We start from the raw sequence: 144179 nt of genomic DNA on the forward strand, positions 1-144179 counted from the left end.
CTGAGAGGAAAGAGTCAGCAAGAAGATACATGGGGGAATAAGGTTGTTAAAAGGTCTCACATATATCGCGGGGAATAGAGAAGGTCAACAGCATGCCCAGTGCTGGATGCATGCACAGAAAAGCCTGAGAAGATCCTGAGTTTTCACCTCCAGCTGACCTCTAGCATCCAACAGCATAAAGTGAAGGCCAAGGCAGAGCTGTAAACAGCCTGATTAACCACTGGAGGAGCACCCTCAAGCACAGCCAATCAACAATGCTTGGAAAAATACTTCCATTTATTTTGTTTCTCGTTTATCCTTTATGTTTCTTTTCAGTTGCTTTGTGTTTCGTTTGATCCAGGAACTTAAGAAAACTTCGTTAAAATGCTCACTGACCAATAGGTAATATAATGTAGACTCCAATGACATATAGGACAAACAATGAAGATTTTACAAAAATGATTTAAGAAAGTCACTAAGCAAATAACAGAAATCTTCAACAAAGATAGGGAAGCTCAAATGACCCCCAAATAACCAAAACAATCTTGAAAAAGTTGTAGGACTCACAGTTTCATATTTTCAAACTTATTACAAGCCTACCATATAGTACTAGCATACAGATAGATATGTAGATCAGTGGAATAGAACTGAGTCCAGAAATAAACTCATACATCTATGGTCAACTGATTTTTTACAAAGGTTCCAAAACCAATTAATGGGGGAAAGGATAGACTCTTCAACAATGATGCTGGATATTCACATGCAAAAGTATGAGAGGCTGAGCCATACCATATACCATATACAAAAATTAACTCAAAATGAATCAAATACCTAAACTGAAGAGCTAATCTATATAAACCTCTTAGAAAGAAACATACCAAGAAATCTTTATGCTGTTAGACCTAACAACCATTAAATATGACCAAAAAAGAACAAGAAAAATATAGATGAACTGCACTTCATCAAAATTTTATGTATCAAAAAATGCTATCAAGGCGTGAAAATATTCGCTAATCATATATCTGGTAAGAACCAGTACCCAAAATGTTAATATATACTGAACTCTTACAAGTCAATAACTCTTACAAGTGAATAACACAAAAGCAAACATCCCAACTTTAAATGATAAATTTGAATATACATTTGTTCAAAGGAGATATGCAAGTGATCAATGATATATGAAAAGATACTCAAAACATCATTAGGCATTAAAGACATGCAGATCATTAGAGACACAATATATTGCTTCTTACCCACTAAGATGGCTATAATAATATTTTTTTTAATGGAAAACAACAAAGATTAACAAAGGTGGTGCAGATACTGGACTCATATTAGTGACAGGAATATAAAATGTACGTAATTAGTGGTGGAAATGTAAAACAGTAGAGCAAATGTGAAAAAGAGTTTGACTATTTCTCAAAAAGTTAAAGAGAATTCTATGACCCAGAAATTCCATTCCTAGTATATACCAAAAAAAAAAAAAATTGAAAATGAGTTTTCAAAATTTGTACACGAATATTAATAGCAGCACTAGTCATGGTAGCCAATAGATGGATGGGAACCAAATGTTCAGGAATGAATGGATAGACAGTTTATGTTATATCTGTGGAATGGAATATTTTTCTGTTATACAAGAGAATAAAATATTGGTACATGCTACAACATGGAGGCAACTGGAAAACATTATGCTAAGAGAAGAAGCCAAACACAAAAAGTCACAAATTGCATAATTATACCTGCATGAAAATTCCATAATAGGCAAAACCATAGAAACAGAAAGATTAGTGGTTTTCAGGGGCTGGGGCAGGGTAAAACAGGGAATGACTGCTTCATGGGTATGGGAATTTCCCTTTGGGGTGATGAAAATGATTTGGAATCATTTAGAGGTGATGGTTGCTCAACGCTGTGAATGTACTGAATGCCACTAAACTGTGTATTTTATTATTTTTTAAAATTTATTTATTTTTAACGGATAATTGCTTTACAGAATTTTGTTTTCTGTCAAAACTCAACATGAATCAGCCATAGGTATCCATATGTCCTCTCCCTCTCGAACGTCCCTCCCACCACCCTCCCCATCCCACCCCCTAGGTTGATACAGAGCCCCTGTTTGAGTTCCCTGAGACATAAAGCAAATTTCCATGGCTATCTATTTTACATATGGTAATGTAAGTTTCCATGTTACTCTCTCCATACATCTCACCCTCTCGTCCCATCTCCCAGTGTCCTCTAGTCTGTTGTCTATGTCTGTTTCTTCAGTACTGCCCTGCAAATAAATTCTTCAGTACTATCTTTCTAGACTCCATATATATGCATCAGTATATGATATATATCTTTCTCTTTCTGACTTACTTCACTCTGTATAATAGGCTCTAGTTTCATCCACCTCAATAGAACTGACTCAAATACGTTCCTTTTTAAGGCTAATATTCCATTGTGTATATGTGCCACAACTTCTTTATCTATTTATCTGTCAGTGGACATCTAGGTTCCTTCCATGTTCTGGCTATTGTAAGTAGTGTTGTAATGAACATTGGGGTACATGTCTGTTTTTCAATTTTGATTTCCTCAGGGAATATGCCTAGGAGTGGGATTTCTGGGTCATATGGTGGTTTTATTCCTAGTTTTTAAAGGAATCTCCATACTGTCTTCCATAGTGGTTGTATTATCAATTTATAGTCCTACCAACACTGCAAGAGGGTTCCCTTTTCTCCACATCATCTCCAGAATTTATTGTTTGTAGACTCTTTGATGATGGTCATTCTGATCGGTGAGCAGTGATATCTCTTGATTTGCATTTCTCTAATAATGAGCAATATTGAGTATCTTTTCATGTGTTTGTTAGCCATCTGTATATCTTCTTTGGAGAAATGTCTGCTTAGGTCTTTTTCCCACTTTTTGATTCGGTTGTTTGTATTTCTGGTATTGAGTTGCATGAGCTACTTGTATATTTTGAAAATTAATCCTTTGTCGTTTGTTTCATTAGCTATTATTTTCTCCCATTCTGAGGGTTGTCTTTTCACCTTGTTTATAGTTTCCTTTACTGTGCAAAGCTTTTAAGTTTAATCAGGTCACACTTGTTTACTTTTGTTTTTAATTCCATTACTCTAGGAGGTGGGTCATAGAGGATCTTGCTTTGATTTGTGTCATCGAGTGTTCTGCCTATGTCTTCCTCTAAGAGTTTTATAGTTTCTAGTCTTACATTTGGGTCTTTAATCCATTTTGAGTTTATCTTTGTGTATGGTGGTAGGAAGTGTTCTAATTTCATTTGTTTACATGTAGCTGTCCAGTTTTCCCAGCAGTACTCATTGAAGAGGCTGTCTTTGCCCCCATTGTATATTCTTGCCTCCTTTGTCAAAACTAAGGTACCCATAGGTGTGTGGGTTCATTTCTGGGCTTTCTATCTTGTTCCATTGGTCTGTATTTCTGTTTTTGTGCCAGTACCATACTGTCTTGTTGGCTGTAGCTTTGTAGTATAATCTGAAGTCGGGAAGGTTGATTTCTCCAGCTCCATTCTTCTTTCTCAAGACTCCTTTGGCTATTCGGGGTCTTTGTGTTTCCATATGAATTGTGAAATTTTTTATCTTAGTTCTGTGAAAAATGCCATTGGTAATTTGATAGGGATCACAATGAATCTGTATATTGCATTTGGTAGTATAGTCATTTATACAATATTGATTCTTCCTACCCAGGAACATGAAATATCTCTTCATCTGTTTATGTTATCTTTGATTTCTTTCATCGGTGTCTTGTAATTTTCTGTACAGTTCTTTCATCTCCTTAGGTAGGTTTATTCCTAGATATTAAAAATGAACTCACTATCTCTCCAAAATAGTGCAACCACTTTATAGGGCCATTTAACTCTTTACCTATTTCAAAGCTAAGCATATACTTGTCCTGTGATCTATCAATTTTACCCCTATGTATTTATCCAAAGGAAAGTAAAACATAAGCACTCCAAAAAATTTGAACAATATATTTCTTTGTGTCTTTAGTCATAAAAGCAAGATATTGAAAGCAATGCACATGTCTATCAATAGAAAAATGGTTTTAAAATGGTGTATTTTAAAATGGTATTCATATAATAGAATACTACTCTTCAAAGGACCAAACTACTGATACAAGCAACAACAGCATCCATTTCATAGATATAATGAGCAAAATAAACCAGTCATAAAGGAGTATAGACTGTATTATTCTAAGTATGTTGTTGTTGTCTAATCACTCAGTATGTCTGACTCTTTGCAACCCTGTGGACTGTAGCCTGTCAGGCTCTGTGGATGGGATTTCCCAGGCAAGAACCAACCCAAGAGTGGGTTGTCATTTCCTACTCCAAGGGATCTCTTGCACCCAGGGATTGAACTCATGTCTCCTGCACTGTCAGCCAAATTCTTTCCCACTGAGCCACCTGGGAAGTTTAACATAAGTCTCTTAGAATTCAGGTATATAATGCAAAGTTGGATATAGAAACGGCAGATGAACCAGAGATCAAATTGCCAACATCCGTTGGATCATTGAAAAAGCAAGAGAGTTCCAGAAAAACATCTATTTCTGCTTTATTGACTATGCCAAAGCCTTTGACTGTGTGGATCACAATAAACTGTGGAAAATTCTTCAAGAGATGGGAATACCAGACCACCTGACCTGCTTCCTGAGAAATATGTATGCAAGTCAGGAAGCAACAGTTAGAACTGGATATGGAACAACAGACTGTTTCCAAATTGGGAAAGAAGTACATCAAGGCTGTATATTGTCACCCTGCTTATTTAACTTCTATGCAGAGTACATCATGAGAAACCCTGGGCTGGAAGAAGCACAAGCTGGTATTAAGATTGCTGGGAGAAATATCAATAACCTCAGATATGCAGATGACACCACCCTTATGGCAGAAAGTGAAGAACTAAAGAGCCTATTGATGAAAGTAAAAGAGGAGAATGAAAAAGTTGGCTTAAAACTCAAAATTCAGAAAACTAAGATCATGGCATCTGGTCCCATCACTTCATGACAAATAAATGGGGAAACAATGGAAAGTGTCAGACTTTCTTTTCTTGGGCTCCAAAATCACTGCAGATGGTGACTGCAGCCATGAAATTAAGACACTTACTCCTTTGAAGGAAAGTTATGAGCAACCTAGACAGCATATTAAAAAGCAGAAACATTGCTTTGTCTGTCTAGCCAAAGCTATGGTTTTTCCAGTAGTCATGTATGGATGTGAGAGTTGGACTATAAAGAAAGCTGAGCGCCGAAGAATTGATGCTTTTGAACTGTGGTGTTGGAGAAGACTCTTGAGAGTCCCTTGGACTGCAAGGACATCCAACAAGTCCATCCTAAAGAAAATCAGTCCTGAATATTCATTGGAAGGACTGATGCTGAAGCTGAAATGCCAATACTTTGGCCACCTGGTGCCAAGAACTCATTAGAAAAGACCCTGATGCTGAGAAAGATTGAAGGTGGGAGGGGAAGGGGATGACAGAGGATGAGATGGTTAGATGGCATCCCCAACTCAGTGGACTTGAGTTTGAGTAAACTCTGGGGGTTGGTGATGGACAGAGAAGTCTGGCGTGCTGCAGTCCATGGGGTCACAAAGAGTTGGATGCGACTGAGCAACTGAACTGAACTGAGCAGAAAGTAAGAAAAATTGCTCTTCTTTGAAATAAGAAAAATAATTCCTTTATCTCCCTGTCACCACAAAAATGTTAAGGATATTTCATGTGTTGAAACTATATTTGCACCTACATGTACTCTCCACTGAGGATTTCCAGTTTATACTGGATACAAACACCAACACTGGTGAAAAAAGATTAAAGAGAACTTAACATTTTATTGTTACTGAATTAGATGAGCAGCCCCCCTCTTTAGGCCCTAGCTGAAATGAAGCTCTGGTCTCTGTCATTGGGTTCTTTCCCTTTTACGTTCTTGCTGCCAATAAGGAAAATTAATTGGGTGCAAGAAAGACAGGGTTCGGCTTCCCTGGTGGCTCAGTGATAAAGAATCCACCTGTCAATGCAGAAGACAAGAATTCAATCCCTCATCCAGGAAGATCCCACATGCTGCAGAGCAACTAAGCCCATAAGCTGCAACTACTGAGCCTGTGCCTGGGAACCACAACTACTGAGCTCATGTGCCCCAAATACTGAAGCCTGCACACCCTAAAGCCTGTGATCGGCAACAAGAGAAACCACCATAATGAGAAACCAGTGCATCCCAACTAGAGAGTAAGCCCCGCTCACCGCAAGTAGAGGAAAGCCCACACAGCAACGAAGACCCAGCACAGCCAATAATAAATTAAAAATTTTAAAAATAAGAATTCAGAGAACTTACTTCTTAAAAGAAAGACAGGCTTTTATTCAATGGCCAGAGAATTGAGAAGGGGAGCGCTTGCTCTGAAAGCATCTTCTCACTGGCCTAAGGTCAGGAGAAAGTTTTTACAGGTAAGGGGCAAAGGGGAGGGATCTGAGTGAAGTCCAACATCTTCTAAATTCTTATAAAAGGCAGAGAGTTTCAAGAATTGAGTCCACACTGTCTATCTCCCCTTGTATGGTCAAGACCATCCAGTAGTGGTGCACGTGGGGAGGAGATCTTAGCATGATAATGTATTCTAATGTGTATATAATGAGAAAAGCCTACTTTGTCAACAATTTTGGATCTAACCAATTTAGTCTAGTTTTCCCCATTTGTGGCTTCCTGTTTTCCTGTTGATAAAGCACATCTCACTTCAGTTCAGTTGCTCAGTTGTGTCCGACTCTTTGCGACCCCATGAATCACAGCACGCCAGGGCTCCCTGTCCATCATCAACTCCCGGAGTTCACTCAGACTAACGTTCATCGAGTCAGTGATGCCATCAAGGCATCTCATCCTCTGTCGTCCCCTTCTGCTCCTGCCCCCAATCCCTCCCAGCATCAGAGTCTTTTCCAATGAGTCAACTCTTCGCATGACGTGGCCAAAGTACTGGAGTTTCAGCTTTAGCATCATTCCTTCCAAAGAAATCCCAGGGCTGATCTCCTTCAGAATGGACTGGTTGGATCTCCTTGCAGTCCAAGGAACTCTCAAGAGTCTTCTCCAATACCACAGTTCAAAAGCATCAATTCTTTGGCGCTCAGCTTTCTTCACAGTCCAACTCTCACATCCGGACATGACCACTGGAAAGACCATAGCCTTGACTAGACGGACCTTTGTTGGCAAAGTAATGTCTCTGCTTTTCAATATGCTATCTAGATTGGTCATAACTTTCCTTCCAAGGAGTAAGCGTCTTTTCATTTCGTGGCTGCAGTTACCATCTGCAGTAATTTTGGAGCCCCCCAAAATAAAGTCTGACACTGTTTCCACTGTTTCCCCATCTATTTCCCATGAAGTGATGGGACCAGATGCCATGATCTTCATTTTCTGAATGTTGAGTTTTAAGCCAACGTTTTCACTCTCCTCTTTCACCTTCATCAAGAAGCTTTTTAGTTCCTCTTCACTTTCTGCCATAAGGGTGTTGTCATCTGTATATGTGAGGTTATTGATATTTCTCCCGGCAATTTTGATTTCAGCTTGTGCTTCTTCCAGCCCAGCGTTTCTCATGATGTACTCTGCATAGAAGTTAAATAAGCAGGGTGACAATATACATCCTTGACATACTCCTTTTCCTATTTGGAACCAGTCTGTTGTTCCATGTCCAGTTCTAACTGTTGCTTCCTGACCTGCATACAGGTTTCTTAAGAGGCAGGTCAGGTGGTCTGGTATTCCCATCTCTTTCAGAATTTTCCACAATTTATTGTGATCCACACAGTTAAAGGCTTTGGCATAGTCAATAAAGCAGAAATAGATTTTTTTTTCTGGAATTCTCTTGCTTTTTTGATGATCCAGTGGATGTTGGCAATTTGGTCTCTGGTTCCTCTGTCTTTTCTAAAACCAGCTTGAAAATCTAGAAGTTCACGGTTCACGTACTTCACGGTTCACGTATTGCTGAAGCCTGGCTTGGAGAGTTTTGAGCATTACTTTACTAGTGTGTGAGATGAGTACAATTGTGTGGTAGTTTGAGCATTCTTTGGAATTGTCTTTCTTTGGGATTGGAATGAAAACAGACCTTTTCCAGTCCTGTGGCCACTGCTGAGTTTTCCAAATTTGCTGGCATATTAAGTGTAGCACTTTCACAGCATCATCTTTCAGGATTTGAAATAGCTCAACTGGAATTCTATCACCTCCACTAGCTTTATTCGTAGTGATGCTTTCTAAGGCCCACTTGACTTCACACTCCAGGGTATCTGACTCTAGGTGAGTGATCACACCATTGTGATTATCTGGGTCGTGAAGATTTTTTTTGTACAGTTCTTGTGTGTATTCTTGCCACCTCTTCTTAATATCTTCTGCTTCTGTTAGGTCCATACTATTTCTGTCCTTTATCGAGCCCATCTTTGCAAGAAATATTCCCTTGGTATCTCTAATTTTCTTGAAGAGATCTCTAGTCTTTCCCATTCTGTTGTTTTCCTCTATTTCTTTGCATTGATCACTGAGGGAGGCTTTCTTATCTCTTCTTGCTATTCTGTGGAACTCTACATTCAGATGCTTATATCTTTCCTTTTCCCCTTTACTTTTGGCTTCTCTTCTTTTCACAGCTATTTGTAAGGCTACCCCAGACAGCCATTTTGCTTTTTTGCATTTCTTTTCCATGGGGATGGTCTTGATCCCTGTCTCCTGTACAATGTCACAAACCTCAGTCCATAGTTCATCAGGCACTCTATCTATCAGATCTAGTCCCTTAAATCAATTTCTCACTTCCACTGCATAATCATAAGGGATTTGATTTAGGTCATACCTGAATGGTCTAGTGGTTTTCCCTACTTTCTTCAATTTAAGTCTGAATTTGGCAATAAGAAGTTCCTGATTGGAGTCACAGTCAGCTCCTGGTCTCGTTTTTGTTGACTGTATAGAGCTTCTCCATCCTTGGCTGCAAATATAATCAATCTGATTTCGGTGTTGACCATCTGGTAATGTCGATGTGTAGAGTCTTCTCTTGTGTTGATGGAAGAGGGTGTTTGCTATGACCAGTGCATTTTCTTGACAAAACTCTATTAGTCTTTGCCCTGCTTCATTCCGTATTCCAAGGCCAAATTTGCCTGTTACTCTAGGTGTTTCTTGACTTCCTACTTTTGCATTCCAGTCCCCTATAATGAAAAGGACTTCTTTTTGGGGTGTTAGTTCTAAAAGGTCTTGATGGTCTTCATAGAACCATTCAACTTCAGCTTCTTCAGCGTTACTGGTTGGGGGATAGACTTGGATTACTGTGATATTGAATGGTTTGCCTTAGAAATGAACAGAGATCATTCTGTCGTTCTTGAGATTGCATCCAAGTACTGCATTTTGAACTCTTTTGTTGACCATGATGGCTACTCCATTTCTTTTGAGGGATTCCTGCCCGCAGTAGTAGATATAATGGTCATCTGAGTTAAATTCACCCATTCCAGTCTATTTCAGTTCGTTGATTTCTAGAATGTCAACGTTCACTCTTGCCATCTCTTTTTTGACCACTTCCAATTTGCCTTGATTTATGGACTTGACATTCCAGGTTCCTATGCAATATTGCTCTTTATAGCATCAGACCTTGCTTCTATTACCAGTCACATCCACAGCTGGGTATTGTTTTTGCTTTGGCTTCATCCCTTCATTCTTTCTGGAGTTATTTCTGCACTGATCTCCAGTAGCATATTGGGCACCTGATATGGGTACTGACCTGGGGAGTTCCTCTTTCAGTATCCTATCATTTTGCCTTTTCATACTGTTCATGGTCTTCTCAAGGCAAGAATACTGAAGTGGTTTGCCATTCCCTTCTCCAGTGGACCACATTATGTCAGACCTCTCCACCATGACCCGCCCATCTTGGGTGGCCCCATGGGCATGGCTTAGTTTCATTGAGTCATACAAGGCTGTGGTCCTAGTGTAATTAGATTGCCTAGTTTTCTGTGAGTATGGTTTCAGTGTGTCTGCCCTTGGATGCCCTCTTGCAACACCTACCATCTTACTTGGGTTTCTCTTACCTTGAACGTGGGGTATCTCTTCACGGCTGCTCCAGCAAAGTGCATCTAGCTTATACCATTAAAGATACTTTCTGCATCTGGGCCACGGGCTGTATAGCATGGGTGATGTTATGAATTTGGATGCTTTGGGGAAAAAATGGCAAAATCATAAAGGTCAGGATGTATATTTTCAAATGGTTGTTGAAATGAAGGTGCAGTTAAAACTAGTTGATCAATCCATTCTGTCAAGCAATAGACTTAAATAATTTTTATTTAATGCATATTGTTTAGTTTGTGAATATGTGAGTACAAGCTTAGGTTATTTTAAATGAAAGAACTGATTATTATGGTGTTATGCTAGACATACATTTATTTCCATGATTAAAAACGTAATAAAACACTATAGTTGTATTCTGCAACAGAAGATGTGTTAGTTAATAAAAACATTCACTTGAGTAGGTTTTCACTTGATTAGTAATGGATGTTTAAGAATCAATTGTTTTCTTTTTTATGTTGTCTTCTTGAAATGATTTGAAAAAACAAGCAGACTACAACATATTCCCTCAGAGATCCTTTGTCCTCCAGCCAGACTGCTAAGGAACACACCTATAGATAAAAAAGTTGTATTCACTACTCACTGTACTGATGGGGGATGCACACCCTGGGGAATCATGGCGCATCTCAGTAAGAGAGTGTTAGAAAGAACTTACTATGGGATTTCAGTTTTAATTAGGTGATTTGGAAGATTGTGTGTGCTCAGTCGCTCTGTCGTGTCTGATTCTTTGCAACCCTGTGGACTGTAGCCAGTCAGCATCCTCTGTCCATGCGATTCCCCAGGCAAGAATACTGGAGTGAGTTGCCATGCCCTCCTCCAGGGTATCTTCCTGACCCAGGGACTGAATCCACATCTCTTGCATCTCCTGCATTGGCAGGCGGATTCTTTACTGCTGAGCTACCTGGGAAGCCTGATTTGGGAGATTGGGTGTTATCAAAAATCAGGGGCAATCTTATGATTGTGTGTCCCAATAAATTTTCTTTAAAGGGAGAGCAAGGATAAAACTTTTCTTCCCAGGTGGCACAGTGGTAAAAAATCTGCCTGCTGTGCAGGAGACATGGGTTCGATCCCTGGATCGGGAAGATCCCCTGGAGAAGGAAATGGCAACCCACTCCTACTCTTGCCTGGAGAATCTCATGGACAGACGAACCTGGCGGGATACAGTCCATGGAGCCGCAAAAAGTCAGACATGACTGACTAAGCACAGCACAGCATATATATTTATGTACATATATATGTGTGTGTGTGTATATATATATATATATATATATATATATTTGTGTATAATAAACAGAAACCTAAATTAAATAGATGCAAGAGACCAGAAGGGGGAGCTCTCATGCCCTGTGATGATAGCAGATCCCAACAAAAAGACTCATCATCTTGTCTTCTTTCCTGGCAAGGACTCAGCCAGTGAAAAGCCATGAACTCTTTGTTTACTATAGCCCTCCCAACTTCCTTTTCCCCTCTAAAAGTGTTCTTCACTTGCTGTGCAGGGACTTGCACATGACTCACCATGGTTGCAGACCCTGGATTACAATCCTCTGCTGATCTGAAATAACCTCATCTTTGCTGGAGAAATATCTGGTAGTCTATTTTTTTTTAGGTCAAAAAATATACAAAGAGATTTATTACATTTATTATAAGGAACTGGCTCATGGGATTGTGGAGGCTGCTGAATACAAAGTCTGCAGTATAGGCTGGTGGGGTGGAGACCCAGAAGAGCTGATAGTGCAGATAAAGTCTGAAGGCAGTCTACTAGATGATTCACAAATTGGAAAGATTAAGCTAGTTGTAGGTTCTTCTATGGTTGTATTTAACCTGACAGAAGGAGAAATACTGAGAAACAGCAGGCTAGGAATAAAAGAGAAAATTAGGCTTAAAATTAAAAATAAAAATTAGTAAACTCATATCTATCATTTGGAATCTATTTAAGTTTCTTTGAGCACTGTGTTTTTTCTCCTCTCACTGATAGGTGAAGAGGAGCAAAATATACTACCCCCATGTATTCCTCTTTGACATAAAGATTATCTCAAGCTGGTTATTGTTAAGAAACATCAGACTCAAGAGAAGCTCTGAAAACTGAGCAGAAGTTTCTTTTTTGCAAGGCACATTTACATTTATAAGGGAAATTTCCATTTTAAGGGTGTCTCCCTCTGTATACCACGCAGAGGAAGATGACCAAACCTCTAGAAAATTTGTACCAATGGAAAATGCAAAAACTTAAATCTGTGTAACAGTTGTACTCTAGTTTTAACTGTGTGTTTCTTGATAACCTCCCATAAGTGACCCCACATCCACCTCCAAATCTTCTTTTGTCTTCAGCTGGAGATGGTATTTAAGGTGATGCTTGGGATATTTCATAGAGTTACTCAGTTTTTTCTGAGTATCTTCCATGTATACAGGAGGTATGGCTGTGTTGACTGAAAGGAAAATGAAAAGTGTAGGAGCTGTGTGTTTATTCAGGGTCTTACTGAGGACCATAGACAGGGAGACAGCCCCTCAGCTGCTCTGAGAAACCTCTCTGAAGAAATAGAGGGAGAAGCCAGTTTATATATGATTTTGGGTAGGGAATATGTGCAGTTGAGCATACATCTCAGCAAAAGGTTAGTCACAAGGATCTAGTATCTTTGTGCTTTTTGATATATGGAAAAATGCAAGAATGTGAGTTCATAAACATTTTCTCCAGAGGTATATCTAACTATTTAAGGGTCTGTGTTTCCAAAACACAGAGTGCTTTACCCTGTTTTCTTCACCCTGAATTCCTTTCAGAATGCACTGTTGGTCAGTGACTGCAGTGGCTAATAACTTAATCCTTGTAGAACCAGATGGTGGGCAATATTCTTTGTTTTAAACATGTTGTTGAGCTTATGTTTGTTTTTCTCCTGTTAATGTCTTTTCTTATAGAGGGGGGTCTCAGCTAAGATGGTAGAGGGAAAATTATTTTTCCACCCCTACATTTGGATGACATAAAACTACCCAAGGTCCTAAGACTTGCCTTAAGTATCCTCATTGGCAAACCCAAATAGATGAATGTGAATGTGCAGTACCTGTGTGTCCTCTCCAAGTTTCTAAATTTATTCTCTCAGATTTTACCAAATCACTTTTCTCAAGATAAACCAACATAAACTCACAGCTGTTTGCACACTTAATTTGGAGTCAAACAGACCTAGTTTCAAATTCCAGTCTTACCCAAAAATGGGCAAATTACTCAACCACAATGAGCCTCAGTTCTTTTGTCTACAAAAAGGGAAGTATGTTAATAATTCATAGATACATTTCAAGTTCTGCATGAGATAAAAAATGCAAAACATGTTGAACATAGCCCAAGAGATGACAGATGCTGTTATTGTTACTGTTCCTATTATTGTTAGTATTATTAAATTATTATGCCCACATCTACATTCTGATTATACAATACAGTTGGCATGCTTCATATCCTTCAGATAATAACACACAGTTCTCTAAAACTCATGTGGGCAAGGACTGTATGCTGCTAAATATAGATAGATTTCATAATCTTTAAACACTAAAGTTGTAATTTTATTCTTTTGCTTAAAAAGAATTCTATCCTACCTGTCCATCAAGGTGAGCCAATGAAGTATTTGTGTATTGGAACAGTGGTTTCTATACAATATCACTCTGGATAATTTTTCTTATATAAAAATAATGTTGTATTAGTTTTTACTGAATAGTGAAGTGAATCTGTGTATGGTACAAATACATATTCACTCTTTTTAGCTTCTTTTCCCATATAGGTTATTACAAAATATTGAGTAGAGTTCCCTGTGCTATACAGTAAGATGTTATTAGTTACCTGTTTTATATATAGTAGTGTGTCTGTCAATCCCAGTCTTCCAGTTTATCCCACCTCCTTTTACTCCCAGTAACCATAAGTTTGTTTTCTACATCTGTAAATTTATTTCAGTTTCATAGATAAGTTCATTTGTAGTCTTTTTTTTAGATTCCACATATAAGCAATATTATATGATACGTGTCTTTCTCTGTCTGACTCATTTCACTCAGTATGAGAGGTTCATCCATGTTGCTGCAAATGGCATTATTCTGTTCTTTTTTATGGCTGAGTAATATTCATATATATATATATATATATATATATACACACACACACACACACCCCACATCTTCTTTATTCATTCCTCTGTTGATGGACATTTAGATTGTTTCCATGTCCTGGATGTTGTAAATAGTGCTGCAGTGAACATTGAGGTGCATGCATCTTTTCCAAGTATGGTTTTCTCCAAGTATATTCCCAGGAGTGGGATTGCTGGATCATATAATAGATTTATTTTCAGTTTTTTAAGGAACCTCTACACTGTTTTCCATAGTGGTTGTACCAGTTTGCATTCTGGTCAATAATGTAGGAGCGTTCCCTTTTCTCCACACACTCTCCACCATTTATTGTTTATAGACTTTTTTTTTTTTTTGGTCAAGTGTGTTTTTCTTCAAGTTCACAGTGCACACAGAACAAGCCACTACCCCCCAACACCATATTCTCAGGGCAGGTTTTCACCATCTTATTGAGAGAGCCCATCAGTTTCTTGCCCTAGTCTTACACTTACTGTCCGTAAGTTTTAAAAAAAAAAAAAAAAGGGAAACAGAAGGAAAAGATTTCCACTGGTTGGCAATGTGGCCTCATCCCCCACTCTAGTTGGTAGTGACAATTTTCCATGAAAGACTCTGTGGAGGCCCAGGGCCCTGGGGGACTATGGCTTACCCCTGGCCACTTTGCTGGAGGACTGTACCCCTGCCCCCCAGGGTTTCCTCCTTCTCCTCTGGGGCCAGTGGGCCATGCAGGGACAAGGAAACATGACAGGGACACAAGCCCTGACCTATTGCCCACTGCAAGGAGCTGAGGACCCCTGACCCTGTATGCAGGAACTAGTGCCAGAGAGTTAAATTATAATATTCAGAACATGAGCAGGGTTGGGAAGAAAGACAACAGAGAGTGTAGGAGTCCAGTGGGGATCTTCCTGCCTTCATTTGGGGGCATTTTCAACACAGGGTTGAAGGCAGCACTGAGGAGGTGAGAGTCCTTGAGATGTGGGCCTGGCCTCAGGAGGCTGTCTGTGGGCCCAGGACTGGGGAGAGTGGGGTGGTGGGAAGGGCTACCCTAGGATAGCCTGCTTCCCCAGGGATCCCCATCTGGGCCCCCACATCCATCTATCTCCCTGCTTTCCTCCAGGCTATGACTTTCAAGAGATGTGAACCCCTGCAGCCTCCAGAGTTGGGGGTGGGCAATAAGCAGGGGCAATCCTGCCTGTATCCATGCCTGGTGGGGGTCCTCAAAATTCCGGGCAAAGTGGGGCCAGGAAGGTCATCCCAGCAGTGGACACCTGGACTGGTGTCAAGGTCTCTGCTGTGTCCTCCACCCACTGTTGGGATGGTCAAAGCTGTGGAGGCTTTGGGATGCCCCACCTGGTTGGCACAGGACACAGAGCTGCAGGGCAGGGGGGTGAGATAACTGGTGGATGGGGTTAAAGACACTAGGGAGAGGTGGGGGGTGGGGGTGCAGGAGGAGCCTGCCTCTGCGCACTGTACCTGCACACTGACCTAGTGACTTGACACATTTGTCACCAGGAGTGGGCGGCAAACACACAGCGCATGACCCGTTCTACCATAAACCTGATGAGTTTTCCAAAAGAAGCCAGCTGTGGTGGTTTTCCCACAGGTGCCCTTGGCCATGCAGCAACCTGTGTCCCATGGCCCGGGAAATTACAAGGCAGCCCCCTGACACACTGAGATGTGCAGATTTTGGGGGTTCTGGGAAGGTCCCCACCAAAATGACTGTGGAGCATCAAGTTTCAGTCACAGCTCGAAGGCAGACGTTACATTTTTCACAAGGACAGAAACAGAGACACCTAACATCGGGTGTTATGGAGGTGGGTCCGCTGCAGAACATGGTGCATAGCTGACAGGGTCTTCTCACAGGCCACCTTGAGGTTGTTGGGGTGCTTGTGCATCCACGCCAAGAGCATGGCGGCGAAGCCATCCCCAGTGCCGACGAAGATGGTGTCCACCTTGTGTGTCTCTCTGGGGATGCACTGTGTCACCGTGGAGCTGTCAGGGGTCCATGTCCTCTGGCTCCCCAGCGCCGTCAGGTAGTCAGTGCCCCTCGAGGACAGCAGGTCAGAGCTGGTGATGACCACCGTGTTGGGCCCCATGGAGTATAACTTGTCCATAACCTCTAAAGACTTCTTCCTGGCTGTGGATCTTTCTCCTGGTCAGCAACTCAGCCTCAAACTGGTTGTGGGTGATGATGTCTGCAACTGGCACCACCTTCTCTCTGTAAACGGGAAGGAGGTCCTCTGGGGATGTACATGGTGCCTTCTCCATTATGCTGGTCTCCCATCTCGGGGTCACACATGTACATAAGCCTGGAGTTCTGCTGCTAAAGTTCCCTCAGGATGCTCACCACCGTGGCCAGGAAGGATTTGTCTCACCTAGAGCCCCTGAGAATGTAATCATCCTGATTGGAATTGTTCAGCTTCAGTTCCTAGACGGATCATGGAGCTGGTCTGGGTTTGGCACTTGGCCCTTCCAATGTTAGTAGCCTGTGTGGTTTGAAAACTGGACAGAGTTTACCGTATCAGCCTCAAGCCCCAAAACCTGTAGGGAATGTGGCCAACTGATTGCTCAGGTAGCTGGGATCATGCCACCATGCCGCTGGGCAGCTGGCTGCCCCCCACAGCCCCCGCAGGTTTTGGGCTCCAATCTGCTGCTGTCCTGCTCCAGCACAGGTGCTCCATTTGGAGGACAGGCTGCCTCCCTCTCTGTAGACTTTTTGATGATGGCCATTCTGACTGGTGTGAGGTAATAACTCATTATAGTTTTGATTTGCATTTCTCTAGTAATTAGTGATGTTGAACATCTTTTCATGTGCTTTTTAACCACCTGTATGTCTTCTTTGGAGAAATGTCTTTATATCTTCTGCCCATTTTTTTTTTATTGTGTTGTTTGCTCTTTCTATTTTGAGCTACATGGGTTGTTTGTATATATTGGAGATCAGTCCCTTGTTAGTTGCTTCATTTGCAAATATCTTCTCCCATTCTGAGAGTTTTCTTTACATTGTGCTTATAGTTTCCTTTGCTGTGAAACATTGTAAATCAATTTTACCCCAATAAAATGTTTAAAGAATGTACATTGAGAGATGAGCAGATAAAAGAGAAGTCATACATATATAAAATGGAATATTATTCAGCTATAAAATGAATGAAATAATGCCAAGGTCCAGCCCCGGCTGATCCAGGGTATTCAAAGGGGAGACGGCTTCGGCAAGTTCACTGGATACAATAGCTTTATTTAAATATTAATTAGAGATATAAAGAGTAATATAATGAGGATAGCTCAGTAGGAAAATTCAGCGGAGAAAAGAGGCTGAGTAGCTTGGTTTATGCAGAAAATCAATATAACCTGTGACATCAGGTTAGTTCTGACCACGGAGGCTGCAGGCGCCCTCTTGAATAGCAGAAGGTGCCCCACCTTAGGCACCTTCTCGAGTGGGTCTTAGAAGCCCAGGCAAATAAATGGTCTCAGAGGACCTCCACGCTCCAGATGGAAACTTCAGCCAGAAATTGAGAAAAAGAATGACATGGGGAGACCAAGCTGCATTCCTATAGGGCAGAGGTGCAGTGGGTTTACAACAAAGGAAAGAATTTATTACCTTAAGGGTCTAAAGTTGCTAACACCAAGGCCACCACTTATTTTTTCTACATACCAACTATATTAATTAATACACTTCCAAGGATACAATACAGGGGATGTGGAAACTTGGCAGCAAGCATTGGCTCATCAATGAAATCTTTTACTAGTTTTATTTTGACAGTTTCTAACTCTCTGAGAGGCTCTAAGCCATTTGAATATCTTAAGCTTCCCATGTCTTTCGAGACTGGGAGACTGTAAACAATCGTATGCATAGCTGTAGGAGTCCAGGTAAACTTGTCAGGCGAGTTAGAGAGCTATCTAAGGGATTTGGATTTAAACACTCCTAATGCCCAGGAACTTATTAACTGGAGCTGTAAGTTAACTCTTTATCAGAGAGAGTGAGATGGTGGTGGGGGACAGCCCCCAGTAAAGTCAGAGGTAAGAGCACAAAGCAGTAAAGTAGTCAGACTCTTGTTTTGGGGGGTAGATGCTCGAGAATATCCAGGGGGACTCCTGAGGCTCGATCCCATCCTTGTGTATGCTGAGCCTCCTTCCTCATGACCTTTGCCACGGGTGGAGTTCCTCACGCTGGCTCCCGGCAAAATAATACCTTTTGCAGCAACATGGATGGGCCTATAGATTAACATATTAACTGAAGTAAGTCAGACAGAGAAAGACAAATATCATATGATACTGCTTGCATGTGGAATCTTAAAAAACAATGGTACAAATGAACTTATTTACAAAACACGAGTAGAGTCACAGATGTAGAAAACAAACTTATGGTTACCAGAAGCTAAAGAAGAGGGAGGGATAAGTTAGGAGACTGGAATCAACATATACACACTCAGATCAGATCAGATCAGTCGCTCAGTCATGTCCGACTCTTTGCGACCCCATGAATTGCAGCACGCCAGGCCTCCCTGTCCATCACCAACTCCCGGAGTTCACTCAGACTCACATCCATCGAGTCAGTGATGCCATCCAGCCATCTCATCTTCTGTCGTCCCCTTCTCCTCTTGCCCCCAATCCCTCCCAGCATCAGAGTCTTTTCCAATGAGTCAACTCTTCGCATGACGTGGCCAAAGTACTGGAGTTTCAGCTTTAGCATCATTCCTTCCAAAGAAATCCTGGGGCTGATCTCCTTCAGAATGGACTGGTTGGATCTCCTTGCAGTGCAAGGGACTCTCAAGAGTCTTCTCCAACACCACAGTTCAAAAGCATCAATTCTTTGGCGCTCAGCCTTCTTCACAGTCCAACTCCACACGTGACCACAGGAAAAACCATAGCCTTGACTAGATGAACTTTTGTTGGCAAAGTAATGTCTCTGCTTTTCAATATGCTATCTAGGTTGATCGTAACTTTCCTTCCAAGGAGTAAGCGTCTTTTAATTTCATGGCTGCAGTCACCATCTGCTGTGATAGATAACTAATAAGGACCTACTGTATAGCACAGGGGGCTCTACTCAATATTCTGTACTCACCTATATGGAAAAATAATCTAAAAAAGAGTAGATATATGTATGTGTGTGTGTGTGTGTATATATATATATATATATATATATATATATATGAGTCACTTTGTTATACACTTAAAACTAACACGATTGTAAATCAACTATACTCCAATAAAAATTTTCAAAATAAATAAATAAAATAATAAGACTATCAACAGGGGGCGGTCCTAAGATGGCAGAGATGGCAGAGGAATAGGATGGGGAGACCAATTTCTCCCTAAAAATTCATCAAAAGAACATTTGAACGCTGAGTAAATTCCACAAAACAACTTCTGAATGCCGGCAGAAGACATCAGGCACCCAGAAAAGCAGCCCATTGTCTTTGAAAGGAGGTAGGAAAAAATACAAAAGATAAAAAGAGAGACAAAAGAGTCAGGGATGGAGATCCGTCCCAGGAAGGGAGTCTTAAAAAAGAGAGAAGTTTCCAAACACCAGGAAACACTCTCACTGGCGAGTCTGTGGTGAGCCTTGGAACCTCAGAGGGCAACATAACCGGGAGGAAAAATAAATAATTTAAACCCACAGATTATGTGCCCAATGGTAACTCCCAGTGGAGAAGCAGCGCTGACGCCTGGATCCACCACTAACAAGCAGGGGCTGGCAGGGAGGCTCCGGTTGCATTGCTTAGAGTAAGGACCGGGCCTGAATACCCCAAGGGCAATCTGAGGGAACTAACTTGAGATAACAAACCAGACTGTGGGATAACCTAAGACACCTTCAGGCCCGCTCACAGAACAAAGGACTGAGCAGAGCTAGCCTTCTACGGACCAGCCCATCCCCCACCAGAGACAGGCAGGCGAGGGCAGCCAGAGCTGGAAGGGGGCAATCGCAGCCCCAGACAGGCATCATCAACCTTACTGCAAGCAGGCTTCATTACTAACCAAGACTTCTTGGGATTCTGGATGGTCAACATCCGCCTGAGAAGGTGTGCCGCTTGTACACCCAGGAAACTGAGCAGCAGGGACAGGGGAGGCGATAAGTCGCAGCTACTGCGCTCACCAAACACCTGGTCACCTGAGCTGCTTGGACCTGGGAAGGGCACAAAACGCAGGCCCAACCGAGTCTGTGCCTTTGTAGAGTACCTGAGTACCTGAACCTGAGCAGCTTAGATCTGGGAAGAGCATACAACCCAGGGCTGGCCTCAGACAGTTCCCAGCAGAGCAACCTAGAGCCTTGAGGCAACCTAGTAACCTTGAGGCTACTGTAAGAATACAACTGAAAACCAGTGGCAGGAGGCTTAAGTCCAAATCCTGAGAACACCAGAGAACTCCTGACTCCAGGGAACATTAATCAACAGGAGCTCATCAAACACCTCCATACCTACATTGAAACCAATCACCACCCAAGGGCCAACAAGTTCCAGAGCAAGACATACCATGCAAATTCTCCAGCAACACAGGAACATAGCCTCAAGCTTCAATATACAGTCTGACCAAAGTCACTCCAAACCCATTGACATCTCATAACACATTGCTGGACACTTCATTGCACTTCAGAGAGAAGAAATCCAGCTCCACCCACCAGAATACATACACAAACTTCCCTAACCAGGAAACCTTGACAAGCCACCTGTCCAAATCCACCCACAGCAAGGAACCGACACAATAAAGAGAACTCCACAACCTGCCAGAATATAGAAAGGCCAAACAAACACAGCAATCTAAACAAGATTAAAAGACAGAGAAATAGGTAGCAGGTAAAGAAACAGGATAAATGCCCACCAAACCAAACAAAAGAGGAAGAGATAGGGAATCTACCTGATAAAAAGTTCCGAATACTGATAGTGAAAATGATCCAAAATCTTGAAAATAAAATGGAGTTACAGATAAACAGTCTGCAGACAATGATTGAGAAGATGGAAAAAAGGTTTAACAAGCACTTAGAAAATAAAAAAGAGTCAATCAGTTCAGTTCAGTTCAGTCGCTTAGTCCTGTCCCACTCCTTGCGATCCAGTGAATTGCAGCACGCCAGGCCTCCGTCTCCATCACCAACTCCCGGAGTTCACTCAGACTCACGTCCATCGAGTCAGTGATGCCATCCAGCCAGTGATGTCATCCATCCATCTCATCCTCTGTCGTCCCATTCTGCTCCTGCCCCCAATCCCTCCCAGCATCAGAGTCTTTTCCAATGAGTCAACTCTTCACATGAGGTGGCCAAAGTACTGGAGTTTCAGCTTTAGCACCATTCCTTCCAAAGAAATCCCAGGGCTGATCTCCTTCAGAATGGACTGGTTGGATCTCCTTGCAGTGCAAGTGACTCTCAAGAGTCTTCTTCAACACCACAGTTCAAAAGCATCAATTCTTCGGTGCTCAGCTTTCCTCACAGTCCAACTCTCACATCCATACACGACCACTGGAAAAACCATAGCCTTGACTAGACGGACCTTTGTTGGCAAAGTAATGTCTCTGCTTTTCAATATGCTATCTAGCTTGGTCATAACTTTTCTTCCAAGGAGTAAATGTTTTTAATTTCATGGCTGCAGTCACCATCTGCAGTGATTTTGGAGCCCCCCAAAATAAAATCTGACACTGTTTCCACTGTTTCCCCATCTATTTCCCATGAAGTGATGGGACCAGATGCCATGATCTTCATTTTCTGAATGTTGAGCTTTATTAAGCCAACTTTTTCACTCTCCTCTTTCACCTTCATCAAGATGCTTTTTAGTTCCTCTTCACTTGCTGCCATAGGGGTGTTGTCATCTGCATATCTGAGGTCATTGATATTTCTCCTGGCAATTTTGATTTCAGCTTGTGCTTCTTCCAGCCCAGCGTTCCTCATGATGTACTCTACATAGTAGTTAAATAAGCAGGGTGACAATATACAGCCTTCACGTACTCCTTTTCCTATTTGGAACCAGTCTGTTGTTCCATGTCCAGTTCTAACTGTTGCTTCCCGACCTGCATACAGTTTTCTCAAGAGGCAGGTCAGGTGGTCTGGGATTCCCATGTCTTTCAGAATTTTCCACAGTTTATTGTGATCCACACAGTCAAAGGCTTTGGCATACTCAATAAAGCAGAAACAGATGCTTTTCTGAAACTCTCTTGCTTTTTCCATGATCCAGCGGATGATGGCAATTTGGTCTCTGGTTCCTTTGCTTTTTCTAAAACCAGCTTGAACACCTGGAAGTTCACGGTTCACGTATTGCTGAAGCCTGGCTTGGAGAATTTTGAGCATGACTTTACTAGCGTGTGAGATGAGTGCAATTGTGTGGTAGTCTGAGCATTCTTTGGCATTGCCTTTCTTTGGGATTGGAATGAAAACTGATCTTTTCCAGTCCTGTGGCCACTGCTGAGTTTTCCAAATTTGCTGGCATATTGAGTGTAGCACTTTCACAGCATCATCTTTCAGGATTTGAGATAGCTCAACTGGAATTCCATCACCTCCACTAGCTTTGTTCATAGTGATGCTTTCTAAGGCCCACTTGACTTCATACTCCAGGATATCTGGCTCTAGGTGAGTGATCACACCATCATGATTATCTGGGTGGTGAAGATGTTTTTTGTACAGTTCTTCTGTGTATTCTTGCCACCTCTTTTTAATATCTCCTGCTTCTTTTAAGTCCATACCATTTCTGTCCTTTATCGAGCCCATCTTTGCATGAAATGTCCCCTTGGTATCTCTAATTTTCTTGAAGAGATCTCTAGTCTTTCCCATTCTGTTTTTTTCCTCTATTTCTTTGCATTGATTGCTGAGGAAGTCTTTCTTATCTCTTCTTGCTATACTGTGGAACTCTGCATCAGATGCTTATATCTTTCCTTTTGTCCTTTGCTTTTGGCTTCTCTTCTTTTCACAGCTATTTGTAAAGCCTTCCCAGACAGCCATTTTGCTTCTTTGCATTTCTTTTCCATGGGGATGGTGTTGATCCCTGTCTCCTGTACAATGTCACGAACCTCAGTCTGTAGTTCATCAGGCACTCTATCTATCAGATCTAGTCCCTTAAATCAATTTCTCACTTCCACTGCATAATCATAAGGAATTTGATTTAGGTCATACCTGAGTGGTCTAGTGTTTTTCCATACTTTCTTCAATTTTAGTCTGATTTTGGCAATAAGAAGTTCATGATCTGAGCCACAGTCAGCTCCTGGTCTTGTTTTTGTTGACTGTATAGAGCTTCTCCATCTATATATAATGAATAATGCAATAAATGAGATCAAAAACACTCTAGAGGGAACCGACAGTAGAATAATAGAGGCAGAAGGTAGGATTAGTGAGGTAGAAGATAGAATGGTAGAAATAAATGAATCAGAGAGGAAAAAAGAAAAACGGATTAAAAGAAATGAGGACAATCCTAGAGACCTCTGGGACAATGTTAAACGCCCCAACATTTGAATCATAGCAGTCCCAGAAAAAGAAGAAAAAAGAAAGACCATGAGAAAATACTTGAGGAGATAATGGTTAAAAACTTCCCTAAAATGGGGAAGTAAATAATCACCCAAGTCTAAGAAACCCAAAGAATCCCAAACCCAAGGTGAAACACCCAAAGACAAGTATTAATCAAATTGACAAAGATCAAACACAAAGAATAAATATTAAAAGCAGCAAGGGAAAAACAACAAATAATACACAAGGGGATTCCCATAAGGATAACAGCTGATCTTTCAATAGAAACTCTTCAAGCCAGGAGGGAATGGCAAGACATACTTAAAGTGATGAAAGAAAATAACCTACAGCCCAGATTACTGTACCCAGCAAGGATCTCATTCAAATATGTATGAGAAATCAAAAGCTTTACAGACAAGCAAAAGCTGAGAGAATTCAGCACCACCAAACGACCTCTCTGACAAATGCTAAAGGATCTTCTTTAGACAGGAAACACACAAAGGGTATATAAACTGGAACCCAAAACAACAAATAAATGGCAACGGGATCATAGTTATCAATAATTACTTTAAACATAAATGGGTTGAATGCCCCAACCAAAAGACAAAGACTGGCTGAATGGATACAAAAACAAGACCCCTATATATGTTGTCTACAAGAGACCCACCTCGAAACAAGGGACACACAGAGACTGAAAGTGAAGGGCTGGAAAAAGATATTCCATGCAAATAGAGACCAAAAGAAAGCAGAGGAGCAATACTCATATCAGAGAAAGTAGACTTTAAAACAAAGGCTGTGAAAAGAGACAAAGAAGGACACTACATAATGATCAAAGGATCAATCCAAGAAGAAGATATAACAATTATAAATATATATGCACCCAATATAGGAGCACCACAATATGTAAGACAAATGCTAACAAGTATGAAAGGGGAAATTAACAATAACACAATATAGTGGGAGACTTTAATACCCCACTCACACCTATGGATAGATCAACTAAACAGAAAAATAACAAGGAAACACAAACTTTAAATGATACTATAGACCGGTTAGACCTAATTGATATCTATAAGACATTTCACCCCAAAACAAAGAATTTCACCTTTTTCTCAAGCACACATGGAACCTTCTCCAGGAGAGATCACTTTCTGGGCCATAAATCTAGCCTTGGTAAATTCAAAAAAATTGAAATCATTCCAAGCATCTTTTCTGACCACAATGCACTGAGATTAGATCTCAATTACAGGAGAAAAGCTGTTAAAAATTCCAACATATGGAGGCTGAACAACATGTTGCTGAATAACCAACAAATCACAGAAGAAATAAAAAAACAAATCAAAATATGCATAGAAATGACTGAAAATGAAAACACAACAACCCCAAACCTGTGGGACACTGTAAAATAATGCTAAGGGGAAGGATCATAGCAATACAGGCATACCTCAAGAAACAACAAAAAAGTCAAATAAATAACCTAACTCTACACCTAAAGCAACTAGAAAAGGAAGAAATGAAGAACCCCAGGGTAAGTAGAAGGAAAGAAATCTTAAAAAATTAGGGCAGAAATAAATGCAAAAGAACAAAAGAGACCATAGCAAAAATCATCAAAGCCAGAAGCTGGTTTCTTGAGAGGATAAATAAAATTGACAAACCATTAGCCAGACTCATCAAGAAACAAAGGGAGAAAAATCAAATCAATAAAATTAGAAATGAAAATGGAGAGATCACAACAGACAACACAGAAATACAAAGGATCATAAGAGACTGCTATCAGCAATTATATGTGAATAAAATGGACAACGTGGAAGAAATGGACAAATTCTCAGAAAAGTACAACTTTCCAAAACTGAACCAGGAAGAAATAGAAAATCTTAACAGACCCATCTCAAGAACAGATATTGAAACTGTAATCAGAAATCTTCCAGCAAACAAAAGCCCAAGTCCAGATGGCTTCACAGCTGAATTCTCCCAAATATTTAGGGAAGAGCTAACACCTATCCTACTCAAACTCTTCCAGAAAATTGCAGAGGAAGGTAAGCTTCCAAACTCATTCTATGAGGCCACCATCACCCTAATACCAAAACCTGACAGGGGTGCCACAAAAAACGAAAACTACAGGCCAATATCACTGATGAACATAGATGCAAATATCCTTAACAAAGTTCTAGCAATCAGAATCCAACAACTCATTAAAAAGATCATACATCATTACCAAGTGGGCTTTATTCGAGGGATGCAAGGATTCTTCAATATCCTCAAATCAATCAGTGTAATACACCATATTGACAAATTGAAAAATAAAAGCTGTATGATTATCTCAATAGATGCAAAGAAAGCTTTTGGCAAAATTCAACATTCATTTATGAGAGAAACCCTCCAGAGAGCAGAAATAGAAGGAACATACCTTAATAATAAAAGCTATATATGACAAACCCACAGCAAACATTATCCTCAATGGTGAAAAACTGAAAGCATTTCCCCTAAAGTCAGGAACAAGACAAAGATGCCCACTCTCACCACTACTATTCAACATAGTTTTGGAAGTTTTGGCCACAGCAGTCAGAGCAGAGAAAGAAATAATAGGAATCCAGATTAGAAAAGAAGAAGCAAAACTCTCACTGTTTGCAGATGACATGATCCTCTACATAGAAAACCCTTAAGACTCCACCAGAAAATTACTAGAGCTAATCAATGAATATAGTAAAGTTGTAGGATGTAAAATCAACACACAGAAGTCCCTTGCATTCCTATACACTAATAATGATAAAACAGAAAGAGAAATTAAGGAAACAGTTCCATTCACCATTGCAATGAAAAGAATAAAATACTTAGGAGTATATCTACCTAAAGAAAGAAAAGACCTATATATAGAAAACTATAAAACACTGGTGAAAGAAATCAAAAAGGACACTAATAGATAGAGAAATATACCGTGTTCACTGATCAGAAGAATAAACATAGTCAAAATGAGTTTACTTTCCAAAGCAATCTATAGATTCAACGCAATCCCTATCAATCTACCAATGGTATTTTTCACAGAGCTGGAACAAATAATTTCAAAATTTGTATGGAAATACAAAAAACCTTGAATAGCCAAAGCAATCTTGAGAAAGAAGAATGGAACTGAAGGAATCAACCTGCCTGACTTCAGGCTCTACTACAAAGCCACATTCATAAAGATGGTATAGTACTGGCACATAGACAGAAATGTAGATCAATGGAACAAAATAAAAAGCCCAGAGATAAATCCATGAACCTATGGACACCTTATCTTTGACAAAGGAGGCAAGAATATACCATGGAAAAAAGACAACCTCCTTAACAAGTGGTGCTGGGAAAACTGGTCAACCACTTGTAAAAGAATGAAACTAGAACACTCTTCTAACAGCATACACAAAAATAAACTCAAAATGGATTAAAGATCTAAATATAACATCAAAAACTATAAAACTCCTAGAGGAGAACATAGGCAAAACACTCTCCAACATAAATTACAGCAGGATCTTCTATGACCCACCTCCCAGAATATTGGAAATAAAAGCAAAAATAAACAAAGGGGACCTAATTAAAATTAAAAGCTTCTGTAAAACAAAGGAAACTATAAGCAAGGTGAAAAGACAGACTTTAGAATGGGAGAAAATAATAGCAAATGAAGCAACTGACGAATAATCTCAAAAATATGCAAGCAACTCCTGCAGCTCAATTCCAGAAAAATAAATGACCCAATCAAAAAATGGGCCATAGAACTAAACAGACATTTCTCCAAAGAAAACATACAGATGGCTAACAAACACACGAAAATATGCTCAACATCACTCATTATCAGAGAAATGCAAATCAAAACCACAATGAGGTACCATTTCACGCCAGTTAGAATGGCTGCAATCCAAAGGTCTACAAGCAATAAATGCTGGAGAGGATGTGGAGAAAAGGGAACCCTCTTACACTGTTGGTGGGAATGCAAACTAGTACAGCCACTATGGAGAACAGTGTGGAGATTCCTTAAAAAACTGGAAATAGAACTGCCATACAATCCAGCAATCCCACTGCTGGGCATACACACTGAGGAAACCAGAATTGAAAGAGACACGTGTACCCCCAATGTTCATCACAGCACTGTTTACAATAGCCAGGACATGGAAGCAACCTAGATGTCCAACAGCAGACAATGGATAAGAAAGCTGTAGTACATATACACAATAGAGTTTTACTCAGCCATTAAAAAGAATACATTTGAATCAGTTCTAATGAGGTGGATGAAACTGGAGCCTATTATACAGAGTGAAGTAAGCCAGAAAGAAAAACACCAATACAGTATATTAATGCATATATATGGAATTTAGAAAGATGGTAACGATAACCCTGTATGCAAGACAGCAAAACAGACACAGATGTATAGAACAATCTTTTGCATTCTGTGGGAGAGGGCGAGAGTGGGTTGATTTGGGAGAACGACATTGAAACATGTATATTATCATATGTGAAATGAATCACCAGTCCAGGTTTGATGCATGACACAGGATGCTCAGGGCTGGTTCACTGGGATGACCCAGACGGATGATATGGGGAGGGAGGTGGGAGGGGGGTTCAGGATAGGGAACACATGTACACCTGTGGCGGATTCATGTCAATGTATGGCAAAACCAATACAATATTGTAAACTAAAAATAAATAAATGAAGACAAATTGGAGGGAAAAAAAAAAGACTATCAACAAATTATAATGGTTTATGACTCTGGTTCGATCCCTGGGTTGCAAAGACCCCTAGGAGAACGGAATGGCTACCCTCTCCAGTATTTTTGCCTAGGAAATCCTATGGACAGAAGAGCCTGGTGGGCCACAGCACATGGGGTTGCAAACAGTTGGACACGACTGAGCAACTAACACTACTACACACGACATGCATTTTTAAAAAAGGAGAACAAAAGGAACTTAGGGAAATGAAAATTATAACAGGAAGGATGTGAAATTATTCTCAAATTATGGCTCAGTTGTGACTCTAATTTAATCACTAGATTTATACCCCAAATATCATCTAACCATTCCAATAAACAGTATTGGTAGAAAATTTTATAATTAGCCTTGTAGTAGTATTTACTTTTTAATTATGACTTAATAATTAATAAAAATGTAAAGTGTCATCCAAAGAGTTTAGTCCATAATTTCTTCATTCTTACTGATAGGAGTCAAATAGATTTGCAGTAGAGGTCAAAAACTCAGAATCTTCTGGTCATTCTAGCTCATGGGTATTCTGCCTTTTTAACTAAATACATCCCGTATCATTTCTATACAATAAACAGATTTATTTGTTCTCTAATCTGCTTAAGGAAGCAGAAATTCATTTTAGGGAAATTATTGTCTTCTACCAGGGCCACTTGGTTTTGCCTTTGTTCCATCTTTTCTACATATTTGATCCAGTTTCATGTAGAGTGTGCTATGTGATTATTTTTACTTTTGAATTCTAAAAGGCATCAGTGGAATTGTTATATGTAAACAGAAAATTCATTTGCATGTTTAAGCATCACAAAAGCAGGATACACAAACACAAATTCTTTTGTTAATAGCAACTTGCATAAAACTAGACACAGATAAGCTGATTATTTAGAAGCACAACTGGTAATCCTGAGGACGCACTGAGTGTTTGCCTTTTGGTACAAGTAAAGAAATTAGTAAAAAGACCACACTTGAGGTCTCATGATTTTTTACATTGAAAGAGTAAAGTTTACCCATGGATAAATTTCATATTCTAGGATTAGCATAGGAGATAAAGAACAGAGAAATAATCTTGTTATTTGCATGATGAAACAAGTCACAACTCTGAATTTGCATGAAGAGGGCTCTCCTCAAAGGTAGATAGAGTCAATAATTAATTACACACATGGTGTGATTCATGCAATTCACCCAAAATAGTCTCCACCTAGCAGTGCAGAAAAAAAAAATCCACACTAGCAATTCAGTATTGAATGTTATCCTGTCACTTACATAAAAAGCTTTCTAAAAATGAAAGAGGTGAGTGAAAATCACTCAGTCATATCTGACTCTTTGCAACCCCATGTACTATACAGTCCACAGAATTCTCCAGGCCAGAATACTGGAGCAGATAGCCATTCCCTTCTACAGGGTATCTTCCCAACCCAGGGATCGAATCCAGGTCTGCCACATTGCAGGCAGATTCTTTACCAGCTGAGCCACCAGGGAAGCCCACAATTATTCCTAGTTGTGAGTGGTTTAATACATTTTATTTCCTCTCTGACATGAAATATGGGTTGGGCAACATGAAAGTTGGAGAAGGAAATGGCAACCCTCTCCAGTATTCTTGCCTGGGAAATCCCATGGACAGAGGTGCCTGGAGGGCTACAGTCCATGGGGCTGCAAGAGTCAGACACAACTTTGTGATTAAACCACCACCACCACCACCACCGCCACCAACGTGAGAGTCCCAGGAAGAGGTTATGATATGTAAGGTGGAGTAAGGGGACTGACGAAGTGGGTGAAAGAAAAGACTAGGGCATTAATAATATATATTCCCCTAATTTTATAATCTTATTTCCAGTTATGCTAAAAAATAATCCAAGAATAAAATGGTAGCATAAATCATCCCAAGATAGATCATAGGGTGGGTTGCATTATGATACAGAGCGCAGATCTACATTAAAAAAGAAAAGAAGACATCTAGAGTCTAAATAGTTGCAAAGCAGCTGCAAATAGTGTGAACCATCAGGAAAATTTTTAGTTGGGTAGTATTTTCGAGCCATGTCCCTCTATTCTGCCTCCCCTTGTAATACACATCCTACAAACATTTTCTGAGTTCTATTTCACACACCCTGAATTTAGTACTCTGCAGAACTAAACTAATCCCTTAAAATGCATTGTTTCTTCTTCCTTTTCTTCCTCATTCAAATCTTACACATTCTTTGAAGTTCAGGTCAGTTTCAACTTTCTTTGAGACAGGAAATGTTTATTCCAGAGATTTAAACACTGTCTTTTATTGTACATGGCTAATTTCATTTGTGTTAATTTTGTAGAAGGGAAAAGTTTCCCTAAATTATTCAACATTCTTTTAGGCAGTTAGGGGGAAGGCCAAAGGTTTTTCCAGATCTTTTGGACCTGATTGTTTTCAGCTCAAAATAATGCACCTGCCAAAGAAATGTTGGGGTGGCAAATTTTGCTCCCCTACACAGATAATGTAACTTGATTTTCATATTTAAACCCAAGCTTTTAGATGGCTTGTGGAGTGGTAAAATTAATTTATTGATTGAATTTGTTAGAATATGATTGCTGATATAAATAAAAAACAATAACTGCATGGTGCATGTGTGTGTGCTCAGTCAATAAGTCATATCTGAATCTTCGTGACCCCATGGACTGTAGCCCTCTGCCCATGGGATTTTCCAGGCAAGAATACTGGAGTCAGTTGCCATTTCCTTCTCCAGGGAGTCTTCCCAACACAGGGATCAAATCCGAGTCTCCTACATTGGCATCTGGATTCTCTACCACTGACCCACCTGGGAAGCCTAATTGCATTGTACAAAATGGGTGTAATCTTCACGAAATGAATACAATCTTTTGTTCTTCAACTAAAATATCAGATGTCTATATATTTTCAACTTGAAGATGCTATCTTAAATTAGGGATTATATAATTAAATAGAAGTTAGAAAGATAGCTAATTAAAGTATTAATAATAACACAATTCACTTCCCATTACAGTTTGCAAAGTTCAAAAGAATAGTTTAATTAAAACTAAATTTAATTTAAGAAAATTACATTATGACCATTTCAGTGATGTTTAACAGATGAGAGAAAATTATATTAATATACTTAAGAAACTAATACCATTTGAATAATTATGTTTTAATAAATGAATAAGCACTATCTATATGCCTGAAAAATTTGGTCAAAACTCACATTATTCTGAATGTCCTAGAACTATGGCTCATTGTCTCTCTGCAGTCCTCCTTACAGATGCATTCTATTGGAAATTCTCACTTCATAAGAAAAAAGGTCCCCTAAATCCTCCTGAATTTCATAGAATTTTTAAAGAAATCTCTGTCCTAGTTTGGGATCCCCAGAAGTAGTCTCATGGATTAGTGTGCCAGTAGTTTATTAGAGAAGTGATGCCAGGAAGTAACAGTAAAGGAGAAGAGATATGAGACAGGAGAAAGAAGAAAGTCAATAGACTGTTTTAATTAGCAGGTCAGGGTGTGGGTAACTGGTGCTTAGTCTTGCTAGGGATCTCTGGGAACAAACCAGAGATGTCCACTCAAAGGAGAGGAAGCTGGGCTCTTCATCTTCCAATTCCTGTCCACCACTGGCTTAGGGCTCTTTTAGCTTTCCATGGCTAATTTAACAATCACCACAAATTTAGCAGTTTAAAACAATACAAATTTATTATTGCTATTATTATTATTATTTTGTGGTTGTTATTAATCATCTTACAATTCTATAGCTCAGAAGCCCACAGTGGGTTTCAGTGAGCTAAAAGCAGAATGTTAGCTTGGCTGCATTTCTTTCTGGAGCTCCAGAGAACATTTCCTTTCATTGCTTTTCATTTTTCAGATCTAAAGGTTTTCCATACCTCAGAGTGCACTTTCAGTCATTTCAATTCAGTCACTCAGTCATGTCTGACTCTTTGCAACCCGATGGACTGCATCACACCAGGCCTCCCTGTCCATCACCAACTCCTGGAATTTACTCAAACTCACGTCCATTGAGTCTGTGATGCCATCCAACCATCACATCCTCTGTTGATCCCTTCTCCTCCCGCCTTCAATCTTTCCCAGCATCAGTGTCTTCAAATGAGTCAGTTCTTTGCATCAGGTGGCCAAAGTATTGGAGTTTCATCTTCAACATCAGTCCTTCCAATGAATATTCAGGGCTGATCTCCTCTATGATGGACTGGTTGGAACTCCTTGCAGTCCAGTCTCCTCCAAGAGTGCACTTTTCCCACCTTCAAAACCAGCAATGTTGGGGTAAGTACTTTTCATGTCTCCACGTCTTTGCTTCTCTCTCTTCTGACTTGCTGTTCCATTTATAAGAACTCTTATGTGGTTACTTTACCCAGATAATCCAGGGTAATCGTCACACCTCAAAGTTAGTCTTATTTTTCCTTCTTTGTGTTACCTAATACATTCACAGGTTCCAAGAATTAAGACATGGGCATCTTTAGTTGGCAGGGAGTATTATCTGGCTTCTCAAAAGGTTTGTTCCTAGCCATGGAAAGTCCTAATGCCAAGTTACAGCTACTTGCAGAAACAGTCTCTTGGAATATAAGGGAATGGTGAGTACCCAATGGAAACAGTTTTCTCTGATCCAAATTCCTTGCCTTCGTTGAAACAGAGATCTTTTCAAAGAACACAATTTTACTTTCAGCCTTCTCAAACAGATGCTATTAATCTTGTGGCCCACAGGCTTCAAGTCTTATATTGTTAGTAACCTATTTATTCCAACTCTGTCTTTATCCAATGTCCACATACCATGGTGTAGTAGTAAAGAATATGGACTCTGGAACCAAACTGTTCTTCAATCCCAGTTCTTTTACCTATTTTAACAGTGCAATTTGGCAAGTTACTTAATATCCCTGTGTCTCAGTTTTCTCATCTGTAAAGTATCAATAATATCTTCCTAAAAGGCAGGTTGTGCAGATTATATAGCATAATATACGTCAAGTAGTGTGAACAGCCCTGTATCAATAAGAGCTACATTAATGTTTGCCAGACGATAATGATGATCTGTCAATCTAATGAATATTCTTTCTCATTTACCAACTTCCTTTTCCATTATTAATCCTTTCATTTATTTGGATGATTTTAAAATCCATAAAATAACTTATATATTCTTGACTCTTCAAACATTCACATGTACTGGGTTTCATTCCCATGGCTACATTAAGACTTCTGATCCTACCTAACTGACCACAACCTTCAATTTTTCCAGCTCATTTTCTATTACACCTGCTCTTTGAAACTATTGTGATTTTCTGTCAAATTATTCTTCCACCTTCTCCTAGTTCATCAGCTCTGAACTCAATGTATATACTCTTTCCCAGCCTGCGTCCAATGGTCAATCACTGAAGTATTTTCTGACTTGCACTTTTAGTTCTTTACTATTTTTCCTTTTTATCATGCCTACATTACAGATCACTAAATTTGGGACAGTTTTAGAAATAGTCCTCTTTGCTCCTACATTGAAGCTTGCTTGTTGATGGCTGTGCAAATGTCTAAATTATGCTGAAAAACATTATTGTCAATAATAGCTGAGACATCAGAGGTGCTTATCAATCTCTTTCCATGCATGTGTGCTAAGTTGCTTCAGTCGTGTCCTACTCTTTGCGACCCTATGGACTGTACCCCACCAGGTTCCTCTGTCTGTGGCATTCTCCAGGCAAGAATACTGGGGTGGGTTCCCATGCCCTCCTCCAGGGTATCTTCCCCATCCAGGGATCAAACCCACAGTCCCTTATGTCTCCTGTGTTGGCAGGCAGATTCTTAACCACTAGCACCACGTAGGAAGCCCCATCAAGCTCCTTATGTTTGTTTAATCAGTTTCTCTTTTAGTTAACCTACACAATTATTATAACCTTTGTCACTTTCTTTCATCTTCCTATCCACTATCCCTTCTCCTCTCAGTAGAGGACTTTAACTCTGACCTATCATAGAAAAATATTCATTAAGGAAGAGTTTTGATTTCCAGCAGGGGTCTGGATGCCACTTTTTATGCCCTGTATATTCTATTGTGCTTCCTTCAAACTGTAGAGGGATCACTGTCTCTTCCCTAACCCAAAGCTAGCCTTCCCAGTACCATGCTATGTCCCATCTCCTTCCACAGCCTTTTTTGGGGACAACTTTGCCTGATTATTTTCCCTGACTCTCTGTGTTGGTGTCTGCACAGTAGTTAAGTAGACTTTGCACCTGGACTCACAGAGGAGAAATTCCTCACCAGTCAGCCCAGTCAGAGATTCTGGAAATCTTTGCCAATTCTTCCCTACCCCTCCACTACAGGGAGAGGCAGGTAATTGCCCAATCTGAGTTAAGGGGTGTATTACATGCGATTTTTTATTGTATCTTGGATATTTTGTGTATTATATTATGAGACACTTGATCTTATTTATTTGATTTTATATCCCTTTTAGCAGGTAATTACTTTGTTGAGGTGTAGCTGAGGGCCAAGTGAATGTGTATGTTCAGTTTCCTACTTGGCCCTGCAATACCACCTTGGGAAAAGTAGATCACTGATTCACATTTCTGGATTGAAAACAAGTGGAAACTCAGCTCCCCCCTAAACCCTAGGAAAGTGGACCATCAATTTATACTGTCCTTGCCTCAGAGTGAAGGTATAAGCTCAGTTTCCCATAGGACCTTGCTGAAAATGGGGGTTGTGACATGGGAGTAGGGAGGTAGGGACAGAGTTTCAACTCTCCTGCCTTGAACCACTTCATTGTGCCTTGGTGATATCTGGTGGGTATGGAGGCTTAGTTCCTCCCTGGGCTTGGTTGACATGGGAATGGTGAGGGGATTGAGATCTCTATTAATGTCTCCTTTCTTTTTTGGTCTTACTGATTCCAGTTGGGGGTAGAGGCTCAGCTTGCTACTGTGCCCCACTGATATGAGAGAGGATGGGGTGAAGTACAGCGGTGGTTACCCCACTTCACATTTCCTTATTAAGTCTTTTTTTGCCTATTGAGAGTGAAGGCTCTTCTCACTGCTGTACCCTGTTGAAAATTATGTGACTTGGGAATTAGAGCACTGCTATCTTCTGCCAGGTAGGAGACGGAAGTTTAACTCCATGGCTGTTTCTGCAATTACACTGGTTGGAAAATGAAAAGGATGCTACCTACTTCTGTCAGGGTTGGGAATAGGGTGGAAAATCATGACTACCCACTCAACACTGGTGAAATCACTGGGGAGTAGTGTGTGAGTTTTCTGTTGGTGTTTGGCTGGAGAACTGTGAGCATTCCAAAACTTTTCTGTTATCAGGCCATATGTTTTCTGGTCCTTTTGCTAAGAGAAACAGGTATTTCTTGGAATGTTTTTTGTCTCTGCCTGGTGACAGTTCCAGGTTGGAAGATTCTATAGCACCTTTTCCTCAATATATGGTAGTCAATAAGGAAACCCTGAGAACTAACAACCATATCATTCCTTAAACCCCAATACCCCTAAGCAACCCATCCACTTTTCCACCTTTCAGGATCTCCCTATGATATTTATTGTGTTACATTCAGAGTTTTTAATAGAAAGATGGATGACATGGGAGGAAAAGGGGTACTCCATTTTAGCAGAAACAGAAGTTCCATTCCATATTATTTTAATTAACAAACTTATCTACTGAGTAACTACTGAATGCAAAGTGTCATGCTAGGCGATATGAAGAAACTCAGGAATGCAGTCTTACCCAATCCCTCTGGAGGTTTACAATATATTTAGCTAGATTGAACATAGTGGCATAAAATGAAGTGCAAGCTTTATATCACTATACAGTAGAAAGTTTTAAAACTATCGAAGTAGAAAGAGTTCAGTGTGCACTGAAGCAGACAGGAGGGAAAGTGGAGTTTACACTAATGATCATTACATTAAAAGCAATTCCATAACACAAAGTTACTGATGTTAAAACAGAATGATAGTTTGCCACTATCTGTTCATTGTTTTCTTTAATTACATGTTTGCCTGTTTGTTGAATGACAAAAATGGCAGAAGTGGGAGACCAAAAAAAGTCCAGAAAATGAAATAATTTCATCTTACATCTTTAATTTATGCTTTTATGTGGAGAACATTCATATTATATAAAGCATTCTATTTCCATATGGGGATCACTGCCATTTCCTCGCATAGCCTTCCTGCCTACATTCCACCTTCTCTTTCTGCCTCCCTTTTTTCATTTTCTTTTTTGCTTTCTTCCTTCTCTATATATTCATTGAACACTTCCTGAATTTAGTTTTTTTGTGCTGAACAATGTTGCAGGTACAATGTACAAGATCCCTTTTTCTTGGACTTTGTTGACTGGTAGAGAGATTAGCAAAGTACACAACTGTAGCTACAATATCAAACAATATATTTTAAAAATACCAAATATGTAATATTAAAATACATGCAGTAGGAATTTCAGGGACAATTTTCTATCATTTTTCTGAAAGATCATATATTTTACCCAGAATATATTCTACTTCCCTTTTCTCCCTGCCATCCCTCCTAACCTCTTGGCCCCAGTTGTCATATCCATACTTAAATTTGCATTCCAAATAGAGATTAACAATCAAGCAAGGCCCATAAATTTAACCTCACATTTCAGTAGCCAAGCTAAACATTTTTGGGAATGCTAAAGAAAGAGGACTATGGAATACTGAAGGCAAGGTGATTAAAGCTTTTTTCCCAGAAAAGATGGGAGAAATGAAGTGATACATTTTAGCATCATCCCAAATTAATTTAGAATTTCTCATTTTATAGTCTAATCATTCAAGTATTAAAACATCCTTCTATAAAAATTTGGTATGAAATGTTCCATTCAGCCCAGGAGTGAAATTATTCCTGTATTTGAGAAAAAGTGAAAAGAAAAACAACAGATGTTGAATTAGAGGAATAAGAATTTCAGATGGTTTATTTTCTTTGGAATTCATGTAACTTTAGGACAGATCCATTTATTTAAATTACATTTTACAGATGGATTGTCTGAGAAGAGATTCCTCCTGGGAGTGGAACAAAATGAAAAAAAGAAAGGAAAGAAAGAATAAAGAAAACCTGAGTTATTTTCTGCTATGATTCTTTGTTTTTTGGCAAGATCCCCCTTACGAATAGATTGTTTTCTTTCACCCATCCTACCAATCATAGAAGAGCCTTACCTCCAATTTAAAAGCACATGGCCTCTCTAACTCCCAGCAGAATCAAATCACTGTACTCTTGGCAATCAGGCTTCCTTCTAGACAGTTGCATGCAATGTCAATTTCTGTAAAAGTTGCTCCTTCCATGAGAGTCAAGTTCATTTTAAAAGGAAAATACCCTGTGTGCCTTCTATACCAAAGAAACCTTCTCTAATCCTTGTTTTTCCCCAAGCAAATAATTTTGTGAATGAGCCTACTTTCAAGATGAAATTTGCTGGAGACAATTGTATAAATTGTATAAATTCCAACCATAGTTCCTTATGCTTGTTCCCTCCAACTCTTATTTTTCTTGTGTGTTCTGGTATTCTTATTTGTCTTCTTTGTCTGGTATTCTTATTTGTCTTCTTTGATCTATCTCCTCACTCTCCTGCTGTTCTCTCTGTGTCTCTGTTCCCTCTCACCCCTATCCTCTCTCTCTCTTTTAGTTCTACTTTCTGATTCTCATTCCTTTCTACCAACATACTTTTCTCTGTGGACTTAGTCTTCTGTGTGATACATATTTCCACTTAATAACTGAGATTTTTAGATTCAACATCCCAAAAAATGCTTTGATCTTTTTCTACAATTTGAAAGGACTAGGGAGCCCCTTTGGAGAAGGCAATGGCACCCCATTCCAGTACTCTTGCCTGGAAAATCCCATGGATGGAGGAGCCTGGTAGGATGCAGTCCATGGGGTCACGAAGAGTCGGACACGACTGAGCGACTTCTCTTTCACTTTTCACTTTCATGTATCGGAGAAGGAAATGGCAACCCACTCCAGTGTTCTTGCCTGGAGAATCCCAGGGATGGGGGAGCCTGGTGGGCTGCTGTCTATGGGGTTGCACAGAGTCGGACACGACTGACGTGACTTAGCAACAGCAGCAGCAGCAGCAGCAGGGAGCCCCTTTCAGGAATCTCTGACCTTAGCTGCAAAACTGTCTTTTAACCAATCTGTCTCTGTCTTTAAAAGCTCATTCAGGCTCAAGGATTTGCTTATTTTCTCTACATGCATGCGTATGCATGCTCAGTAGATAAGGGTACGTATATGTGTGTATGTGCATGCTCAATTGTGTCCAACTCTTTGTGACTCCATGGACTATAGCCCTTCAGGTTTCTCTGTCCATGAGATTTCCCAGGCAAGAATACTGGAGTGGGTTGCCATTTCCTCCTCCAGGGGATCTTCCTGACCCAGGGATCAAACCATGTCTCCTGCATCTCCTGCACTGCAGGCAGATTCTTTACCACTGAGCCACCTGTGAAGCTGCATAGTATAACCTCAAGTTATACTTTTAACCAGTAATTGTTCCTTAATTTCATTCTTCTCCCCCCCCACTTCTTTAAGTGCATTACATGTTTATTTACAAAATATTAAACATTTACAAAATATTAAGACTTTTCACTAAAATATGATAGCCTGACTATACAGATGGACAACAGCCAGACACTGTTTAAAAATAGAATTCTAATCCACAGTGGCAGCAACCAGCCTAGGAAACCAACCCATCATCTACACTAATCAGCCCAGAAGCCAGCACACAATCTAAATGTCAGACCTGTAGGAAGTCAGGCCACAATCTCTAGCTACCAGTTCAATAAGCCAAATAATAGCTCCTGTAATAATTGGGCCCAAACAGCCAGGATTTGATTAATAACTGATAGCTTCTCTAATTTTTGCCTCCACTTTCAAGTTAGAACCTACCAGAAAAGGTCAAATAAGCACTCCTAAGCAATCGCATATGATGCCCAGCCTCCAGCTGCTCCATTTCAACAGCCTTCAACCAGGGCATTACTGGAGCCTTCCTTTTTTCTACTCTAAAGCTGTCCCACTTCTCTGTCTGACTTTGAATTTCTATCAAAATACAAGTGATGGTAGCTGACTCTGTTGCTATAATAAGCTTTGAATAAACAGTATTTACTTGGCAGGGCCTCAAGGTCATCCAGAGGTGAGGGCTTAGGGTCTTCTCAGCTCTTTCTAAGACAGGTGTCCAAACCTGGACGTGTATGCAGCCTTTTAGCTTTCCAAGAATGCATCTAAGATTTTCAAAAGTCTTTATGGACGTGTCATTCTTCAGATTCCTTTTGAGGGCTCTGGTCAGTCTTTTCCTTGTCCCAGGTGCAGTGTTACATAATTGCCCATGGTTGTTTTCACCAAACCCCAATGATAAGGCTTTCCTCAAGAAGTGATCACTGAGTCAGCTCGAATACTGACAAGGCCCTGTGATTGGGACTTTTCCAAGGAGATGTAAAGTGAAAAGTATGAAAGTGTCAGTCACTCAGTTTTGTCCAACCCTTTGCCACTCCATGGACTGTAGCCTCTGTCCGTGGAATTCTCCAGGTGAGAATACTGGAGTGGGTGGCCATTCCCTTCTCGGGGGATCTTCCAGACCCAGGGATCGAACCCAGGTCTCCTGCTGCTAAGTTGCTTGAGTCGTGTCCGACTCTGTGTGACCCCATAGACGGCAGCCTACCAGGCTCCGCCATCCCTGGGATTCTCCAGGCAAGAACACTGGAGTGGGTTGCCATTTCCTTCTCCAATGCATGAAAGTGAAAAGTGAAAGTGAAGTCACTCAGTCGTGTCTGACTCTTAGCGACCCCATGGACTGCAGCCAACCAGGCCCCTCCATCCATGGGATTTTCCAGGCAAGAGTACTGGAGTGGGTTGCCCCTGCCTTCTCTGAGGTCTCCTGCATTGCAGGCTAATTCTTTACCATCTGAACAACCATGGAAACCCAGGCAAGGAGATGTGAGATGGCCAATTCTCTATGGATGAGGCTTTTCAAGGGACTCCATATCAAGTCAGCCCCCTTCATGGTTACAAGGCTGCTGGATTTCATAGCAACAATGGGGCTATGAATGGGAGGCTGCTCTTTTCAAGGTTGCCATTGATCTGGTGAGAGATGTTTGGTGTAGCCTAAGTCTACTCTATGGACGGTAACCTGCGAGACTCTCTGTCCATGGGATTCTCCAGGCAAGAATACTGGAGTGGGTTGCCATTCCCTTCTACAGGGGATCTTCCCAACCCAGGGATCGAACTTGCGTCTCTCACATCTTCTGCATTGGCAGGCGGGTTATTTGCCATTAGCGCCACCTGGGAAGCCCAGTTTAAGTCAAAAAATCTCAAATTTTACTGTTCCTTCAGAGGTTCATCCAGTCCCATCACTTCATGGCAAATAGATGGGGAAACAGTGGAAACAGTGGCAGACTTTATTTTGCTGCTGCTGCTACTGCAAAGTTGCTTCAGTCATGTCCGACTCTGTGCGACCCCAGAGACAGCAGCCGACCAGGCTCCCCAGTCCCTGGGATTCTCCACACAAGAACACTGAGGTGTGTTGCCATTTCCTTCTCCAATGCATGAAAATGAAATGTGAAAGTGAAGTCGCTCAGTCATGTCTGACTCTTAGCGAACCCATGGACTGCAGCCTACCAGGCTCCTCCGTCCATGGGATTTTCCAGGCAAGAGTACTGGAGTGGGTTGTCATTGCCTTCTCTAACTTTATTTTGGAGGGGCTCCAAAATAACTGCAGATGGTGACTGCAGCCATGAGATTAAAAGACGCATACTCCTTGGGAGTAAAGTTATGACCAACCTAGACAGCATATTAAAAAGCAGACACATTATTTTGTCAACAAAGGTCCATCTAGTCAAGGCTATGGTTTTACCAGTAGTCCTGTATGGATGTGAGAGTTGGACTATAAAGAAAGCTGAGTGATGAAGAATCTATGCTTTTGAACTGTGGTGTTGGATAAAACTCTTGAGAGCCCCTTGGACTGCAGGGAAGTCCAACCAGTCCATCCTAAAGGAGATCAGTCCTGAGTGTTCATTGGAGGGACTGGTGTTGAAGCTGAAACTCCAATATTTTGGCTACCTGATGCGAAGAGCTGACTCATTTGAAAAGACCCTGATGCTGGGCAAGATTGAGGGCAGGAGGAGAAGGTGATGACAGAAGATGAGATGGTTGGATGGCATCACGGACTCGATGGACATGAGTTTGGGTAAACTCCAGGAGTTGGTGATGGACAGGGAGGCCTGGCATGATGCAGTCCATGGGGTTACAAAGAGTTGGACATGACTGAGTGACTGAAATGAACTGAACTGAATTGAACCAAAGGTTCAGGAGTTTTTCTGAATAAATGGTCATTGGATTTTTGAGAGCTTTTTGTTAATTTCTAGAAATCTGAAAAAGTTGATCTAGACCATTTGTGTCAGTGTTTTTATTGCTTTTAAAAATAAAGAGAAACAAATTTACAGAGGTCCTCACTCTACCATCCCAAATATCCGCACATTGTTTCTCCTGTACACTGATAGAACTCATTTGTTTTTACTTTTCTATTGCTGGAATTTTGTATTTGTATTTGAGTGAGATTGACCTCTGATTTTCTTTTCCTTAAAACTGTCCATATCCAATTTTGAAATTAAATTTTATATGGAAAATTTTTCATCAAGCAGGATTTTCTTTAGGTTCTAGCAAGCAGTTAGAAAAGGCTCAACTTATCTTCATTCAATAATAAATTTAGGTATTTTGAGGGGAAGTTCTGTTATAAAGCCTGATATATTTCCCGCCAACCCCATTCCTCTATGTATAACCCTCTTGGGTTCCAGTTGATAGCCTTGGGTGTTTCCCAAAGTCCATGAACTTTGTGGTTCTTCATGAGTATTTTGTTTTCTCTTAAGCCTTGTGAAGATTGTCAACAGTTCTGCTTAGCTTCTCAGTTTGTCAGCAGCTGCTTTCTGGTTGACCCTTCTTTTCCTTGTCCTAAGCCACCTATAAATTGTTGAATGCCTAGAAAAGGAAAGCAACTCAGAGACATGAGGAGCAGGCTCACTTCATTGTGTACTTTTTCTCTTCTTGATTTTGTTCTTACAAATCCTAATATTTGAAAACCTGAAACTCCTATTTTTGTCTCCCTAGCTCTGTTTGAGTGCTTTTTGCCACTCCCTCTGCTCCTATTGTTTATGAATCAACAAATGAACAGGGGAAATTCAGCACAAGATGTTGGGTTAAGAACAAAGAGAGAAAGGGAAAACAAGATGTCTGGGTCTCTTTTTATAAGGGCACCAATCCCATGACAAGAGCCCCACCTTCTTGACTTCAACCAAATACTGTACTATCACATTGGGCATTAGAGACTCAATATATGAATTTTTCAGGGACAAAGTTCAGTTCATACTCCCATGCTTCCCTCCCACAACCAGTCATCACCCATTCTGGCCTGAGGCTTTCTGTTATAATACTTTAATCTGCATTTTAAATAATGTATATAAATTTATTGTATGATATATACTTTTTTTTTTACTCAGTATAATCATTTTGAGACTAACCCATGTTGTTGTATCAATAGTTCATTATTTTGTATTGCTTACTTGTATCACTACTTGTATCACTTTGTAGTATTCTATTATGTGACTATACCATGGATTGTTTATTGATTCACCAACTGATGAACATTTGGATTATTTCCAATTTGGGGCTATTATAATTGAACCTGGGCTTCCCAGGTGCTGCTAGCGGTAAAGAATTAGCTTGCCAATGCAGGAGACATGAGAGATGCAGGTTTAATCCCTGGGTCAGGAAGAACCCCTTCAGGAGAACATAGCAACCCACTCTAGTATTCTTACCTGGAGAATCCCATGGGCATAAGAGCCTAGTGGACTACAGTCCATAGAGCTGCAAAAAGTTAGACATGACTGAAGCAACTTAGCACATACACATGCATAAATGAACCTGCTATAAACATTTATGTATCAGCTTTTGTGTGGACATATGCCTTTATTTCTCTTGGGCAAATATCTGAGAATCTGGATATATAGTGGGTATAAATCTAACTGAAAACAACTCTGCAAAACTTTCTAATGTGTCTGTATCACTTTTCATTCCTACCTGTAGTGTATAAAACTAAGTATGGTCAGTCATTTCAATTTTAGCAGTTCTAATATGGCATCCAGTCCCATCACTTCATGGCAAATAGATGGAGAAATGGTGTAAACAGTGGCAGACTTTATTTCTTTGGGCTCCAAAATCACTGCAGATGGTGACTGTAGCCATGAAATTAAAAGACGCTTACTCCTTGGAAGGAAAGTTATGACCAACCTAGACAGCGTATTAAAAAGCAGAGACAATACTTTGCCAACAGAGGTCCATCTAGTCAAGGCTATGGTTTTACCAGTAGTCAGGTATGGATTTGAGAGTCGGACCATAAAGAAAGCTGAGCGCCAAAGAATTGATGCTTTTGAACTGTGGTGTTGGAGAAAACTCTTGAGAGTCCCTTGGATTGCAAGGAGATTCAACCAGTCCATCCTAAAGGAAATCAATCCTGAATATTCATTGGAAGGACTGATGTTGAAACTGAAACTCCAATACTTTGGCCACCTGATGTGAAGAGCTGACTCATTTGAAAAGACCCTGATGCTGGGAGGGATTGGGGGCAGGAGGAGAAGGGGATGACAGAGGATGAGATGGTTGGATGGCATCACCGACTCAATGAACATGAGTTTGGGTAAACTCCAGGAGTTGGTGATGAACAGGGAGGCCTGGCATGCTGCAGTTCATGGGGTCTCAAAGAGTCGGACACGACTGAGTGACTGAACTGAACTGAATATGTTTGTAATGGTATTGCATAGTGGTTGCTTTTAATGCATTCCTAAATGACTACCAACATTGATCAATTTTCATGCATCTGTTACTCAAAGAAGTTTTTTGTGTGAAGTGTCTGTAAAATATTTCACCTATTTTTAAATTGTTTTCTCGGGAAATCCCTGGTGGTCCAGTGGCTAAGACTCTGTGCTCCCAATACAGGGGGGCTGGGTTCAATCCCTGGTCAGGGAACTAGATCCCACATGCCACAACTAAGACTCTATGCAGCCAAATAAATAAAAATAAATATTTAAAATAAATAAATAAATTGTTTTCTCATTATTGAGTTTTAAAAGTACACAATGTAGTCTGAATATAAGTCCTGTATCAAATACATGATTCATAAATATTTTGTTAGCTCATATTTTGTGTTTTCATTTTCGTAACAGTGTTTTTTTGAGACAAGAGTTTTTAATTTTGATGAAGTAAAATGTATCAATGGTTTTTAGCACGGATGCATTATTGGTGTTGAATCTAAAACAAAAATCTTTGTGTTAATACAAGGCCACACACAAAAAACTTCCCCTATGCATTCTTCTGTAATTTGTATAGTTTTAGAGTTTACATTAAGGTCTATGAATCTTACTGGATTAATTTGGTTTGAGGTATGAATTGAAGTTCTTTTTATTAAATAAATGGCAATCTAATTTTCCAATGCTGTTTGTCAAACTGTTCTTTCTCTATTGAAGAACCTCTGCACCTGTGAAAAAAATCAGCTGTCAATATACATGGGAATCTATTTCTGGACAATTAGTTATCTTCTATTGGCCTATTTGTCTACATTTGTATCAGCACCACATTGCTTTGATTAATGTCTTGAAATTATGTACAATATATTTTTGAATTATGTAGTATAGTTTTCAAAATTTGTTCTTTTCCAAAGTTGTTTGGCTATTTCAGCTTCTTTGCACTTTCATATAAATTTTAACATGTTCATCACTTTTCAGGAAAAAAGAATGAGATTTAATTGGGATTATGTTAAATATATAATTTGAGAATTGATATTGAATACTAAGTTTTCCAATGAACAAACTATATCTCTGCATTTATTTATGCCTTCCTTAATTTCCCTCAGCAACATTTTATAGTTTATAATATAAAGGCTTTCCAAGTCTTTTGTCAAGTTTATCACTAAGTATTTCATATTCTTGATGCTATTTTAAATGATATTGGCTTTTATTTCAACTTATATAGAGCTTATTTCCATCAGCTTTGTTGTTGATCCTATAAAATAATCTACATAGATGATTATTATGGACATTATTTCTTGAAATATTTTTTTCTATGCCTCCCTTCCTTTGGAGACTCCAATTACATCTATATTATGTTACTCGAAGTTGTTCCTAATCTTGCTGAGGTCATTTTCATTACATGGAATTCTTTTTTCTGTGTTTTGTTTTGAATATGTCTTCTAGTTTACTAATGTATTCTTCTGTAATATCTAATCAATCATTAATCTATTCCATATATTTTTCATTCATACTTTGTCATTTTTATTTCTGGAAGTTTGATTTGGGTCTTTAAAATATCTTCCATATCTTATTTTTTGAAAATATGAAAAATAGTTAAGATAACTTTTTGCATGTCTATGTTATTTCTAACTTCTCTGTCAGTTCTGAAGTGGTTTTAACTGACTATTTTCCTCATTATCATTAATATTTCCTTGCCTTTTTGTATGCCTGGTAATCTCTGGTTGAAACCCAGACATTGTAGATTTTACCTTATCAGGGGCTGGATAATTTGTATTTCTATAAATATTCTTAAGCTTTTTCTGGGACACGGTGAATTTACTGGGAATCTATTTTATCCCTTTGGATCTTACTGTTAGGCTTTGTTAGGTGGAACTAGATAAGTGTTCAGTCCAGGGTTAATTATTCCCAATTACTGAGGCAAGATCTTTATGGATATTCTACCCCAGGTCTCGTGAATCATGAGGTTTTCTCATCTTTTTGGTGGAAACAAGCTATTCCTGTCCTTATCTGAATACCAGACACTGTTATCACTAATCCTTTAGGAAAGTTGTTTTCCCTGTCTCAGGTAGTTTCCTCTTATGTGTAAACTTACCAACTCTCAGCTACATACTAGTAAGGGCTCCCTTGAGATCTTTTGAGCTTTCTCTCTATATAGCTCTCTCCACTTTGGTATCCTATCTTGTCTAGCTGCTTTGATCTTCCCACACTCTCAGTTCTATCTCCTTGTCTCAGAGAATCCTCTGCGCTCTGCTTGGATTCTGAAATGGCATGTGGAGGTAAAAGGATTGTGATCTCTAAACACAGTGCATCAAAACAAAGCAATTTCTCTTTAGAGTCACCTGGAGACAATAAGAACTTTCAAAGAAGTTCAATCATGAGCAGGGGATTGGTTTGCAATGCTGTACAGGTGTGAGTCAGGGCAGAACATTCTATGATAATTGTTGCAGTTTTCCGTTTGATTAATACACAATTTTTAGGACAATGGTTAATATATTCTTTCTCCTTGATTCATAGTTGCACTAAATATCTGCCTTGAATCAATGTGCCAGAGAGCCTGTCAGCAGAGCAACCTACTGCCAAAAACAAAATGCCTCTGACAAAGACATATTGCTTCCTGAACTGAATGTCAGAATTTTGTATTATGATTTTGATTAAATATAGACTCAATATTTATTTCTGTCAGGACTCATCACTGAAATTGCTATGGAAGTCCAAGAGACACCATTCAATGTACTAAATATTTATTTTCCATGCACCTCATTAAAAGGGTATATTCAAATGTGTAAAAAGCTTACAAATTGTTTTCTGGATGGGAAGGTACATGAGTGCTTCAGGTGTAATAAATGCATCTGCTCCATCCCCATTGTCAGATAAAAGAGTATTAAAAAATTACTCAGAGTCTACAGAATCTAATCCAAATAATTGAAATAGTACCATCATTTAAGTAAATCTTAAAGTTTAGTACTAGGGAAATAGAAATCTTAGGGGAAATAGGATGGCTGCTTTCATATATTGAATGGCTGCCATGTGAAAGAGATTAAAATTATTCTGTTTGGCTCAGGAGAGCACAGTTCATATCAGTGGTTCAAAGTTTTAATGTGTTAAATTTGATTTAGCTGGAGAGAGAATTTTCTAACAAGATTCTTCCATCTTTTAATAAGTTTCTTCATATAATAATTATCATATTTTTGCTTCACAGATACTTTACATTTTCAAAGCATTTTTTCACTTCAATCCTTAAAACAATTAAGTGAAGCAGGTAAGAGGAATGATGCCAGTGCACTGATTTACATCAACTTGCAGGAGCCAATTTTGTGCATTTTTCCCCAAATTGGTATTCAGAGATGTTGTGTTATTAGCTTGAAATTGGTCATAATAGGAGTATTAATATTAACACCATGCAAAACAACAAATGCTACAAATTCTTAACAACCTCCCAATCAGTTGTTAAATATTTCTGAATCCATCATTCAGTTCAGTTCAGTTCAGTTCAGTCACTCAGTCGTGTCCGACTCTTTGCGACCCCATGAATTGCAGCACGCCAGGCCTCCCTGTCCATCACCAACTCCCGGAGTTCACTCAGACTCACGTCCATGACTTCTCCAATATCTAACAGCAAGTAGGAGACTGAGAAACTGAATCAGCTATACCTTAGGGTAGGGATCAGAAATTTATTGACTGTGAGCTTACATCCTGTGTTTGTGTGACCCTCAAACTAAGAATGTTTGTCACATTTTAAAAGATTGTAAAAAAAAAAAAGAGAGAGAGAGAGAGAGGATATGTGTCATAGGAAAATTTGTCACAGGCAAGCAGACTAAAACATTTATTATTTCACCCACTACAGAAAATGTTTGTTGGTCTAGAGCCTCAGCTCTATAATATTCCCTGTGCAAAGACTGCTCCTTGTCCATCAAATTCCATTTTCTACATATACAGTAATTGACCTGTAGCTGGAGACATGATCACCCAGCTAAGCTATATTACTCAGCATCCCTCATGGCTAGGTATGACTAAATGACTAAGCTCTCCCCAAAGGGATGGGCATGGAAGTGATCTGTGCAATTTGAGTGTCATTCGTAAAAAATGAAGATTGCTCTTGGGATTACTACCCAGTTTCCTGCCTGCTAACTGGAAAATTTGAAGGTTGGAGTAATAATATCAAAAAATACTTATTGAGGATGACAAAACTTCCCTGCTGATCTGCATTACTAGAATCAATTTGTGAAGCAGAGTCCATTTATCCACCCAGGAATTTTTTCATGAGAAAAAATTGTTATGTAAGAAAGATTATGATGTAAAATAAGTATGTGTGCACTGGAACTTAAATAAAAGGCCCAATATTTTCCTGAAGAGGAAAACATGGACAATAACTTAAGCTGGACTTTGATGTGGTACTTTCTTGATATCTGTGTTAATGAGTAGAAAGGGCATGCTCATACATTATTCTTTACTGCCATACTGGGCTTTCTCTGACAAAATGTGTAATTAAGCTAGTTCCTGTGAGTTATCCTAAAAGCCAATTCAGTGTACAAAGGTTCCCATTTTTCCACATCCTCACCAACACTTATTAATATTTCTTGTGTTTTTGATGATAGCTTTCCTAACAGGTGTGAGATGATATCTCATTGTGGTTTTGATTGGCATTTCCCTGATGATCTGTGAGGGTCAGAACTTTTTCATGTACATATTAGCATTTGCATGCCTTCTTTAGAACTGTCTATTCAGATCCTTTCCCCTTTAAAAAATTTAAGTCATTTTGGTTTTAGTTAATCGCTATTGAGTTGAATGAGTTCTTTGTATATTGTGGATGCATGTGTGTGCATGCTTAGTCCCTTCACTTGTGTCTGACTGTTGGCGACCGTATGGACTTGTAGCTTACCAGGCTCCTCTATCCACGGGATTCTCCAGGCAAGAATAATGGAGCAGTTTGCCATTTCCTCCTCTAGGGGATCTTCCTGACTCACGGATCGAACCCACATCTCTTATGTCTCTTGCATTGGCAGACAGGTTCTTTACCACTAGCACCACCTGGGAAGCTCCTTGATTGAATATATAGCTTGAAAATATGTTCTTTCATTCTATAGTTTGCTTTGTATACCATTGGTGAGAATATAAACTGGTACAGCCATTATGGGAAACAGTATGGGAGTTCCTCAAGAGATTACAAAAAAGAACTGCCATAAGATCCAGCAATCTCTCTTCTGGCTATATATCCAAAGGGAATGAAACCATTATCTCAAAGAGATATCTGGACTCCCATGTTAATTGCAGCATTATTTACAAAAGCCAGTCATGTCTGACTCTTTGCGACCCCATAGGCTGTAGCCCACCAGGCTTCTCTGTCCTAGGAATTCTCCAGGTAAGAATACTGGAGTGAGTTGCCATTTCCTTCCTCAGGGGATCTGAATCTGAGCAAACTCCAGGAGATAGTGGAGGACAGAGGAACTTGGCATGCTGCGCTCCATAGGGTCACAAAGAGTTGGACACAACTTACCAGCTGAAAACAACAACAACAAAAATTTATAATAGCCAAGGTATAGAAACAGTCTAAATGTCTGTCAACGCAAAAAAAAAAAAAAATGGATCAACAAAATGTGAGATATATAAATATACACATATGCTTATATAAACACATACACAAACACTGGAATATTATTCAGCCTTTAAAAAGAAAGAAATCCTGCCATTTCCAACAACATAGATGAAACTGGAGGACACTATTCTAAGTGAAATAAGTCAGACAATGACAAATACTGTATGGTATTACTTATTTGGCAAAACTAATACAGTGTTTCAGGTTTAAAAATAAAATAAAATTAAAATAAATAAATAAATAAATTTTTATAAAGAAAAAAAAAATTTTTTTCTAAAAGTCAAATAATGAAATGGAAAGAGGGTTCCAGGGGCTGGGGGATAGGGGAATACTGGTAAAATGATACAAACTTTCAGCCACAAAATGAATATGGTCTGAAGAGCTAATGTATAACATGGAGACTACAGCTGACAACAATGTATTGTTTAATTGAAATATGCTAAGAGAGTAGAACTTCAATGTTCTCAACAAAAGGGAGTTTAAATATGTGAGTGTCAGGGAACGTTTAACTTTAGGATTTTTGTATGATGTTTTTTTTTGTTTTTCATGAACTTTCTGTTCCTTATCAGTTCCTGGTAGACAGGAACAAGTGGAGAGGCACACTGTTTCCAGGACTCAGGTCATGGGATGTAACACATGTATGGATTTTTTTCAGTAACCTTTTTTACCCTAAGGTAAAACTGTTTAGTCATGACCCTCTTACACAAGATATGGATTGTCTTCTGGCCTTGTGACTATTGTTATTTTTTGTTATTTTTTTGGTGACTGTTGTTATATGTCTTTTTTTTTTTTTTTTGTCTAAGTTTATTTTTTACCTAAAGCTTTTTTGTATAACAATATATAAGCTCATGTAAACATGAATAAAACACTCTTGTTCTACTAGAGACTTGGGTCCCCCATGTCCTTTTGTTGTTGTTGTTGTTGTTGTTGTTTTCTGGCTAGTTTTTTGGAGTGTGGAGGCTTGTCGAGCTCACTTTTTTGTCTGGGCTTTTAAGACCTCCTCCAGAGGACGCCCTGTGTCTTTGAGAATGGTACAGGCCCTATTCTAGGGCTTTATTGGTTTTCCATATAACCCAGGGAATATTAGTCTCTTTCTCTTTTGCTTTCTTTTCGTTGACTCTGATCCACCAGGACCCGGTCTGTAAAAAAAGACTGCAACAAGTGGCACCCGAACAGGGACCTGGAATTCACAGGTATTCCGGATGGAGTGACTGGGACCTACTGAGGTCGCTAAGTATGGGGTTATGGGACAAACGGCTGGAAAGCCCCACCATTTTTCTACTTTGCTTCATCATTTATTTAAGATTCAAGGACTTTCAGTTTCATGTCAATGCATAGAGGCTTGCCTTCAAACAGTGGTTGAATATAATCCTTGGTTCCCTGATGAAGACAATTTTGATTTAGAAATTTGGCACCGGGTCAAAGAAAATGTTGTATGAGCCACCAGATGGGGAAAAAAATATTCCAATTGATTTCTGGCCCCAGTGGGTTCTCATTAAAGCTGTTATTCTACCATTTCAAGGTAATTCTGGCCCTGCTGATATTTGGAAACAGACAGAACACTTGTTATATGAATATGAATTAGATGATAAAACTTTACAAAAGGCCCCACTAAAGCAACATAAAATATTTCAAAATTTTCCTACAAGTCCTGCTCCAGCTGCTCCAAACTCTTCTCCTCTACCAACAGGCACGAAACCAAAAGTCTTTCCAAATCTAGGACAAAATGACTCTGATGATGGCTCTCCTGAGTTTCTCTTTGACACCAAAGCTGACAATACCTTTTTTGATGACAATGATGTCTTTAACACATACTCATATTTGTAAAGAATTTGCTACCTACTCACTCTCTTTCATGGCAGAGGCTTTCTGAATTTCTGGCTTTACAATCACAAGTCTCTGAAGCCAATATTTTTCCACCTTTTTGGTTTTAAGAAATGCTGATGCTCAAGGAAATATAATACCTAAATATGAAGGTATTAACTTTTTTCACATACAACAAATGAAAAAGGCTATAATTATGTATGGCCCACATTCACCTTTTACTAAAGAACTCCTAAAGGCTATGGCATCTTATATTGAAAATTTTATTCCCTATGATTGGTGAATTTTAATAAAAGCTCTCCTTAAACCAGAAAAATATCTTCAATGGACAATGTGATTTCAAGATATAGCCAGAGATCATGCTAACATGAATGCTCGAGCCAGCACTCCCCAAAACCAAATTACTTTTAAAATGTTAACTGGCACAGAACAATTTGATGCAGTAGAAGCTCAAATACAATGCCCTCCTTTGTTGCATAAACAATTAAAAGCAATGGCCCTTGAAGCTTGCAACCAAATTACTCCTCAAGGGAAACCTACAGGTAGCTACACCAAAATATTACAAGGACCTAATGAAACTTATGCTGATTTTTTAGCTAGATTAGAAACTGCTATTTCCCATACTGTAATCAGAAAAGAAGCCAAAAAACAGCCAAAGAAACTACTTGCTTATAAAAGTGCAAATCAAAAATGTCAAAAAGCTATCACTCCTATTTGTGAAACTGGAACTATTATTGATTATTTGAAGGCTTGCCACAATTTAGGGTCAGAAACACAAAAAATACAAATGTTAGCTGAAACAATGGCTGCTGCTTTTAAAAAGAGAAATACAGGATGTTTTACATGTGGAGATAAAACCCATTTTAAAAAAGATTGCCCTAATAAAAAAAATTAAAACTAATAAAAGACATCCAAAAATCTGCCCTTGCTGCTGTAAGGACATACATTGGACTAAAGATGGTAAATCTATATATGATACTGAAGGAAAACTTATTTCAGGAAACTCCAAGCTGGGGACTCCCCAGGTCTCCATCAACAAAAACCAGGGACAAACTCTATCTTTTCCCTCAAACCCTCAACATCTGGCAGTGCTGCCATCAATATACCAGCCCTAAATGATTTTCTTCTTTTCCCTCAAACAGTTCCTTCTAGAATATCTACTGGATTTTTTGGACCCATATCCCCACAAACTTTCAGCCTTTTACTTGGCCAAGCTAATCTGATTTCTAAGAGAATTACTATTCACCCTGAAATAACTGATTCAAATTATAAGAGAAAAATCCAAATTATGATGTCATCTCAGATACTATGACAATTCAAAAAGGGAGAAAAAATTGCCCAATTACTTCTTTTACCTTACATTTCTATTAATTCCTCCAATGATATACAGACAGATAGATTAAGTAATACAATTAAAAAACAATCCTTATGGACATGATTTGTGTCTGAATATGCCTGGCCAAATATAAATATCAAAATTAATGGTAAAAGATTTTCTGGTCTCCTCAACTCTGATATTACTATTATTTCCAAACATTTATGGTCCAAATCTTGGCCTATACAAAAAATCTCTTACCAAATTACAGAAATTTCTCAAACCAATGTACAAGAAGTTTATCAAAGTGTTCAAATCTATCCATGTGAGGGACCAGAAGGCCAACCTACAACATTAAGACGTTATGTGATAGATACACCCCTTAATCTAATAAGAAGAGATTTACTTATACAATGACAAACTCAGATATACATTTCACATATTTCCTAGGGGCCACTGCTCATTTAACAAACAATGCAATTATTAAAATAACTTGAAAGAATGACAAGCCTATTTAGACATAATAATGGCCCCTTAAAAAAGAGAAATTACAGGCTACTAAAGAACTTAGAGATACACAATTAAAATTAAAACATATTGAGAAATCTTGTTCTCCTGAGAACTCTCCTATTTCTGTTATAAAAAAAAATCTAACAAATGGCATCTCTTAACAGACCTTTAAAAAGTTAATGCATCTAAAAAACCTATGGGTACATTACAACCAGAAATCTCATCACCTACCACTATTCCTCAAAATTTACACATTATTTTTATTGATTTACAAGATTAATTTTTAAAAATATCTTTAGACCAAGAGATATTCACTTACTCTCTCCCTTATCCTAATCACATTGGGCCTCATAAACGATACCAATGGACTGTACTTCCTCAAAAAATGATGAATTCTCCCACCATGTGTCAATACTATGTAGCTAAAGCCCTTAAACCTATAAAAAAAAAATTTCCTAACTTTCTTGTTATTCATTATATAGATGATATATTGTTTTCAGCTCCATCTATTTTAAAAACTCAACACATGTTTGACATAGCTTAACAATGCTTAAAATACTCTGGATTAATCATTGCCCCTGAAAAAAATCAAACCTCTACACCTTACCATTACTTAGGATTTGTTGTTAGTAGACAATGTATTACGCCACAACTAACACAGATTCATACTGATAAATTATCAATCTTAAATAATTTTCAAAAACTTTTAAGTGGTATAAATTGGATTAGACCCTCTTTAAATATTGCTAATTGTCTGAGCCACAGTCAGCTCCCAGTCTTGTTTTTGCTGACTGTATAGAGCTTCTCCATCTTTGGCTACAAAGGATATAATCAATCTGATTTCGGTGTTGACCATTTGGTGATGTCCATGTGTAGAGTCTTCTCTTGTGTTGTTGGAAGAGGGTGTTTGCTATAACCAGTCGTTCTCTTAGCAAAACTATTATTTTTGCCCTGCTTCATTCCGTATTCCAAGGCCAAATTTGCCTGTTACCCCAGGTGTTTCTTGACTTCCTACTTTTGCATTCCAGTCCCCTATAATAAAAAGGACATCTCTTTTGGGTATTAGTTCTAAAAGGTCTTGTAGGTCTTCATAGAACCGTTCAACTTCAGCTTCTTCAGCATTACTGATTGGGGCATAGGCTTGGCTTACTGTGATATTGAATGGTTTGTCTTGGAAACAAACAGAGATCATTCTGTCATCTTTCAGATTGCATCCAAGTACTGCATTTTGGAATCTTTTGTTGACCATGATGGCTACTCCATTTCTAAGAAGGGATTCCTGCCCACAATAGTAGATATAATGGTCATCTGAGTTAAATTCACCCATTCCAGTCCATTTTAGTCCACTGATTTCTAGAATGTCAACATTAACTCTTGCCATCTCCTGTTTGACCACTTCCAATTTGCCTTGATTCATGGACCTAATATTCCAGGTTCCTATGCAATATTGCTCTTTACAGCATCAGACCTTGCTTCTGACTATGCCAAAGCCTTTAACTGTGTGGATCACAATCAACTGTGGAAAATTCTGAAAGGGATGGGAATACCAAACCACCCAACTTGCCTCTTGAGAAACCTGTATGCAGGTCAGGAAGCAACCCTTGGAACTGGACATGGAACAAGAGACTGGTTCCAAATAGGAAAAGGAGTACATCAAGGCTGTATATTGTCACCCTGCTTATTTAACTTCTATGCAGAGTACATCATGAGAAACGCTGGGCTGGAAGAAGCACAAGCTGGAATCAAGATTGCTGGAGAAATATCGATAACCTCAGATATGCAGATGACACCACCCTTGTGGCAGAAAGTGAAGAGGAACTAAAAAGCCTGTTGATGAAAGTGAAAGAGGAGAGTGAAAAAGTTGGCTTAACGCTCAACATTCAGAAAACTAAGATCATGGCATCTGGTCCCATCACTTCATGGGAAATAGATGGGGAAACAGTGTAAGACTTTATTTTTTGGGGCTCCAAAATCACTGAAGATGGTGACTGCAGCCATGAAATTAAAAGACACTTACTCCTTGGAAGGAAGGTTATGACCAACCTAGCTTCTGCTACTGCTGCTAAGTCATTTCAGTCATGTCTGACTCTGTGCGACCCCATAGACGGCAGCCCATCAGACTCCCCCGTCCCTGGGATTCTCCAGGCAAGAATACTGGAGTGGGTGGCCATTTCCTTCTCCAATGCATGAAAGTAAAAAGTGAAAGTGTAATCGTTCAGTCATGTCTGACTCTTAGCGACCCCATGGACTGCAGGCTAGCAGGCTCCTCCGTCCATGGATTTTCCAGGCAAGAGTACTGGAGTGGGGTGCCATTGCGACCAACCCAGATAGCATATTAAAAAGCAGAGATATTACTCTGCCAACAAAGGTCTGTCTAGTCAAGGCTATGGTTTTTCCAGTGGTCATGTATGGATGTGAGAGTTGGACTGTGAAGAAAGCTGAGCACCAAAGAATTGATGCTTTTGAACTGTCGTGCTGGAGAAGACTCTTGAGAGTCCCTTGGACTGCAAGGAGATCCAACCAGTCCATTCTAAAGGAGATCAGTCCTGGGTGTTCATTGGAAGGACTAATGTTAAAGCTGAAACTCTGATACTTTGGCCACCTCATGTGAAGAGTTGACTCATTGGAAAAGACTCTGATGCTGGGAGGGATTGGGGGCAGGAGGAGAAGGGGACAACAGAGGATGAGATAGCTGGATGGCATCACCGACTCGATGGAAGTGAGTTTGAGTGAACTCCGGGAGTTGGTGATGGACAGGGAGGCCTGGCGTCCTGCAGTTCATGGGGTCGCAAAGAGTTGGACACGACTGAGCAACTGAATTGAACTGAACTGAATTATCAACTGACTAATCTATTTAATACTTTAAAAAGAGATCCTGATTTAAATAGCCCTCATTCACTTTCTCAAGAGACCTGAAAGAAATTCTATTTGTACAAAATAAATTACAACAGTTTCTTATTCACATGAGACTAGATTTACCTCTAAAATTATTTATACTCCCCTCTCTTCATTCTCCCACAGGACTTCTTGCTCAACAAGAATACCCAATAAAATAGATCTATACTCATTTTTAAAAAAATAAAGTCACTTACACCCTACCTTAATTTAATCACTCTAATCACTATTAATGATAAAAATAAAATGAAAACACTAATTATGTCTGATCCTCATAAAATTGTGATAGCTATTAATAAACGTGAATTCAAAAACACATTACAAACTTCCACCGATTTCCAAATAGCTTTTCTAAAATATTTTGGAGAAATTTCATTTCATTATCCTTCTAACAAGCTATGAAATTTCTTCAAAACACATCGTCAACTCACAGGCTATACCTCAAGCTGATGTTTTCTATATAGATGGGACTAAAAACACCAAAGCCTCATTCTGGTCTCTCAAAAAATATAAAGTCTTTTATACAAATTTCATTCTCCTCAACAAAACAAATTATATGCTCTTATTTAAGTTATTTGCCTATACCCTTACTCCATTAATATAGTCTTTGATTCCTTAAAAACCTCCACTATAAACGCCAATCAACCTATTATTCAACAACTTTTTTTCAAACTACAATCTGTTATTAAAAACCACACTTCTCCCATTTATATTACCCATATTTGAACACATTCCTGTCTTCCCAGTCCCATGACTCATGATAATAAACAGGCTGATAAACTTGTTTCTTTTGCTACTCCAGAGAAACAACATGCTCTATTACACAACAATGCTGGCTCCCTACACCAGGTATGAAAAATCCCATAGTGATCAGGCTGAAAATATTAATAATTTCTCTACTTGTAGACCCCTACATCTTCAATCCATTACACAACCCTCGAGGGTTACAACCCAATAAATTATGACAAATAGATATAACTCATTGCCCTAAACTTTCTTTATCTTCTTTCTTACATGTCTGTATCAACACTAATTCTTTTATATGGGCCACACCTCTTCACAATGAAGCTACAGAACACGTTATAACTCACCTATTACCTTGTTTTGCTATAATGAAAACTCCTAATTCTATAAAAACCGACAATGGCCCTGCCTATCACTTCAAACAATTTTCACAATCATTTTCTATTAAACATATCATAGATTATTCCTTATAATCCACAGACACAGGACATAGTCAAACAGACACATCACACACTAAAATTACAAATAAAAAATTAAAAAAGGGGAAATACACAGGAGCATTATTATCTTCCTTATCTAAAGCAGACTTTACTAGACTCCAACATAAGATATTCTCTAAACCTATAACTATTGTTAATACAGCTTTATTTCTTAAGTTTTTTAAACTTACCACAAGGAGATATCTTAACAAGAGCAGAAAGACATTTTGAGGGATCACAGGATGCCTCTCTTCCTCTGCCCATTTGGTACCAAAACGGGCTAACAAAACAATGGAAATCTGGGAAATTAATCTTACAGGGAAAGGGGTTTGCTTGTATTTCTCCAGATGGATCCAAAGAACTTACTTGGCTTCCTCTTTGGAAGATCCAAACCAAGGGGGCCCCCGACATTCAAAATAGAGACAAAACAACAAAAAACCGAGGGGGAAGAAATTCCAATACAGCCATGGCTGTCTGAAGATCTCCAGAAAGCACCGCCCTCGACGACATCAACCTTATGATCTCCCTTCTTGGGGACAAATAAAAACCCTTAATAATCAAGCTGAAAATCTGGTTTCTCAGCAGGGAATGCCTCGGAGTCCTGAAAATATTTTTGTTGCTATGCTTGCTTTGCTTGCTTTTGCTTCCCCAGCTCAAGCTGAACTAATGAATCATACTTACTGGGCTTACATACCCAACCTCCCTTTACTACAGGTTGTAGAATGGACAGAAAAAGGACCAATTGTATCCACCAATGATTCAATACATATGCCTCCTCCATGGGGCCTGGAGGGGCCCTCACACCTTGAGCAAGAAGGGAGATTAATTAATATTTCTCTAGGTTATGAAGTCCTTCCTTTGTGCATGGGCCCAGCAGACTTATGTATAAACGTTAGTTGACAAGCTTGGGCTTTCATCCTGCCTTCAAAAAAGGACTTTCGGACATTGCTTGGATTATTTACTTCCCTTTCTTTTTATGAGAACCATGTCAATACTACTGAAACTCTAGGGAAAGGACAAAGAATATTATACAAAGGGTTTACTTATAAAAACTTTAAATGTATTTCTGTTCGTTGGGAAAAATGTCAAGCCAAATCAGGAAAATTAATGTTTGTGGCTAATTAATCAACAATTGTCTATTGGGGACCCCATGGTATGTGATTATATAACTGCTCAGATGATATTAACAGCACTGCCTGTGATTATGCTACTCAAGTATCCTGAAAGGTTACCCAAACTATGATGGAACATTACCATGACAAAGGACTTCTTGGCTGGCTTGACGGTGGAATGGCATCCCCTTGTCCTTGAATCATCCTCGATAAATGGGTTGGGCCTGAACAATGGGAAATTTGGAAACTTACTGCAAGTACCGAAGAGCTTGGAACTTGGACTGTATATTTCACAGGAACCATTTGTAGTTCTAGTCATTATTCCTTTCATTATAATCAATCATATTTCATACAAGGTTGTGTTCCCCTTCCTTTTGTTATAGCTATAGGAAACTTACAATTTAATAAGACTTTACATTCTGTAACTTGTATAAATTGCAAATTATATACTTGTCTCAACTCTTACATTTCCTTAAGAAATGAATCCGTTTTGATTCTTTGATCTTGATGTAATCTATGGTTACTGATAAATCTCCAATGGCCCTGTGAATAATTACTCCAATGATCTAAACGATTCATTGGGTGGCTAATTTTTGGCATTTTGGGATTAATAGCTATTTGCACCACTGCTGCCATCGCCAGCATTGCTTTACAAACCTCAATTCAAACATAATTTTATTCAAAATTGGACTAAAGATGCTCATACTATGTGGGCCACTCAGGCTCAGATAAATGAGGAAGTTCAAGATGAAATACAGGAACTAAGAACAGCCATCCAATGGGTCAGAGATCAATTAACAGATTTGCAAAAACAAGTGATACTAAAATGTGATTGGAATTCTCAGTTTTGTGTTACACCTGTTCAATTCAACCATAGTGCCTACAACTGGGAACAAATCAAATTTCATTTACAAAATATACATGATAATGCCTCACTGAATGTATAATTATTGCAAAAAGAAATTTTTGAAACCTTTTCTAAAAGTCTGCCCTCTTCCAATAATTTGGAAACTTTAGCTGAACAACTAGCTGATCAATTATCTGGGCTAGACCCTCAAGGAGGGCTTTAGAGCATTACTCATAGCACTGGGTCTGGAATTATAACTTTGGTAATTGTCCTGATAATTATATTTGTTGTATACCATTGCCTTTCTACAAAAAATTGTTAAGAGTAAACAAACTCAAATGGTCAGTGTCTTTTTTGCATATATAATAAAATAGGGCGAATTTTCAGGGAACATTTAACTTTAGGATTCCTGTATGTTGTTTTCTGTTTCTCATGAACCCTCTGTTGCTTATCAGTTCCTGGTAGACAGGAAGGAGTGGAGCGGCACGCTGTTCCCAGGACTGAGGTCATGGGACGGAACACATGCATGGATTTCCTTCAGTAACCTTTTACCCTAAGGTAAAACTATTTAATCACGACCCTCTTACTCAAGATATGGACTGTCTTCTGGCCTTGTGACGATTGTTATTTCTTTCCCTTGTAACGGTTGTTATACATCTGGTTTTTTGTTCTTTGCCTAACTTTATTTCTTCCTAAAGCTTCCTTGTATAACAATATATAAGCTCATGCAAACATGAATAAAACACCCTTGTTCCACTAGAAACTTGGGTCCCCCGTATCCTTCTTTCCCTTTCTGGCTAGTTTTTTGGAGTGTGGAGGCCTGCCGAGCTCACTTTCTTGCCCGGGGTTTCAAGACCTCCTCGAGAGGACACCCTGTACCTTTGTGAGCAGTACAAGCCCTATTCTAGGGCTTTATTGGTTTTCCATGTAACCCAGGGAATATTAGTCTCTCTCTTTTGCTTTCTTTTCGTTGACTCTGATCCACCAGGCCCTGGTCTGTAAAAACGACCACAACATGTGAGGTGATGGATATACTAATTAACTGGTTGGGGGATTCTTTCACAGTATATATAAATATCAAATCTTGTACACTTTAAATATCTTACAATTTTATTTGTGAATTACACCTCAATAAAGCTGGGGCAAGGGGAGAAAAGCCAATTCAGTAGATACTCTGAATTGCTTCTCTAATGATGTGTATGAAAAGTATTTTGGTCTCAAATGAAATATTCAAATACTTTAAAATACTTCATTGTTCCAATCCTGCTCTCTATAACCAATCTGTAAATTACATTACACCAACCTATAATGGATAAAACATATTTAAAGTTATGCTTGTTTGGACAAATGGAAAAAGACTTTTTGAAATGAGAAATGCAATTTCAATTTAATTTATTGAGACACTAAATCAATAGATTGTCCAAGTTGAAAGTGCACTTAGGCCAAACTTATAAATTCAAATCTTCTAATATTTCTAAGCCTTGTTCTATATCTTCTCTCTCATTCTGGAAAATTGTTTTGCTCCCTAAGTCTCTCGTTTGGTGGGGATTTTCTCTCTCCTGTGTGTTTTGTTTACGTGTCTAATAGCACATAGGATAGAATCAATGACTCTCTCTCTCTTTCTCTCTCACACACATGCACACACACACACACACACACACTTTTTTAAAAAGCTTGGACTGGTCACTAAGGCATAAGAAATCCTTTTATTTTGTATGCTTCTCCCACACACTGATTATTAAAAGGGACAGGTTCTGTCATCTGGTGGAAGATTTCCTTATTTAATCCTGGACCAGGGCTGTTATCAGTAGATTACTTAAGAATACAAGACCAACTCCTTAGAATTTGTCCTCTGGTGGTATTACCATCAAATAAAGCTTATCTGGACAGCAAAGAGCTAAATGTCAGACTGGCTTTAAACCAAAATCACTAAGAAAATCAGGGATAAGATACACATTTATCCCTTTATTTAAAAAAAATTCTCTGAGGCTTACTCAGTGACATAGATCAAGCAGAAGTGAAAAAAACAGACATGGTTTCTGCCCTCATAGAACTTACTACCATCTACTGCAGAAAATAACAGTGAACAAATAATGACAAGTGAGTTGAGTATTATGAAAAGCAAAGCACAAGAAGCAGTGGGATGCAAAGCAGAAATGTCTTCCTTTCCTTAGGTTGCCTCTTTAAAAGTGAAAATATCTCTAGGATAGCTGACTACTAGTTGGTTGTAAATTACTCATTTCTTAAATTTCTAGAAACAGTTGTATTTTCTCATGAGAGTAGGACTCAAGAGAGAATGAACATGTGAGTGTTTTGGGGTCAAGGAGCCTGAAAATGAGGAAAATGTTTTATATGTTAACTTTCTTATTAGAAGTTGTAGCCACCAGCTCAAATGCCAACAGTGAAGAAATGGTTACAATAAGTGAAGTAAACTGGCTGAATGTAAGACAAGATGGTGCATGTGGTCAATGTTATTAGATCTTCCAACTTAAAGATTCAGAAGTCCAGATTTTTGTGTAAATTTTCCCAGTTTTAAAATGTTGGCAGCTAAATCACAAAATGATTAGCACTTAAATAAAAAAGAACAAAATAACGCCATTTGCAGCAACATGGATGGACCTAGAGATCATCTTTCTAGTGAAGTAAGTCAGAGAAAGACAAATATCATATGATATTACTTATTGTGAAATAAAAAAAAAGGCTACAAATGAACTTATCTACAAAACCGAAATAGTTAACAGATGTACGAAATAAACTTATGGTTACCAGGGAAAAAGGAGGGAGAGATAAATTGGGAGATTGAAATTGACACATATACACTACTACAGACAAAACAGATAACTAATAAGGACCTACTGTATAGCACAGGGACCTCTAGTCAATATTCTGTAATAACCTAAGTGGGAAAAGAATCTAAAGAAGAGTGGAGATATATATATATATCAGATTCACTTTGCTGTATGCTTGAAACTTATACAGCATTGTAAATCAATTATACCCAAATAAAAATTTAAAAAATACTTGTATAAGCAAAATATATCTGTAGCCAGGATATGAACCAGGGTCACCACTTTGCAATTTCTGTTCTATATTATAGTTGAGAGATTTTTGAAATGAAAGAGGTAAGCAAAGGACAGTTTTGAAGATAGCAAGGAAAGGAAAGTGATGAGTCAGCAATGGTCTATTATGCTTGCAAGGTCACATACAAGAATATTAACTGAACAGCTTTCTTGAGCAATGAACTTTCAAGAAATTCAGATTTGCTAAAGAGATGCTAAAGGAAATATTCTCTCCCATAGTAACTGCTATTCTTATTTGTGTGTTTACAATATCATTTCTTCTTACTATAGTGTTATTAAATGTGAAGATATATCAGGAAAACAGGAACATCACCAGTGTTATGGTTGTTATAGACTGAACTGTTAAGAAAATATTTCGGTTGTTGAAGCCACCCAGTGTTTGGTATTTTTTTTATGGGAACTCCAGAAAAGTAATACAATAACAAAAAGCCATTTGTGATAGTGATCAGATCTTATATCCACCTGAACTACTGAGGGTGAACAAGTCAGAGAATGTGGTAAAATCTGCGAAACTAAACAAAAGTGACTGCCAAGGTGGTACCAGGAGCTATTTAATGGCTATTGCTGTGGAAATGGCCATTTCTGCAAAAACTGTTGCCTTAAGGGGAAACTGCAGCCAAGCACTTGGTCATGGGCTTCAGCCTGCTGTTGATTGGTAAGGGCATTAGTCAGAAAGATGAATTAGGAACAGAACAGAAAAGCAGGGACAAGCCAGGGCTCTCTAAACTTCTCTATATCTCTTCACCATTATATCTCACTTTGACAAATTTTCTAGTGCTTCATTTCTGCCTTCCAAATATCATACAGCCAACTCAAATACAGACCCATGTAGGGAAGAGGATTCCTGAGAACATGGCTCCCAATTTTATTTGGGAGGATTAGTGCTAAGTGGCTTATACAATTGCATGCACAGAATGGATACATTAACAACATATTGCTTCGTTTCATTTTTGAATTTATTTGTTGTTGTTCTCTTTTGCCAAGTTGTGTCTGATTCTTTGCAACCCCATGGACTGCAGCACACCAGGCTTCTTTGTCCTTCACTAAACAGCAACATACTGTATGAACTTGTCTGTGACTTGGTCTTTCCACTGAACATTAGGAATCTGAAATCATCCATGTTTATCAGTGTTACCAGAGTTCTTTCTTTTCATTCAGATGTAGTATTCTCCTGCTGATGTGTATTTGGGTTGCTTCTCATCTCTGGCTGTTGGAAACAGTAGTTGAACAAACAATCTTGTATTTGACTCTTGGCACTCATAAACTAGAATATTTCTATGGTATAGACATTAGAGTGGGATTCTGAGGTATGTGCACTTTTAAATTTGCAAGATAATGTCAAATTAATTTTCTAAAGTACCTTTACAATTTTGAATCATAACCATTCTCATTATTTCACATCTTAAAAAACACTTGGAACACTCAGGTTAAAAAAAGTTAAAAAAAACTTTTAAAATCTGAAAGGCACAAAACTGCATTTCACATGGCTTTAATTTTCAATTACTTGATTACTAATGAAAATTAATATCTATTAATGTGATTTTTGAATTTTGTCTTCTTTGAAATGTAATTCATATAGTTAGTCCAGTTTTCTATTGACTCATTCATATTTTTCTCTGTATTAAATCATGCATGCTTTCATGCTCAGTCATTTCTGACTCTTTGCAACCCCATGGACTATCACCCACCAGGCTCCTCTGTCCATGGGATTCCCTATCAAGAATACTGGAGTGGATTGCCATTTCCTAGTCCAGGGGATCTTCCCAACCCAGGAATCAAACCCATGTCTCTGTTATCTGCTGCATTGGCAGGCAGATTCTTTACCACTAGTGCCACCTGGGAAGCCCATATTAAATCATAAGTGTTATTTATTATGTCTATCAATCTTTTTGCAGTTATCTTTGTTACAAATATTTTCCTTAAATGCCTGACTTTTCTTTAAACATTTTGTGTTTCTGATGAATATGTATCTTACGTTTAATGCAATCAAATGTATGAGTCTTTCTTTATTTAATTTGCAGTTTGTACATTTGTAGAGAAATTCATTTTTAACTGAGATCATAAAGACCATCTTCCATACATTCTCCTATGAAAGAAGAAGGCCCATTCAGTTTAGTCCTAACATTTGTTCTTCAAAACACTGCCATATTAGGTTTCTGTTTTATGGAAGCATCCCATATCCATGTTACAAATATCTTTCAGTTAGTATGGCTGGGTAACAAATTAGCCCAATATTTATGATGTAAACCAATCATTTATGATGTAAACCCAATCATGGATTTCATGGGTCAGGAATTCAGACAGGGGAAAACTGGGGCTGTCTTTTCTCTGATCTAGGGTACTTGAGGCTTCAGTTGGAAGACAACACCACTGGATCTAGAATTTTCTGCACTCTGCTCCGAATAACATTAGCTTCTCCTACTGCCCTCATAGTATTTCTACTCATGGAGGTAGAGGAATGGTTGTGATGGGAGCAGCTCTAGATTAACATATCATGAACTTCCATTGTTTTTATTACGATTCAATAAGTTTTCTTGAATAAACACTTCTCAAATTCTTTAAAACCTGAGTCTTTGAATTTTTAAAAATAATTTTGCCCATTTTCATTGATGCTTTTCCAGGACAGGATCTGCCAAGCTCCTCACTCAGCCATTCTGGAAGTCCCTTTCCCTCCTACTTTCTTCACGTTCATTGTGAAAGATATTTTTGCTGAGAAAAGAATTTATTCTCCACTGTGTTCTAGCATCTCTTATTTTCAATAAAAAATCTACTGTCTTCTAATCTTTGTTTGGGTATAGATAATAAGATTTGTCTTTCCTCTAAAAGCTTTTAAGATTTTCTATTTATTCATGCATGCATGCTAAGTCACTTCAGTCGTGTCCAACTCTTCTTGACCCCATGGACTGTAGCCCACCAAGTTCCTCTGTCCATGGGATTATCCAGGTAAGCATACTGTAGCGGGTTGCCATTTTCTACTCCAGGGGATCTTTCTGACCCAGGGATTGAACCCCACGTCTCTTCCATCTTCTGCACTGGCAGGCAGGTTCTTTACCACTAGTGGCACCTGGGAAGCTTGCTGCTTATTGATGATTTTAAGTAATTTGATTATAACCTATCTTGGATTCATTTTCTTCATTTTTCTTGTGCTTAGAGTTCATTGAGTTTCTTAAAACTGTCAAGTGAATTATTTTCATCAAATTTTAGCCACTGCTTTGTCAAATATTCTTTATATTCTCTCACTTTTTCCTCTCCTCAGGGACTCCCCAACATATATTAGGCAGTTGATTTTCTTTTTTACAGTGTACCTCATACCCTATTCATTTTTCCTCTCTGTGCTTCATTTCACATAGTTTCTACTGTTAACATTCACATTCACTAGTTATTCTGCAATGTCTGCTCTGCTATTAATATCGTTCAGTGTATTTCTTTTATCTTAGATGTTGAGATTTTTATCTGTAAGAATTCTATTAGGGCCTACTTATATCTTCCATGTCTCTGTGTAATATAGTATATTTAATTTTTCTTGAAAATATGGAATACTGTAAAAATTACTATCTTAATGTCCTAGACTACTAAATCTATAATATTTCAGTTCAGGGTCATTTATGACTGACAACTGTTTCTTGTCATTATGTTCTGTATTCTTCGCATACTACTTAATTTTGATCAGATAACAAGCATTGTGAATTTTATCCTGTTTGGTGATGGACATGTTTGCATTATTAAAATACTCTTGAGCTTTATTCTGGGACATACTGAATGACATGGAAAAAGTTTTATCCTTTTGGATATTAGTTTTATCTTTGTTAGGTGATACTAAGGCAGTGGGTTTAATTTAGCATTAAATTTTCCTGTTACTCAGATAAAAACAATTTCTGAATATGCTACTTAATACTCTAAAATATGGGATTATTCACTGTGTGCAGTTGGAACAGGAATTATGCTCAGCTTTCTATAAGCCCTAGGAATTGTTTCCTATAATTCTTCTGTGTGACCCTTTCCATAGCCTCAGGTAGACACCTCAGACATATGCACTCATCAGTACTCAGCTAAGAACTCAAGAATGTTGCTTTGCAGATCTCCAGTTCTCTCTTTGTGAAGTTCTTTCTTCACCACTATGTTTTACTTTGAACTCTAGCCACTCTGGTTGCCCAGACTTTCAGCTCTGCCTGCTCAATGCAGAGGCTGTGATATTCTACCTGAGCTGCACCCCCACCTTACCCTATGCTGTAGCTTGGGGATTTATTCCAAGCAGTACTTACTTATGTTATAAAACCCAAGCTCTTAATGCTTGCCACATGAAGGCCAAGAAATCAAGAGAGAAGTTGTTGGGGCAAGAAATAGTGACTTTATTTGGAAAGCCAGCTAACCAAGAATATGGTGGACCAATGTCTCAAAGAACCATTTTGCCCAGGTTTGGGTGCTAGTTTCTCTTATAGAGCAAAGAATGGGGAGGTAAAGTTAAAAAGGTGATAAGTTACTACAAATATTTCCTGGTTTCAGCCAAACTCCATAGGGGATGTGTTAATTTCTTCTTTCCTGTGGCTATTCACAGGTGGGCTTGGTCAGGATGTTTCATGTCAGCTTAAACAAAGGTATTCTAGCTTAACATTTAGACATAGGAGGCAGGGTTCCTGGTGATGGATCATTAAGTATACTTTAAGCTATAGGCAACATCCTTCTAGTGATTAATTTCTAGAAAAAGCAATAGAGAGGGGCGGTCCTAAGATGGCGCAGGAATAGGACAGGGAGACCACTTTCTCTCCCACAAATTCATCAAAAGAATATTTAAACACTGAGTAAATTCCACAAAACAACTTCTGAATTCTGGCAGAGGACATCAGGCACCCAGAAAAGCAGCCCATTGTCTTCGAAAGGAGGTAGGAAAAAATATAAAACACACAAAAAAAAGACAAAAGAGGTAGGGACGGAGCTCCGTTCCAAGAAGGGAGTCTTAAAAAAGAGAGATGTTTCCAAACACCAGGAAACACTCTCACTGCCGAGTCTGTGGCGAGCCTTGGAACCACAGAGGGCAACATAACTGGGAGGAAAAATAAATAAATAATTAAAACCTACAGATTACGTGCCCAATGGTAACTCCCCCAACGGAGAAGCAGAGGGGGCTGAGCAGGGAGGCACAGGCTGCATTGCTTGGAGTAAGGACCAGGCCTGAATGCCCTGAGGGCAATCTGAGGGAACTAACTTGGGCTAGCAAACCAGACTGTGGGATAGCTAACATGAGAAAAGCCCTAACCTAAGACACCATCAGGCCCGCTCAGAGAACAAAGTACTGTACAGAGCTAGTCAGCTGAAGACCATCCCCCTCCGGTGACAGGCAGCCAGAGCCAGAAGGGGGCAATCGCAGCCCTAGAGAGACATTATTTACTAAACTTCAAGCAGGCTTCTTTGCTAACTAAGACTTCTTGGGGTTCTGGACAGTCAACATCTGCCTGAGAAGGTACTCCAGTTGTATACCCAGAAAACCGAGTGGCAGGGACAGGGGAGGCGATAAATCACAGAGACCACACTCACCAAATACCTCATCACCTGAGCTGCTCGGACCTGGGAAGGGCACAAAACGCAGGCCCAACCAAGTCTGTGCCCCTGAGGGCTACCTGAGTTCCTGAACCTGAGTGGCTTAGACCTGGGAGGTACATGCAGCCCAGGGCTGGCCTCGGACAGTTCCCAGAGAAGCAACCTAGAGCCTGAGCAGTGTGGGCAGGGAGGGCACACGCACCGTGAGCGGGGCAGGCCCAGTTTGGCTGAGACACTGCGAGCACATGCCAGTGTTATTTGTTTGCAGCGTCCCTCTTGCCCCACAGCCCGACTGAACAAGTGAGCCTAAAAATGTGTCCACCACTGCCCCCTTGTGTCAGGGCGGAAATCAGACACTGAAGAGACCAGCAAACAGAAGAAGCTAAAACAGAGGGAACCGCCTTGGAAATGACAGGTGCAATAGATTAAAACCCTGTAGTTAGTACCGACTACGTAGGAAGGGGCCCATAGATCTTGAGAAATATAAGCCGGACCAAGGAACTATCTGAAAATGAACTGATACCACACTGCCCACAACAACACCAGAGAAAGTCCTAGATATATTTTTACTATCATTTTTTTTAATTGTTAAGTCTTCTATTACTCCTTTAATTCTCATTTTTATAACCTACTATTACTTTGCAAAAAAAAAGAGACCCTACTTTTTAAAGCAAACTTCATATATATATGTATATATTATAATTTTTGTGACTTTTTTCTGTTTTTTTTCTTTTCTTTAATATTGTACTTTTGAAAATTCAACCTCTACTCTAGATTTTTAATCTTTGCTTTTTAGTAATGTTACCAATTTTGTACCTTTAAGAACCCAATGTTCAGTACCCATTTTACTTGGGAGCGAGATTACTGGCTTGACTGCTCTCTCCCCCTTTGGACTCTCCTTTTTCTCCACCAGGCCGTCTTTATCTCCTCCCTCCCCCTTCTCTTCTCTACCCAACTCTGTGAATCTCTTTGTGTATTCCAGATGGTGGAGAACACTTAGGGAACTGATTACTGGCTGGATGTGTCTCTCTCCTTTTGATACCCCCCTTTATCCTTCTGACCACCTCTGACTCCTTCCTCCATCTTCTCTTCTCTGTATAACTTTGTGAATATCTCTGAGTGATCCAGACTGTGGAGCACACATAAGGATGTGATTACTGGCTAGCTTGCTCTCTCCTCTTTTGATTCCTCCTCATCTCATTCAGGTCACCTCTAACCCCCTCCTCCCTCTTCTCTTCTCCATGTAATTCTGTGAACCTCTCTGGGTTTCCCTCACTGTGGAGAAACCTTTTATCTTTTAACCTAGATGTTTTATCAAAGGTGCTGTATAGATGGAGAAGTCTTGAGACTACTGTAAAAATAAGACTGAAAACCAGAAGCAGGAGGCTTAAGTCCAAATCCTGAGAACACCAGAGAACTCCAGACTCCAGGGAATATTAATAGACAGGAGCTTATCAAATGCCTCAATACCTACAATGAAACCAAGCATCACACAAGGGCCAACAAGTTCCAGAGCAAGACATACCACACAAATTCTCCAGCAACACAGGAACACAGGCCTGAATGTCAGTATACAGGCTGCCCACAGTTACTCCAAACCCACTGACATCTCAAAACTCATTACTGGACACTTCATTGCACTCCAGAGAGAAGAAATCTAGCTCCACCCACCAGAACACCGACACAAGCTTCCCTATCCAGGAAACCTTGACAAGCCACCTATACAACCCCACCCACAGAGAGGAAACGCCACAATAAAGGGAACTCCACAAACTGCCAGAATACAGAAAGACCACCCCAAACTCGCCAATATAAACAGGATGAAGAGACAGAGGAATACACAGCAAGTAAAGGAACAGGATAAATGCCCACCAAACCAAACAAAAGAGGAAGATATAGGGAATCTACCTGATAAAGAATTCTGAATAATGATAGTGAAAATGATCCAAAATCTTGAAATCAAAATGGAATCACAGATAAATAGCCTGGAGACAAGGATTGAGAAGATGCAAGAAAGGTTTAACAAGGACCTAAAAGAAATAAAAAAGAGTCAATATATAATGAATAATGTAATAAATGAGATTAAAAAAAAACACTCTGGAGGCAACAAATAGTAGAATAATGGAGTCAGAAGATAGGATTAGTGAAGTAGAAGAGAGAATAGTAGAAATAAATGAATCAGAGAGTAAAAAAAGAAAAACAAATTAAAAGAAATGAGGACAATCTCAGAGAACTCCAGGACAATAATAAATGCCCCAACATTCAAATCATAGGAGTCCAGAAGAAGAACACAAAAAGAAAGACCATGAGAAAATACTTGAGGAGATAATAGTTGAAAACTTCCCTAAAATGGGGAAGGAAATAATCACCCAAATCCAAGAAACCCAGGGAGTCCCAAACAGGGTAAACCCAAGGAGAAACACCCAAAGACACATATTAATCAAATTAACAAAGATCAAACACAAAGAACAAATACTAAAAGCAGCAAGGGAAAAACAACAAATAACACACAAGGGAATACCCATAAGGATAACAGCTGATCTTTCAATAGAAACTCTTCAGGCCAGGAGGAAATGGCAAGACATACTTAAAGTGATGAAAGAAAATAACCTACAGCCCAGATTACAGTACCCAGCAAGGATCTCATTCAAATATGAAAGAGAAATCAAAAGCTTTACAGACAAGCAAAAGCTGAGAGAATTCAGCACCACCAAACCAGCTCTCCAACAAATGCTAAAGGATCTTCTCTAGACAGGAAACACAAAAAGGATGTATAAACTCGAACCCAAAACAATAAAGTAAATGGCAACAGGATCATAGTTATCAATACTTACATTAAACATAAATGGGTTGAATGCCCCAACCAAAAGACAAAGATTGGCAGAATGGATACATAAACAAGACCCCTATATATGTTATCTACAAGAGACCCACCTCAAAACAGGGGACACATACAGACTGAAAGTGAAGGGCTGGAAAAAGTTATTCCATGCAAATAGAGACCAAAAGAAAGGAGGAGTAGCAATATTCATATCAGATAAAATAGACTTTAAAGCAAAGGCTGTGAAAAGAGACAAAGAAGGACACTACATAATGATCAAAGGATCAATCGAAGAAGAAGATATAACAATTACAAATATATATGCACCCAACATAGGAGCACCACAATATGTAAGACAAATACTAACAAGTATGAAAGGGGAAATTAACAATAACACAATATAGTGGGAGACTTTAATACCCCACTCACACCTATGGATAGATCAACTAAACAGAAAATTAACAAGGAAACACAAACTTTAAATGATACAATAGACCAGTTAGACCTAATTGATATCTATAGGACATTTCACCCAAAATCAATGAATTTCACCTTTTTCTCAAGCACATATTCGAACCTTCTCCAGGAGAGATCACTTTCTGGGCCATAAATCTAGCCTTGGTAAATTCAAAAAAAATGAAATCATTCCAAGCATCTTTTCGGACCACAATGCAGTAAGGTTAGATCTCAATTACAGGAGAAAAACTATTAAAAATGCCAACATATGGAGGCTGAACAACACGCTACTGAATAACCAACAAATCACAGAAGAAATCAAAAAAGAAATCAAAGTATGCATAGAAACGAATGAAAACGAAAACACAACAACCCAAAACCTGTGGAATACTGTAAAAGCAGTGCTATGGGGAAAGTTCATAGCAATACAGGCACACCTCAAGAAACAAGAAAAAAGTCAAATAAATAACCTAACTTTACACCTAAAGCAACTAGAAAAGGAAGAAATGAAGAACCCCAGGGTTAGTAGAAGGAAAGAAATCTTAAAAATTAGGGCAGAAGTAAATGCAAAAGGAACAAAAGAGACCATAGCAAAAATCAACAAAGCCAAAAGCTGGTTCTTTGAAAGGATAAATAAAATTGATAAACCATTAGGCAGACTCATCAAGAAAGAAAGGGAGAAAAATCAAATCAATAAAATTAGAAATGAAAATGGAGAGATCACAACAGACAACCTAGAAATACAAAAGATCATAAGAGACTACTATGAGAAATTATATGCCAATAAAAGGGACAACGTGGGAGAAATGGACAAATTCTTAGAAAAGTACAACTTTCCAAAACTGAACCCAGAAGAAATAGAAAATCTTAACAGACCCATCTCAAGCATGGAAATTGAAACTGTAGTCAGAAATCTTCCAGCAAACAAAAGCCCAGGTCCAGACGGCTTCACAGCTGAATTCTACCAAAAATTTAGAGAAGAGCTAACACCTTTCCTACTCAAACTCTTCCAGAAAATTGAAGAGGAAGGTAAACTTCCAAACTCATTCTATGAGGCCACCATCACCCTAATACCAAAACCTGATGAAGATGCCACAAAAAAGAGGATTACAGGCCAATATCACTGATGAACATAAATGCAAAAATCCTTAACAAAATTCTAGCAATCAGAATCCAACAACACATTAAAAAGATCATACACCATGACCAAGTGGGCTTTATCCCAGGGATGCAAGGATTTTTCAATATCCACAAATCAATCAATGTAATACACCACATTAACAAGTTGAAAAATAAAAGTCATATGATTATCTGAACAGATGCAGAGAAAGCCTTTGACAAAATTCAACATCCATTTATGATAAAAACTCTCCAGAAAGCAGGAATAGAAGGAACATACCTCAACATAATAAAAGCTATATAGGACAAAAAACCCACAGCAAACATTATCCTCAATGGTGAAAAATTGAAAGCATTTCCCCTAAAGTCAGGAACAAGACAAGGGTGCCCACTTTCACCACTACTATTCAACATAGTTTTGGAAGTTTTAGCCATAGCAATCAGAGCATAAAAAGAAATAAAAGGAATCCAAATTGGAAAAGAAGAAGTAAAATTCTCACTGTTTGCAGATGGCATGATCCTCTACATAGAAAACCCTAAAGACTCCACCAGAAAATTACTATAGCTAATCAATGAATATAGTAAAGTTGAAGGATGTAAAATCAACACACAGAAATCCCTTGCATTCCTACATACTAATAATGAGAAAATAGAAAGAGAAATTAAGGAAACAATTCCATTCACCATCGCATTGAAAAGAATAAAATACTTAGGAATATATCTACCTAAAGAAACTAAAGGCATATATATATAGAAAATTATAAAACACTGGTGAAAGAAATCAAAAAGGACACTAATAGATGGAGAAATATACCATGTTCATGGATCAGAAGAATCAATATATAGTGAAAATGAGTATAATATCCAAAACAATCTATAGATTCAAGGCAATTCCTATCAAGCTACCAACGGTATTTTTCACAGAACTAGAACAAATAGTTTCACAATTTGTATGGAAATCCAAAAAAACCTCGATTAACCAAAGCAATCTTGAGAAAGAAGAATGGAACTGAAGGAATCAACCTGCCTGACTTCAGGCTCTACTACAAAGCCACAGTTATCAAGACAGTATGGTACTGGCACAAACACAGAAATATAGATCAATGGAACAAAATAGAAAGCCCAAAGATAAATCCACACACCTATGGATGCCTTATCTTTGACAAAGGAGGCAAGAATATACAATGGAGAAAAGGCAATCTTTTTAACAAGTGGTGCTGGGAAAACTGGTCAACCACTTGTAAAAGAATGAAACTAGAACACTTTCTAACACCATACACAAAAATAAACTCAAAATGGATTAAAGATCTAAACATAAGAACCTGAAACTATAAAACCCCTAGAGGAGAACTTAGGCAAAACACTCTCCAACATAAATCACAGCAGGATCCTCTATGACCCACCTCCCAGAATACTGAAAATAAAAGGAAAAATAAACAAATGGGACTTAATTAAAATTAAAAGCTTCTGCACAACAAAGGAAACTATAAACAAGGTGAAAAGACAGCCTTCAGAATGGGAGAAAATAATAGCAAATGAAGCAACTGACAAACAACTAATCTCAAAAATATACAAGCAACTCCTGCAGCTCAATTCCAGAAAAATAAACAACCCAATCAAAAAATAGGCCAAAGAACTAAACAGACATTTCTCCAAAGAAAACATACAGATGGCTAACAAACACATGAAAAGATGCTCAACATTACTCATTATCAGAGAAATGCAAATCAAAACCACAATGAGGTACCATTTCACGCCAGTCAGAATGGCTGCAATCCAAAAGTCTACAAGCAATAAATGCTGGAGAGGGTGTGCAGAAAAGGGAACCCTCTTACACTGTTGGTGGGAATGCAAACTAGTACAGCCACTATGGAGAACAGTATGGAGATTCCTTAAGAAACTGGAAGTAAAACTGCCTTGTGACCCAGCAATCCCACTGCTGGGCATACACACTGAGGAAACCAGAAGGGAAAGAGACATGTGTACCCCAATGTTCATCACAGCACAGTTTATAATAGCTTGGACATGGAAGCAAGCTAGATGTCCATCAGCAGATGAATGGATAAGAAAGCAGTGGTACATATACACAATGGAGTATTACTCAGCCATTAAAAAGAATACATTTGAATCAGTTCTAATGAGGTGGATGAAACTGGAGCCTATTATACAGAGTGAAGTAAGTCAGAAAGAAAAACACCAATACAGTATACTAAGGCATATATACGGAATTTAGAAAGATGGTAACAATAACCCTGTATACAAGACAGCAAAAGAGACAGATGTATAGAACAGTCTTTTGGACTCTGTGGGAGAGGGAGAGGGTGGGATGATTTGGGAGAATGGCATTGAAACATAGTAGCCTGCACCAAGCTCCTCCATCCATGGGATTTTCAAGGCAAGAGTACTGGAGTGGGTTGCCATTTCCTTCTCCAGGCAATCTTCCCAACCCAGGGATCGAACCCAGGTCTCTCACATTGTAGACAGACACTTTACCATCTGAGCCACCAGGAAAGTCCATATAATATCATATAAGAAACAAATCGCCAGTCCAGTTTCAATGCAGGATATAGGATGCTTGGGGCTGGTGCACTGGGATGACCCAGAGGGATGGTACGGGGAGGGAGGTGGGAGGGGGGTTCTGGATGGGGAACACGTGTACATCCATGCGGATTCATGTTGATGTATGGCAAAACCAATACAATATTGTAAATTAATTAACCTCCAATTAAAATAAATAAATTTAAATTTAAAAAAGCAAGAGAATACAAATGTTAAAGTAATATGGAGTCAGATTTGTTCTTCCCTATAACACTTAGGCAATATTACAAAACAAATTATTTGTTCCCTGAGGCTTGAGGATCGCTGTTCACCGTTGTCCAATATCTAGTGTTTGGAAAAGTGATTTTAATAAACTTTGGCTGATTTATTTGTTTTTTCAGGTGGTACATTAATGATAAAAGTAACTCTTATATTAATACTTGCTCATACATTCTTCATGCTTATTGCTCTATATTCTTTTATTGAGTTTTAAATTTTGATCTGATGCAATTTTTCTTTTGTTCTGAAGAATTTATTATTTTTTGTAATGCATGAACATCTACATTGAATTATCGCTGCCTTTTTTTTTTTTTTTTTGCCTGTTTTTTTGGAGAGTATTTTACTGGTATAGAATTCTAGACTAACATACTTTTATTCTTTCAGCACTTACACCAAAAGTCTCAGTGTCTTCTGGCAATTTTTTTTTCTAATTAAATATCTGTAATCTTTAAAAAAAAAGTTTTGTTTTGCATATTGTGCATCTTTGCTTGATTAAATGATTTTCTCCTTGCTACTTACTGGTTTTCAGTTGTTTGATCATGATATGTTCTTTTTACTTTTTTCTGCTTGATATTTGCTGAGATTCTTGAGTGCGCAATTTTACTTTTCACCAAACCTGGAAAATTGCAACCATTATTTTCTTTTTTCTCTTTTTGCTTTCTTTCATTTATGATAGTCCATTTGTACGTATGTTAGCCAGATTCACTGATGCTCTGCTAAATTTGTTCACTATTTTCTGTTGCTGTAGCTAAGTTTGGATAATTTCTATTCTGGATATTGTGAAATGAAAATGCTGCTGCTGCTAAGTCACTTCAGTCGTGTCCAAATCTGTGCAACCCCACAGACCGCAGCCTATCAGGCTCCTCTGTCTCTGGGATTCTCCAGGCAAGAATACCAGAGTGGGTTGCCATTTCCTTCTCCAAAGCATGCATACATGATAAGTCGCTTCAGTCATGTCCGATTCTATGCGACCCCATAGATGGCTGCCCACCAGGCTCCTCTGTCCACAGGATTATCTAGGCAAGAATACTGGAGTGGGTTGACATTTCCTTCTCCAGGTGAAATGAAAATATATCTCCTGCCATATCAATAAGAAATGTCACAGCCATCAGCGATTTCTGGCCTCCAAATGTAAATGAGGGCTCCCAAAACTGCGATCAAGTGGATGCAGCCACTCCCCAAGGTGACTGCTGGGGAGCTGGGGGAATGCACGAAGCAAGGTGAAAAGGGAAACAGATTTGGCCCCAGATAGCTAAGGTGCAGATGAAGGGAATTAATTCAGTGAGCCCAGAAGCTTCCATCTTCCCATACATAGAATGCTAAATTCCTTAACTTGGTACTTGATCTTTGTTCAGACTGCCTTCTCCCTTTGTTGCAAACTTGTATATAGCCTGACTCCCCTCCTGCCTTCTTGGAGCAGTTTTCTCAGAGATACTGAGATGCTGTCTCTTGGACGCCGAGTCCTGAGCATTCCCACCAAAACAAACAAACAAACAAAAAAAAAACAAAAAAAAAAACTCTCTACTTTCAGGTTGTGACTATATATTTTAGTCAACAGTATTGAAGAGTCTATCCTTTATTCTTCAGTAATTAGCTTGCTGCTTTTCTCAACCAGTGAATTTTTCATTCTAAATAGTATATTGTTCAGCTCCAGAAAACCTATTTGGTAGCACTGATTTCTCTCCTCATTTTCATGTGTTTCTTTAATGCCTTGCACGTATTTATGTCATCCATTTAAAATGTTTGTAAATTCTATCATCACTCTAATTTCTGTTTCTTTTCCTACTGACTTATTTCCATTCAAATTATAGGTCACATTTTCCTGTTTCTTCATATGACAATATGGATTGGCTGCTTGAATAGATTGAAGTTTACATTGCCAAGTACTAGAATTAGTTATCTTGTTTTAGCCAGTATTAATTGTACTTGTGGATGAACTTGATTCTTTTGAAGCCTATTTTAGGCTTTATGAGGTCTTGCCTTCCTTGGTGGTTCAGTCAGTAAAGAGTCTGCCTGCAATGTGGGAGACACAGATTCAATTCCTGGGTCAGGAAGATCTCCTGGAGAAAGAAATGGCAACCCACTCCAGCATTCTTGCCTGGAGAAATCCATGGATAGAGGAGCCTGGTGGGCTGCAGTCCATGGGGTCACAAAGAGTTGGACACAACTGAGTGACTAACACTTTCACTTTCTTAGGCTTTAGGGCATGAGTCTAGAATGACATTTACTCTAGGGCTAGTTTAGTTGTATTGTTAAGGTGTAACTCATGGAATTTTACTGCATTACTTAGGTGCAAGACAGCAACCCTTCATCCTGGTTGCTTAGAATTAGAATGGCTCATAACTCTGAGAAAGTTCTGGGTATTGTTCTTTTTAGAGCTATCTTGAAGGGGGTGACAGAGAATGAAATGTTTGTATGGCATCATCAAATCAATGGACATGAGATAGAGATAGTGAAGGGAGGTAGTGAAGGACAGGGAAGGCTGGCTTGCTGCAGTCCATGGAGTCGCAGAGTTGGACATGACTTAACGACTGAACTGACTGACTGACTGATTACATCCAGCAACCTTACTTTTCTAAATAATTCTGATAATTTATCTGTGATTATGTCAGTTTTCTACACATACCATTTTATATCACATGTAAATAAACTTTTGTTTCAAGCTTTCCAAAGCTTACCTTTTGTGTTTTTGTTTCCTATGCTGCTAAGATCTCTGCCCTACAATTAGTTGAAATTCTGACAGTGAGTTATAATATTTTGTTTCTAATCTTAAAGCACTACCACCATTTCACCATAATGTCTGACCTGTTGTATAGGTTTTTCTTAAATACTTTATGTTACACCGAAGACATTTGCTTCTATTCTTTTGTACTTCTTAATGTGAATAATATGGCTCATCAAATCACCAGGGATCAGAAATAAGCTAAAAATAAATTGGTCAACATGTAAAGACTGAGGTGTGTATAAGCATGTGCTTAGTTGCTCAGTCATGTTCGACTCTTTGCGACTTTGTGGACTGTAGTCCACCAGGGTTTTCTGTCCATGGGATTTTCCAGGTAAGAACTCTTAATTATACTTACAGTTAACCAAGGTAAGAAAGCTTCAATAAATCAATGAGGCAGCGTAGATGTACCTAAAAACAGTGTTCTGAATTCATCAATAGGCTTGAGCCTGATACTAAATTTAGTTCCCAGCAGAACTGTTAATGTACCTCCAGCTTAGATGGGTAGTATCAAGATAAGGGTGTTGCTAATATCCAGGAAACAGTCATTGTTGGCTAAGAGAGCAGTACATGTAGGTGAGTTGTGATACAATGAAATAAAATCTTTCCCTTTTAGATTGCTAGAGATATTGAGTGCAATTATTGACTTTATTTGTCATTTGGACAAACTGAACTATTGTGGCAATGCTAGAAATAGATTCCATTCATTGTTCTTTCAGAAAATGTTTGCCCTGCTACATAATATACTGGGAACTGAGAAACCACAGAGGAATTAGATTCACACAGTCCCTATCCTCACAGAGCTCAATGTCTAACAGACTCATGGGGGAGTTTTGTCTACAGTTTTCTTTCAGAAAGGTTCCATCTCTTTTTGGCAACACTTTCCTGCCATGCACATGCTCAGAACTTTCATGGTACACAGCCTGCCAGCCCAAATATACTTTCCCTCTTTCTACTCTTTACCCACTAAATATATGATATAATCTTTTTGCAGAGGTTCTCCAAATTTCTCTGTTCATAGATCACTTAATATCTCAGTAATAATATTCTTTGGGTTCCCAGACCAAAAGACTATTTCAATATATTAAACAGTTAGTTGCAACCAAATTAGTAAGTGTGTATGGATCATGACATCCCATCCCATTATTTCATGGCAAATAGATGGGGAAAAAGTGGAAACAATGACAGATTTTATTTTCTTGGGTTCCAAAATCACTGCAGATGGTGACTGCAGCCACAAAAATTAAAAGATGCTTGCTACTTGGAAGAAAAGCTATGACAAACCTAGACAGCATATTAAAAAGCAGAGACATCACTCTGCCGACAGAGGTCCATATAGTCAAAGCTATGGTTTTTCCAATAGTCAGATATGGATGTGAGAGTTCGACCATAAAGAAGGCTGAATGCCAAAGAATTGAAGCTTTCAATTTGTGATGCCAGAGAAGACTCTTGAGAGTTCCTTGAATAGCAATAGACCAAACCAGGAAATCAACCTTGAATATTCATTGGAAGGAATGAATATTCCTGATGCTGAAGCTGAAGTTCCAACACTTTGGCCACCTGATGCTAAGAGCCAATTCATTGGGAAGGACCGTGATGTTGCAAAAGATTGAGGGCAGGAGGAGAAGGGGGTGACAAAGGATAAGATGGTTGGATAGCATCATCAACTCAATGGACATGATTTTGAGCAAATGGTGAAGGAAGATGGTAGAGGACAGGGAAGCCTGGTGTGCTGCAGTTTATGGGGTCGCAAAGAGTCGGACATGACTTAGCAACTGAACAATGACAATGTCCTAACAATTTAGTAACAAATTGAGGAAACTATACACATAAATTGGAGGGAAAATATTTTTATTTTATTCTCAAACAATCACAATTACTTATTAATGGAATACACATGCTTGTATAAATTCTTAAACTTTTAGAATCAGATTGGACAGCATCATTTCCTGTTCCACAATGGTTTTCACCAGACACTTGCTTTTAAATACAGGAACTGCCCAAATTCCAATTTAGCAAATGTCTGATCTTATAAAAAAAAATAATGTAATACAGTCTGGTGTTGAAACTGAAATATCTTAAGCTAAAAGTCCATGTGGTGTCTGACATATGTCAAATATAATATTCTTTTTCTTTAAATTTTAAAGCATCCCATGGCACGCCTGTGGAATTCATTGTGTCTTGCTGGGGTACCTTGGTGCAGTTTGGAAAACATATTCTATGTCCCTTTCCCTCTGTTAGAGTAGTGTTATATGAGTGTTCCTTAATTTGATGAATAAATCTGATGAACACTAACTTGGTAATGGCTTAATATACTACTATTCCTGGGTAAAATCCTTGCTTTAAAAGCAGTTTTACTCACTGTGTTCCAAACAAAAAAAATCATGTATACATCCAAGCATTGTACTTGGGTGGTAAGGAGACAATTTTAGACTTGGAGGGAAAATTTCTGAACTCCTTCATTTACACTAGCTAGAAGGCTGCCTATTTCATCCTTCAAAAGGACTAATTTTGTCCAGGCTCCTATATGCACCAGAGAATGTCCATATTTCCTGTAAAGATATGTTTAATGTTCTGGCCAGACTGCTGTATTCAAATCATGATTCTGTCAGTTACTAACTCTGTGACCTTGCAAGTTACTTAAATTCCTTGTACTTTAATTTTCCCATTTTAATGTAAAGGCAAAATTAGCACTTATTGCATAATCCAGGGGAAAAGATTAAATGAGACAATGCGTGTAGAGCATTTAAAACCATGCTTGTCCTATTTACAAAAGCCAAGACTTGGAAGCAAGAGATGAATGGATAAAGAAGATGTGGTGTATATACACAATAGAATATATACACAATAGCAACATGGATGGACCTAGAGATTATCATACTAAGCAAAGTAAGTCAGAATAAGAAAGACAAATACCACATGATATCACTTATATGTGGGATCTAAAGATAATGATACAAGCGAGCTTATTTATGAAACAAACAGACTTACAGACAGAAACAAATTTATGGTTAACAAAGGGGAAAGAGGGTGGGGGAAGGATAAATGAGGAGTTTTGCATTAGCAGACATAAACTACTATATATAAAATACATGAACAATAAGGTTCTACTGTGTGTATATATATGTATACAGATACATATACAGCCAAATCATAAATGTGTTTCATATATATATACATGTATATATATATAAAACCAAATCAATGTACAGTACACCAGAAACTAACACAACATTGTAATTCAGCTGTACTTCAATTAAAAAAAAATAAAGGAGTATTTGTGGCAGATTAAGTGTTTGATTAGTGTTAATAATTATTATAGGCAAGTATAATAGGGATTGGTGATCTGTGAATGAAAGGGATATGAATGAATCTATGTCATCTCTCCATCATTTGCCTAGACCCACTAAGACAGTTATAGAACAATGGGGAACCTGTAGTCTTTACCTATAATACAGTGATCCTAGCAAGTGGCTGGAGAAGGCAATGGCATCCCACTCCAGCGCTCTTGCCTGGAAAATCCCATGGACGGAGGAGCCTGGTGGGCTGCAGTCCATGGGGTGGCTAGGAGTCGGACAGGACTGAGCGACTTCACTTTCACTTTTCACTTTCATGCATTGGAAAAGGAAATGGCAACCCACTCCAGTGTTCTTGCCTGGAGAATCCCAGGGATGGGGGAGCCTGGTGGGCTGCCATCTGTGGGGTCGCACAGAGTCGGACACGACTGAAGTGACTTAGCAGCAGCAGCAAGTGGTTATGGTTATGTGGGTTGTCCTGATTTTTCTGGCTGTATATACTGACCAAATTGTTGAAAATATCAATCCCTTTGGAGTTAAGGAGACAATACTATAAGACATAGATATGAGCACTTAAAAAGCAGCTGTGTGAAGTGAAAGTGTTAGTCACTCAGTTGTATCTGACTCCTTGCGACCCCATGAACTCTAGCCTCTGGCCATGGGATTCTCCAGGCAAGAATACTGGAGTAGGTTGCCATTCTTTTCTCCAGGGGATCTTCCTGACCCAGGGATTGAATCCAGGTCTCCCACGTTGCAGGCAGATTCTTTATCATCTGAGCCATCAGAAAAGATGTTGTATCTGTTTTCAAACTGAGAAAGAGATAGAGGAAGTGCTTATTATGGGCTGATTATCATTCAGTGGAAAATAATGATTGAGGGAAAGGTAAAAATATAATTGTTCTATCTTTAGTTCTTTCTCCCAGGTTATATTAAAACTCAAAATCCAAGGGAAGGAAAAAAAAAATAAAAGCAACTTTGTAACTTGAAATTCTTGAGTGATATGATATTTCTATTTTATAATACCCAAGGGTACAGAGAATCATAAAATTTTCATCCACTGATATTGGTTTATTCAAAATAGCACTCCACTCAAGACAACTAATAATCCCTAGCCTCCAGGATATCCCACTGCATTTTTAAAGAAAATGCCAACAGTACAGACGATTCAAAGTCTTTTTCTCTAGGAGTCTCTAGGGAAGGATTCACATCTTATTGAAAAAGAGGTAAGACACCAAAAGAAGGATTCATAAGAAAATAACTTATAAAGATCTTTTGTAGTTCCCCCCTAAGTATATATTGAATGTATACCTTTTGCTGCCAATAGGATTCATATAAGCGATTTCCTACAGCTCAGATGGTAGGGAATCTGCCCACAATGCAGGAGACCCAGGTTCAAACCCTGGGTCAGGAAGATCCCCTGGAGAGGGAAACGGCAATCCACTCCAGTATTCTTGCTTGGAGAATTCCATAGACAGAGGAGTTGGCAGGCTAAAGTCAATGGGGTCGGAAAGAGTCGGACACAACTAAGTGACTAACACACACACAGGATTCATCTTATACACGTTATATTTGTGGCAGTTTTTGGATGTATTAATACACAGTAATGATGCTCCAGGAGTTGGTGATGGACAGGGAAGTCTGGCGAACTGCAGTCCATGGGGTTGCAAAGAGTCAGACATGACTGAGCAGCTGAAATGAACTGAACTGAATTGAATGACCAAGAAGCAAGATCATAACTAAACAGGAACAAAGCGGGGGGGGGGGGTGGATATAATAGGAATTAGATACGTGTGACAAAGCCAGTGATTCTGGAAACAATGGGAAATCCAGGGAAAGTGAGTTAAGCCTTCCTCAAAGCTGATTTGGAAAGAGGTGGAGTGTAAATAAGAAGATAACACTAATTGAGGCTAGACAGCAGAGGAAAACAGATTGGCAGCTTAGAGAGCTGGGGGCCTAATAGCAGTTATTTTGAGGAGATTTCTGTGAGGGTAGAGGAAATCACTGCTCTGTTGTCAAGAAACTGACTGGGGTGCGACATTGAGTATCCAACCAAAATAAACGGGATTCTTCAGGATTCAGAAACAAAGCACAGACAGTAATAGTTACCATTTTGAAATTTTAAAACTGGCAAAAAACTAAAGTAAGTCAGACAGAGATAGACACATACCATATGATATCACATATATGTAGAATATATTTTATTATTATATTCTATTTTTAACTTTATAATATTGTATTGGTTTTGCCATATATCAACATGAATCTGCCACATGTATACACATGTTCCCCATCCTGAACCCTCCTCCCTCCTCCCTCCCCGTACCATCCCTCTGGGTCGTCCCAGTGCACCAGCCCCAAGCATCCAGTATCGTGCATCGAACCTGGACAGGAGACTCGTTTCATATATGATATTATACATGTTTCAATGCCATTCTCCCAAATCATCCCACCCTCTCCCTCTCCCACAGAGTCCAAAAGACTGTTCTACACATCAGTGTCTCTTTTGCTGTCTCATATACAGGGTTATTGTTACCATCTTTCTAAATTCCATATATATGCCTTAGTATACTGTATTGGTGTTTTTCTTTCTGGCTTACTTCACTCTGTATAATAGGCTCCAGTTTCATCCACCTAATTAGAACTGATTTAAATGCATTCTTTTTAATGGCTGAGTAATACTCCATTGTGTATATGTACCACTGCTTTCTTATCCATTCATCTGCTGATGGACATCTAGGTTGCTTCCATGTCCCGGCTATTACAAACTGCTGCGATGAACATTGGGGTACACATGTCTCTTTCAATTCTGGTTTCCTCAGTGTGTATGCCCAGCAGTGGCATTGCTGGGTCATAAGGCAGTTCTATTTCCAGTTTTTAAGGAATCTCCACACTGTTCTCCATAGTGGCTGTACTAGTTTGCATTCCCACCAACAGTGTAAGAGGGTTCCCTTTCTGCACACCCTCTCCAGCATTTATTGCTTGTAGACTTTTGAATAGCAGCCATTCTGACAGACATTTCTCCTAAGAAGACATACAGATGGCTAACAAACACATGAAAAGATGCTCAACATCACTCATTATCAGAGAAATGCAAATCAAAATCACTATGAGGTACCATATATGTAGAATATTTTAAAAATGGCACAAATGAACTTATTTACAAAACAGAAATAGAGACACAGATGTAGAAAACAAACATGGTAAGTGATCAGGGGGGCGAGGGGGGAGGGATGAATAGGGAGATAGAGATTGATATATACACAGTTCAGTTCAGTCACTCAGTCGTGTCCGACTCTTTGCGACCCCATGAACCACAGCACGACAGGCCTCCCTGTCCATCAACAACTTCCAGAGTTCACCCAAACCCATATTCATTGAGTTGGTGATGCGGTCCAACCATCTCATCCTCTGTGGTCCCCTTCTCCTCCTGCCCTCAATCTTTCCCAGCATCAGGGTCTTTTCAAATGAGTCAGCTCTTCACATCAGGTGGCCAAAGTATTGGAGTTTCAGCTTTAACATTAGTCCTTCCAATGAACACCCAGGACTGATCTCCTTTAGGATGGTCTGGTTGGATCTCCCCGCAGTCCAAGGGACTCGCAAGAGTCTTCTCCAACACCACATTTCAGAAGCATCAATTCTTTGGTGCTCAGCTTTCCTTATAGTCCAACTCTCACATCCATGCATGACTACTGGAAAAACCATAGCCCTGACTTTGTTGGCAAAGTAATGTCTCTGCTTTTAATATGTTGTCTAGGTTGGTCATAACTTTTCTTCCAAGGAGTAAGTGTCTTTTAATTTCATGGCTGCAGTCACCATCTGCAGTGATTTTGGAGCACGGAAAAATAAAGTCGGACACTGTTTCCACTGTTTCCCTATCTATTTCCCATGAAGTGATGGGACCAGATGTAGTGATCTTAGTTTTCTGATTGTTGAGCCTTAAGCCAACTTTTTCACTCTCCTCTTTCACTTTCATCAAGAGGCTCTTTAGTTCTTCACTTTCTGCCATAAGGGTGGTGTCATCTGCATATCTGAGGTTATTGATATTTCTCCCGGCAATCTTGATTCCAGCTTGTTCTGCCAGCCCAGCATTTCTCATGATGTATTCTTCATAGAAGTTAAATAAGCAAGGTGACAATATACAGCCTTGATGTACTCCTTTTCCTATTTGGAACCAGTCTGTTGTTCCATGTCCAGTTCTAACTGTTTCTTCCTGACCTGCATATAGGTTTCTTAAGAGGCAGGTCAGGTGGTCTGGGATTCCCATCTCTTTCAGAATTTTCCACAGTTTATTGTGATCCACACAGTCAGAGGCTTTGGCATAGTCCATAAAGCAGAAATAGATGTTTTTCTGGAACTCTCTTGCTTTTTCAGTGATCCAGTGGATGTTGGCAATTTGGTCTCTGGTTCCTCTGCCTTTTCTAAAACCAGCTTGAACATCTGGAAGTTCACGGTTCACATATTGCTGAAGCCTGGCTTGGAGAATTTTGAGCATTACTTTACTAGTGTGTGAGATGAGTGCAATTGTGTGGTAGTTTGAGCATTCTTTGGCATCGCCTTTCTTTGAGGTTGGAATGGAAACTGAACTTTTCCAGTCCTGTGACCACTGCTGAGTTTTCCAAATTTGATGGCATATTGAGTGTAGCACTTTCACAGCATCATCTTTCAGGATTTGAAATAGCTCAACTGGTATTCCATCACCTCCACTAGCTTTGTTTGTAGTGATGCTTTCTAAGGCCCACTTGACTTCACATTCCAGGATGTCTGGCTCTAGGTGAGTGACCACACCATCATGATTATCTGGGTTGTGAAGATCTTTTTTGTACAGTTCTTCTGTATATTCTTGCCACCTCTTCTTAATTTCTTCTGCTTCTGTTAGGTCCATACCATTTCTGTCCTTTATTGAGCCCATCTTTGCATGAAATGTTCCCTTGGTATCTCTAATTTTCTTGAAGAGATCTCTAGTCTTTCCCATTCTATTGTTTTCCTCTATTTCTTTTCATTGATCACTGAGGAAGGCTTTCTTATCTCTCCTTGCTATTCTTTGGAACTCTGCATTCAAATGGGTGTATCTTTCCTTTTCTCCTTTGATTTTCACTTCTCTATTTTTCACAGCTATTTGTAAGGCCTCCTCAGACAGCCATTTTGCTTTTTTGCATTTCTTTTTCTTGGGTATGGTCTTGATTCTTGCCTCCTGTAGAATGTCATGAACCTCCATCCATAGTTCATCAGGACTCTGTCTATCAGATCTAGTCCCGTAAATCTATTTCTCACTTCCACTGTATAGTCATAAGAGATTTGATTTAGGTCATACCTGAATGGTCTAGTGATTTTCCCCACTTTCTTCAATTTAAGTCTGAATTTGGCAATAAGGAGTTCATGATCTGAGCCACAGTCCACTCCTACTATATATAAAATAGATAACTAATAAGGGCCTCCTGTATAGCACAGGGAACTCTATTCAATACTCTGTGATGACCTATATGGTAAAATAATCTAAAAAGAGTACACACACACACTTACACACACACACATTTATATATAATTGATTCACTTTGCTGTACACCTGAAACTAACACAGCATCACAAATCAAATGTATTCCAATAAAAAAAATTTTTTTTAAGAAATGCTTTCATCATTACCTGATTTTGTAGATAATGGAATGGATGCTCAAGGAGTGGAGAAGACTTGCTCCAGGATCACATGGGGAGTTAGTGTCAGAGTCAGGGCTCCTAACTTTTACTTTATTCTCTTTCTTATCACAGAACCATCTTCAGAAGCAAGAAATTAAACATGCAATAAATATCAGACACTATAGCCAACTTCCTCCCAGTTATTTATTTAGCATGTCTTTTTCTAGGCCTGTAATATTTACATGGAAATGCAGTTGACTAAATGCCTTTCTACAAGCTATACAGATCATCACTCCCAAAGAATATTTCCAGAACTCAACCACAAGAGTTAATGTCTTATTTTTATTTATTCACTTAATATTACCAGAGATTATTTCAAGGACACTATTAGTGGGGGGAAAAAGTTTATCTTTAGAACATTCCAGTTTCAATAATCTCTGTCAAGAAAAATAAGCACAGGGAAATGTCCCCAGCCCCCTTTAAGGCTTGCTCTACTGCCCAAAATTGTTACATCATTTGTGGTCAAGGCAGAGGCTCTTGATGAAAGTGAAAGAGAAGAGTGAAAAAGCTGGCTTAATACAGTTATGTAAAGTTTAAAAATAAAATAAAATTTAAAACAAAAAAAACAAAACAAAAAAAAACTGAACATTCAAAAAACAAAGATCATGGCATCCAGTCCCATCACTTCATGGAAAACAGATGGGAAAACAATGGAAACAATGACAGACTCTTTTTGGGGGCTCCAAAATCCACTTCAGAAAGTGAGTGCAGCCATGAAATTAAAAGATACTTGCTCCTTTGAAGAAAAACTATGACCAACCTAGACAGCATATTAAAAAGCAGAGACATTACTTTGCCAACAAAGGTCCGTCTAGTCAAAGCTATGGTTTTCCCAGTAGGCATGTATAAATGTGAGAACTGGACCATAAAGAAAGCTGAGCACTGAAGAATTGATGCTTTTGAACTGTGGTGTTGCAGAAGACTCTTGAGAGTCTCTTGGACAGCAAGGAGATCAGACCAGTCAATCCTAAAGGAAATCAGTCCTGAAGTTAAATAAGCAGGGTGACAATATATAGCCTTGATGTACTCCTTTCCCAATTTGGAACCAGTCTGTTGTTCCATGTCCAGGTCTAACTGTTGCTTCATGACCTGCATACAGATTTTTCAGGAGGCAGGTCACGTGGTCTGGTATTCCCATCTGTTTAAGAATTGTCCACAGTTTGTTGTGATCCACACAGTTAAAGGCTTTGGCATAGTCATGAGGGTGGTGCCTTCATGAATAGAATTACTGCTCTTATAAAACAGACCCCATAGAGTTCCTAGTCCCTTCTACCACGTGACAATACAATGAAGAGTTGAAAATGGACCTCATCTAATCGTGCTGGTATCCTGATCTTACACTTGTAGCCTCCAGCATTGTGAGAAATAAATTTCTGTTGTTAATAAACTACCTGGTTCATGGTATTTCATTATAACAGCCCAAACCAATGAAGACAGTTGTATAGCTGGGATTAGATTACAAATTTATGATTCCCAAATGAGTCGCTTAGTCATGTCTGACTCTGCGACCCCATGGACTATAGCCCACCAGGATACTCTGTCAATGGGAGTTCTCCAGGCAAGAATACTGGAGTGGGTTGCCATGCTCTCTTCCAGGGAATCCCCACCCAGGGATTGAACCTGGGTCTCCCACATTCCAGGCAGATTTTAACCATCTGAGCTACCAGGTTTGACTCCCAAAGTTCTCTGTTTTCTACCGTGATTTCTTCCTTCTTCCCTTCCTTTACTTCTTCCTTCTTTCCTCTCTTCCTTCTTTCTTTCCTCTTTTATTCGTTCCTTCCTTATTTCATGTGATTTTTGAATTTGTGTAACTGCAGCATGTCTAAATGGCTGTGCTATCTATGTTAAAATTTCTTTCATAAATATTGTCATTGTTTCAAATTGTCTATCTCTGGGTTAAGTCACGTAATCTAAAGTAAATGGAGGAGTAGAAATAATCAGTGTCCCTCGAAGAGCAGAAAATACATAGATCATTTGATTAATGGGAAAAATCACAATATGAGAGAGAACAATAAAATAGTGTCCTATTTTTCATTTCTAAGAAACCATCTTTTTCTTAATCAGCATTATTAAGGGATCATTTATTTACAAATTATGTTCTTATTTTCGGGTTATAGTTTGAGGTATATATACATATGTATATAATAATGCTGCTGCTAAGTTTCTTCAGTTGTGTCCAACTCTTTGCAACACTTTGCACAGGCTCTTCTGTCCATGGAATTCTCCAGGCAAGAATACTGGAATGCATTGCCATTTCCTTCTCCAGGGGATCTTTCTGACCCAGGATCTGAACCTGGTTCTTCATCATTATATACTTTCACAATCAAGTTATGTAGCATTTCCATAACCACAGATTCTTTGTGCCCCTTCTGAGTCAATACCCTTCTCTGACTCCCAACCCAGGTAATCACTGTTCTTTCTGTGACTGTAGATTAATTTTGGACTTTCCTAGTGTTATATATAAAACAGAATCATAGACTATATATTAACTTTTACTGGTTCCTTTGCATGCTAAGTCACTTCAGTCGTGTCCAACACTTTGTGACCCCATGGACTTTGCAACCCGACCGAGCTTTTCTGGCCATGGGATTCTTCAGGCAAGAATATTGGAGTGGGTTGCCATTTCCTCCTCCAGGGGATCCTCCCAATCTAAGTATCGAACCTGTGTCTCTTAAGTCTCCTTCATTGGCAATTGGGTTCTTTACCACTAGTGCCACCTGGGAAGCCCCTTGGCATAATGTTTTCAAGATCTATTCATATTATTTTGTGTTATCAGTCATTCATTTTTTTTTTCTCCATAGTATTCTTTGTCATCTAGATCATTTGCCAGTTGGTGGATATTTGGCTGGTTCACAGATTTTGGCTAGGATGACCATGAACATTCATGTTCAGTTTCTTCGTGTGAATATATAGTTCACTGCTTTGGGGTAGATTCCTTAAGAGTGGAATTGCCGGGATGTGTGGTATTCATTTTGAACTGTGGTGTTGGAGAAGACTCTTGAGAGTCCATTGGACTGCAAGGAGATCCAACCAGTCCATCCTGAAGGAAATCAGTCCTGAATATTCATTGGAAGGACTGATGCTGAAGCTGAAACTCTAATACTTTGGCCACCTGATGAGAAGAACTGACTCATTGGAAAAGACCCTGATGCTGGGAAGATTGAGGGCATGAGGAGAAGAGGATGACAGAGGATGAGATGGTTGTATGGCATCATCGACTTAATGGACATGAGTTTGAGTAAGCTCCAAGAGCTGGTGATGGACAGGGAAGCCTGGCGTGCTGCAGTCCATGGGGTCTCAGAGAGTCAGACACGACTGAGCAACTGAACTGAACTGAACTGATGGCATTCATTTAACTTTTAAGGAACTGTCAAACTGTATCAAAAGTGGTTGTATTATTTTATGCTCCACCATCAGCATGGGAGTTCCATTTGCTCCACATTCTTCAATACTTGACATTATCATCTTTTTTTTTTAATCTAGCTTTTATCATGTGTTTTTCTTCTATTACTGAGGTGTAAGATCATATGTGCTAGATACAGGCAAGCCTTTTGTCAAATATAAGTACTGTGTTTTAGAGCTTATCTTTTCAATATTATAAGTGTTTTTGAAAAGTGAAAAGTTTTCCATTTTGATGAAATTTAGTTTATCAAGTTATCTTTCAAAATGCACACATTTTGGATCCTGTTTAAGAAAAATTTTCTTATCCTAATAAGATTTTCTCCTTATGTTTTCATCCAGTTTTATAATTTGAGCTTTTACATTAAGGCCTGGTATACATTTGTGATAACTTTAGCATATGGTGTTAGGTAATCATTATTTTATTTCCACATGGATAGCCAATTGTTTCAGCACCATTTATTAAAAAGATTTTCATTTCCCTATTGATTTACCTTGGCACCTTTGTCAAAAATGAATTGACCATAAATGTGCTGGACTCTGTATTCTATTCCATTTATCTATATTTCTATTTTTATGTCAATATATTTACTGTAACTTTTAGTAAATGTTGAAATTAGGTAGTGTAAGTCTTCCAACTTTGCTTTTGTTCCATCTCTTCTTTATTCCCTTTTCTATTTCCAGGCTTCATTTGGAATAACTAACTTACTTAGGATTCTATTATCACATTTAGCTTATTAACTAACCTTCTGTGTTTTACTTTTTTAGTCCTTGCTCTAAGTTTTACAATGTACACCTTTCCCTTATCATTGTCTAACTTCAAACAATAGTATATTACTGGGAGGGGGGTTCAGGATAGGGGACACATGTATACCCATGGCTGATTCATGTCAATGTATGGCAAAAACCACTACAATATTGTAATTAGCCTCCAGTTAAAATAAACAAATTAATTTTAAAAAATAGTGTATTACTCCATGTCAAATATAAGAGCCTTTCATAAGTAGAGGAAGTGAGCTCTCTTCCTTTGTACTAATGTGCTATAGCTGTCATACATCTCATTTCTATATTTGTGATAAACCTTTCAATGCATTATTAATTATTATTTTGAAGGAATTATCTCTCAAGGAAGTTAAAAATAAAAAATAATGTCTCTCATATTTACTCACATACTTCTTTTTTATGCTTTTCATTTTCTTCTGTATATCTGTGCTTTCATCTGGTAATATTTTCCTTCTGTGTGTAAAACTTCCTTTAGTATATCTTATACTACCAGTTCACTGAGACCAAATTTTCCTCACTTCTGTTTTTATTTCACATTTGAACTATATTTTCAGGATTTTTTGGCTTCCCTTGTGGCTCAGCTGGTAAAGAATCTGCCTGCCATGTGGGAGACTGGGGTTTGATCCCTGGGTTGGGAAGATGCCCTGAAGAAGGGAAAGGTTACCCACTCCAGTATTCTGGCCTGGAGAATTCCGTGGACTCTAGAGTCCATAGAGTCGCAAAGAGTTGGACATGACTGAGTGACCTTCACTTTTCTTTGTATATAGAATTTTAGATAGCTTTTTTTTTTCCTCATAGCATTTAAAAGGTATGATTCTATTGTCTTGCAGAATTTCTAAAAAGAAGCATGTTCAAAGTTTGATAATTTTTCTCTGTATGAAACATGCTTCTTGCCTCTGGTTGATTATCAGATTTTCTCTTTAACACTGGTTTTCAGCAATTTGACCATGACGTACGTTTGACTGGTTTTCTTTATGTTTAATCTTCTTGGTAGCTGCTTATTGATCTTGGTAGATTTGTGGGTTTCTATTTTTCAAAAATTTGGAAAAATTTCAGCCATTATTTCTTCAAATATATTTCTACCCCACTGTTTCTGGCAATCTAATTATGTGTCTTTTAGAATATTTGATATTGTGTGATTTTTCATTAATGTTGCCTTGCCTTGTAAGTCTTTTTTCTTACTGTGTTTGCTGTTGGATAATATCTATTGTTAGATCTTCAAGTTCATAGATATATTTGTCTACAGTGTCTAATTGCTGTTAATCTAATTTAGTAAAGTAATAATTTACAATATTGAATTTTCACTGGTAGATTTTTTCTTTTTATAATTTGCTGTTCTCTCATATTTTTCTTTGAATCTTTAGACATATTAAGTATATAACAAGCATTTCAGTTACTTACAGTAACCTTGTTCCTTTCTATGCTTGTTCTATAGCTTTGTTGTGGTGAGGTTTAGCCTTTATACTGGGACTAATTTAGCCCCACTGCTAAGGCATAATCCTTCTAGGGTCTATACTGAATTTTCTGAATAGTCAATGAGGTATCTTCATTCTGGCTTTTGGGGAGTCAAATGATCCCTTGCCCTGCATGATCTTTGGGGTGGTATGACTTACAGATTCTGTAATCGTTTTTTTCCTCAGAAAATCATACTTTGACAGACAGAAGGGCCTTTCATTTTATATGTATACAAATGGACTTTCAGTCACTCATGCAGATTACTGGATTTATTTTTCTGTATAGCTCCCTTTTTTTCAGTATTCTGCCCCTCAAAATCTAGTTTTCTCAGCCTCTTAAAATTCATATATCACTTTACTTAATTCAGCACGAACACCAACCTCTGTTTGAGTTTATCCTCCTGTTCTGTGGTCCAGAAATTTTCTCCAGACAGAAATTCAGGTACCTGTAAGCCTCAAATATGTCCTTTTTTCTTTTCTCAAAGATCATAATCCTTTGAGGCCCACTGTCCAGTAACTGAAAACAGACATTTCATATATTTGACAGTTTTCTATTTTTTTTAATGTAGCTGGAACTTAATTTTATACACTTTTATTTTCTTATGGACAAAAGTAGAAACTGGCATCATCTTTTGGAGGAAGAAAAGGAATGCTCCAATATAGAAAATATATAGTGGTTTTAAAAAATGTCTTCTGGAAATTGATAGAGTAGGAAACTCCAAGATTCCATCTCACCACAAAAGCAGTTAATGTGCTGGCAAAAATTATCAGATTAACTTTTACAGAACTCTAGACTCTAGTTAAAACTTTACAACAATCAGGAAAAGGTATGATGAAGCAAGAGTAATGTAGCATTTTAGATTGATTACCTATCATCCACCAACCTTTACACTGGAATGGCCATGAGGTAATAGTGAAGGTTGCTAGTGTCAGAGTGAGCAATATGGACCTTATTCTTAAGGAGCTGTGTGTCCATTTGGAACTGCCTGATCTTTCATGAGAAACAAGTACATGAACTTGTCAGTATTTTGCCTAATGATGAATGTTCCCAAAGCAGGGTTGGCTTCCTGGTGGCATCTTCCAAAAGCACGTAAAAGCACAAGTTTTAGCCATAGCACACTGTGACAAGGAGCAACAGTTGAAACAAGGATTAAGCATACCAGAAAACTTGGGAAGGAAGCAATTAGGAAAGAATACATGAAGGGAACTAAGGGATTCTATAAGTTCTCATATATACCAGGGATTCAAAAAGACCATGTTCATGACCAGGACTGCCCACACACTCAGAAAAGTCCCAAGAAAACCTAAACTTCACTTCAAGCTGACCTAAACACTTAATGCAAGCAGGGAGTGAAAGCTAAGGCAAAGTAGTAAATGGCCTAGATAAGCATTGAAAAAGAGTTCTAATACAAATCCAATTTGAAAAGACTGGGAGACTCTTCCTTCCTCCTTTCTTTCTTTTTTCTCTAGGTATTTCTTTTAACTGTCAGAACAATGGCTAACCACTTAACGAATGAAGAACAGACATCAGTGGTCACATGTGACAAAGGACACAGATTTTACAAAACAGTTTTAAAAAGTTACTAAACAAGAAAACAAGAACAAACCAGAAGAAACCGCAAAACAAACCCCAGGTAGGGGGAGAATGTGATTTCTATAGTTGCCACTTTATAATATTCAAAAAGTTAAATTTTCAACAAAAATAACAGGACATGCAAAGAAATGAGAAAGTATGGCCCATTCAGATGAAAAGAAAAGAAATAAAAAACTGTCAAGGAAAAAGCCCTGGACATATTAGAAAAAATCAAATCAACCGATTTAAATATAACCAAATAGCTAAAAGAAATTGTGGACAAAGAACAAAAACAAAACAGGAGGATGAAGTCTTCCCAAATAGAGAATCAAATATGGAGACAGAACTTATTAAATGTAACCAAATAGAAATTTCTGGAGCTGAAAGGTAAAATAGCCAAAATTAAACTTCACTATAGGGGTTAAACAGCATATTTGAACAGGCTGAAGCAAGAATTAGCAAGCCTGAGGATAAGATCATTGAGATTATTTGTTGAGCAGAAAGGGAAAAAAATGAAGAAAAATAAACATATCCCAAGAGAATTGTGAAACACCATCATGTACATGAACATCCACATGAAGGAGTCCCAAAGGGACAGGAGAGATAGAAAGGGACAGAAAGAATATTTGAAGAAATAGTGGCTAAAAACCTACCAGATTTGGAGGAAGGGCATATGGCTGTATAGGAAAACTGTTAGCTCACTTCCTCTACAGACGCACCAAATCTACACCTGCCTATAGAGCAATTCTTCCTAAAGAACACCAGAGGGCTGATTGACCAGCTACTATACACAGAATGACTGCATAGAAATGGGTAGAAAAGACAGAGACACGATATCCACTCTTGACTCAGCAACCTGCAGTAAGAAGGGATTGCAGAGAGACCTGAATGCACTCACCCACCATGGGACATAGTGAAGAAATAGCAGTTTAAAGGACAGCTAGACTCTAAGGGAAGAAAATACATTTACTAACCCTAGAACTTCTGTAAAAGAGCAGGCAACTGCCGAAGCCCTCCCTGTTGTCAGAAGCACAGTGTGGGCCACTGAATCCCTGTGGGGCTCCCCTCAGCCCAGGCCCACTCCAGCTTCAGCCCCAGCCATTCAGCCAAGGAAGCCTTGGGTGCAACACTGTCCAGGGACTGTCTCCAGCCTGGGCCCACTTTAGCTTCAACAGTCCCTTCAAGGTGGCTTGGGCAGCAACACCCACCAAGGACTGGCATCTTCCCTGGCTGATTCAACTTCAGCCACCTGGCCCAGCTGTTCCATTCACCTTTAACATCTCTATGACCAAGAGAATCAGTGCTTAATTAGTATTGTTAATGGTGAGTCATCATGGGATCAATAGTAGTGTACAATTTTTAAAATTCATATTTTCCTGATGCCTCAACATCTCCACCATCTGTGGACACCTTGTGCAGGCTAGGTGCACCAGTGTGATAGGCTGGTCCTTGTCACAGTTCACCAGTCTTGCACTCCCCTGACTGTGACCTAATGGCATTCAAGAAATTCTCCTCACATCACTTACTTGTGTGCTCCACACTGACCCTCAATAAAGGCACTTGCTCATGGGTCTTCACTCTCTTGGCCTCCCATCTGCCTGGTTGAGCATGCTCCCTTGGAGCTCCTCTCATATGGTCACCTGAATGGCATCTGGTGCCTCTCTCCCTTAGGAGTTGTTAGTATAATAAATTTCTTTCACTTTCATCCACCTCTCCGTGGTGTTATTCTGTGTCTGCCTCTGATTGTTAATCAATAATTCTCATTTTAAATAGCAAAAACAAAAATAAACAAGAAACAGGCCAGTTCTCAAAAAGACACAAGTTCCTGCAACTCACTCAAGAAGACAGAGGATGCTGCTGCAACCTGCATCCACTAATAATAGAATGATCTATATGCTATAACAAAGGTTTAAAGAAAGTGTTTGAGGGCACTTACAAGAGAGTAATTAATCTCAGCTGAGATAAATGGGGTGAATTTGATAACATGGAGCTGAGGTGAGCTGCAGTGAAGAAAATGAATTTTGTTAGGTGGGAAATATATTTCAGGTAGTGGGAGTAGTCATGAGTAAAGATGTGGAGTGGCATCTGGGACCTTAGTTCCCAGACCAGGGATGGAATCTGCACATTGGAAGACAGATTCTTAACCACTGGACCACCAGGGAAGCCCTTGCTTATTAAACTTTGACAGCAGTGTCACTGGAGTTTTGGGTGCTCCAATTGGAGATGATATTTAAAAAAAAAAACTACATTGAGACTAGTTAATTAAGGGATATAAATACTATCTTCACAATCTAATCTGAATGATACTGTTAACAAACCATATTGGCAGGGGGTGGGGAGCACTCAGGGAATGAAGTGATATAATTTGTATTTGTAGACAACTTGGGCTTCCCTGATAGCTCAGTTGGTAAAGAATCTGCCTGCAATGCAGGAGACCCCTGTTCAGATCCTCGGGAGGGAAGATTCCCTGGAGAAGGGAAAGGCCACCCACTCCAGTATTCTGGCCTCGAGAATTCCATGGACTATATAGTCCATGGGGTCACAAAGAGTCAGACATGACTGAGTGACTTTCACTTTCATTTTCACTTTCCACTTTCCCTCTGTATGTGGTGTAGAGGATGGATTGGACGGGTTAAGACCTATTAAGAAATAATCAGTTAGTACTTGACAAAATACAATGGCAGGAAGAATAAAAACGATCATTTTATTTATTTTTTCTAGTTTTACCTCATAACATAATGCTTGACAAATTGCCTTCTCTGAGGATGAAACTATCTCTATACCATCTACAGTGATTACACCCAATGAGTCTGGCCTTCTGTATTACAAGTATCTGGAGGAAGTTTCATTCCTATCTTCTCAGAGTTTAGTTTATAAGAAACAGTAAAATAGAATGGAGACCCATTCATATATTGTTAACTGTGGTGTTTTTGTACATGATGAAAAGATTAAAAATAAGAGCCCGATGAATATCTTGCAGATAGTCTGTATTTTATACCAATAGTTTAATACAAAGCTTGCCTAATAATAGTGGTATAGTAATTATTTTTCCTTCAGTTAAGTTCAGGTCAGTCGCTCAGTCGTGTCCGATTCTTTGAGACCCCATGAATCGCAGCACACCAGGCCTCCCTGTTGATCACCAACTCCCGGAGTTTACTCAAACTCACATCCATCAAGTCAGTGATGCCATCCAGCCATCTCATCCTCTGTCGTCCCCTTCTCCTCCTGCCCCCAATCCCTCCCAGCATCAGAGTCTTTTCCCATGTGTCAACTCTTCGCATGAGGTGGCCAAAGTATTGGAGCTTCAGCTTTAGCATCATTCCTTCCAAAGAAATCCCAGGATTGATCTCCTTTAGGATGGACTGGTTGGATCTCCTTGCAGTCCAAGGGACTCTCAAGAGTCTTCTCCAGCACCACAGTTCAAAAGCATCAATTCTTCGGTGCTCAGCTTTCTTCACAGTCCAACTCTCGCATCCATACATGACCAGTGGAAAAACCATAGCCTTGACTAACAGTTATAAACTTCTCTACTGACTGTAGATGATTTATAATTGTAGTAACTTGTAGGTCATAGATTTTCTGGAGCAGTTATTAGTACTAGTGAGGCAGCCAAAGTTGAAAACAATTTTGACAGTTTTGCTCAGGATTCCTGTATATCTGAGCCTTCCTTCTGATTTATATTCTTTATCAATTATATTTCTCAGCCCAGAATTAGAGTGGAGTCAATTCTTTCTCCCTTACTGAACAAAGGACCCACAGCTCAGTTCAGTCACTCAGTCATGTCCAACTCTTTGCAACCCCATAGACTGCAGCACACCAGGCCTCCCTGTCCATCACCAACTCATGGAGTTGACTCAAGCTCATGTCCATTGAGTTGATGATGCCACCAGCCATCTCATCCTCTGTCGTCCCCTTCTCCTCCTGCCCTCAATCTTTCTCAGCATCAGGGTCTTGGCATCAGTTGGCCAAAATATTGAAGTTTCAGCTTCAGCATCAGTCCTTCCAATGAATATTCAGGACTGATTTCCTTTAGGATGGACTTGTTGGATCTCCTTTCTGTCCAAGGGACTCTCAAGAGTCTTCTCCAACTCCACAGTTCAAAAGCATCAATTTTTCAGTGCTCAGCTTTCCTTATAGTCCAACTCTCACATCCATGCATGACTACTGGAAAAACCATAGCCCTGACTAGATGGACCTTTGCTGGCAAAGTAAAGTCTCTGCTTTTTAATATGCTGTCTAGGTTGGTCATAACTTTTCTTCTAAGGAGCAAGTGTCTTTTAATTTCATGGTTTCAGTCACCATCTGCATTGATTTTGGAGCCCCCCCAAAATAAAGTCTGCCACTGTTTCCACTGTTTACCCATCTATTTGCCATGAAGTGATGGGACCGGATGCCATGATCTTAGTTTTCTGAATGCTGAGCTTTAAGCCAACTTTTTCATTCTCCTCTTCTACTTTCATCAAGAGGCTCTTTAGTTCTTCTTCACTTTCTGCCAAAAGGGTGGTGGCAAGGAACAACAGACTGGTTCCAAATAGGAAAAGGAGTACATGAAGGCTGTATATTGTCACCCTGCTTATTTAACTTATGTGCCGAGTACATCATGAGAAATGCTGGGCTGGATGAAACACAAGCTGGAATCAAGACTGCTGGAAGAAATAGCAATAACCTCAGATATGCCATGACACCACCCTTAAAGGATCCACAGGTGCATCTAAAACTGGTCATAATTTTTAAATTAATTAATGTGGTATAATTATTTGATCTCTACTGGGCAAACAAACAGCTTCCCGCATGGCATTAGTGGTAAAGAATCCACCAGCCAAAGCAGGAGACATAAAGAGACACAAGTTCGATTCCTGGGTCAGGAAGATCTCCTGGAGGAGGATATGACAACACACTCCAGTATTTTTGCCTAGAGAATCCCTTGAACAGAGGAGCCTGGAAGGCTACAGTCCATAGGGTCACAAAGACACAACTGAGGCAACTTCACACGCCCACATGCAGGCGGACAAACGAATGCCTTAAATCACTAGAATTACCCATTTAAGCCCAATAGAACTCAATGATGGTAAATTGAATAGAGTCAATAAATCTCAAGAAAGAAAAAACGTGCAACTACCTGGAGATTTGTTGGGCAATCATTGTTGCTTTTTTGGTTGTTTTAGTTGTTTTTTTATGACCTGCAAACTCTAAAATGATTGTTAGTGGAGAAAGAAATAGGACAATGTAAGTACTATGTGTTCATTTTCCTTCAGCCTTACATTTGACAATTCTTTTGATTGAAATCAACTGAAGATAAGTAAGAAAGTGAATGCCTCTACTCTGGCCCTGAATAATCTTATTGCTCTTTAATGCATAGAAATTATGTCCTTTTTAATACCCTCTCTAGGCAGCTCAAAATAAAGACAGTCTTTGGTATATATGCTGAAGGTTTGCGTTTGGAGCTGTGTGGAAGAAACAATTATATAAAGAAGAGGAAGATGAGCATTCGAGAGGTATTTACCAGTGACATTTAAGTAATAGCAACGTTATTTCTGAAACAACAGGATATGGGGATGTGTTTCAGATCTGCAGAATAGAATGAAACATCTTGTGAAAAGTCTTACTCTCGCATTTCCAGAAAGAAGTGCAAGAATTAATTAATTCAATGAAGAGTTCACTCTTCTGAATACTAAGACTTTTCGTTTTCTCCTGTTCTAGCTGACAGATTTCACACTTTTACTCAACTGGTGTGTTAATAAACAATGTACTCTGTGGTCTTATTTTCATGGACTTTTCACTGACATATTGACATGAATTTTCATTATTCTTTTTATTATGCTACCTGAACACACCTTTGATTCTTTTCCTTGAGTTCAAGTTGACAAGAAAGACTTCAACTGTCTGAATGTAGATTCACAGAAAAACCTTCACCAATAAGGTTATGAAGATAAATTTAATATTAATAGATAATTGGATGGGAGAGAGAGTGAGGCTGCCTGATAGATGAAAAATGAGAGGAACTCAGAGAGAAAGAGAGACAGAGATAGAAAACTCAGAGAGAAAGAGAGTCAGAGACAGAAAGGGAGTGAGAGAGAGGGGAGAAAGACAGAAAGAAGGAAGAAAGCAAGGGAAGAAGAAAGGGAGGGAGGGAGAGTGAGAGAAAGGGAGAAATAAAAAGAGAAAAAAGAAAGAAAAAACTGTCAGGGGGAGAAGGCATTGACTATAGAACTTCAGGGCTTTGTCTGCCTTTGGCAGGAGAATCTAGTAGTCAATGGGGAGGATTTCTTCACAGGAGGCAAATTGCTTGTGGATTCTGAAAATTACACAGTACTTATAAAACATTGAAGATATCCCTGGTGACAAGTACTTAAGTATGCAATTTGGTACTTCTTAGGGAAAGTTTTGTATTACATAAATTTGTGTTTCAGAGCTTTCTCCCATTCTGGGTACAGGCTGAATAGACAAGTGGGAGGTGGCATAGCTTTTATATCAGTCATTGTGCAAATATGCCTTTGGCTCTGCCTCAGGTGTAAAATATTCTCAAGTCTGGAAAAACAATCATAGTTGGGGAAATAATGTTTTGCCTAAATAAATGCTCTTCCTCTCAAATCAACTTGCATTCTTCATTAATGATATGCTTTATTTGAAAGTCAAAAGAGACAAAATGGGCGATCAGTGATGTAAATGACAGATTTTATGGATATTCCCTTTAATATCAGAGGTAGAAGAAACCTGAGTCCTACTGAGGTACAGAGCTTGAGGCAACTTCTCTAGAAGCTCACAGAAAATTAGTGACAGAGATGAAACTAGAGCCCAGATCGTAGTGCTCCCAGGCCATGGCTTTATACAAGAACTTCCTCTGGTAAAACTCAGTCGGTCCAACTAATGAGAGGCCTTTAATGGCTCTCATTCAAATAGTAGGCATTCTCTCTCTCCTATTTACCTATCTCCCTTCCCTAATACAGCACCCTCACCACCTGCCCCTAGATCTGCCATGTCCTAAGCAAAAAAGTATTTCTTTTGTGAAACCTGACTAACTCTATTCTCCAGCCCACGCTGATTACAGATTTACACCTCTAGCTCTCAGCACAACACTCAAGTTTTAATTTTTTTGTGTTTATGTCCTTAATCACATTGTACTTGGAATTATTCTTGATTATTTCAGAAAGGTTGTTTTGTCCCTTCAATTTAATTGCGAACTCTTTAAGGACAGGGGCCAGGTTTCCTGCTTGCTTAATAACAGCTTCCAACTCCAAACCACCCACGCACAAGCTTCCACAGTCAGACAATTGATATATCTTGTTAAAACTAGAGTTTTTAGTGAATCACAAGCATTTTCAAATGTGTTTTTAAAACGTGCTGTTTTCTTCTTTGTACATTTCTCTATTTTTCAAATTCTGTGCAATGACTCTGCATTACCTTTTAAGTAGAAAATTATACACCATTAAAAAAACTTGAGAGGCCCACTTTTTTTTTAATGATTTCTTTCCTCCGAGCTTCAGCTCATACCTTTTTTTCTGATGCCTCCTAAAGCTTTTAAATTATCTCTGAACTTTTTACCCAAGCAGTATGCATGTATATCTTACTGCTCATGACCTATAGGTCTCTCTTTCAAGCTCTGTGTCTTAAATCTATCCACTGTAGTGTTTATTCAGTCATCCAACAAACATTTATTAGGCACTGGTAAGTGCCAGGGACAGTTTTAGGTCTTGGGTAGACATTGAAGCAAAACAGATATGGTTATTCAGTGAAGCTTACTGGTTAAAAATGCACAACAAACAAACAAATGAATAAATCTGTAATTTCTAATTAAGAAAATTAATTACAGATGCAGAGTTAGAGTTGAGATTCAGATTGAGAGCTAAAAGGGATATGAATGAATTTCACACATTTCTATTATCTATTTCTATTTTTAAGGTCCAGAGAAGATAAGTTAGTTTCCTAACATTACACAGCTGAACCTGTACTTGTAAGAAGGCTTTGACTCTCAGACTAGTGCTATTTTACATGTACATCATCCTGTTACCCTTCCAATTAAATAGCAGCTCATCTTCTCAAACATGACATTTCATAACACATATCATTCAAGACACAAGATGTTCCAGGATCTTTCTTAGGTTCAACATCAAAAACAACAAATGCAATCACTCCGATCATGGAACTTATCCTGGAGAGTTTAATCTTGACAGAGATGTGTCTATTTTATTAAATCTTTCAGAAAACCATCTTTTGATTTTGCTTATTCTCTCATTTTGTAATCACTTTTCCACTACTATTGTAATGTTTATCCTTAAAATTCCAAATAGGAAGAGAAGATTTTAAGAATATACATTTTCTTTTATGTGTCATTTTAACTTCATCTCCAATCTGAATGTGATGTTTTTATTATTGTGCAGTTATGTTTTCTTATTTCTATTATGACTTCTTCTTTGAGCCATAAATTATATAGAAATTTTTTGTTTTTCATTTTTTGAGTAAATGGAGGCTACTCTTGTTTTATTGATTTCTAACTTTATCACATAGTCATCAGTAGAAGTGGCCTATATATTTTATTTTTAGACTTACTTTGTGGCCTGTACATGGTCAATATCTGTATTACGTGAATGCATAATATCTAAACAATGGGAGCAGATATATCATCTCCAGGTAAAGCTTGTTAATAGTGTTTTTCATTTTTTTAATATCTTATTTGTCTTTTGTCTGTGTAATCTTATCAATCTCTGAGGGAAAATCTGTGCTAAAATCTCCTGGTATAATTAGAGACATGTTCATTTTCCACCTAAATGACTACAGCAGTCTGTTGCTTCTTCTTGTATCTTGCCTTTCCTCATATCACTTCTAATTCCCTAAAACTAAAATTTGAGCACATTGTTCTTCTGCACAGAACATTAATGGCACATTTGTCAGTTCATCAATCTTGAATACCTTTTCATGATTTCCATATTTGAGATCTATCCTATGTTCCCACTCATATTTCCACCAATTCCTTATCATGAACTTTATTCATGAATTCTTTTTCTTTTACATAAATCTCATTTATACTTCCATGCTGGTCACAAATCTAAGAATATTCTCCCTCCTTTACGTATCTAATTCCTACCTATTAATTAAGGACATTTCCTCCATAAAGCCTTAATATTCACCTGAACTTATACTCATCACTCTTTTCTTAGACTTTCAGAGAACTCTGGTTCTAGTGGGCATTTGATAGTTTGGGGTTTTTAACTAGACTGGAAAATCTTTGAGTGAGAAACTGAATCTTATAACATTACAAAGATAACATATACTAGGAATTTAATCCATTTAGGCCGCTGAAGATTTTTATTGATATTGATTTGCTAAGTTAAATAGAACTCAAGACTGAAGACAAAATATGTTAAAGACCTGGTGGCTTAGTTTGGCCTAATGATGAAGAAAACCCTATAAATCTTTTCAAGGAATTAAAATTCTTTTTTTTATTAATGTGTTAATTCTGATTTTTGAGACCAATAAAATAAAAGGTTTTACTCTTCTAATAAAAGAAACTGAAAAGAGAATAGAAAGACAATCCTACTTACTAATCTGTAAGTGAAACACATTTATGTATGTCAGATATAACATTTTTATTTATAATTCCTAGTTATATTTGACCTACATCCAAACCAAGAATAAAATGCTAAGAAATAACAGTATTTTCACCTTTCTTTTTATGAAAAAGATCAAATAAATTAAGGAGGAATTTTCAAAAGGTTAGTTGCTGGTTCAATTTGTTTCCTGACAGTTTATTACATGCTTCAGTACACAGGATGTTTTCTGCAGAGTGATCGCTAATCAATGTCTTATTAAGAAATGGTATTTCTTGTAAATCACAGAAAGAGCATCTGTCTCAATACCCTAATTTCTTTTCTCATAGTTTGATTTTGGGCAGTTCAATTATATCACACAGAATTTCGTAAATAAAAGACCACATGAGGGCTGACATTATCTGAGAGTAGATTATCCACAGATAAAAGTACTTTCAATTTCTTAAAAGATTCTAGTTGGTGTAAGTATGGCTTAAATTATTTTTTTATAATAACCTCTTTTTTTTTTAATAAACACCTCTTCTTATTGAACTTGGAACCCTTAGGAAATGAGGTCTCAAGTTCAACATGAACACTAGGCAATTCTTAGTTGTCTATTTTTCCCAAGAATTGAATGTTCCCCCCTGCTCCCCACCCCTTGGAGGTGAGTGGTTACTTATTTTTCACTCCACTTGTTCTATATGAAGGCCTTTCCCTAAAGTAATGCTCCTGGCCTTTCTCCTCACCAGAGGAAGAGTGACTTAACTGATTGGACAGCCTGGGAGAATAAACTGTGCAAGCATGATTAAATCCTTCTTCTCTTCCTCTCTCAGCACTGAAGCTACCATCCAGCTGAGAACATGTGTTTTCATGTCATCTCCATATCATGAAGTAAAGGGTATCCACCTGCATAATGAGGTCTGAGGTTCACCAGATATACTGCTGACTTCAGAGCTCATGCTCTTAATCATTTATTTGTACTGTTCATCAACTCTTGACATTATCTTAGGTTAAGTAGATTACTCAAAGTCACAAATAGGTTTAGGATTGAAATTTGAATTCTAACATAGGTCTTTCTAACTCTAAATGAAAAGCACTGTACTATATTTGTCCAGATTAATGTTAAACTCAAACAATGGAGAGGTTTACTTCTGACCATTATAGAATGACAAAGACCAAATTTACCCTCACTCCTGAAACAAAAATAAAATAGACAAAATGTATGAAATAGTAGAGTTCAAGACATTGGCTATCAAGCAATAAGGAAAGTAATCCAAGACAGAAGGAAAGCAAATCAACTGAGCACTGTGAATCCCAGATTATCTGTTTGAGTTTCCATACTGCTATGGTGAGCAGGATAATTCAAGTGGAGCACCCTTGGTATCCCTGAGGTAAGGCAATGGAGCTGAGAGTCCAGGGAGAACAAGGTGACTAGGAGTTCACAGGACAGAGTACCACAGAGAAAAGAGTTGCACAGAATGAGAACCCTAGAGATCTTTAGAGAATGTCCCTATGGTATTTGACTTAGAACTGATAAGCACATATGCATGAAAAAAGTCACCGGAGACCAGAGGGAAAATATACTCAAAAAGTATCAGAAAAGAGTGGCCCATTCTCATACAGAGCTATAAATAATGCCTATTCTCACCAACCAGATGAACCAGGCAGAAAAAATATATAATTCTTGTGGTAGTGGGTGGAGAACTTAGGAAGTCTTGCTTCATTAGACAGGAATAATTGGCACCAAACTGAACACTGCTCTAGTCCTTCCTAATAAATTTTAATGGAAAGACACAGCTATCAAACTGATTGTAATTATTTTAACTACATCCCAAGAGAAAGCTCAAGAATATTTTCAGAAATACAAAAATGTATAGCACCCAACAAAGTAAAAAAAAAAAAAAAGTCTGACATGTAATCAAAGATTACCAGATATACAAAGAAATAGGAAAACACATCATAATGAGGATAATAATTAGTCAATCAAAATTGACTCAGGATTGACTCAGATGTTAGCATTAGCAGATAAAACATTAAACGTTTTCATAACTATGTTGCATATGCTTAGAAAGTTAAGACGCATATGAAACATCTGGAGATAAAAACTAAAATACATAAGATGAAAAATATACTGAATGGGATTCATAATAAATTAGACATTGCAGAAGATATATTATGTTATGGAGATGTAACAATAGAAGCTATCAAAAATTAAACACATGAAGAAAAATAATCCATTAAAATTAAAAGAGCATATCTGATCTATGGGATCACTTCAGGTAACCTAATATACATGTAACTGGACTCCTTATTGGAGATTGTGGTGACACAAAATACATTTGAATAAATAATAGTCAATAACTTTTCCAGGTTTATGAAAGTGATCCATCAGGAGAAACTCAACAAATTTCTTGTGCAAGAACATGAAGAAATCTATACCAAGTCACATCATAAGCAAGTTATTTTAAACCGGTGATAAAAAGAAAAATTTTAAGCATTCAGAAAATTTGTGGCATGCTTCTAAAGCAGTATTAGTGAAAATTTTATAGCACTAAATGCCTATGTTAGAAAAGAAAAAAGTTGTTTCACATTAAAGTTCTGTAAAAGGAAGAGCAAAGTATGTCCAAAATAAGCAGAAAATGGAAATAATAAAGTTTAATGAAAGAGTCAATAAAATAAAAAACAGAAAAACAATAAAAAATCTAAATCAAGTCCTTTGAGAGGATTAATAAAATGTATAAACCTCTAGACAGACAAATCAGGGGGAAAAAAGACACAATTGACCAAAATTAGGATGAGAGAGGTTACATCACTACATATGCTTAAAAAATAAAATGTTAGTAAAGGAATGTTAAGAACAAATTCAACAACTTAGACGAAATGGACAACTTCCTTGAAAGCCATGAACTACCAAAGTTCTATTAAAAAAGATATATACACTCTATCTATTGAAAGTAATACATTTTTACTTGTAAATCTTTCCACAAAAAAAAATCTCCAGGCCCATATGACTTCACTGGAGAGTTTTGCCAAACATTTATAGAATAGATAAAGTGATTTCTATACATGCTCTTCCAAAACACTGCAGAAGAGGGATATTTCCCACTCATTTAATCAGCATTAGGCTAATAGCACAAGTACACAAAAACATTCCAATATAACTACAGAGCAATATATCTCACAAAAATTGATGCTTTTGAGTTGTGGTGTTGGAGAAGACTTCTGAGAGTACCTTGGACTGCAGGGAGATGAAACCAGTCAATCCTAAAGGAAATCAATCCTGAATGTCCATTGGAAGGACTGATGCTGAAGCTGAAACTCCAATACTTTGGCCACCTGATCCAAAGAGCCAACCCATTGGAAAAGACCCTGATGCTGGGAAACATCAAAAGCAGGAGGAGAAGGAGATGACAGAGGGTGAAATGGTTGGATGGCACCACTGACTCAATGGACATGAGTTTGAGGAAGCCAGGTGTGCTGCAGTCCATGGAGTGGCAAATGAACAATAACAACAAAAGATGTAAATAAATTTTAGTGGATTTGATCCAACAATATATAAAACAATAATAGACCATGACCAAGTGAAGTTCATTCCAGGAATGAAGAAATTGTATAACAAACTCAACCAACATCATTCACCATATTAACAGACTAATATATATATATATATATATATATATATATATATATATATATAATCATCTCAGGAGACATAGAAAATGAATTTAACAAAATCCAACATCCATCCATGATGGAAAAAACTCTCTCAGCATAAAGCAAATCAGGCAAAGATAAATATTGAATAATATCACTTATATGTGGAATCTAAAAAATTAAGGGGCTTCCTTTGTAGCTCAGTCGGTAAAGAATCTGCCTGCAGTGCAGGAGACCTGAGTTCGATCCCTGGGTTGGTAAGATCTCTTGGAGAAGGAAATGGTGACCCACTCCAGTATCCTTGCCTGGAAAATCTCATGGACAGAGGAGCCTGGTGGGCTGCAGTCCATGGGATCACAAAGAGTCCGGCATGACTGAGTGACTAACACTTACTAAAAAAGTTAAACTCATAAAAACACAGACTGGAATGGGAATTACTAGGGGTTGGCAGCACCAATGAAAGTTTGCTGAACTTTAATTAATTCATGAGCTGTGTGACTATAGACCTGAGTTATAGTTCCAATACTGTCTCTAAATTAGTTTGCAACTTTGGGCAAATCACATTACCATTTAAGCTAATCATTGCAATTTCTTTTAACTCTGATAGTCTGATGTGTCTGCTAAGACACTTCAGTCGTGTTCAACTCTTTGCAACCCTATGAATTGTAGGCCCGCCAAGCTCCTCTGTTCATGGGATTCTTCAGGCAAGAATACTGGAAATGGCTTGCCATTTCCTTCTCCAGTCTGATACTAGATCTAAAAAGTCCAGTCTCTGAGATTTAGCAAACCAGACTTTAAGCTAAAAATCTGAGATAGACACAGTTCAGTTCTCTTAAAAGACAGACATCAAAACAAACAGATTAGTAATAGTAATATTGTAGGATAAAAGACTCATGGCAAGAATAAGGCCCCATCAAAATTATATTTTCTCAAATAGGATGTCCATAATAGTCATCCTACAGTTCCTTGTTTTGGAAACAGTCCCAAGAAAGAAAAGACTCCTATACTTTTATCCTAAGTAATAAAATTATCAAATATTGACATTGTTCTGATAAGCTCCTTTCAGACATGTCCAGCAGCTAGAAAAAAATGATTCATACTTCTTCAATTATAAAGAAACAAGCTCATGAACAATTGCTATAAGCACACGTTGTTGTTGTTTTGTCACTAAGTTGTGCGCAAATCTTTTGTGACACCATGGACTCTCTGCCAGCCTGCATCTCCCAGGTTCCTCTGTTCATGGGATTTCCCAAGCAAGAATACTGGAGTGGGTTGCCATTTCCTTCACCAGGGGATCTTCCTGAAGCAAGGATTAAACCTGCATCTCCTGCATTGGCAGGTGGGTTCTTTACCATTGAGCCACCTGGAGAGTCCATCAGTTCAGTTCAGTTGCTCAGTCGTGTCTGTCTCGACTGAGCATCCTATGGACTGCAGCATGCCAGGCTTACCTGTCAATCACCAACTCCTGGAGCTTACTCAAACTCATGTCCATCGAGTCAGTGATGGCATCCAACTATTTCATCCTCTGTCATCCCCTTATCCTCTTTCCCTCAATCTTTCCCAGCATCAGGGTCTTTTCAAATGAGTCCATTCTTCTCTTCAGGTGGCCAAAGTATTGGCGTTTCAGCTTCAGCATCAGTCCTTCCAATGAATATTCAGGACTGATTTCCTTTAGGATGGACTGGTTGGAACTCCTTGCTGTCCAAGGGAGTCTCAAGAGTCTTCTCCAACTCCACAGCTCATAAGCATCAATCATTCAGTGCTCAGCTTTCTTTATATCCAACTCTCACATCCATACATGACCACTGGAAAAACCATAGCCTTGACTAGACGGACCTTTGTTGGCAAAGTAATATCTCTGCTTTTTAATATGCTGTCTAGGTTGGTCGTAACTTTTCTTACAAGGAGTAAACGTCTTAATTTCATGGCTGCAGTCACCAACCACAGTGATTTTGGAGCCCTGAAAAATAAAGTCTGCTACTGTTTCCATAAGTACAGCTTATGATAAGTCCATAAGCACACATAAATAACATCTTCTAATTTAGTTTATGAGACATACTCTTACTACCATATCAGCAACCTGGCCTGGAGTAATAAAATCCATTATGGAGTGACTTCTGACAGGCAAAGAGCTTTCAAGTCATCACTGCCATCTTTCAGTTCAGTTCAGTTCAGTTCAGTAGCTCAGTAGTGTCCAACTCTTTGTGACCCCATGAAGCACAGCACGCCAGGCCTCCTTGTCCATCACCAACTCCTGGAGTCCACCCAAATCCATAACCATTGAGTCGGTGGTGCCATCCAACCGTCTCATTCTCTGTTGTCCCCTTCTCCTTCTGCCCTCAATCTTTCCCAGCATCAGAGTCTTTTCAAATGAGTCAGCTCTTCACATCAGGTGGCCAAAGTATTGAAGTTTCAACTTCAACATCAGTCCTTCCAATGAACACCCAGGACTGACCCCCTTTAGGATGGACTGGCTGGATCTCCTTGCAGTCCAAGGGACTCTCAAGAGTCTTCTCCAACACCACAGTTCAAAAGCATCAATTCTTATACGCTCAGCCTTCTTTATAGTCCAACTCTCACATCCATACATGATCACTGGAAAAACCATAGCCTTGACTAGATGGACCTTTGTTGGCAAAGTAATGTCTCTGCTTTTTAATATGCTGTCTAGGTTGGTCATAACTTTCCTTCCAAGGAGTAAGCATCTTTTAATTTCATGGCTGCAATCATCATCTGCAGTGATTTTGGATTACAAATAGCTGTGAAAAGAAAGGAAGCAAAAAGCAAAGGAGAAAAGGAAATATATACCCATTTGAATGCAGAGTTCCAAAGAATAGCAAAGAGAGATAAGAAAGCCTTTCTCAGAGATCAATGAAAAGAAATAGAGGAAAACAACAGAATGGGAAAGACTAGAGATCTCTTCAAGAAAATTAGAGATACCAAGGAACATTTCATGCAAAGATGGGCTCGATAAAGGACAGAAATGGTATGGACCTAACAGAAGCAGAAGATATTAAGAAGAGGTGGCAAGAATACACACAAGAACTGTACAAAAAAGATCTTCACGACCCAGATAATCATGATGGTGTGGTCTCTCACCTAGAGCCAGACATCCTGGAATGTGAAGTCAGGTGGGCCTTAGAAAGCATCAGTACGAACAAAGCTAGTGGAGGTGATGGAATTCCAGTTGAACTATTTCAAATCCTGAAAGATGATGCTGTGAAAGTGTTGCACTCAACATGCCAGCAAATTTGGAAAACTCAGCAGTGGTCACAGGACTGGAAAAGGTCAGTTTTCATTCCAATCCCAAAGAAAGGCAATGCCAAAGAATGCTCAAACTACCACACAGTTGCACTCATCTCACATGCTAGTAAAGTAATGCTCAAAATTCTCCAAGCCAGGCTTCAGCAATACGTGAACTGTGAACTTCCAGATATTCAAGCTGGTTTTAGAAAAGGCAGAGGAACCAGAGATCAAATTGGCAACATCCGCTGGATCATGGAAAAAGCAAGAGAGTTCCAGAAAAATGTCTATTTCTGCTTTATTGACTATGCCAAAGCTTTTGACTGTGTGGATCACAGTAAACTGTGGAAAATTCTGAAAGAGATGGGAATACCAGACCACCTGACCTGCCTCTTGAGAAACCTGTATGTAGGTCAGGAAGCAACAGTTAGCACTGGACATGGAACAACAGACTGGTTCCAAATAGGAAAAGGAGTACATCAAGGCTGTATATTATCACCCTACTTATTTAACTTATATGCAGAGTACATCATGAGAAACGCTGGGCTGAAAGAAGCACAAGCTGGAATCAAGATTGCCAGGAGAAATGTCAATAACCTCAGATATGCAGATGACACCACCCTTATGGCAGAAAGTGAAGAAGAACTAAAGAGCTCTTGATGAAAGTGAAAGAGGAGAGTGAAAAAGTTGACTTAAAGCTCAACATTCAGAAAACTAAGATCATGGCATCCGGTCTCATTACTTCATGGCAAATAGATGGGGAAACAATGGAAACAGAGGCTGACTCCCATCTTTACAACAAGAGAAAAGCTGGGCAAACTAAAAATCAAAGAGACCTAGAAATACACTTAGTTTGGAGGATCACCAGTTCATGAATAATGAATAGACAACCTAGAAATACACTTAGTTTGGAGGATCACCAGTTCATGAATAATGAATAGACAGTCAGTCCAGAGAACCATCGCTGGAATCTACTTCTCTGGAATAGAATGTGCCAGAGCCATAAATTAATCATAACACTTAAATGGTGATTTTAATGAATTGTTGGAAGCTGAAGGTTTATGACCATGAAAGTGAGAAACAACCAGGGCCTCATGGACCCTCACATTCACATGAGGTTTATTTGCAAGAATCCTGTTTCTTTCTCATATTAAAGAGCCAAGAAAAATTATACATATCTGGCAGAAATAGGGGCAAAGTATCCATTTCAAGTATGCCCAGAGCATTCTGCATAAGAATCCCAGTCTTGGACTTCCCTGGTGGCTCAGAGGATAAGAATCCACCTGCCAATTCAGGGGACATGACTTCGATCTGTGGTCCAGGAAGATTCCACATGCCATGGAGCAACTATGCCCATGTGCCAGTAAGTCACAACTAATGAGCTTGCATGTTGCAGCTACTGATGCCTGGTGTTCTGCAACAATGAGAAGCCTGTGCAGCACAACTAAAGAGTAGTCCTAGCTCTCTGCAACTAGAGAAAGCTTATGTGCAGCAATGATGACCCAGCTCACCCAAAATAAACAAATATAACAGTGTGTACATATCAGTACTTGTCAAAAAAAAATCCTACTTTCCATTAGGAAAGACTTACCAGAGGCCTATCCCACCTGAGGGAATGACATTCTCCCACTCTAGCCCCCTCTAGCGTTCAGAAACACTTGCAAAGGTCAGAGGCCAAAGGCACAAATCCCTCTAAAAGACTGATATTTAATCAAGAGATTATAGAAAACTCTGCCTCGCCTATATACTACAATGATGCCAACAAACCTGTAGTATGGTAACAGTGGATTACAGCTGAAAGAGCTACAAGAGAGCAAATCTCTGTGAGAAGGAGTAATTACAGGCCCCAAACTGTAAGGGACAGAAAGAAAGATACTTTAAGAATTTGATGCCTTCAGTATCTATAGTTACAAAAAAAAATTAGATACAAAGCAATTCTTAGAAAACTAATATATATCCTCACCCTATAGGCCTATTTATCTTCATTCCTGTTATCCAATGCATCCTGTCTGGTTTTTAACAACAACAACAAAAATACAAGGCATTCTAAAACAAAAGAAGGAAAAAGCATATTCTGAAGAGACAAAGCAAGGGTCAGAATCAGACTAAGATAAGACACAGATTTTGAACTATCAGATATGAAATTAAAGTAACAATGGTTAACATACTAAGCACTCTAATGAAAAAAAGTGAATATTCAAGAAATGATGGGTAATGTAAGCAGAGAGGAAATTTTCTAAGAAAAATGTCAAAAGGAAATTACAGCCATGAAAATCTCTGTAACAGATATGAAGAAGGTTCTTGTTTGATTTACCAATACACCAGACATAGCCAAAGAAAAAATTAGTGAGCTTCATGACAGATCACTAGAAACTTCTCAAGTTGAAATGCAAAGAAAAAATGGGGGATAAAACCCCACCAGAACATTCAAGAACTTCGGAACAACTTCAAAGGGAATAATTGGAATACCAGAAGAAGAAAGAAAAAATAGAGAAGAAATATTTGAAGCAACAATGTCTGAGAAATTTCCAAAATTAATGACAGACATCAAGCCATAGATTGAGGGAGCTCATAGAATATTAAATGGAATAAGCACTAAATAACTATACTTAGGAATATCCTATTTAAACTGCAGTGGGGACAGCTTGTGCGTAGAAGGAAAACAATAACAATTACAGTGGACTTCTTATCAAGAATCATAAAAAGTAAGAAGAGTGGCATGAGATATTTAAAGTGTTAAAAGAAAACAAGTAAAATTATACTTCAAATATGAAGAAGAAATAAAACCTTTTACAAACCCTCCCATTTCCATTCCCCCAATAGACAGTCATTGACAAGAGACCTGCCCTCCAAGAAAAGTTCTTGGAAAATCTTCAGGAAGAAGAAAAATGCTTAGGTCATAAACTCAGATCTACATGAGAAAGGAAGAACAGCAGAGAAGGAGTAAATAGATATAAAATAAAATCTATTTTTTTATATTCTTCATTTATCTAAAAGATAACTATTTAATGTCATAATATTCACAGATTACAGTGATTATAGTATGTGAGTGAATGAATGAGTAGCAGCAATATCATAAGAGCCAGGAGACAGGAATGAGGACTATTTTGTTATAAGATGTCTGAGCTACACAGGAAATTTTATTTAAAGTGGACTTAGAGTATTATAACATATTTTCAAACAAACAATAATTGATACACTAAAGGAGATGTAAAATGGAATAATAAGAAACAGTTAAAACCAAAGATTGAAAAGAAGGCTCTGGCAATGATTAAAAAATAGTTATGAACATGGATAATATTAATCCAAATGTATCAATAGCTACTTTAAATATTAATGTCCTTAACACACTATCCCAGATGATTTCACCATTAAATTCTACAGGTGAATTCTTTACCAGTGAGCCATGTGGGAAGCCTAACTTCTAAGGAAGGAATACCAATTCTCCACAATCTTTTACAAAAAATAGAAGCAGAATGAATATTTCTTAACTCATTCTATTAAGCCAGCATCACTCTAATACCAAAATCAGGCAAAGAGATTCCAAGAAGAAAAATGACAGACCAATATCTCTCATGAATATAGATGTAAAAATCCTTAAGAATATGTTAGCAAAATGAATCCAACAATGTATAAAAAAATACACCATGACTGAATGTTCTGTGAAGCTGGTCCAACATGAAAATCAGTTAATCATTGAATGTAATCTACCACATCAACAGACTAAAGAAGAAAAATCATATTAATTAATGCTGAAAAGGTATTTTAAAAAATATGATTTATGATAGCATCCCCCAAATGAAATAATTGGGTATATATCTAGTAAATGTGTACAGGAACTCTACACTGAAAATGACAAAACAAAATCAAAGAAGCACCTGGAAGGGTGGGATGGGATGGGGTGTATGAGGGAGGTTCAAGAGAGAGGGGATATATGTATACTTAAGAGTTGACTCATTGGAAAAGACTCTGATGCTGGGAGGGATTGGGGGCAGGAGGAGAAGGGGACAACAGAGGATGAGATGGCTGGATGGCATCACTGACTCGATGGACGTGAGTCTGAGTGAACTCCAGGAGTTGGTGATGGACAGGGAGGCCTGTCGTGCTGCGATTCATGGGGTCGCAGAGAGTCGGACATGACTGAGCGACTGAACTAAACTGATGTATGCTTAAACATGTATCATTTTACATATTTGTTTTTTTTGGTACATTTTCAAAGGCATAATAGTACACAAAATGTTGTTTTATTACTCAAAAATATGCTACTAAAGGTCATCTATTCTGTACATGCAGTTCTAGGATATATTTATATGAATATACTATAATTTATCCATTCTTCGGTCACTAAGTATTTGAATATTTTGTTTGCCATTTTACTTTTTTTTACATGTAACATTATTGCTATAAACATTCTTATAAATGTGTGCCAGAGTTTTCATGTCATTTTTGTTTTGTAGAGTGTGTCAATATTCATCGTTACAAAAATGCCAAACTGTTTTCCTAAGTAGTTATACTAGTTTATACTCTCAACAGTGATGTAAAAGAGATTCTGTTCATTCAATACTGAATCCTCGTCAATACTTTTGACTCTTTACTAATCGAAGTGGGTACATACTGTTATCACATTGTGGTCTTGGTTTATAGTGACTTCTTTGTGAAGTTCAACATATATTTAGTCCTCACAAATGTTTTTCTTTTACAAAATATTTGTTCATGATTTGTTATGTTTTCTTTTTCTTATTTTCTTTTGAGTTTACAAGAATTCTTGCTGTATTTTCAAATAATCCTTTGTCAGCTGTTTGTGCTGTAATACCTTCTCTGTATCTAGATTGTCTTTTAATGGACAGAAGTTCATTCTTTTAATATACTCAAACTTGTCAAACTATTTAATTCTGGTGTTAAGTATGGCTTGTTTTAGAAAGCCTCCGTTATCCTCAAGGTTAGAGAGATATTCACCTATATCTTACTTCTTAAAGTTGTGCTTTGGCAGACTGAATGGGAGGGGAGTTGGGGAAGAATGGATACATGTATATGTATGGCTGAGTTCCCCACCTGAAACTATCACAACATTGTTAATCAGCTATACCCCAATACAAAATAAAAAGTTAAAAAAAATAAAGTTGAGTCTTGGACTTTTAAATTTTTAATCCAGTTGACATTTATTTACCTATATGATGAGGCATAGCTATATGATATAGTTTTGGGAAAGTAGATAACAAATATTTTCAGCGCCACCTAAAAAATATTCTTTCCCGTGAACTAATTCATTTAACAAAGCACATGCATGTATTTAAACATGTTTGGTCTGTGTACTTGTCTCTCCTTCCTTTAGTGAATAGTGTGCCTCATCCCCAAACACTGGCTTTATAGTGAGAGACTGGCATTGATCCCATCTCATACGGAACACACTTCAAAAGAGCCAAACTCCTGGCAGCTACTACATGCTCCAGAGACCAGCAGATTTCAACTCTATTTACTTCCTTTTATTCTTGTTATGTTTCGGGTACTTGCTGTGCTGTGCTTAGTTGCTCAGTCGTGTCCGACTCTTTGCGACCTCATGAACTGTAGCCTGCTAAGCTCCTCTGTTCATGGGATTCTCCAGGCAAGAATACTGGAGTAGGTTGTCATGCCCTCCTCCAGGGGATCTTCCCAACCCACGGATCAAACCCAGGTCTCCCATATTGCAGGAGGATTCTTTACTGTCTGAGCCACCAGGGAAGCTCATGAATACTGGAATGGGTAGCCTATCCCTTCTCCAGGAGATCTTCCCAACCCAGGAATCAAACCAAGGTATCTTGCATTGCAGGTGGATTCTTTACCAGCTGAGCTGCTAGGAAAGCACTTCTGGTTTTTAGTTATTGCTAAATATTTGAAGCACAATTGGAGCACTAGATAATAAAGTTACTAACTCATTTTAACCAGACTTAACTGATAATTTTTTAATATTATAGAAACTAGATGGTTAGATTTTAAAAAGCAAGAATTTGTATTTGATCTCATATAATCTTCAACAACAACAAAAAATGTATGCCTTGGTATGTGTTAAGTCTTCAACAAATGTTGTTAAATAAATGAAATGACTGGCTGCCTGATCATTTGGGACCATAGAAAGCCTGGAAAACCTGGATTAAAAAAATATATGTACATGTATAGCAGCACACATCACGACTTTAGTTTTTGCTTTACTGAGATGTTTAAAATTTTATTTTTAGTGATTGAGTGGTTAAGCAATAAACCGTATATGTAATTATCTGTTTGGTACTGTCATCACAACATCATTATGTTGTTGCTAGGAATTTGGGGTCTTATCTTGTGCTTGAGCAAAATATACATGCAAATAATCCCAGCATATTTATAAAACAATATTAAATTAAACTGCTGCTATGATGATTTAAAACTAGCTATCACTGCATTGCAAAACACCTATTTAAGCAAACCCTTTTTTTTAACTTTGTATTTTATATTAGAGTGTAGTTGATTGTTGTGATAGTTTCAGGTGTATAGCAAAGTGATTCAGTTATGCATATACACGTGTCTATTCTTTTTCAAATTCTTTACCTATTTAGGTTGTTATATAATATTGTTGGTGATGGGCAGGGACGCCTGGTATGCTTCAGTCCATGGGGTTGCAAAGAGTCGGATATGACTGAGCAACTGAACTGAACTGATAGCATTGAGCAGAGTTCCCTGTGTTATATAGTTGGTCCCTGTTGGTTATCCCTTTTAAATATAGCAGTGCTTTTTATAAGGATTTAGTAAGCACAAGGCAAAACAAAAATTCAATTACCACTGAAATTTTAATGTGATAATAATCTGTTTGCTCTATTCCCTTGCATGATCCAACGCTATACACTATATATTACCCATTTAGCAAACCAACTATTCCTATTTTTCAAATTCCCAACTGCACTGGCAGGGTTAAGATAACTGTTCTTTCTAGAAATGTATCAAGTTCAGTGTCCAAAGCCTTTGTAATAAAGCTGTCACAGTGTATCTCTCTGACTGTTCTTCCCCACTCTCTTCTATTTTATTTCAAATGACCAACAAATGTCTTAATGGGCTTCTGTAGTAAACAAAATGTCACCATTAACATTATACCTCTGAATAATTTTCCAAGCTTTGGTAAAAATTTAACATCAGTCAGAATGCGTGTTTTGAAAACAATATATAAAAAATTATTGGCTTTAATTTATTTCAGACTCGTATGCCTAAGTCAAACTAAATGAATTTTGTTCAAAGTAGCATAGGAATCAGGGTACTTACCCCATTTTATTGAGGTATACTTGATAACCATGTAAAATGTACTCTGTGAAGGACTAAGCTTAAAGAAATACTATTATATTTATATGGATAATGGCAATATCTGCCCTGAAACAGGGAGAGGTTTGTGTTATCTTGGAATATGTCTAATTAATGTCTAGATTCAAATATTTTAATCAAGAATTGCATTGCAACTCATTTAGCAGGCAGCAACTGACATGCTTCCAATATTATCAAATTCTATTTTGATATGCAAATAAGCAAATTTATGGTTGATTCCTTCAATATTAAAGTAATTCAGGGTCCCTATCTTCTTCTATTCTTAATTAATTCAATTAATTAAATTCAATGTTCCTGCCTTATTTCCTAAATAAGTTGTCAAGCATTAAATTTCTTCAGGTTGAGCATATAATAATTGGCTTAACTTTATGCTTGGGAAGAGTGTTTGGTCAGATCACTGGACTCTAACCTAAATTTCTGAGGTTATTTGGACTTAGGAGTTGACATGGAGCTAAACCCTGAAAATGTGCATTGTACTTAAAACTACAAATTCCATGCAGAGAGGAGGGTGGATATGAGCTCTTTCTGGAGTTTGCCCTCCTTGCTGAAAATCCTCAAACAGCTTAAACAGGAGGCAGAGCTATTGCCACCAGCTTCAAGAATTGTTCAGGGGCTTCCCTTTTGGTTCAGCTGGTAAAGAATTGTTCAGTACTGAAAATAATTTTTAAAAATTTAAACTATATATAAGTACTATTGTAAGTACATGTATAATGTCATTTAATTTTCTCTACTGTTCTATGAAATGGGTTATCATCCTTATTTTGTTGCTAATTAAGGAAAAGAAAGTAAGTAATAAGCATTTGATAGTACTGATAGGTACTACTTATTTGGTTGGTTGCCCTTGAGCAGAAGCTTTGAAGTAATCAGGACCTACTCAAAGATTTGGTCATCTGTGGCACATTTTACCTCTGCCTCATTTTATTTCTGTGTCACAAGTTTCATAGCAAACAACCCCCTCATCAGAGAGACTAGTCAGGATAGTATAGTTTGATCACTGAAATCAGTCTTATAGGAATACAAACATTCAGTATCAGCTGATGGTGAATTTTTATATTCATGAAAGCCTGAGTTCTCTTCCTACAAATTTGATGAGCTTTGTCTGTATTTACCACATCTAGCAATCAGATATAGGTACCAACCAATCACATAACTTCAAAATCAACGAAAAATGTATTGTTTGCTTTTACATGGCTGGAAAATGGTCCTACCTCTTAAGGCTAGAAGCTTATAATTCAACAACCATTTATGACTGCCATTTCTGAAACTGACCACATGGAAAGCACTGGAGACACACAACAAAGAAATGATTCCTGTCATCACAGAATCCACAATTTAGTGTGGAAGGCACACATGTTAACAATTCATCACAACACACACATGAATATATGATAATAAATATATGCATAGAATATTGACATCATGTTGATATAGTAGTGAAAAAAGAAAGACTGCATAGGGAAAGTGATATCTGAGCATGTCTTTGAGAGATAAGTAGGTGTTTACCATGAAAAAGAGAATCAAAAAATGAAGGAAAAAAGAGACCATCATTGTTCAAATGTAGACAACAAGACAATGCATGTCTTTGGTTTCTTTTGGAAAAGTTATTTACCTCTATCCTTAAGAACTGGGTCACACTACTTCAGAAATAGTAGAAGTAAAATCACTGTGCATTATTAGAGGGAAAGCAAACCAATTTGATGTGTTCTTGAAGAAGAATCTTGTGCCTGGCACTGTGCTACAGATTATGAGGAGTGATGTGTTGTTGCTTAGTCATGTCTGACTATTTGCTACCCCATGGACTGTATCCCACCAGGCTCTTCTGTCCATAAAATTTTCCAGGCAAGAATACTGGAGTGAGTTTCTGTGCCCTCCTCCAGGGGATCTTCCTGATCCAAGGATCGAACCTGAGTCTCCTGCATTGTAGGTAGATTCTTTACCGTCTGAGCCACCATGGAAGCCCTGGTGTGATAGGTAATCAGAAATGATAGGTAATACTGAATCTCAATAGGTCAGAAATGTCTCTTATTAGCAGCTTCCCGGACTTTTGTGAGTACAGTATTTCATTGTGACTGTCATTACATTGGTCATAATAGTATATTTTATATATTGTGCTGAACTTAAATTATAAGGATTGTACTTATGATACTTGTAGTTTGGCAGATAATCACCTATAGTTGTATATTGGGCATCATTTGTATCTGGGACACTTTTCCCTTGACAGTCTTAAGCCACTGATAGCAGTGTCTCCTTCCACAGTATAATACCTCTCGTCATTGATTCTAGAAATAGTTACTAAATGGAAATGCAAAGTCATGCCCCAATTTCTGGCTAGCACTCTCAATACAAGGGTGATTTTATAAAGATGTAACTTAGGGGGGAGGGTTTAGGGAATAAGAGCAATAAATGGCACATTCTCTAATTTACTAAATTCTAAATCAATTGAGACATAGGACAAGGTAGCTTGACAGATGATTATCAAAATATCAGCTATAATTTGATAAAGTGATACTGGAGAGCATGTGTTGATTGCCTAGCAACAGCTAACTTCTTATTATTGCACCCTAGAAGGATTGCAGGCACAGCTCAAACACCTCTAGACCACCTCTGACAAGTGTAGAGATTAGACCACTTACTTTCCTACCTGGGTTGAGTGCAGAGCAGTGTGTTCCTTCATTGTAGTCAATCAGGTCTCCCAAAGAGAAATATTAGAGCCAAAAAACACCTACTTCTTTCTCCAAGACTCACTAACCAGATCAATCACACCTCCTTCTGTAGAGAGGATGGAAGTAGTAACAGTAATTAATGTTCCTTCAAATGGAAAACTGAAGTCAAGAAAAAGGAGGCCCTCTCCACATGAATTAACAGAAAACATAAGCGTATGTAACACAAATAAAACAAAAGATATCATATCAATGCTAACAAGCCTCACAAAAATCCTATATTCGCCAAGGGTAGATGATTTTTAGAAACTTACAAGGGCATTAGAGAGGAAAAGACTAAACAGAGTTTTTTCTGCCTTGGAAACTAGAGCAGCTGTGCTGTCTACTACTGGATCAATTTCAATTCTTAGCAGGCGCCTTTTAATTAATCACTCAATAATTTTGGTTTTCTCTGCGATAACAATGGGCTTCCTTGTGGCTCTGTGGTAAAGAATCCACCTGCCAATGCAAGAGGCACAAGAGACCCCAGATGGATCCCTGGGTTGGGAAGATCCCCTGGAGGAAGAAATGGCAACCCACTCCAGTATTCCTGCCTGGAGAATTCCATTGACTGAAGATCCTGGTGGGCTACAGTTCCCAGGTGCCAAGAGTCAGACAGGACTGAGTGACTGAGCATGGGCCTATGATAACAATTACTGTTTTCCAACTGTGTTGCCAAATTTCATATTCAACTTCAACCTTTCTTTTTTTTTTCCTTAAATAAATTCTTTTCTGATTACTTCTTATATTTTAGGCATTAGAACCTAAAAATAGCCAAGCTTCTTTATATTTGCTTTCAAAGAAATATTAATCAGGGGTCTAAATACAAATAAAAAACAATTAAAAATTTTACTGTAGGCATGACCTAGATAGCATATTAAAAAGCAGAGACACTACTTTGTCCACAAAGGTCCATCTAGTCAAGGCTATGGTTTTTCCAGTGGTCATGTATGGATGTGAGAGTTGGACTATAAAGAAAGCTGAGTGCTGAAGAATTGATGCTTTTGAACTGTGGAGTTGGATAAGACTATTGAGAGTCCCTTGGACTGCAAGGAGATCCAATCAGTCCATCCTAAAGCAGATCAGTCCTGGGTGTTCAATGATGCTGAAGGTGAAACTCCAATACTTTGGCCACCTCATGCGAGGAGCTGACTCATTGGAAAAGACCCTGATGCTGAGAAAGATTGAGGGCAGGAGGAGAAGGGGACGACAGAGGATGAGATGGTTGGATGGCATCACCGACTCAATGAACATGGGTTTGGATAGACTCTGGCAGTTGGTGATGGAAAGAGAGGCCTGGTGTGCTGCAGTCCATGGGGTCACAAAGAGTTGGATATGACTGAGCGACTGAACTGAGCTGAACTGAACTTTAGTAAACTATCAATGGCAGATTTTATTCATAATATGACCATGCAAATAGCAGCTGTCCTTTCTCCTCCACAGCTCCACTGCCTATCCAGTGAACCTCTCCAGCTTTACTGTTCTTTTCCTCATTCATTATCCTAAAATTTAACTGGTTAATTAAAGGGAATTAACTCTCCTTAGAAATTAGACAAAGATAAGAGATGATTATATTTTCTTCATCACACATTTAAAACTTATTTAGTCTCAGTGATAACACTGTAAGTTAAAGATTGTTATTTTTCTCTTTTGTAGAAGAGGAAACAGGAGATTGGAGAAGTTAAATCAATTTCAATGTCTACAGAATCAGTAAAAGTGGAAGAACTTAGATTTGAAACTAGGTTTGTTTGTTTGTTTTTAAAGCAACTTTGGAAGTGTATTAAAAAATGAAACAAACAAAGAAAAAAGGATTTAAAATAAAGTTCCACTGACCTAAAAATTGTTAAAGATTAGAGAAAAATTGTATACACTCAAAATATGCCTTGTAGATAGAGCAAAAATTCAGCATTATGAACTACCAAATGCTTGAGTAAATATTCTCTTGAGGAATGTCTACCATCAAAGGATTTTTTTTCCTTTTGGTGGTATTATTTTACAGAGATGACTTTGTAGAATTTGTTTTGTGGGGCTGGAAGAGGATCTCAGCTCAGGACAAAGTCTTACTTGTGTTAAGTTTCTAAAATTAATAAACTATTTTTTTAAACAGTTTTAGATTTACAGAAAAATCAAACAGTACAGGGAGTTCTCATATGCAACAGTTTTTCCTTTTATTAGCATCTCATATTAGAATGGTACATTTGTTAATATTAATGAACCAATGTTGGTATATTATTAATTTAAGTCTACACTTTATTCAGATTTCTTCATTATTTTATTACTGTTGTTTTTCTGTTTCACAATCCCATTCAGGATACCGCAAGACATTTAAATGTCATATCTCCTTAACTCCTCTTAGCTGTGACAGTTAATCAGATTTTCCTTGTTTTTGATGATCTTGCTAGTTCAGCAGAGTACTTGTCATGAATATTGTAGGAGGCCCCTCTATTGGAATTTGTCTGATGATTTCCATATGATCAAATTGAGGTTATGAGTTTTAGAGAAGAAGATCACAGAGTCAAAGTGCCATTCTCATCACATCATATCAAGAATACGGACTACCAACAGGGACAGATAACCCTTGACCACCTGGCTAAGGTTGTGTTTGTTAGGTTTCTCCACTGTGAAGTTACTCCACCACCACCCCCACGCCCACCCCCAACTTTTCATACTGTTCCCTTTGGAAGGAAGTCACAACGTGTAGCTCACACTTAAGGAATGGGATGCTTTGCTCCATCTCCTTGAAGGCATAGTGTCTACATAACCTATTAAAATTATTCTATGTGGGGGATTTGTCTATTCTCTCAGTGATATATTTTTTTGCTCATTATTTAATAGAATTGTTTGCTGTCTTATTTTTGAGTTTTAAGCATTGTTTCTTTATTGTAGATACAAGTCCTTTATCAGATATGTGTTTTGCAAATATTTTCTCCCAGGCTGTGGCTTGACTTTTCATTCTCTTAGCAGTGTCCTTTGCAGAGTACATTTTGAATTTTGATAAATAGTAATTGGTCAGTTATTTCTTTTTTTTTTTCTTTTTCTTTTTTAAAATTTTATTTTATTTTTAAACTTTACAATATTGTATTAGTTTTTGCCAAATATCGAAATGAATCCGCCACAGGTATACATGTGTTCCCCATCCTGAACCCTCCTCCCTCCCCATACTATCCCTCTGGGTCATCCCAGTGCACCAGCCCCAAGCATCCAGTATCGTGCATCGAACCTGGACTGGCGACTCATTTCATACATGATATTATACATGTTTCAATGCCATTCTCCCAAATCTTTCCGCCCTCTCCCTCTCCCACAGAGTCCATCTTTGATGGCTCATGTTGTGCATATTCTATCTAAAAAGTCATCACCAAATCCAGGGTCACATAGATTGTTTTCTATGTTTTCTTCTAGAAATATCATAGGATTTTTCTTTTTAAAGATTCTTTATTTTTTAGGTAAGGTAAGAGATCTGTATCTAGATTGCGTGTGTGTGTCTGTGTGTTTGTGTGTGTGTGTGTGTGTTTGCATATGGATATCTACTTGTTCTAGCACCATTTATTGAAAAGACTATTCTTTCTCCATGGAATTGTTTTCCTATTTTGTCAAAAATCAGTTAACTATATTTGTTTGGGTCTATTTCTGGGCTCTTTATTCTGTTCCACTGCTCTATGTATCTATTCTTTCATCTAATATCAAGCTGTCTTAGTTTCTGTAACTTTATAGTACATCTTATAATCACATAGTGTGAGTTCTCCAACTCTGTTCTTATTCGATATTGTGTTGGCTGTTCTAGGGTCTTTGTCTTATCATTTAAGCTACAGAATAAGTTTGTCAATCATTTTAAAATATCTTGCTGGGATTTTAAATCAGATTGTGTTGAATCTATAGATCAAATTGAGGGGAATTTGCATTTTAAGAATATTGAGTTTTCCAATTCATGAATACAGTAACTGTAGCCTTGAAATTAAAAGATGCTTACTCCTTGAAGAAAAGCTATGACAAACCTAGACAGCATATTAAAAAGCAGAGACATTACTTTGCCAACAAAGATCCCTCTAGTCAAAGCTATGGTTTGTCCAGTAGTCATGTATGGATGTGAGAGTTGGACTATAAAGAAAGCTGAGTGCTGAAGAATTGATGCTTTTGAACTGTGGTGTTGGAGAAGACTCTTGAGAGTCCCTTGGACTGCAAGGAGTTCCAACCAGGCAATCCCAAAGGAAATCAGTCCTGAATATTCATTGGAAGGACTGATGCTGAAGCTGAAACTCCAATACTTTGGTCACCTGATGCCAAGAACTGACTCATTTGAAAAGACCCTGATGCTGGGAAAGATTGAAGGAGGGAGGAGAAGAGGGCAACAGAGGATGAGATGGTTGGATGGCATCACAGACTCAATGGACATGAGTTTGAGCAAGCTCCAGGAGTTGGTGATGGACAGAGAGGCCTGGTGTGCTGAAGTCCATGGGGTCACAAAGAGTCGGACATGACTAAGTGACTGAACTGTACTTAACTGACTAAAAAGATGATGCTGTGAAAGTGATGTACTCAATATGCCAGAAAATTTGGAAAACTCAGCAGTGGCCATAGGACTGGAAAAGATCAGTTTTCATTCCAATCCCAAAGAAGGGCAATGCCAAAGAATGTTCAAACTACTGTACAATTGTGCTAATTTCATCTGTTACTAAGGTTATGTTCAAAATCCTTCAAGCTAGGCTTCAACAGTACTTGAACTGAAAACTGAAAGATGTACAAGCTGGGTATGGAAAAGGCAGACAAACCAGAGATCAAATTGCCAGTATTCATTGGATCATAGAGAAAGCAAGTGAATTCCATAAAAACATTTACTTCTGCTTCAGTGACTACTCAAAAGCTTTTGACTGTGTGGATCACAACAAACTGGAAAATTCTTCAAGTGATGGGAATACCAGATCACCTTATCTGCCTCCTGAGAAACCTGTATGCAGATCAAGGAGCAGCAGTTAGAGCTGTACATGGAACAATGGACTGTTTCAAAATTGGGAAAGGAGTACTTCATGGCTGCATATTGTCTCCCTGTTTATTTAATTTCTATGCAGAGTACATCATGTGAAATGCCAGACTGCATGAAGCACAAGCTGGAATCTAGATTGCCAAGGAGAAATATCAACAACCTCAGATATGCAGATGATACCACCCTAATGGCAGAAAGTGAAGAGGAACTAAAGAGGCCTCTTGATGAAATTGAAAGAGGAGAGTGAAAAAGCTGGCTTAAAACTCAACATTCTAAAAACTAATGTTGTGGCACCCAGTCCCATCTTTTCATGGCAAATAGGGGAAAATGAAAGCAGTGACAAATTTTCTCTTCTTGGCTTCCAGAATCCCTGTGGACTGTAACTGCAGTCATGAAATTAAAAGATGTTTGCCCCTTGGAAGAAAAGCTATGACAAACCTAGACAGTGTATTCAAAAGCAGAGACGTCACTTTGTGACAAAGGCCCGTATATTCAAAGTTATGGTTTTTCCATAGCATATTCATGATAGCACAGTCGTAAAGAATCTTCTTGCCAACACATGAAACATGAAGAGATATAGGTTCGATTCCTGGGTTAGGAAGAAGCTCTGGAGTAGGAAATGGCAACCCACTCCAGTATTCATGCCTATAAAATTCCATGGACAGACGAGCCTGGCAGGCTACAGTCCATGGTATCGCAGAGTCAGACACAAGTGAGCAACTACACAAACACATGATTTTTCCAGGAGTCAAGTGTGGATGTAAAAGTTGCAACATAAAGAAGGCTGAGTGTCAAAGAATTGATGCTTTCGAATTGTGGTGCTGGAGAAGATGCTTGAAAATCCCTTGGACAGCAAAAAACTCAAACCAGTCAATCCTAAAGGAAATCAACCCTGACTATTCATTGGAAGGGCTGATGTTAAGCAGAAGTTCAGACACTTTGCCTACGTGATGTGAGGAGCCAACTCATTGGAAAAGACCCTGTTGCTGGGAAAGATTGAAGGCAGGAGGAGAAGGGGACGACATGGCATCACTGACTCAATGGACATGAGTTTGGGTGAACTCCGGGAGTTGGTAATGGACAGGGAGGCCTGACATGCTGTAGTCCATGGGGTTCCAAAGAATCATATACAACTTAGAGACTAAAAACACTCCCAGGTAGTATTGGTAAAGAACTCATTTGCCAATGCAGGTAGATGAAAGAGATATGGGTTCAATCCCTGAGTCAGGAAGATCCCCAGGAGGAGGACATGGCAACCCACTCCAGTATTCTTGCCTCGAAAATTCCATGGTCAGAGGAGACTGGTAGGCTTCAGTCCGTGTATGTGTACACACCCAGTCACTTCACTCATGTCTGACACTTGGCGACCTTATGGACTGTAGGCCACCAGGTTCCTGTCCTTGGGATTCTCCAGGCAAGAATACTGGAATGGATTACCATGCTACCTCCAGGGGATCTTCCCCACCCAGAGATCGAACTAGAGTCTGCCTGTGTCTCCTATGCTGCAGGCAGATTCTTTACCCACTGAGCCACCTTGGACCCTTTCAGTCCATAGGGTCACACAGAATTCAACACGACCGAAGTGACTTATCATGCACACATAACTATATAAATATAGAAAAACATATTTAGTTAGTTTAAAAGTCACTTATATAATAGCCAGGACATGGAAGCAACCTAGATGTCCATCAGCAGATAATTGGATAAGAAAGCTGTGGTACATATACACAATGGAGTATTACTCAGCCATTAAAAAGAATACATTTGAATCAGTTCTAATGAGGTGGATGAAATTGGAGCCTATTACACAGAGTGAAGTAAGCCAGAAAGAAAAACACCAATACAGTATACTAATGCATATATATGGAATTTAGAAAGAGGGTAACTATAACCCTGTATGCAAGACAGCAAAAGAGACACAGATGTATAGAACAGTCTTATGGACTCTGTGGGAGAGGGTGAGGGTGGGATGATTTGGGAGAATGGCATTGAAACATGTATAATATCATATGTGAAATGAATCACCAGTCCAGGTTAGATGCATGATACAGGATGCTTGGGGCTGGTGCACTGGGATGACCCAGAGGGATAGTACAGGGAGGGAGGTGGGAGGGGGGTTCAGGATGGGGAACTCGTGTACACCCGTGGCAGATTCATGCTGATGTATGACAAAACCAATACAATATTGTAAAATAATGAGCATCCAATTAAAATAAATACATTTATATTAAAAAAAATAAAAGTCACTTCTAAACAATTGGTCAGTTAAACAAAACATTTAGAATATGAGATAATGAAATTTATATACATCAAAACTGAAGTAGTACTTATGGGTAAATATGTAACATTAAGAATGCATATTTAAAAACAATAAATATTAAAAATAATTGAGTATAATATTGAAATAAATAAGCTAAGAACCAAAGGCATAGGTAAGAGCATAAAGAAATATTAAAGATAATAGAAAATTTAAATATTAACTACAACACCAAAAACTTTTTAAGACAATCAGTAAAATCAAGGCTGGAATCTGATTGACTATATTCTTTGCAGCCAAAGATAGAGAAGATCTATATAGTCAGCAAAAATAAGACTGGGAGCTGACTGTGGCTCAGATCATGAAGTCCTTATTGCAAAATTCAGACTTAATATTGAAGAAAGTACAGAAAACCACTAGACCATTCAGGTCTGACCTAAATCAAATCACTTATGATTATAAAGTAGAAGTGAAAAATAAATTCAAGGGATTAGATCGAATAGACAGAGTGCCTGAAGAACTATGGATGGAGGTTCATGACATTCTACAGGAGGCAGTGATCAAGACCATCCCAAGAAAAAGAAATGCAAAAAGACAAAATGGTTGTCTGAGGAGGCCTTACAAATAGGTGAGAAAAGAACAGAAGCTAAAGGCAAAGGAGAAAAGGAAAGATACACCCATTTGAATGCAGAGTTCCAAAGAACAGCAAGGAAAGATAAGAAAGCCTTCCTCAGCGATCAGTGCAAAGAAATGGAGGAAAACAAAAGAATGGGAAAGACTAGAGATCTCTTCAAGAAAATTAGAGTTACCAAGGGAACATTTCATGCAAAGATGAGCACAATAAAGGACAGAAACAGTATGAACCTAACAGAAGCAGAAGATATTAAGAAGAGATGGCAAGAATACACACAAGAACTGTACAAAAAAGATCTTCACGACCCAGAATATCACGATGGTGTGATCACTCACCTAGACCAGACATCCTGGAATGCAAAGTCAGGTGGGCCTTAATAAGCATCACTATGAACAAAGCTAGTGCAGATGATGGAATTCCAGTTGAGCTATTTCAAATCCTAAAGGATGATGCAGTTAAAGGGCTGCATCAATAGGCCAGCACATTTGGAAAACTCAGCAGTGGCCACAGGACTGGAAAAGGTCAGTTTTCATTCCAATCCCAAAGAAAGGCAATGCCAAAGAATGCTCAAACTACTGCACCATTGCATTCATCTCACACGCTAGCAAAGTAATGCTCAAAATTCTCTAAGCCAGGCTTCAACAGTACATGAACTGTGAACTTTCAGATGTTCAAGCTGGATTTAGAATAGGCAGATGAACAAGAGATCAAATTGCCAACATCAGTTGGATTATAAAAAAAAGCAAGAGAATTCCAGAAAAACATCTATTTCTGCTTTATTGACTATGCCAAAGCCTTTGACTGTAGGATCAGAACAAGCTCTGGAGGATTCTGAAAGAAATGGGAGTACCAGACCACCTGACCTGCCTCCTGAGAAATCTGTATGCAGTTAAAGGAGCAACAGTTAGAACTGGACATGGAACAACAGATCAGTTCCAGATAGGGAAAGGAGTATTGACATACTCCTGTATATTGTCACCCTGCTTATTCAACTTATATGCAGAGTACATCAGAAGAAACGCTGGGCTTGAAGAAGCACAAACTGGAATCAAGGTTGCTGGGAGAAATATCAATAACCTCAGATATGCAGATTACACCACCCTTATGGCAGAAAGTGAAGAGGAACTAAAGAGCCTCTTGATGAAAGTGAAAGAAGAGAGTGCAAAAGTTGGCTTAAAACTCAACATTCAGAAAACTAAGATCATGGCATCTGGTCCCATCATTTCATGGCAAATAGATGGGGAAACAGTCACAAATTCTATTTTCTTGGGCTCCAAAATCACTGCAGAGGGTGACTGCAGCCATGAAATTAAAAGACGCTTGCTCCTTGGAAGAAAAGTTATGACCAACCTAGACAGCATAGTAAAAAGCAGACATTATTTTGCCAAGAAAGGTCCATCTAGTCAAAGCTATGGTTTTTCCAGTAGTCATGTATGGACGCGAGAGTAGACTATAAAGAAAGCTGAGCGCTGAACAAATGATGGTTTTGAACTGTGGTGTTGGAGAAGACTCTTGAGAGTCCCTTGGACTGCAAGGAGTTCCAACCAGTCAATCCCAAAGGAAATCAGTCCTGAATATTCATGGGAAGGACTGATGCTGAAGCTGAAACTCTAATACTTTGGCCACCTGATGTGAAGAACTGTATCATTGAAAAAAATCCCTGATGCTGGGAAAGATTGAAGGTGGAAGGAGAAGGGGATGATAGAGGACGAGATGATTGGATGGCATCACTGACTCGATGGACGTGAGTTTGAGTTGGTGATGGACAGGGAAGCCTGGCGTGCTGCAGTCCATGGGGTCACAAAAAGTCAGATACGACTGAGCAACTGAACTGAACTGAACTGAAGGCTGACATTTCAAAAAGATTCATAAAGTAAACAAAATTTTCAAACAGGATTTGAAAAAAAATCTTGTAAGCTCAAAACCTAAGAGAAGTTGCTATATCTAATTACCAAAGACACTCAGGAAACCTCTGAATGCTTGAGAATAACTTTTACCCTTAGAACTAATGAGACTTGAGGGTGAGCTATAATTTTAAAAAAAAATGTTCAGTATTCTAATAAAGCCATCATTGTGCCACTTCACACCTTCAATATATCTAGCACCTTTAACAGTTCACATAGATGATCTCATTTCTGGAAATTAAGAACAGGATGTGCACCTGTCATGGGTGTGAAAATGCTCACAGGGTACTTGAAAAAGAATTACTGTCAGATGCCATGTTCTTGCAGCCTTCTGAAGAAAAGGGCAGCAAGCCAATGTCCATAAATTGCTTCCTCTTGAAGAAAATACAGTTACATGATTAGATAGATAGATATACTCTTGCTATTAAGATGTCAGAAAAGAGAATAAATTATAATCATAAATTCATTTTTACAATCATAAAATTCATCATAAAAACAATTAACTGGAGATTTTCTGTTTACCTGCTGCATTAAAACTTAAGAGAATGTTACTTGTTCATTTGGAAAAATGTAAAGATAAAATTCAAGGTCATATTGCTTTATTGAAGTGACTCACACATTCCAAACTAGCTATTTGGGATAGACTTATTATAACACTTGGCTTTTATTTTTAACAAAATATTTTACTTTGTTACAATTTCCTTTCCTTTCCTTATAGGTGACTTTGCAATCACAAAGAATTCTTGTTACCATATAGGAATGAAATCATTGCCTACACTTTCATCTTCTACATGAAATATATTTTTATAAAAATAGAAAATTTTAACATAAATTTAAGAAAAGTTGTTCTGTCAAAGAAATAATATAAGATTGTTTCTGGTCAATGAATTTTTATGAGTGTAATTATTTTTTTGACCATAAAAGAGAATACTCTTGCTTTCATATGATCTTGGCATACACACAAAAAAGAGTGGCTTTAAAACATCATATCTGACAGCTGTTGTCACAGCTGCCTCTCCTGATGTCTTCTAAAATGCCTGAATACATTTTTTTTAAAGCAAAACACACAACTTTTGAAAAAAACGGATTTACAGACAAACTTTGCCAAAATTAAGGAATTTTCACTAACTCTAATATAATGGAATTTGATTAAATACACACACACACACACACACACAATGGTGTCCTTCACGAAACAGAGTAGTTGCATTTTAAAAATGGAAAAAGAAAAAATAAAGATAAAAATGGAAAAAGATTAATTGAAGACCCTGAAAAGCCTCAAAATATCATTTTACAGAGTGTGAATAATTGGAGCAGTCCCTGCCTAATACAAGCTGAACAGAACCCCCTAATTTGGAGGATGTTGGCTGTAAGTTGGATAAAAATGGGGACAAATGTAGAACAGGCACTTTGACCAAATTCATTACTATAGATCACATGGAATCAGCTGCAAGTGGGCCACAAGGTCAAACCTAACAGAAAACCTAACAGTGCTGTGACTTTGCTTCTCCTGACTTCCACCTTAGCAGTAATGGACAGGAATGCTAAGAAAATGCCCTGACTCAGCCACATTCTGTAACTGGAGGAGAGTTTAGACAGAGCAGAGAAAAATATCCACAACATTTTAAATCATGGAATAGCAATTCACTAAATGGTGAAGAGGAAGTGTGCAGAGACAAATCTTCCCTAAAAGACCAGCCCAAAACTCCAAATTCTTCCCCACTCAAGCTCAGGTGGCTTTTCTTGACTGGCAAATCTCATGGATAGAGGATCCTGGTGGGCTCCAGTTCATGGGGTCTCAAAGAGTCAGACACTACTTAGTGACTAAACAACAGACTTCAGTATCACTTATTTGGTCACATAAAGATACATCAACCCACGAGTCCTGCAAAACTTCTGAGTCATTAAGTCCAATAGTATTCAGACACAGTTAGGGAATCCAAGGGAACTTCTTATACACTAATTTGGGTCAATGACCAGTTTAGTATAGACTCACCCCAATTAAAAGATACATACTTACTTTGTGAAACCATTTGTGCCAAATAAAAGAAAAAGATGAACATGAGATTTAAATAGAAATAGAGAACAAAAAAAAAAACATTCAACAGAGTGAAAAGGCAAAAATGAATAGTCCATTTTTTGTTTTGTTTTGCTTTTATTTATTTTTAAATGGAGGATAATTGCTTTACAATATTGTGTTGGTTTCTGCCATACATCAACATGAATCAGCCATAGGTATATGTATGTCCCGTCCATCTTGAACCTCTCTCTCACCTTCCACGCCATCCCACTCCTCTAGGTTGCCACAGAGCACTAGATTCGTGCTCCCTGAGTCATAAATTTCCACCAGCTATCTAATTTTACATATGGCAATGTATATGTTGCAATGCCACTCTCCCTATTTGCCCCACCCTCTCCCCCGTGTGTCCACTAGTCCGTGCTGTGTGTCTGCATCTCCATTAATAGCCCATTTTGAATAGACATCACCCCCAACTTTAAAAGAACACTACGAATGGCCAAAAAGTGTATGAAAAGATGCTCAACATCACTGATCATCAGATAAATGCAAATCAAAATCAAAATGAGCTATCACTTCATATCTGTTAGGATGGTCATTATTCAAAAAAAAATAGAAAATAGCAAGCATTTGTGAGGATGTAGAAAAATTGGAACATATATGCACTGTTGATGGGAATGTAAGTAATGTAACTACTATGGGAAAAGGTACAGAGGCTCTTCAAAAAATTAAAAATGGAACTACCATATGATCCAAACCAATTTCTGGGTATATATTCAAAGGAAATAAAATCAGTATCTCAAAGACTCCCATATTCATTGCAGCGTTATTCACAACAACTAGGAGGTGGAAGCAACCCAAATGTCCATCAAAGGATGAATGGGCAAAGAAGATGCTGTATATGATACAATGAAATACTATTCAGCCATAAAATACAAGGAAATCTTGTCATAGGCAAAAACATAGATGGACCTTGAGGGCTTTAGGTTAAGTGATATAAGCTAGTCACAGAAGGACAAATAACTGCATGATTCCATTTATACAAAAGAGGTATCTAAATACTCAAACTCATTGAAGCAGAAAGTAGAATGTTGGTTACTAGGGAGGAACTGGGAAGAAGAGAAAAAGGAAAGTTGCTACTCAATGGGTATAAGGTTTTAATCATACAAGATGAATGAGTTGTATAGATCCATCATACATTGTGCTTACTGTTAACAATACTGTATTGTACACTTAAAATTTGTTAAGAGGGTAAGTCTCATGTTATTGGTTAGAGGCTTTTAGCTTGGTATAGTTCTAACTGACTTTTTTTTTTTTTTTTTGAAAAAAAGAAAAAAGTCTGCTACTGAAATCTGTATTTTGCAAGAGTATATTTTTGAAAATATTGTCAGATCTCAGAAACCAGTATTCATATCTGCCAATGTCAAGCATGTGAAATATGTAAAAAGCAGCTTTTAGGGGCATGGAACAACAGACTGATTCCAAATAGGAAAAGGAGTACATCAAGGATGTATATTGTCACCCTGCTTATTTGACTTATATGCAGAGTACATCATGAGAAATGCTGGACTGGAAGAAACACAAGCTGGAATCAAGATTACTGGGAGAAATATCAATAACCTCAGATATGCAGATGACACCACCCTTATGGCAGAAAGTGAAGAGGAACTAAAAAGCCTCTTGATGAAGGTGAAAGTGGAGAGTGAAAAAGTTAGCTTAAAGCTCAACATTCAGAAAATGAAGATCATGGCATCTGGTCCCATCACTTCATGGAAAATAGATGGGGAAACAGTGGAAACAGTGTCAGACTTTATTTTTGGGGGCTCCAAAATCACTGCAGATGGTGATTGCAGCCATGAAATTAAAAGACGTGTACTCCTTGGAAGGAAAGTTATGACCAACCTAGATAGCATATTGAAAAGCAGAGACATTACTTTGCCAACAAAGGTTTGTCTAGTCAGGACTATGGTTTTTCCTGTGGTCATGTATGGATGTGAGAGTTGGACTGTGAAGAAGGCTGAGCGCTGAAGAATTGATGCTTTTGAACTGTGGTGTTGGAGAAGACTCTTGAGAGTCCCTTGGACTGCAAGGAGATCCAACCAGTCCATTCTGAAGGAGATTAGCCCTGGGATTTCTTTGGAAGGAATGATGCTAAAGCCAAAACTCCAGTACTTTGGCCACCTCACGTGAAGAGTTGACTCATTGTAAAAGACTCTGATGCTGGGAGGTATTGGGGCAAGAGGGGATGGGGACGACAGAGGATGAGATGGCTGGATGGCATCACTGACTTGATGGACGTGAGTCTGAGTGAACTCCGGGAGTTGGTGATGGACAGGGAGGCCTGGTGTGCTGCAATTCATAGGGTCGCAAAGAGTCGGACACGACTGAGAGACTGATCTCATCTGATCTGATCTGATTAGTATTTGAAATGATCTGATGCAATTAATAAATTCTCATCTTGTTTTTTAATCTGAAAAAAAATTTAAAAGAGGAAACTTCTAAAACTATTTACTAGAGTAAGCAGAAATAATTTTTAGAAAACATCTGCTTCCTACTTTCAATAAAATTTAAATAAACAGAAATGTTGAATCTTGGAGAAATAATGCAATAGGTTCATAGGAAAATGGAGATAGGAATGTTCTGGAATGAGTATAATTTAAGAACTAATAACATGACACAGAATACAATGTTTCTAGAAACACTAAACTACTAGAGAATCAACCAGTAAGAAAACAAAAATATTCTTAAAAGAAATGTAATGTAAAAAATACAACCCAAATAATATCCACTGAAATAGGAAAGATTGTGGTAAAGGAAGTAAAATACAGTAATTGTTTAATGAGCCCTACAATTTCCTTCTCCAGGGGATCTTCCTGATCCAGGGATCAAACCTATGTCTCTTTACCCAAATTCTTTATGACTAGTGCCACCTGAGAAGTCCCTTTCAAAGAAGATTAGTACATATTAATAGTAAGAGAATCAGTGAATATTTTATACATGAAGAAATGAAAGAATGAGGAATATTAATCTAACGCTAAGTAGTACAAGCACATAACTTAAGGTTGAAAATGAAGCAATACATATGCATCTAAAAATGTATTTTCTTTGTTTGAACCTCAAGTAAAGAGGTTTCAGTTACTGTAGTCTTGTTTCTTAATTTATAATGCATTATCATTATTTGTGAGAGAAGTCCTTATTTATTTTTCCTTTTTTAAGCTTCATACTCCACTTCCTTTCCCTTCTACCTCATAAGCAAGTATGTTAGTATGTTAAATGTATATCTGCATATTTGAATGAGTATTTTGCAAAACGTGTATCTGTGCATGTTTTTCTAATTTGTGTAAATGGTACTGTCTTATATCATTCCGTTTTTTATTTTATTTAAACCAAGTATTGTGTTTTTAAGATCCATTCATGTTGCTCTATGTATATCTAAAGCATGCGTCTAACTGCTGCATAATAAATACTCCACGTGTACACTGACCACATTTAACCAGTGATTAAGATTGAGTTGCCTCTTATTCTCCTCCTTAACAGTATATTTCAATAAATATCTTTGAATATATCCCCTTATGAAGCTATATTATAATTATTTGTGTGTATATATCTAGGAAAGGAATTGGAGGGCCATAGGATACACATATATGTAATTTACCTATATAAATACTGCCAGATTTCTCTAAAGAAAGGCTACACAATTACATTCCTACCTGCAGAACATGATGGTGAATACCTTAGCTAAAGTTCCCCAAAAGAATGAGACAAAGATTTATGTACAGATAATTTATGGGGGAGGTGATTTCAGAAAGCAGCATAAGCCACTGGGGAGACAGAGACAGAGAAGGAAGGAAAGCCAGTAATGTGTGTATTAATGACTTAGTTCTGATAGGGGCAAAGAGGACTCAATTCTGCTAGGAGTATCTGAAAGCATCCAGAATCACCCCCAGTTATGTTTGATAAAAAGACCAAAGGCAGAAGCATTTGTCAGCTTATGACATTCACAGGTCAGTGTTTGTTCTCGGTGGTGTTAACCCCACCTCTCCTTCTCTGGCCCCTGCACTTCTGATCTGTGCATGCCCTTGGGACTAGTGAGCTTCTATAGCTGTCCAAACATTGAAAGAGCCCAGCATGGAAAGCGGAGACACGTGATATGTGCACGAGATGAGCTGAGCTGCAAGTGTTCATAGACCTGTACCAAGAGGATTAAAATCAGAGGTGAGTCAGAAAGGTGTAAGTCAAGGCACCAGAGCATCTGGCATAGTTCCCAAATCCGTATTTCCTTACCAACATAGCTTATCCAGTCTCCTAATTTTTGCTGTTCTGTCGTGTTAGTCGCTCAGTCGTGTCCACCTCTTTGCTACCCCATGGGCTGTAGCCTGCCAGGCTTCTCTGTCCATTGGATTTCCCAGGCAAGAATACTGGAGTGGGTTGCTATTTCCTCCACCAGGGGAGCTTCCCCCAGGGGAGCTTCCTGATGCAGGGTCTCCTGCATTGCAGGCAGATTCTTAACGTTTTGATCCACCAGGTTAGATTTAAAGTGATAGCTCTTCATTATTTTAATTTGTGTTTCTCTCATTTCTAATGAGCATGAGCATCTCTTCATACACTTGCTAGCCTTTGATGTTTCCATTTCTGTTAACTGCTTGTTTGTATTCATTGATAATTTTTCTACTTAAGTTCCTGTCTTTATCTTATTTTATATAAATTAACCATTTGTGCAGTTTTGAGAGAGTCAATTTCTAGGAAGGTTGATAAGAAGTCTGGAGGAGAAAGGGGTCTGGGGCTCTCAAGGAGGAAATAGGGGTCTGGAATTCTCAAGGAGGAGGAAAGGACAAATTATTTTTTTCTATATTTCTTGAAGTGAAGTGAAGTGGAGTCGCTCAGTCCCATGGACTCTCCACCCATGGGATTCTCCAGGCAAGAATACTCGAGTGGGTTACCATTTCCTTCTCCAGGGGATCTTCCCCACCCAGGGACTGAACCTGGGTCTCCCGCATTGGAGGCAGACGCTTTAACCTCTGAGCCACAACAATGTATCTTGCTTGAGGACATGTTTCTCCTTCTTAAGAACCTTCTGACTAATCCTGTTATCTTAAAATGTAAGTTGTGGGAGTGGATCTAATAAGAATTTTACAACCTTGAGACATTCTTTTGATTTATTGTAATAACCAATTGAAAAAGTATATAACTTCCTTTTCTAAGACTAGCAGTTGGGCACTCTCCATTCCCCTCCTGATGTCTACGTCAGAAGCTTTCTCTATCCTTTTTCCTTTTTAGTAAAACTCTGCTAAACAAAAGTTCTTGAGTGATCAAGCCTGGTCCCTGGTCCTGAAGCTGAATCTTCTGAGATCAGGAATTCAACATTCTTCACCATAAGCTATCAGTTTTAAACACTAAATATATTTATTTCTGTTACTCTTGACTTCCTACATTTGCATTCCAGGCCCCTATAATGAAAAGGGCATCTTTTTTGGGTGTTAGTTCTAAAAGGTCTTGGCGGTCTTCATAGAATCGTTCAACTTCAGCTTCTTCAGTGTTACTGGTTGGGACATAGGCGTGGATCACTGTGATATTGAAGGATTTGCCTTGGAAACGAAGAGAGATCATTCTGTCATTTTTGAGATTGCATCCAAGTACTGCATTTCAGACTCTTTTGTTGACCATGACAGTTACTCCATTTCTTCTAAGGGATTCCTGCCCACAGTAGTAGATATAATGGTCATCTGAGTTAAATTCACCCATTCCAGTCCATTTTAGTTTGCTGATTCCTAGAATGTCAACATTCACTCTTGCCATGTCTTGTTTGACCACTTCCAATTTGCCTTGATTCATGGACCTGACATTCCAGGTTCCTGTGCAATATTGATCTTTACAGCATCGGACCTTGCTTCTATGACCAGTCACATCCACAACTGGGTATTGTTTTTGCTTTGGCCCCATTCCTTCATTCTTTCTGGAGTTCTTCCTCCACTGATCTCCAGTAGCATATTAGGCACCTACTGACCTGCGGAGTTCCTCTTTCAGTATCCTATCATTTTGCCTTTTCATACTGTTCATGGGGTTCTCAAGGCAAGAATACTGAAGTGGTTTGCCATTCCCTTCTCCAGTGGACCACATTCTGTCAGATGTCTCCACCATGACCTGCCCATCTTGGGTGGCCCCACGGGCATGGCTTAGTTTCACTGAGTTAGACAAGGCTGTGGTCCTAGTGTCATTATATTGACTAGTTTTCTGTGAGTATGGTTTCAGTGTGTCTGCCCTCTGATGTCCTCTTGCAACACCTACCATCTTGCTTGGGTTTGTCTTACCTTGGGCATGGGGTATCTCTTCACAGCTGCTCCAGCAAAGCACAGCTGCTGCTCCTTACCTTGGAGGAGGGGTATCTCCTCACCGCCGCCCTTCCTGACCTTCAATGTGGGATAACTCCGCTAGGCCCTCCTGTGCCCGCTCAGCCACCGCTCCTTCGATGTGGGGTTGGTCCTCCCAGCCCCTGCCCCTGACCTCGGAGGCGGGGTAGCTTCTCTTGGCCGCCTCCCCTGACCTCGAACGTGGGGAAACTCCTCCCAGCCGCTGCCCCTGACCTTGGACTTGGGTAGCTCCTCTCAGCCATTCCTGCGCTGTCACATCCTGGCACTCTCGGGCACTGCCCCTGACCTCAGACGTGGGGTAACTCCTCTTGGCCACCGCCCTTTGGGCATGGGGTCCTCCCGGCTTCTGCCCCTGACCTCGGGCCTGGGGTAACTCCTCTTGGCCACCGCCCTTCGGGCATGGGGTCCTCCCAGCTTCTGCCCCTGACCTCAGACGTGGGGTAACTCCTCTTGGCCACCGCCCTTCGGGCATGGGGTCCTCCCGGTTTCTGCCCCTGACCTCGGACATAAGGTAGCTCCTCTCTGCTGTGCTTAGTGCGCTGGTCGCAGCCTGGAATGAAGCAGGGCAAAGACTAATAGAGTTTTGCCGAGAAAATGTACTGGTCATAGCAAACATCCTCTTCCAACAACACAAGAGAAGACTGTACACATGGACATCACCAGATGGTGAACACCAAAATCAGATTGATTACATTCTTTGCAGCCAAAGATGGAGAAACTCTATACAGTCAACAAAAACAAGACCAGGAGCTGACTGTGGCTCAAATCATGAATTGCTTATTGGCAAATTCAGACTGAAATTGAAAAAAGTAGGGAAAACCACTAGACCATTCAGGTATGACATAAATCAAATCCCTTATGATTATACAGTGGAAGTGAGAAATTGATTTAAGGGACTAGATATGATAGATAGAGTGCCCGAAGAACTATGGACTGAGGTTTGTGACATTGTACAGGAGACAGGGATCAAGACCATCCCCATGGAAAAGAAATGCAAAAAAGCAAAATGGCTGTCTGGGGAGGCCTTAAAAATAGCTGTGAAAAGAAGAGAAGCAAAAAGCAAAGGAGAAAGGGAAAGATCTAAGCATCTGAATGCAGAGTTCCAAAGAACAGCAAGAAGAGATAAGAAAGCCTTCCTCAGAGATCAATGCAAATAAATAGAGAAAAACAACCGAATGGGAAAGACTAGAGATCTCTTCAAGAAAATTAGAGATACCAAGGGAACATTTCATGCAAAGATGGGCTTGATAAAGGACAGAAATGGTATGGACCTAACAGAAGGAGAAGATATTAAGAAGAGGTGGCAAGAATACACACAAGAACTGTACAAAAAAATCTTCATGACCCAGATAATCACGATGGTGTGATCACTGACCTAGAACCAGACATCCTGGTATGTGAAGTCAAGTGGGCCTTAGAAAACGTCACTAAAACAAAGCTTGTGGAGGTGATGGAATTCCAGTTGAGCTATTTCAAATCCTGAAAGATGATGCTGTGAAAGTGCTGCACTCAATATGCCAGAAAATTTGGAAAACTCAGCAGTGGCCACAGGACTGGAAAAGGTCAGTTTTCATTCCAATCCCAAAGAAAGGCAATGCCAAAGAATGCTCAAACTACCACACAGTTGCACTCATCTCACATGCTAGTAAAGTAATGCTCAAAATTCTCCAAGCCAGGCTTCAACAATACATGAACTGTGAACTTCCTGATGCTCAATTTGGTTTTAGAAAAGGCAGAGGAACCAGAGATCAAATTGCCAACATCTACTGGATCATGGGAAAAGCAAGAGTTCCAGAAAAAAACATCTATTTCTGCTTTATTGAGTATGCCAAAGCCTTTGACTGTGGGGATCACAATAATCTGTGGAAAATTCTGAAAGAGATGGGAATACCAGACCAGCTGACATGCCTCTTGAGAAATCTGTATGCAGGTCAGGAAGCAACAGTTAGAACTGGACATAGAACAACAGATGGGTTCCAAATAGGAAAAGGAGTTCTTCAAGGCTGTATATTGTCACCCTGCTTATTTAACTTATATGCAGAGTACATCATGAGAAACACTGGGCTGGAAGAAGCACAAACTGGAATCAAGATTGCCGGGAGAAATATCAATAACCTTAGATATGCAGATGACACCACCCTTGTGGCAGAAAGTGAAGAGGAACTAAAAAGCCTCTTGATGAAAGTGAAAGTGGAGAATGAAAAAGTTGGCTTAAGGCTCAACATTCAGAAAACGAAGATCATGGCATCCGTTCCCACCACTTCATGGGAAATAGATGGGGAAACAGTGGAAACAGTGTCAGACTTTATTTTTCTGGGCTCCAAAATCACTGCAGATGATGACTGCAGCCATGAAATTAAAAGACGCTTACTCCTTGGAAGGAAAGTTATGACCAACCTAGGTAGGATATTGAAAAGCAGAGACATTACTTTACCAACAAAGGTCCGCCTCGTCAAGGCTATGGTTTTTCCTGTGGTCATGTATGGATGTGAGAGTTGGACTGTGAAGAAGGCTGAGCACCGAAGAATTGATGCTTTTGAACTGTGGTGTTGGAGAAGACTCCTGAGAGTCCCTTGGACTGCAAGGAGATCCAACCAGTCCATTCTGAAGGAGATCAGCCCTGGGATTTCTTTGGAAGGAATGATGCTAAAGCTGAAACTCCAGTACTTTGGCCACCTCATGTGAAGAGTTGACTCATTGGAAAAGACTCTGATGCTGGGAGGGATTGGGGGCAAGAGGAAAAGGGGACGACAGAGGATGAGATGGCTGGATGGCATCACTGACTCGATGGACGTGAGCCTCAGTGAACTCCAGGAGTTGGTGATGGACAGGGAGGCCTGGCGTGCTGCGATTCATGGGGTCGCAAAGAGTCACTCACGACTGAGCGACTGAACTGAACTGAACTGATATTTATTTCTACTGTTATTGTCACTTATCTTTGTCTATTGTGTCTTTTTTTTAACATAAACCTTGAATTTTAATTTAATTGGATCATTTTTCTGCTTTATGAATTATACTGGTAAAATATCATTTAACCGTCCTTTCACAAGCTTCCCTGGTGGAATCCTCCTGCCAATGCAGGATACCAGGGTACAGTCCCTGGGTTGAAAAGATCCCTTGGAGGAGGAAATGCCAACCCACTCCAGTATTCCTGCCTGCGAAATCCCATGGACAGAGGAGCCTGGTGGGCTACACAGTCCATGGGGTCGCAGAAGAGTCAGACACGTCTTACTGAATAAACAAAAAACAGTCCTTTCTTTGCCTGCCCCTGGGACACACAAATATCTCCTTCACTCCCATCTACTAACATTATAGTTTTATCTTTCATGTTTATGTCAATAGTTCATCTAGGGTCCAAATTTTTTATGTTTTGTTAGCTAATTTCATCTTTCTTCATAAAGTGATCCAGTTTTCCCAAGATTATTAATTAAACAGTCTTTCATCTGTTCATTGATTTGTGGTAACCATTTAGACAATATGAGTTTTGGGCTCTCTTCTGCTCCACTGGTCTATTTACTCACCAACACCACACTGGTGTTACTGCTGTGATTTTTTTATGTCAGTAACTGGTACAACAATTCTGACTTTTCTTTTTAAAGATTGATTCAGCTCCTTACAGTACATTATTCCTTCATATGAATTTTTGAGTAATTAATAAAGTTCCTCAAGAAATAAAATTGAAATATTTGTTTTGAATGCACTGAATTTAATGGTCATTTTAAGAAAGAATTAACGTCTTTATAACTACTAAACCATATCATCAAAGAACATAAAATACCTCTCCATTTGTTTAAATGATCATATGCAAATTGTTCCAGTTTCATTAAGGTATACTTGACAAATAAACAGTTTTATATATCTAAAGTGTGCATCATTTTGATATATCATTATGAAATGATTACCACAATCAGGTCATTTAACATTTCCATCATCTCACATACTAACCATTTTATGTCTGTGCAATGAGAACATTTAACATCTACTCTCTTAGAAAGTTTCAAGTATACAAAAGTGTATTATTAAATATAGTCACCTTGTTGTACATTAGATTTCCAAAACTTATGTATCCTGAATAACTAAGACTTTGTAGCTTTTGACCAACATCTATTTACCCCCACCCCTTACTACCACTATTCTATCCTCTCTTTCTGTAAGTCAGTATATTTAATCTACCATAGATATGAAATTTACAGACATGTCTTTATGCAACTTCAATAAAGGCCAGGTTTTAAACTTCAGGGGCTTTCAAGGCAAGAAACATTCCAGAAACTGTTTGCTGCTCTTTACCATCTGTCTTTTCATGACAATATCATCCATTCACAGGGTGGGAGAGTTTCCAGTTTTTCTCTTGACATCTGGTCACATAATTTAGGTCTACAAATGGAAATCAAAATGTAGAATTGAGCCTATTATCTAAATTATTCTGCCTTCAGTCTCTCTGCACCCCCAGACCTAAATAAAATACAGAAAAAGATGCATGAAATATTCACAAATACAAAGCAGAAATAGTTGATAAGTTTTCATCAAAATAGTGAAAATAATTGCCCTTCAATTCATACTAAAAGCTTTTTTCCTAGATGTATAGTACTGTTCCAGATGGTTTGAATATATTAAAAAATAGTTCATGAAGAAAGACAGAATATATCAGGAGAAATGTGACATTTTTAGTGCTGAAGGAATGTTGATTAAAAGGTCTCCTGGGAGATTAAAAGATTTCCTAAGAACTGGGCACAGAATAAAGTCAGTGAAGCAAAATTTCATAATGGTTGATGATTATGATTTTGTTCTTAACCAAATTTATGTAAACTTTTTGAGAAAAATAAAGATTCCAAACAGTGGCAGTGGCATTAGTAAAGACATGGTAGAAGGAGGGAGTAAGATGTATTAATGATAGTGATTTGACTGAAGAGATGGGCGATATTATGATAAATGAAAAATACACTTATGGAGATGATAAGAGTGATAGAATAAACTGATTGAGAACTTTACATGTTTGGCCAAGGATGTATAGCTTCCATTTACAGAGGTAACATGAAGTAGGACGTTTTGCCAACCCGCTTACTCTGAAAACAATCAACCCAGAAATATGGCTTTGAAAGAAAACAAAACAACCTTCTGATGTAGGACACGATGGCATAAACACATCTCTTCTAGCTGCTTTCTACTAAGTACAAGTGAAAATACTGGAAATACTACTGTAAAATAGACAGTCATGGAGAATTCTAACAAGTTAAAAAGAGAAAAGAGACTTCCCAGGGGACTGCAGAACTTGAGGAAAAATACAACTACCCAGTATCTGACCACCCACCTGGCGAAGAAGCAAAACCAAGCCCAAAGTCTCTTGGCTCTCCAACAGACAGAACGTATGCCAGGTTCAGTGTCTTGATGGTGTGGTAGCCCCACTGGCACTGTATCATAAAAAAAAACAGGACCTGGGAAGAACTCTCTGTTCCACAGACCCAGTTGCTCCCAGTAGGACCTGGTAGCACCCAGTAGGCCAATGAGGTATTGGATTGGCAAAAAAAT

The 144179-nt window shown here is 38.5% G+C and overlaps 1 pseudogene; it reads right to left on the reverse strand.

Annotated features, from left to right (window-relative positions):
* Nucleotides 1–15914: 15914 nt before the first annotated feature.
* Nucleotides 15915–16851, reverse strand: LOC129639490 (pyridoxal kinase-like; annotated as a pseudogene).
* Nucleotides 16852–144179: the final 127328 nt, after the last annotated feature.

This window comes from Bubalus kerabau, chromosome X, assembly GCF_029407905.1.
Source record: "Bubalus kerabau isolate K-KA32 ecotype Philippines breed swamp buffalo chromosome X, PCC_UOA_SB_1v2, whole genome shotgun sequence".
NCBI lineage: Eukaryota > Metazoa > Chordata > Mammalia > Artiodactyla > Bovidae > Bubalus > Bubalus kerabau.